Source organism: Mytilus californianus, unplaced genomic scaffold, assembly GCF_021869535.1.
Source record: "Mytilus californianus isolate M0D057914Y unplaced genomic scaffold, xbMytCali1.0.p SCAF_4, whole genome shotgun sequence".
Classification (NCBI taxonomy): Eukaryota; Metazoa; Mollusca; class Bivalvia; order Mytilida; family Mytilidae; genus Mytilus; species Mytilus californianus.
Genome location: NW_026262690.1, coordinates 84,965,602 through 85,090,194, shown reverse-complemented (window position 1 = coordinate 85,090,194; position 124,593 = coordinate 84,965,602). Strand labels below are relative to the sequence as shown.

General features: G+C 31.6%; 2 protein-coding genes across 8 annotated transcripts; one reads left to right on the top strand and one right to left on the bottom strand.

The window, feature by feature from the left end:
* Positions 1-44,658: 44,658 nt before the first annotated feature.
* On the bottom strand, positions 44,659-59,187 carry LOC127738781 (dehydrogenase/reductase SDR family member 7-like). Its single transcript, XM_052250158.1, has 9 exons — positions 59,149-59,187; positions 57,606-57,728; positions 55,013-55,165; positions 54,164-54,270; positions 51,495-51,687; positions 50,533-50,579; positions 49,898-50,017; positions 49,276-49,442; positions 44,659-44,784 (listed from the first exon to the last, which is right to left on the bottom strand). The coding sequence occupies exons 2-9, from the start codon at positions 57,721-57,723 to the stop codon at positions 44,718-44,720; spliced, it is 972 nt and encodes a 323-aa protein (XP_052106118.1). The 5' UTR covers positions 57,724-57,728; positions 59,149-59,187; the 3' UTR covers positions 44,659-44,717.
* A 1,160-nt stretch (positions 59,188-60,347) lies between these two features.
* Positions 60,348-115,463, top strand: LOC127738779 (leucine-rich repeat-containing protein 9-like). Of its 7 annotated transcripts, none has more exons than XM_052250152.1 (35): positions 60,348-60,383; positions 70,849-71,001; positions 71,439-71,660; positions 73,011-73,151; positions 74,088-74,151; positions 75,422-75,492; positions 76,502-76,681; positions 77,461-77,616; positions 78,709-78,801; positions 80,870-80,964; positions 81,464-81,595; positions 82,873-83,058; positions 85,183-85,306; positions 85,889-86,015; positions 86,518-86,578; positions 87,111-87,178; positions 87,845-87,951; positions 88,713-88,861; positions 89,970-90,156; positions 94,783-94,839; positions 95,217-95,348; positions 98,106-98,372; positions 99,208-99,318; positions 99,689-99,976; positions 100,615-100,737; positions 101,364-101,539; positions 102,064-102,127; positions 102,856-103,034; positions 106,838-106,911; positions 107,749-107,966; positions 109,008-109,076; positions 109,535-109,663; positions 111,020-111,167; positions 112,949-113,114; positions 115,080-115,463. In XM_052250152.1, exons 2-35 carry the CDS (start codon positions 70,882-70,884, stop codon positions 115,108-115,110), a joined length of 4,515 nt encoding a protein of 1,504 aa, XP_052106112.1. In that variant the 5' UTR covers positions 60,348-60,383; positions 70,849-70,881; the 3' UTR covers positions 115,111-115,463. The 7 variants fall into 7 exon arrangements, with proteins under 7 accessions (XP_052106112.1, XP_052106111.1, XP_052106114.1 ...); XM_052250151.1 differs by having other exon boundaries at positions 60,349-60,387; XM_052250154.1 differs by having other exon boundaries at positions 60,356-60,490; positions 112,949-112,987.
* Positions 115,464-124,593: the final 9,130 nt, after the last annotated feature.

The following is a 124,593-nucleotide window of genomic DNA, read 5'->3' as shown; positions in this document are numbered from 1 at the left end:
CTTTGGCATTTCAACGAAGGATGAAAATCTGGATAAAGGGCTCATTTTTTCTTTACACTCAACTCACATACATGCATGAACTTGAAATCAATTTTTATTGCTTATTAAGCAAAGTTCTTTTAAAATTTCAAATGTCTGTTTAATCAGCGATCTACAATGCTCTTCAGAGTTATTTTTAAATTACCTGCTGTTGCCTTGTTGTTAAAATCTTAAAAAAAGATCAGTTTAACTGTCCAGTTTTTATATAGAAACATTCCTGCATCACCCCCAAACAGAATATTTACCTTCCACCTGATGGGATACTACAGAGCTTGTATTTCCTAATATGATATTCTGATAGTAGGTTGCTGCTTACAAGGAATCTACTTAACCAAGTTTTACCGATGCCATCACGATTTGGTTGATTGTCCGCTAATATCTGTTTTACATATACTCCTGATATGTTCAAATGATAATACTAAAACCTCTTACCTTACAAATTATCACTGAAAACGAATCATCATCAATAGCGAACAGGGAAGGTTCATCCCTATGCAGTTCATTCCCAGTTTTGTTAAGGTTTATGATACTTTGAATTTTAGTGTTATAGTAATGTTTTTTGTGCTATTGCTAGCCTTTTCGTCATTATTGCCTAAGTCATGGTTGCGTCTGTTCGAATTCTACTTTTGGTCCTTCATCATAACGGTTACTTTTTTCCGCTTTGTAATAATCTATGTATTAAAAGTATTGTTAAAAGTAAAACAACATTTCTTAATAATATGGTGATTTGTTCTTCAGAGAACCTAACATTACATAAGAATGTATGTTGGTGTGGTTCATAAGTGTTTATTTCTTGTTTTTTTATATAGATAAGACCGTTGGTTTTCCTGTTTGATTTGTTTTACACTAGTCTTTTTGGGGCCCTTTATAGCTTGCTGCTCCGTGTTGAAGGCCGTACTTTGACATATAATTGTTTACTTTTTACACATTGTGACTTGGATGGATAGTTGTCTTATTGGCACTCATACCACATCTTCTTATTTATATGAGCTTTACGTATGTAATGAGGCCTGGATCGTAATAGCTTGCGTACAAACAAACAATTATGCATTTAGTGAAGTAATCATAAAATAATTTCATTTGCCAGTGTAATCTAAAAACATCCTACAATAATGAATATTTCCTATTATATATATAGTGATACCAATTGAATAGAAATATAGTTTTTTTTACGGGAATTCCAGACTTTACACAATCAAATTATCTTCTAAAAATATACAGTAAACTAGTCTAGAAGACTCTGGATTTTGTTATACGAAATGTATATGTAGAAAAAAGATTATGACTGTATGAATATGAGGCTATATTGTTTTAAAATATTTCATGGTGAAAAGTATAAGAAGTGTTAATCTGCCGAGTAAAACTTTTAATTCATAGCTTTTTTAAGGCTACAACTCCCTCAGGCAAAGTTGACCTTGGATGGATTTAACTATATTTTTCGTCCATTTCAGTCCTATAACTCTTATATTTTTTTTATTCTTATACTGAGTCGATACTGCTGCTGGTGGTATATCAGTCTCTGATGGTATCATCAGATCAGTAGTCAGTCAGCATATCGGAACTAACATGATTGATAACAAACTAAAATTTCCTTTTAGAAATTTAGAAATGTTTACAAAACTAAGGATTTAACTCCCTCGGGCTATTGTTTTAGGTCCTTTTTGGTCTTATAGCTCTTCAATTGTTTCGGTTTTTATACATCTTTGGCTTTCAAATATTCGTCGATGAGTGTTCATGATAAAGGCAATTCAAGAAAAGCGATTTAAACGCACGAAATTTATAAAGTGTTGTTTTCAATTTTTGGATAAAAGACTTCCTTAAAGTGTTGCAGATATCTATATTACTCTTTCGGACATTAGTCATCAATAAATAGTAGAGTAAATTTCTTTTAAGTTAAATCTAATTCATTCTATTTATTTTGACGTCCAAACTAATATAAAGAAATAAACAATCAACATTATTGTTAAACAGATTTTAAACATCTTTTGCGTTTTTAACCATGACGTTGTCAGTTTATTTTCGACTAATGAGTTTGAATGTCTCTTTGGTATCTTTAGCTTCTCTTTTAAAACATTGAAAAGAAAAAACCGGTATCGTTCATCTTATTTTATGCCATGACCACTCACCAATGTTATCAATTTATACCTAGTGTATGCCATCTGTAACTCCAACAGTTTTCCTCTCAACATTTTCTAAACTTTGTAGTGATCTAAGACAATTTAATATATAGGTCAACCGATGGAATAAATGGACAGTGGCTAACCTGACCTGGTTTAGACACTGTTTAATAGACAGAAAAATACAAAATTACAAGGGAAAATACTTAACTTGAATCACCGAATGAACATTTCAAATTTTATTGTTCTTGTTACTGGTTTTTGAACCAAACTTCAGAACTCTAATAGCATAACACTTTAGCTATCAATAACATAAAACAGGATACAAGATAATCAAAAAGGAACATCGGTGAGTAAATCAGTAATTGAGTCGCCAAACGTGAAAAGAGTAGTCTTCTTAATCTATAGAATCATTGAAACATCATTTGGCGACAATTCAATGTATCACGATAAGCAATTGTTTAGTTTTAAAATATGAAAAGAACTAGTTTTCTCAGTCTTTTAATATCCTCTGAGGAACCACAGTTGCAGTGAATGTCAAACATCAAAGTACTTACTCATAAATCATTTCCCGTATCGAAATATCGCGTATAAAGCATAATTTATAAGGACCTGTTATAAGTTTCCTTTAATATTAGTTAAATAAAATAAAATTGAGAATGGAAATGGGGAATATGTCAAAGAGACAACAACCCGACCAAAGAGCAGACAAAAGCCGAAGGCCACCAATGGGTCTCCAACGCAGCGAGAAAATCCCGCACCCGGAGGTGGTCCTCAGCTGGCCCCTAAATAAAATTGTGTACTAGTTCCGTGAAAATAGGCGTCACACTAAACTCCAAAACATATAAATGAACTAAAATTAAAAAAACATACAAGACTAACAAAGGCCAGAGGCTCCTGACTTGGGAAAGTATGACTCATTCATTGCAGAGATATCTTGACGGTATATATTTCGATTGAAGAATAAAGATAAAAATAGTAACATCAAAGAGTCTATGAAAATGAAGGTAAATCAATCGATGAGTCATTCGTATTCGGTTAGTTAAGACACGTTCAAAATGGAGCGCTTGTCTTTTTGTTTTAAGATGCGAAGTCAAATCGAAGATATCAATATAATTGAAAAGTTAACCCTTTTCATGTATTTCAAACGCAAGCAGAATATCTTTAGTGACATTTTAACTGAGTGAATTCATATGGTGATTAATTCATGTACAGCAGAAGACGCTTACCCTGTCGATGCACCTTTTGCAGTTCATGGGATTCTTTCATTGTTGTTTTGATACCTTTATTTGTCTCTTTTAAAATCGATTTACGTGATTTGAACATTTGTAAACTTCTGTCGTCTTTATTTCCATCTTTTAATTGTAACACGTGTGTCGATACAGTCCAACCCCATTAAGTCGAAGTCGAAGGAATCGGACGAAAGTATTTGACTTATCCTAACTAAAGTTATGCTTGGACGATCAACATGAATTCAATATCAAATTGATAAATATGAAAAATTATAACTGTTAATGGAACATCACTATATGCAAATAAATCCGTCTACCGAATCTTTGGTGTAGTGGTTGTAGTATCGAAAAATGAGACAATAGACAAAATCATGCGTTCGAATTTAGGTTTGAGAATGTACTAGTACTGTCCACATCTACCCATGTAAAATTACAACATTTTAAAATAAAGATACTTTACAACTCGAACATTGTGAAATTCTGATCATTATAGATATATGAATTCTATGAACAGTTATATTAACCAAAAAGGTAAATGAATAAATCTTGTGTATCCTTTCCGTTGAAATCATTAATAGTTTCTTACTCGATTGAATTATAAAATAATGATCAGTTTTCCTACTTATCTGATCATTTTAATTTGTAAGTTGATTCTTTATGAAGGTTTTCACAATATAGGTGATCAATAATGATTTACACAAAAGCTTGCTTTCTTTGATATCGAATGAAAGGAAACACATTCACTTGTAAAATAAATTAAAATATCTTTATATTGAAAAATAAAAATTGAATGTTTTATGTTTTGTCTGAATGGTTTAAGATACCAATGACGTAATGAATACGTTTATGTCTACAGTTCAGCATTATTAAGCTGCAGACCAATATTAAATCATTCCCCAAAATAGAAACCAAGAAAAAGTTTGACAAAAATTTTCCTTGTACAATGAGTGTTGTAACTTTTCAAACAAACGGCAAACCGGATGAGTCTGCACGGCGGATGTTAAAATTGCTTACTCGCTATAACTCAACATGATCTAGCTGCAGACCAAATACTGAATAAGTCCCTTCCATAGAAGCCAAGAAAAAATTGACGAATTTTTTGTAACCAAGTTATTTTGTGCAGACGGACGAACGAACGGACGGACGGAGTCCAGTGGTTACTAGACCTGCTTCCACCTTCTGCGACGCAGGTAAAAAGAAACATGTTTTCGGGAAATTAATTCTTTAACTGTTTACCTAAAAACATTAAGTTTATTAATGAAAAAGAAGTGAAGGTTTACTCATTTTCATTTATAGAAACACTTTTTAAATAGGGATTCTCAACTGTCTCAAATTACATAATCAGTAGAAAACAATTGCAATGCGAACGATTAATGACTTATTTAAAAAAAAAAAGTAATTTGTTGACCAAAACTGTCGTGATTAACAACTATAAATAAAGTTTGTCATCACGACATAAGATATCATTACATCACTGAAATTTTATTGACGATTATTGAGAAATACCACGATAAGCTTAAAAAAAATAATACACGGTTTATGTAGGATCGTGTATCTGTCTTTATAAGGAATTTCTAGTTTAACACGTAATAAGGTGAAAACAAGATCAATCAATCGGAAACTTTTACAAGAAACTTTAGTTTATTCAATTGTATACTAAAAAAAATTCATTAACACATGTGATATTTCCAAAATAATTCCCTTCAAGAGTTGACTGGGACATAGAAATATGGTCATTGTGGACTTATACTCATCCGGCTAAACATCTGTTTCTAAAATGAGTAACGGTCTGGCTGGGCGGAATGCATAAATCCGCCGTCACGTCTGGCAGGAATGATGACGTTAAATCCGATGAGCGCCACGCTGTCTGCACGATAAAGAAACCTCAAAAGTTTATGATGTGTCTGTTGGTGGCCGTTTGCAAGGCAAAATGTTTTCCCCTATCCAACGTTCCCTCATTTTCCAGTGTTAGTTCAAATTTGTTGCCCTTATCCCGGTTAAAAAATTAAAATAACACCTTAATAACTTCGTGCGTCCGAAGGGCTTTTCTGGATTAACATGTATCAGGAACGTTCAAAGCCTATTATTTGAAAGCCAAGGATGTACGAGAACCCAAACAGTTGTAGAGCTATATAACAAACAAACAAAAAAACACCTGCCAATATAGCCTAATCCATCTAAGGTCAGCTTTGCCGGAGGGAGTTGAAACCTTAGTTTCTTTAAAATTTGAAACTTACCATGGAAAACCTACCTATTGTATTTTTTGCGTTAATTGTTTATTCGTTTTGTCATGAATATATATTAAATGAGTATTATTAGACATTAAAAGGTTTTATTATACAAAAAAGGAATATAGGGACAACATATATAAACTACTGTTATTAAAATGATCGTATTAAAATGGAAAAAAAAGAGAAATAAAAGTAAGATAAAAAAATTAATAAAAGGTATCACATAAAATTTACATTAAAAAAATAATTCCAACAAAAAAGGTCAAGCAAAAAGGAATTCATGTCCTTAACGCATTTGTCTCAAGATATGAAAAATGATGAGGGCTTAATCAAACTTATGTATTCAATAAATGAAGTACATTAAGAAAGTGCTTAATGAATATGTAGACCCCAAAAAAATAAGATGTGTTTATTGTTTTGGAAGTTTAACATTTTCTGACATTTCATTGATTGTTTTCTTAGAATGTTATGTTTATTGAGACATTTGCTTCACATGGTTTAACTTTCTTTTTCTTGATTTATTAGTTCCTTAGCAACTTCCCATTTGATAATAAAAAAGTATGATTGATACGATTTCTTGTTTTAGAATGAAACTATTCCAAAAGAATGAGTTTATTCTAGAAGTATTTGACAACACACTCACGCTACATCATTGTAAATCTACAAAAGTGCTCTACATTATTATTCATCGATTGATTTTAATTGCTCTTTGTAGTTTTGTTTCCTTCTATTTATTGTTACCTAGGGGAATTCAAAAACTTCCGTGCATGAAAAAACAGTAAAACAAACAAACAAAACGAAACAAGATTACAAAACAGTAAACCCTGAAAAAGAAATAAATACACAGTAATAACTTGTTTGTGGATATGTTCAATAATATTTGGTCGTTTTAAATTTTATTGGTAAAACCACTCGTTTTAAGTAATTCTGTTTCTACGAATCTTGGATTAATTTTCTTTAAAGGAATCATAATTAATTAAGATAGGTTTTAAAATTAACCACGGCTAAATCCTCAAATAGTTTCGACTAAATCGACTATTTATGTAACTCTTTTTAGTATGACGCTATTTATTTACTTTGCCTATTTTCAGAAAAGGTAAAAACGGAAAAAGGCTGTCCTTTTCTAAAATATTAACAATTACATGAATTCAATTATTCAATTTAGCCAACACTTCTATATAAATAATAGGTCAAATATACATCCAAAACAAGAATTTACTCGCCTTTAGTAGTTAAAAAGGACTATATACCAGGGTTTGAAGACTTTTAAAACTTAAGTCAAATGAGTTTAAACAAGTATTTGTCTTACAATGAAATGTTCCTAAAATTTTAACCACCTTTCATGACATTTCTCGATTCATTCCCCGCCTATACTAGCTGAATTTTCGTAAACTGTTTTACCACTTGCTAGTTTTGGTAAACCCCTTTCAGATTTATATCATGTTGTCAGGTTGTATTCTATTTTTGAACAACACTACCTTGATCCCAATCAGATGATCTAAAAACAGTTTATATGAATCAATTTAAACACATAGCATTGGTTTTGTAGATGCGCTTTACGGATTTTTCAAAAGAAAGCTCAAGACAAGAATTTAATATAACATAGCAAGCATATTATAAAAACACACGAAATTATAGCCCCATTGCGAAGGTGAACTTCGCCTGAAGTGGTTGAAACATATAGGTTCTATGAAAATTTAAAAAAAATCAAATGAAAATAGTATTGATGTTGGGCAGGTATTCATGTTCCAGTCCAGTAAATGTTTTGCTATTTGTTTACCTTTATCTATACACATCCGAATTCGAGCAGTAAAATCCTACGAGGTCAACAAACAGAGTCGAAATATCTGTGGTATCCAGAGATCTCATGATCTTATAGATTTCTTGTAGGTTTTATAAGAGCGAACTAGATATCATTTAACTAATGATAAATTGTCCGTCAGATGTTCGTATTGGTATAAGTGTTTGAAATACCAATGATTTTTTTACCCAAGGAATAGATTATCTAAGATTTATTTGGCAAAACATTTAGGAATGAGGGGTTTTCAATGCTCTCTTCAACTTCGTACGTTATTTTGTAATATAAATTTTCTGATTCCAGCGTCCCTGATAAGTCTTTTACTTGCTTACAAAATTAACAAGCCTGGTATATATTTTTTACACTGTATATACCAAATACCTGTCAAGACTGAACTAGTTCTTAAGACGTGGCAGCTAGGGTCTGGTTTAGTTGGATTCTACTGTATGACCTTTGTATAATCTTTAAATTTATCATTATTAGTACTGACCAATTAAACAAACACATTATCAATTATAGGAAATGATCACAGGTAAATAATAGACTTGTTACCGGTGTGAAATCGATTTGTAGTCGAATAAACTTTTTTTTCATAATTAAAGTTGTGTACAGATATAAATATATTCAAAATAAAACAGTAGGCAAACGCTTCTACATATTTACCAATAAAACACTATAAAAGTTCGCTACCGTTTTCATGCCTTCTGGCAATCCTGAATCGTCAAGGACATTCGCATGAGGATTGACAGAAGGCATGAAAACGTTAGCGAACTTTTATAGTGTTTTATTGGTAAATATGTAGAAGCATGTGCTTACTATTTTATTTTGAATTATATATACATATATACAAGTCTAAATTGAAAACAACGTTCAAACCTATGATTGCGTTGGATAAAAACCGCATTTTTTATACGTGTGCATGCAAAACAAATTTCTTGGTAGAGGTGTCTAAATACAGCACAAACAACATTTTCCAAAAGACCAAAAAAGTGAAAAAGCATATTTTAACAAAACGCATTTGACTTGCAGGTCGAACAACGGATGTTCTTAAACCCTGCTGACTGCCATTGGCGATTGCCAAATAAACGGATCACCAGATGTAACAAAATGGATCTTAACTATTAATTTAATACCACACAGAAACAATAAACTTGCGAAAAAGATGGTATACCGCAAACAAAAGTTGCAAAAATTAGTACACCATATCCGGATTTCGAAAAGTAATGTCTCTTCAGTGATGTTAGGAATCGAAACGGTATTTGGAAGGACATATAATTTACCTCAATTTAGGATAGACTCTTGAATTTTGAAGAGTCGTAATAGGATGAACGGATCATATAAACCCGAAGGCAAATATGATACAAGCCCTAACGAAAAAATATAAACAAGTCTAAATTGAAAACAACGTTCAAACCTATGATTGCGTTGGATAAAAACCGCAATTTTATACGTGTGCATGCAAAACAAATTTCTTGGTAGAGGTGTCTAAATACAGCACAAACAACATTTTCCAAAAGACCAAAAAAGTGTAAAAGTATATTTTATAACAAAACGCATTTGACTAGCAGGTCGAACAACGGATGTTCTTAAACCCTGCTGACTGCCATTGGCGATTGCCAAATAAACAGATCACCAGATGTAACAAAATGGATCTTAACTATTAATTTAATACCAAACAGAAAACAATAAACTTGCGGAAAAGATGGTACAAACAAAAGTTGCAAAAATTAGTACACCATATCCGGATTTCAAATATATACGTCTAGATATGTGACAACTTTAAGACAGACGTCCTCCATCGGATAACCTGTGGCGATACAAGGCTAACACCATAATTCATATGTAGTGTTAATATTTATAATATAAGTTTCATTAAACAATCTTAGCTTAATACATCAAATTTCGATTCTTGAAAACTTATGGATTATAAGCATTTAAGCTTTTATACCAATCCTCTGAGATCATCGGTACAAAAGTTCTAATGGGTCTATAAATTTAACCGGACACACATATATATTCATATTAGATTTTGTAATGACGTATTATCAGATATTCTAGACTTCGACATGATGGTAAATTACAGAAGGTAACTGCTTTGCATATGATAGGGTGTACTTAAAGGTCATTTGAGGTGGCGGTATCTCTGTAGGCATGACTTTAATTAAAGCTCTATAAATAAATGTTTATTGCATCCATTTATTTTGTCAATGAGAGCTGACCGCTCATTACTATAGTAAAAGTATAAATTGTTTCACTTTTAAATGTAACTAAATGAGCAAAGGAATAATTCCCGTTATGTTTCTGATTTAAACAGTAATACAATATCACTTTATACAACCTAACAAGTCCAACATCAGTGATAATGATACAATTTATGTGGTGCAGTAGGAGTCTATTCATTCATTAATATAGATACCTTAAAGAAAAAGTCTAGTCTGTTACCTTCAGTTTCAATACCATGAGATATTCATCATAATTTCCCTAACATTTTTCGCGGTATCAACATGTTAAATACTATATCAAACAACTACGCCTTGTTCCTGTTAAAGATCTTACATCAACAATTTACAAGAATGGTCAACCCAGATACCAGTTTCTTGTCCTATGCATTTTATTCCTATTCAAACAAAAAAAGGCAACAGTAGGATACCGCTGTTCAATAGTCATAAGTCGAATAAGCGAAAACAAATCCGGGTCACAAACCAAAACCGAGGGAAACACATCAACTATAAGAGGAAAATAACGGAACGATAGAAACAGTGAACTGCTACAAAAACAAACGCAAATATACAAGACACACTAATTCCTAGTCGTAGGTTGTGCAACCTATTCTTTTTTAAATAAGACACACTAGTTTCTTGTCCTAGATTGTGCAATATATTCTTATTCAAACAAGACACAACATTTTCTTGTCTTAGGTTGTGCAATCTTTTCTTTTTTCAAACAAGACACACCAGTTTCTTGTCCTAGGTTGTTCAATCTATTCATATTTAAACAAGACACAACGAAAACATAGAAAAAAATAATTGTATTTTGTGAAATATGTGTTGAGATTGAATGATTTATAATCCAAAAAGACAATCTGTATAACAATGGTACGGTTTGTCCCTGATATTATTTTTTTGCTCTTGTATTCATATGACAAAGTATTCCAGTATTAGTGAAGATAAATAAAAGAAACCAAAGCACACATGTTCTTCTTATTTTGCCTCAGATATACTAATGATCTCCTTTCGTTCTACAGAGCTCCATAGAGTATTCATATGTCTTATATCCAGTGATATTGACATTAAAGACTACTTCAAATACAAGTACGTCTGCTTTATATCTGGATAGTTTCTTGAAATTGACACTAATGAGCGAATCAAATCTAGGATCTATGACAATCCTCATATATGCAATATATGACGTACTAAGTAAGATATCAAGGATTTGTAATACACAGTCAGTAGGAATTGTTTTTTATTAAACCTTAAAGTATCTTAACTTTGTGCTAATAAGCCTTTCTTGATGTTGTATTTGCAGAAGTTAATGTCACAATTAATGTGCTATTGCCAGAGATTGCGTCTACGGAATTTGTTTCCACAAGTATAATTGGTCGAACTTTAATGGTATCGAATTTGTTTTCTAAATGCCTACCTGCCGTTAAAACGAGAAACACTCCATTGATAAACTAAGCAAGATAATTAGATGTTAATCGTGTAAATTTGATTTGAGACTCAAAATTGAGGAAGTCAAGTCCAAACCTCTTTATTGCATCTGTACAAAGACTCAATATATTTTTAAGGTGGCGTACCACGTTTAAACTATCTTGATAAGTCAATAATAATTCTCCACGAAAAGTGTAGGTCAAAGGCGAAATATCGTGTACATAAATCACTAAATTAAGGACATAATTATACAATCTTTATGGATCCTGTCAAAGATAACGACAGACAATATATACTATCCCTAATATATTAAGACTGTTAGATCGTTGATGCAAACGTTTAAGGGAGATAACAATAAGTTGAATGCAATAAACAAAAATAAAAGACAAACAACAATTCGCAAAACATAAATAGAAAGCAAAAGATTGACCAACAAGATTCTTAGGAAAAGCGGGATGAAATGATCCAGAGGGGTTATCAGTTCCTGTTCCATTGTGGCATCCATCATTTCGATAACATCTTGTGATTAGTCGATTTCGGTGTTGTCATCAACGAGGAAAGGAAAACACGATTGTGGTAAAACATCTGTGATCTGTGATTCAATAAATGTAAAGAAAAATTAAGTAACACACATAAGAAGTAAAGGAACACTCCTGCAAAATTTTTTATCATATATACGTACCGATTATAAGGTTGTCTGCATATTCATATCGTAAAATATCCGTTGCGAGTCACAATATGAAGCTTTGTGTTGATTAAGCGCAGCGAACGAGTTCAAAAAGGATTTATATTGTGCGGAGCAGCTGATATTTTACAATATCAATATGCAGAATACCTGATAATCGATTTAACGGATGTATTTGTGTATTTGTATGATAGAAACAAGTGTTTTTCTTTGTTTCACCACCAAACCGGAAGATGAAGTGATTAGTTCGGGTCAAACTTACCAACATCGATTCATTCATTTAGCTATTAAGGCCAGGTCAACGTATTTGACGTCACGAAGCCATAATATGCAATTTATGCGCTGAGCAGAGTGACACAGACAGAGGGAACACCGATAATTATATAATATTAGATATTTGTTGTTCCTCCAAGACAAAAAGATTGGCACGTGGACAATATCTTTTTATGCCCCAGCCATCACGGAAGGGGGCATTAAGTTTTACCCCAGTCAGTCCAAATGTTTTGAAACTTATACACATTGCTTATTACCACAAAACTCAAATCAATGTCAAATTTGGGTGGCGTCACTTTTAACGTTCATAAGTTATATCCCTTTATAACGTTATATGCAATCGGGGACATTATCTGCGTCCCATGGACACATTCTCTATTTATTTACATATGAATGCTGATATGTTTATTTGTGGTAGCCAAAAACCCGTTTCCCTTTCCTCCAGAAGAAATAACTGAAAACGACTAATACACTTAATTCCCATTTATTTGTGAGGTTTGTAATGAATCAAGGTTATATTAAGTGGGCTGTTGTTGCTTCTCTTTTCCACTTTTTTGTTTTAGTCATGGTTTTGTCTGTTCGAATACGACTTATGATTTTGTATTGCAATACTTACCTTTTCTAGTTTCGTAACAGTTAATGTAATATATTTCAAAAATTGAAAAATATCTGAATGATATTGTAATCTATTCTTCAGAGAACCTAAAATTACAAGAAGAGCTTTACTTATGTAATGATACCGGGATCGTAATAGGTTGTGTCCAAACAAACAGTTATATATTTGTTGAGATAATTAGTCATAACATAATTTCCTTTGCGAGTGTAATCTGAAACGGCTTACACTAATGAATACTTGCTATCATATCATTGTTTTACTAATTAATTAGCAATACTATTATCCAGTAATTCCATACTTTACACAATCAAATTATCTTATACCAATATACAGTACACTTAGTTTAGAATCCTCTGGATTTTTGTTATTCGAAATGTATACATCGAACAATATTAAAGATTGCATGAACAAACTGTTCATAGATACAAGGCTTACGTTTTGCACGTCAGACGCGCGTTTTGTCTACAAAAGACTCATCAGTGACGCTCGAATCAAAAACGTTAAAAGGCCAAATAAAATATGAAGCTGAAGAGCATTGAGGAGCCTAAATTCTGTACAAATGCTGTATTATTCCTGACCTGATTTAGACTATTTTGACAGATTAATAGCTTTGAAAATTTAATAGCATCAAACTTCAACTGGCAATAACACAAACAAGGATGCAAGATGATCTACAGAGAATATCTGAAAGCAATTGAGTATTTGCGGCGCCTAACTTGAGAAGAGTAGACTCTTTAATCTATAAAATCCTTATGACAAAATATCATTTGGCGCCAAATCCAGAGATCACGATAAACAATTGTTTTATTTAAAGTTATTGAAAAAACTGATTTTCCCGGTTGTTTGATATCCTATGAGGAACCACAGTTGTAGTGAATGTCAAACTACAAAGTTATTACTCATAAACTGTTCCCGTATCAAAATATTGCGTATAAAGCATAATTTGTAAGGGACTGCTATGAATATCCTTTAATATAAATCAAAACATGACTCATTAATCATCACATTGAGTTTCTCATTGCATAGATATCTTTACGGTATTTGATTATTTGATTCATAACCAGCTCACACTTGAGCGTATGTTTTTTTTTTTTTTTGTTTTTTTTTTTTTTTTTTAACATGTAGATGCGAAAGTCAATTAAAAGATATCAATATGATTGAACAGTTGTCCCTTTTAATGTATTTAAGACGCAAACAAAATATTGTTAGTGATGTTGCAATGTGAAAAATAAGGAAGACACTTTAATCAACAATTCATAACTTTTAAGTTCACCTACACGAATAAGTTGACCGATACGATTGTAGTTGTCTAAACTCACTAGCGACATATTTTCGCGAGCTATTTTCAGATACCAATACAGTGGACTGATCAAAATTTAACCGATTGTGACACCTTGACTGAAATAATTCGCATGGCGGGTAATGCATTCATAGCCAGAGACGCTTACCTGTCGACACACTAGTCTCGCTCCTTTTTTGGGGTCATGCAATTCCCTCAGTGTTTGTTTGCTACCATGATTTATTTCTTTGTAATCGATTTAAGGATGTAAAAAATCTAGAATTTAAAATTGATATTATAAGGCAGAAGAGCATTAGTTAAGGAACAATATAAGCTAAGAATATTGATAGGTTATGGAGCTCCTTTTCGAGATATTTTTTATTTTTAAAATGACGAAAAAAGGCTGACTCGGACTTTTACCTTATATTTGCATTGGTATTATTTGGGTCTCAAATCAAAAGAAAAAAATGTAGAATCTGCTTAAATTTTGGTAAATGATCTTTTATGAGCTATTGATTCTTATATGAAATATGAAAAGAAAAATGGGTGTTATAGGGCAAAATAGTTTACCCTGTATGGTATGAAGAAAACCAAGGAGTTCGAACATCTGACAAAAATTCCTAAACCTGACCTAAGTACATTCTTAAGAGATTTGAACATCGGTAAACTACTGTCGCCTTACTTTTCCATCTGTTGATTGTAATATTAACTCTTGTGTTGATATGTAATGGAATTATCATTAAAAAGTCAAATATAAAAACAAATATACATTTCAATTTTTTTTTTTCAGTTCAATATTATATTCATTAACTTTTAACTGTAAATGGAACACAAATCGGTCTGCCGTATCTTTGTTGTAGAAGTCGAAGCATTGGAAAAGGAGACAAAAGACAATAGTCATGCGTTCGAATTAAGGTTTAGGAATATAATAGCAAAATACAAATAAACCCATGTAAAATTACATTAGGAATATGACAATGGTTTCCATTCATTCCGTTAAAAAATGTAACGTTTAATTTTATCATTTTCTATGGACTTCCCGTTTTTGAAATAAGCTTGGAGTTCTGTAGTTTTTATGTTAGTACTTTTTTACAACATTTTCTAATAAGAATATTTGGAAACTGTGATTAAAATAGCTATATTAATTATATGAACAGTTCTGATAGCCAAACTATTTTATGAAGGTAAATGAGAAAGTCTTGTTGATTCTTTCTGTTGATATTATTAATCATTTTTGATAATAGTGATAAGTTTTATTACTAATTGAATCTTTTTTGTTTGGCTTTCTTCGATAACTAATGAAAGGAAACACATTGACTTCTAAAAATCTATAAAAAAAAATATTTTAGCAAAATTAAAATTGAATGTTTTATGTTTTGACTTTTTCATTTAAAATATTAATGTCGCAATGACTACATTTTTCTATGCACAATGTATTTAATTCATAAAAGAATGAGATGCATGTGAGTGCAACACATCATATCATATCCAGTTGTGTAAAAAGCTCTTCGACACTATCTTTATAAATTTATCTCCAAACCAACACCACTTAAATGTTAATTGGAATATTTATGCCTTCTGAAGAGTTGTTTTTCATAAAACTGCATGCCATTCTTTGATAAAATGCGTCACGTTGGGTTTGATTTCATATGAAATATGTAATTGACAGTGCTATAATTGAATTTTATTTTAGCTGACACGCTGCTAAATTGCGCAGAAATTCGCTCTGACGTTTTGAAAGAAAGAAAAAACAAACTCAGAGACAATAAACAAAATTACAGTTCATCCAATAATCAAAACCTAATGTGCAAAGCTGTGTTACAATGAGTATAGACTTTTGATAAAAGTAAATACTAATTGATACTTATATACAGGTGATATGTCAACGTATATTTGTTCTTTCTAACACTCATATGGAAATATTGTAAACAATGCTAAAATATCTGTTCCTATTGGAAAATATGTTCTATACCTTTTACTAAGTCAGAAATAACACTATGATATTTTTCTCAAGTGGAAAAAAATAGCATTCCAGAATAGTTCTTCTGTTTGGAACTAATATTATCAAGGAACTTCTATAACATGACAGATATGCATACACTATATTGTTTTCTATTCTTCGTCTCAAGCATGATTAATTCTTTCTGCGGTAGAATAACTATCCAGTGATACAATCATTTTTTATACATATAACAAAAAAGTGCGACAAAAAATATGATCTGTGTGTATTATATTAATCAATTAAGTTCCTTTTGAAAATTATTCATTTAGAATGTTTTCATTAGGATCTTATCATCTCTGAACAAAATCACTGATTAATACTGATTTATATGGAAGATTATGTTTTCTGCTCTAAAGAAAATCATCTATCGAGATTGAAGAGTCTAGCCATTCCGCTTTATTCAAAATGAAGGATGGCGTGTTTTATGAATGAATGCATTTGTGGTATTGAACTACCAAGGTCGTCATATACTTGGAGATATGTTCAGTAACTGGTGTACATGTGTACGTCAATGAAACATCAACACGCTAAAATCAATTCATCCAGAATGACATATATAGAACATAGCTTTTGTTAAAGTATTATACCGATGTTCAATACAAGTCTCATAAGATCAGATTTAAAACAGAAAAAACATTTGGAATGAATACAAAAGAACTTAATTACCTTCACTTGGAGAGGAAGCTGCAGTGTTGACAGAGTGAGCAATCCCTCCTATTTATGAATCACCCTTCAGACGGTTCCAAAGACACATTAAGTCGTAACGGACAGCGGTAAAAAAGTGAAAAATGGCAATACGGTTAAAATGACAGTGAAACTGTGGGATAAATTAACTCATTTAAGATACTAGGCTATGCAAGACAGGTGTTTCGTCTACAAAAGACACTTGATTTGAATCAGTTGGAGGACCAATAAATTACGAAGTTAAAGCTTTGAACAATAAAAGTTTCTAAAAGTTGTGACACACCTGACTGAGATAGACAAAAACATAAGTCTTTCACATAAATTTGGTTTTCTATTAATCTTAAATTTACCAAAAGCGTGACGGTATTGATGATTTTTCGTTAAAGCGTAAAAGTTCTGACTACTTGGCTGGTTCATGGGATTATATCAGATATACGTTTTTCTGGGCTTTTTGTAATAATTCTGCCTGCCTTAAACGAACATATGAACTCGGTACTTTATTCGACCTTTTTAACTTTTCGATTCGCGCGTCACTGATGAGTCTTTTCAAGAATGAAACTAGCGACTGGCCTTAAAAAAATCCTTGCATATATGATGAGTTTAATATGAACAAACCGGTTCGAAGTTGGAAAGTTATAATACCAATTGACTGTTATAATATCAATCCTCAAACTTCGTGACAAAAAAATCAAGCATTTTATTATTTCGACTTCGTGGATTTTTTATTTTTTTTCAATCAATAATGTTTATTTACAAAAAATGGATTCGTCTTTCTCATGATGACAAGACTTACCATTTTTAGGGGGAAAAATAACTTGTGAGAAAATCACGATGTAGAGTGTAAAAAAGATGAACTTTTTAATACGTTTCAAAATTTTAGTTGCAGTAATAGAAGATATCTAAGCAAATATATAATATACATATAGCCCTTAATCTTCTCGACAGGTTTTTGTTCACTAGATCAAAAGTAATCACTTTTGTGTTGATATGAGATATCATTGATACTGTCATTTTCCAAACCTTACTGTAATTAAATGTTGAATTATTCGAATCACTGACGTTCCTTAACACAGGCATACATAGCCTTAGCCGCTTTTGGTACAATTTTTTGGAACATTTTTGTTTCAATACTCTACAACTTCGATTTGGCCTTAACACTGTTTTGATTCGAGCGCCACTGATGAGTCTTATGTAGAAAAACGCGTTCCTGGAGTACCGTTTTAATACGATTGAAGACGACAACTGTTTATACCGCTTGCCGTGTCATATTGCTACACCTCAACTGTTTGTTTGATTATCTCTCAAAACATATCATTAATGTAAATGTGGATTAATGTGTCATTTAAAGAGTTCTCATCTTTAAATCAGCCATCGCTTAATGATGATCAATGTCAATTATAATTTTCATGTGAAAATACAAAAAAGCAACAATAGCACTTGAAAGCTAGTATGCTTCTAAATTAGACAGGAAATGCGTTTAAATGTTTGGGAAAAAAACAATATTTCACAGTAAATTCAACAAATCTGTCCTAATATAACAGAAAACAACTGACTAACTGTCAAGTTTCGACCAAAAAAGAAAAAGTTAAATCGACTATATGCCAGAGGAGGATATGAACCACTAAAACAAATAAAGGTAGCTTACTATCTTCGGCAATATAAATATTCTACAATGCCATGCATTCCAATTTTTCCTAGGATGGTACTGAAATGATCAATGTAAAAACTCGTTTGTCCTTTACCTCTTCAGTTTTAATAGATATAAGACGAAGATATCACAATCTGTAACCAGTATATTTCGTTATGTATTAGATAAATGTGACCCTTAGTTGCTCTTTTCCTTGGTATTTTGCTGTAGCATTATCTTCATGTTTTGTTTATATAATTGTTTTTGCACATTAGTTAATGGAACACCCTTCTTATATGCAATATGTGCTCTGTTAATTATAGATATTGTTTCGTTTACAACATGTCCTGTTTTTTTTATGTTTTTTCCATGTCGCCATATATGACTAAAAGAACATGTATGTACTAAAAAAAGTCAAACTCAAGATAGGTTTCTTTTAGACTTGCACCACAATTATCAAAAACAGTTTTTTTTTAATGCGTGTAGGGTAGAAATACGGCTAGTGAGGTGAAAAACAATACCCTTTGGCCCTTCCTTTTTGAGGACTTTTGATAAGCTTCAACTTTCTCGACATTAACACAATTTTCTTAAGTAAACTTATTTTATTGAACACTTAAAAATGCCAAATTTGATTTTCTTTTGACAAATCCTACAATGAGTTTGAAATGTATTTTTATTTAAGCGATGGTGGTTAAAGTCTGCTTCTACGCTTCCGAATCAGTCTTGCAATCTTTTTTACTTATAAGCAGTTGGAAATTTGACTTTATCTGAGAATGCCAAACGTCTTCCAGTATAAATATCTATCATAACAAGTCTTAAAGAGCTGTCTTTGTGTGACATTTTTGAACGTAAAATGTCTGACACTGTCATTGTCTTGCTATTGTCATAATCACAAGCGCTCTTCCAGTAGTTTTCTCATTTGCGGAAACTATAAACAAAATTAAAAATTATACCATTATCATCGTCCTGTAAATTGATGAAATATTTCCAACTGGATGGTAATAAATCAGAAGTTAATGAAGTAATCAATCCCTTTTGTTTTAAAATATAGTGTTTTCTTTAAAGCAGTTTATCATAAAGATGTTTTCCCTCTCTTCCTTCTCTTGAAGATCAATATAATATTTTTTGTCTTAAGAAACTCTTCAGGGTTTTTTCCTGTTTATTCAGGTATTTTTGATTGGGATCTTCAAGGATGCGTACACAGATTTCCAGCATATATATGATTGAAAGTATCAACAATATTATTATTGAATGAAAAGTTATCGACATTTTTATGTTAATAAAAGATCAGAACTAAACTGAAAAAGATACATGTGGAGCAGTATCTGCTTACCCTTCCGGAGCACCTGAGATCACCCCAGATTCGTGTTGCTCAGAATTTAGTATTCTATGATGTGTTTTGTGTACTGTTATTTGTCTGTTTTTCTTTTTTCTTTTTAGCCATGGCGTTGTCAGTTTATTTTCGACTTATGAGTGTGAATGTCCCTTGGTATCCTTCGCCTCTTTTTTGAAGATTGTACAAATGAATATCTATATATTGTTTTTATTGTATTAAATCGAATATTGCAATACTTTTAGATTTAATAGATTTATCTAATTTGTATCAAATATTGAATTCTTTCTGAAATATTTTAGATAGATACTCTGAATTTAACTTTACGTTACATTTCTATTTATCGGATATTAAGACAAAGTAAGCTGTATAGACATCGGAATCTAAAATATGTTTTATATTGAAAAATAATAAGGAGATATGGTATGATTGCAAATGAGACAACTATCCACCACAGTTTAAATTAAGTGAATGTAAGCAATAATAGGCAACCGTACGGCCTTCAACAATGAGAAAACCCATACTGTATAGTCGGCTATAAAAGGCCCCGATATGAAAAAATATGAAACCGTTTAATCGAGAAAACTAATGGCCTAATTTATAACAATTTACGAAAAACAAATATGACGGACATGAACCAACGACAACCACAGTACTACAGGGTCCTGACTTGGGACAGGCACATAAAGAATGTGGCGGGGTTAAACATGTTTGCTCAACCCTCCCCCTAACCTTGGACAATGGTGTAACAGCACAACATAAGAACATTGTTATGGCTTTTTCGAATGAATATTTTCAAAGTAATAATCGATCCTAACAAAGAAAAATCGGTTACATCTAAATGTTGTTCGAATTTCTAATATTGAAGACTTTTGGGACCAGCATAAAGTCACTTACATTTGCTTGCGTATAACGTTAAAATTCGACAGTAAATGAATGAATGGATGGATAAATAAATGAATGAATGAATGAATGAATGAATGAATGAATGAATGAATGAATGAATGAATGAATGAATGAAAAAATGAATATGAATTAAAATGAATATGAATGAAAATGAAATATGAATAAAAATGAATATGAATGAAAATGAAAATGATTGAAAATGAATATGAATGAATGAATATGAATGAATGAATATGATGAATGAATGAATATGAATGAATAAATAGTATGAGTCAATATGAATGAATGAATATAAATAATTAGATATGAATGAATGAATACCAATGAATGAATATGAATAATTAAATATGAATGAATGAATACCAATGAATGAATATCAATGAATCAACATGAATGAATGTTTTATTAGTGTCAGATTATCAAGTCTCGCTTTTTGGGAAGAGACCTGGGTAACGAGTTTTAAATTTAAATTCTTATTTACTAATTGATATACATTTGATTCCTCCTTGCACATGCCAATGTGTGTAAAGAATATGAATATGAGGTAAAATATGTTATGAATATGTTTGACTGACATTCTTTTTTGACTTATCGATATAGCCTCAAATCACGGCTATGAAAAGATTTGAACTTTATGAGTTTCACATCACTTGGTTTTTTGTGTATTTTGTGCAATTTTGTCCTTATAAAACACACAACACTATTACTAATATAAGGAATTTGTGTGCTTCAAGTTTTGATTATATGAAGTGATTACCTCTGTGATAAAATAAGTAGAAATCAATATACAATCTAATACCAACAAAATTAAAGATATACGTAAGTTTAACTGAATGTATGTGCATGCATAGCAGGAGACGCTTGCTCCTTTTGGAGTTCATGCGATTCCCTCTGGTTTTTTTTTTTTTTTTTTTTTTTTTTATTTACACATATTTATATAAAAGGGAGATGTTACCTAATTGCCAATGAATCCACTTCCGCCAAATAGCTATGTTTATTCCATTTGTTTTGGTGAGTTACCAATGAGGATAATTAACCATAATTTAGAATTCATTTTTTATTTATTTGTTCAACAACAAACATGCAGCATGTATAACCTGTTGCTTAGATCCAAAAACAACTGTTCTTTTACTGGAGAAATACCGACCTTGATAAACCTCTTAAAGCAAACATTACAAGAGCTCTGGATCGGATCATTAATATCTTACAAGATTACTGCCCGTGTTTCTTTTAAAGAAGGACATGCATTTATAAAGAAATCAATGATTCCCAGGCTGATTTGATAAGTTTGTATAAATCAAGTAACAACGAGAAAACTATGAATAGGCACAATTGATTAAAATGTTTTATTTCTCATATAAAGTGATAAACTTCGAACATTGGTATTTTATTTCTTTATATTGATTTTTTAATCGATCATATTTTAATGTATTGACACAACACTAGTACAACTAAACGCATAATTAGATGCCGAGTAAATCTCAAGTCTAACAAATAAGGTTTAACAATATCAATAAATGAAATGTATGAAACAAATGAAATAGAATGAACACGACTCTTGTTTACACACAAAAAAACACAAGTGAAAGAGTTCTAAGATCTAATTGAAAATAAACACAAGATCTGTAATTAACCAATGATTAGATCTCAAAAATCCATTAAGAAGAGAAAGTCAAGGTTGAACAACACACACAAACTGAGGAAATCACATGAGCTCCAAAAGGTCCAAGACCATGGCTCACGGTCATAAAAATTAACTCAGTACTCGGTTTACAAAACTTTGTGCCCGAAACACCAAATCCTGTATATTGATTGATTGATTTCTGAGTATGAGTATGGTAATCGTGCTCGAAAATTTTATGACCGCAAGGCTAGGTGCGTCGATAAGGTTATCATTCTCCTGTTACCCATGATTCACCCTCCATGCGAATCCACATGTAACACTCATTCAATTTACTTTTATTTCGTGATAGTAAAATTAGTGCAAAACGTGGTTTGATGTTAAACTTGTTTGAACATGAGAGATATATACGGACCTTTTCTTTTGTTATGCAAGGCCTTTTTAATTCGCTGAATTATCTTTGCTTTAACATTTTTATTAGTTTTTGTTGTCTTTTTTTACTTTCTATAAGTAACACAAACTTTTATATGCATCAGTGATATGAGGTATCTTACTTTGACCTTATATATATTATGATACTTAAATTATAGAAAAAGGCAATGTTTTTGTAATGGAGAGTTGTAAACAAAACTTCTTGATGTGTTTTTGACAGACAAAAAACCGTCAGAGGGTCATTATTTGATCAATAATGAGAATAAAGAGAAAAGGTGTGGTAAAATTTGTGCTGACATCATTTGATCTTTGCCAATTGTATGCAGACATTCTGACAAATTTGAAAGTCAGTCACTTACTAGCAGAAAAAAAATCTAATACATATATACATGGTTGTCGTTTGCTGATGTGGTTCATAAGTGTTTCTCGTTTCTCGTTTCTCGTTTTTTTTTATAGATTAGACCGTTGGTTTTCCTGTTTGAATTGTTTTACACTAGTCATTTTTGGGCCCTTTATAGCTTGCTGTTCGGTGTGAGCCAAGGCTCCATGTTAAAGGCCGTACTTTGACCTAAAATTATTAACTTTTTACACATTGTGACTTGGATGGAGTGTTGTCTCATTGGCACTCATACCGCATCTTCTTATTTCTTTATATATATACATTGATCAGATTGTACATGACATGATATGTCTTTATTGTGCTAAATTAATAGAACTAAAATAATTTCTTTCAGTGTGCTTTGAGTTCACAGAACAAGGGATTATCAACAGCGAAAAATTCCAGGAGACTTCCAAAAGTATGCAAGACTTCAAAGGATATGATCACAAATTTTCTGAAAGTAAAGACACTCAACGACATATGCAGATATATGTTTTATTAAGCAATATATTAGATAAATTTAAGTTAGCTTTCCAAAGACCAATGTATGAACACATAAAGCGAAATAAGAGATCCGTAATAACCCAGCAAAACAATACAACTGCTAACAACATTAACAATTCTTCAGAAAGTGACTTTACTTTAATAACAACAACAACAGGTATCAGACAAATTGTTGTAAAAGCAATTACGCCATATCCGTCGAAAGGAACCAGTTATATTGCTTCAGTAACGCAAAATGAAAATAAGAAGACATGTGACAATGCGGCAGCATGCTTATATCCTTACGTGTCTTACTTCGCTGGAATTGTGATGTTTCTTCTTATTGTGTACTTGACTATTGTATTTGGAAGATGTGTATGTGATGATTCATACTGAGTAAAATGTAATTAATTTGAAAACAACGAATTTCTGCAACTCAGAATCAGACAAAATATTGATATCATTCACCCTTTAAAACATTTGATATATTTGTACTACAGATATCAATTTCACATATCAATATGGATCACCCCTTGCGTTTGGATAAAATTGTTCTAATTCATCACTGACAGACAATACCTAGACATTATCATATTTTTAAATTAACTTTAAAACATATGTGATGAGAAAACATTGTGAATACAACATGTACAACATTGCAAAATTTATCGAGTAGTACAAGTAATCAACAAGCAGCGTCTTTGGAAACATTCGATGCATTTTTCGACATTGTCCTTCCTATCAAATGACGGTTTTATCTAACGTTGTTAACTTATTAAGAAATACTATTAAATGATTTTATCATTCATCCGGATAAAACCTGATCTTCTTTTCGTGCTATCCGTTGAAGATAAAAATATTCGTTAATTTAATGTTTGTCAATTTTGAACAAGTTTTAGATTATGAAACATTTAAGCGTTTATTGTTGTAATTCACATCAGGTGCAGTAAAATTGGTACTATTAATGTTATTTGCTACATTTTTAACTGATTTTATAATTTAGTTTTATAGCCAAGGATTTGTTGAAATAAGAACCGCTTAACGTCCACAAACAGTTGTATTGACATATTTACAGTAGAACATACCAAGTTCAATGCGTTAGAAGCGCAGAAACTATATTTATCAGTTATCGTAGCGTTAAAAGTTTGGAAATGAAAAGATTTATTAGTTTTATGATATAAGAGTTATTAAAGTAAGATGTTCACAAAGTAAAAAGATATCTAGTGGAGGGGTAATAAAAACATACATAAAATAAAATCATACTGTGACCTACATGTATTGATATTCGTTTTCGTGTAACATGTACATGTATCACGATTTCGTGCCCCCTTCGTGTCAGTTCTTAACTTTTTTACATTTATGTATACCTTTTACTCTATCAAATGATTAACTAATAAAATATTCTTATATTCTATCGAATAACATTCACGTACCTCACAATGAGGTCGGATGGGGGAGGGTATATAATTATATCCTGATTATCTGTTAAAAAATATATTGCTATTCAAAAGAAAATCATTCTGAATATTTCATTCGATTCAATTAAAATTGTTGAAAAAATAATCACTTTTCCGCGATAAAATGTCATTAAAAATAGACAAAAAAAACATAGCACCTCCCCCTTTCCATAAACTAAGTTGATACAATGAATTACTTACAAAGTGTCTTGTATTTTTCATACACCGTTATCAGACGGTAACAATTCATTTGTGTCTTACTTCATGCATTTACAGTAATATTTTTATTGTGTATGGATAATAATTTCTAAGGTTTATATCTAAATTCATTAGTGAGTTTTATTTCACATTCTAAATGAGCCGTATGGCGTATTAAAACCTGAACGCATTAGAAAGGAATATCCCAAAATAGGATGCTAAATTTTGCAAATCTTTATAAAAAAACAATATTTTTTTGACGGTATATAAGCCAGATAATGCATATTTTAAGGTTTTTCTTGTCGTAGAACACACCTCGGGGTGTCAGGATTGCCCAAAGAAAGACCTCCCGTAACTTCTAGTTAATGCTACCTTGATATCTTCTATAATGTTTCTGTAAAACCTAGAAATAAAAAGTCAATCAGATAAGATAATATTAAATAATTACCGTAAGTAAATTCTCGTTCATTAAATTGCGAAAATTTAGGAGTTGGTGTTTAATTCGATTCGATTCTGTACTAAGTTAGGTTTTATAAATATAAACTTCTACCAAAGTTTATCACAAGCTCCGCGTGCAGAATTTGAATAAAACGCTTATTGTATGATAGATTGATTGATGGTTTGTTGGTTGCTTAACGTCCACTGGCATAAAAATAGATAACTATGAGACAGCCTTATATACTTCAGAAAAATGTCATTACATTTCGATCAAGTGAAAATGATGACAGTAAAAAGAAATAATTAATTCTGATTAGATTTAATTCTGTTAGGACACTTCAACACAATTTTATCAAGACCAAAATTTGAATTATTAATAAAAAAAAGTATAACAAAAAAAACCGAACTCCAAGGCAAATACAAAGAGAGGAATTCCATGAAACTGAAAAAATCATACACTATCGATCAACGGAACCAGTGAAAAACAACTGCCATATTCCTGACTTTCGATAGTTGTGCATATAACTTTATAGCTGTTTGTTACTTACTAAAAATATCCTCTTTCAGCAGTGAGCATAAGAAGGCCATTTTTTCCCTGGAAATATTTTTTTACTTTTAACAGTTGATGAAGATAAAGTTTAAGTTCCGTCAAGTAATTGGTATTCCGGTGGGAGCCTTCCGATTGCAACTTATTTTACTTTTATTGCTATGAATCGCTGAATTTCAAAAAGATTCAACAAACACTACTCGGCCGATATTTTCACCAATAACTGCAGATTGTAAGACGACATAAGTCTCTTTCAACATACTATATTTTTATAGGTATCTATGAAATTTTCCATATGAACATAATCTTACTGCTTTAGTAATCTGGTATCGCGCATGTCCGATGAAGGTCATGCCAGGAACATATGGTGTGCGCATGCTTATCATTTCATATTTTTTCGTGTTTTTAAAAAGGATGAAACATTTTAACTTAACGTTGTTGTTTTTGATACATTTGATATTAGAATTTTTAATAATAATCATATAACTGATTATTTTAGACTCTCGGACATCTTTTCCTTTCCAATTGATAAATTTTCGCGTATTGGTTGTGATGTTCCGTTTGCTTTTTCTAACCGTTATGTCTCGGTTCGCGTCTGCTGGAAAATTCATTGAAATGATATTTCATTACTTAAACATTTAAAAAAAAACTTGGATAAATATCTTAACCTTTACGGAAGTTTAGAACAAATAAAGGAAGCATAGTTCTGCTTGCAGGAAAAAGTAAAATAACAAAAATACCGAACTCTAAGGAAAATTCAAAACGGAAAGTCCCTTATCAAATGGCAAAATCAAAATCTCAAGCACATTAAACGAATGAAAAACAACTGTCATATTCCTGACTTGGTACAGGCATTTCCTTATCTAGAAAATGGTGGATTAAACCTGATTTTATAGCTAACTAAACCTCTCACTTGTATGACAGTCGCAATTAATGTTTGAAAAATAATCAATGGATAAGAATTAACCAAACTGTTTCATTTGATCAACTGAATACCTAGAAGAAATTTCAATTGTGTTTAGGTTTCAGTTTAACCTATCAAACCTTTTTTTGAAATTTAAGGATGATATTTATATAATCAATGTAGTTATTGAATAGTATACTGAATGAAATGATGATTAACGGTAAAATTTACTGTTACAGCCGATTTCAATGAGTGTGTAGGAAAAGGTAATATCTTTTGGTTAGCTTGCTTGCTAGCTGAACCGTGACGTCATTATTAGGTTAGGTAAACTACCCTCCTTTTTGAGTAGACTAGTCCGACAGACAGATAGAATTGGTTACCTGTGGGACTAGTCTACACATAAAGGGGGGTAGTTTACCTTTAAATGTTTCATATATATTATGTATGCATGCCATATTAAGAAGCTTAGGTAAGCTTGCTAACAAAATTTAGGGACATTTCACATCACAGAAGACGTTAGGGTACAATTTAAATCAATGAGCCGAAACAGAAGAACTTACAACAAGGAAGCTATTAAACCAAGAGTTCCAAATGGTGAAGTTGAAACCATCCTTTCGTAAATTTTACGGACGCCATCACGAGTTGGTTGACCGTTATGGAATAACCGTTTCACAGATGATATCGGATATGTTCCTTATGTCGTAACTACAATACCATTCCCTTTCCACGAATGTGACTTACTGAATTAGACTATTTACCGGATTTGTAATAACATAAGCAACACGACTGGTGCCACATGTGGAGCAGGATCTGCTTACCCTTCCGGAGCACCTGAGATCACCCCCAGTTTTTGGTGGGGTTCGTGTTGCTTATTTTAGTTTTCTATGTTGTGTCATCTGTACTATTATTTGTCTGTTTGTCTTTTTATTTTTTGGCCATGACGTTGTCAGTATGTTTTCGATCAATGAGTTTGACTGTTTAATCTCGTAATGTTTAAAATGTGTAAAATTTACGAAGGGATGATTTCAACTTAATCATTTGGAACTCTTAGTTTGATAGCTTCCTTGTGAGCAGTAATCCTCTATCAAGAAAATCATGATAGGAAATACAAGCCCGGGAATATCGTATCAATTGGGAGATATATACATAGATATATAGAAGTTAACCAATCAAATGTCCACCCCTTTTCCCTTTTTACAAGCTTAAGTAACCATGTAACCTCAAGTTTCCAAAATATTTTATAGAATCACCAAATAAAAAAAGAATGGTGCTTTGAAACACCCAAGCTATATGTTTATGACTCAGAAATTTTTTACTGCAATGAAATGTAGGCTCAACATGAATGGAAATGGAAAATTGTTTACAAACAAGATATACAATAGACTATAAAATAACTCCTGAAAGGTAATTTTAGCAGAACACATGCACAGAAACTGAAACCAAGCAAAACGTAGATTTTATAGCTCCTCCGACACGGATTGTGACACCCACTATCCAGAACCCAAAAGATTATCTAAAACATCTGGTAAAAAATCAACAACTATGCAAAGCAAATCATCTGAAAATCCGGTAAATTTAGCGAAATCGCCAACTAACACTAATAGGACGGTTGAAGACATATACAACCTTCTCGTGGTTATAAAAGCTAACCAAGACTCTCTAAAGAACTCATTAGAACAAAGAATGACAAATTTAGAGAAAACTTTTGCAAAAGAAATTAAAGACAACATTGAAAGCTAAAAGACGAAATGACTTTTGAGTTTGCCCAAATGGACAATAACAATGACAGATATTGAGTTAAAACAAACACAAAATGTAAACATTAAAATGAACAGTGTTAATCTAAAGCTTGTTTTTAAAAACGTGACACAAATCGATGATGAAAAGAAGATAGCCTGAAGGATTATGCTCACAGTCTATTACGCTCTAGACTATTGAATTAGAAATTGATACTGAACGTTAACCAGATCAATACATCAAATAACGGGAATGCAAATTCGACCGCTGAACAACGACCAAAACCGCTTATTGTAACAATTGCGAATGATACACAGCGTGATAGCGTATTGAAAAATATATTCAAGCTGAATAAAATTACAATGTATAAACATGTCTACATTGAGCCAGACCGATCGAGGAATGATCGCATGCAGGACGCAAATCTTCGACGCATCGTTAAAGCTATTCCTAACCTCGAATACAAGAAAGGATGTGTTGTTCAAAAAGACAATTGATATGCTTGCCAGTCAAATACGAAACGTGACTACGAACTTTTCATTGGTAGTTGGAATTGTAATAGTTGGTATTTATCACAAATCAGTAATGCTGGCAGAATATTGCGAAAATGTATAATAAACTCTTTAAATTGCGACATAGTTGGTTTGTGCGAAACTCATCTGAAATACGAAGAACATATTGATTTGTCAGGATACCGCTGGATTGGTTCAAATAGAAGAAATATTTCTGCAAATGCATGGCGCGGAAGTGGGATATTGGATTTTTAATAAAGAGAAGCTGCTTGAAATTTTCCATGCTTATATTTTGGATAATAATCGTGATGATATTCTATGGATACAATTGACCTCAAAATATGATGCAGAACATATACTGTACTTTTGTGTGTGCTATTTGCAACCCGAACGATCTAGCAGAGGAAACCTTGCTCAAGATTTTTATGACAGTCTATTATCTCAAATGTACCTATATAGCAAGGAAACCCAATATTTATTTGTGGCGATTTTAACGGCAGAGTAGGCTCGCTCAAGGATTTCGACGACATGATAGATTGTATACCAGAAAGGGAGAATGTTGATCCAATAAAAAATTCTTTTGGCGAACACTTGATTAATTTTCTAAACGATACTAAATGCTGCGTGCTTAACGGAAGGGGAGAAAACGTCAAAAACAATTTCACATATGTTTCAAATTTAAGAAAGCCCGTCGTTGACTACATGATTGTGCCTTACAACGAGCTAGTTCAGTATAAACATATTGAAATTAATTTATATCAGAGATTATAATACAAAACAATATACCGCTTACTCCCAGTATTAGTCTTCCGGACCACTCAATTTTGATATGCTCTGTTCGATTATCAAGTTACGGTGATATGATACAACAACAGTTTCAAGATAATGCACGTAGTGACGTTACTAAAACCCGAAAGTATAAAGTGAGTTGCAATCCACAAGATATTTTCACAAGTAAGCAATGTACTAGGGCCCTTGAAGGAATCATAGACTGGTTGCTAAAACTGCATGGTGCAAACAAGGAAGTAAATACGATATACGAAACTCTGATTAATACATTTCACACTGAGATGTCTGAGCATTTACAATATAGAGACGTTTAATGGTTTACTTTTATAAATTTTGACTTGGATGGAGAGTTGTCTCATTAGCACTCATACCACATCTTCTTATATCTACGTACAACACAATATGAAAAAGCGAATAAAGAATAGAAAAAATGGAATAACGAACTAAAATCATTATTCAAAGTTGCTAGTGATGCTGAAAAACAATATCTGAAATACAAAGGGGACAGACGAACAAAGGAAAATCTGAAATGCGCTTTCAAAACTGCAAGAAATACTTTTGATAAACGTTTACGTCAGGAAGAGCCTATATTTACCGCAGAACGTAAAAACCGAATACAGACACTGAATACTTCTAATCCTAAGGAATTTTGGCGTCAATTAAAGAAACTTGGTCCAGGACGAACTAATACTGTGATAGATAGTGTTATATTATAGGATGGGGGCTACTCGAATGATCCGAACGTTATATTGTCGAGATGGAAGGAAGAATACTCGAAACTCTTTTCAGGGAAGAGCGAGGAAATTAACGACGAATTTATCAAACTACTAAAAACTTTAAATGAGCAGTGGGAAGAAGAACTTTGTGTAGCAGAGCAGGCGCTGACAACATTCAACACATATCAGATATGAATAAACCGATTTCGTTAGAGGAAACCAAAACTGCTATGAGACGTGCGAAAAATGAAAAAGCTGTAGGAATCGACAATATTCCAAACAAATTTTGAAAAATGATAAATTAACTGTTGTACTTCACGAATTATTTAACGCATGTTTCCTTTACGGTACCGTGCCAGATTTTTGGTGTAAAAGCATCATCCATCCCTTGCTGAAAAAGGTAAAGATTTTGAGACCCGCTTGGATACCGTTGCATAAGTCTTATTTTCATTATTGCAAAGTTATACAGTAACATTTTGAATTCACGTCTACATACCTACCTAGAGGATAACAATATTATATCTGAAAAGCAGAATGGATTTCGTAAATTGCGCTCATGTCTTGATCACATTTATAGACTATGTACTGTTCTGAGAAACCGAAAACTATTGAACAAATATACATATTTGTGCTTAATCGACTTCAGTAAAACCTTTGATTCAGTTGATCACACAATGCTTTTTCATAAGTTACTGTCAATTGGAAAACGTGGTAATATGTACAGGGCAGTTAAAGCAACATACTCAAAATTGCAAGCAGTCGTACGACTAAACGATCAACTTACTGACTGGTTCGCAGTAGAGGCTGGTGTAAGGCAAGGGGATAATCTTGTTCCGACATTGTTCACAATTTTGATTGATGACTTAGTTCCAGAAATTAAAAGTTTATACTTAGGAATTGATATTGGGAATGAGTGTCTGAGCTGTTTTCTCTATGCGGACGATATAGTTTTTTTATCGGATAGCTGCGAAGGACTGCAGACACAGATAAATCGCTTAGGCGAATGGAGTAAAACATGGAACCTAAAAGTCAATACGGACAAGACTAAAGTTATGCATGTGCGAAAAGCTTCTAAAGCAGAAAGTGAATTCAGATTCTATTTCAATGACATGGTCCTTGAAATTGTTCCAAAATACAGATACCTCGGCTTAGTTATAACAAATCACCTAGACTTCACAGAATCAGTTGATGAGCTGGTGTCAGCAGGGAGCAGATCAGTTGGTTCACTTACTTCGAAATACTATGAAATGGACGGTATGGAATGCTACATATACGGAAGTGTTTTTTTCAACAGTTTCTACAATAATAGAATACGCATCCGTCGTATGGGGCTGTAAACGGTATGATTCATTAGAGAGGCTTCAATATCGTGCGATACTTTTCTTGGTGTTGGTATGGCTACTCCCCTACCGGATATAACGGGAGAGATGGGATGGTATCCGGTTTTTCTTAGTACACAATGCAATGTTATGCGGCTACTGTGGAGGTTGATCAGAATACCGGACTCTCGTTTGTGCCACAAAGTTTTTCTATGGGACCAGAAAATTTCTAAACGATACAAGAATACCTGGTCCAACAACGCCAAAACACTAATAGAATACTGGGGACTTGATTATATTATAACACCCGAAAACGCTTTCAGTTTTTCAATCCCTCATGTGTTGGACACTATGAAAAACTTTTTAAAAGAACGTCATCATTTGTCATGGATTGAAAGTGTACAAAATATACCAAAATTCAGAACATACAAACATATAAAATCACAATTCACGACGGAGGAATATCTGAAAATATGTCTCACCAGAAACAAACGATCAGCTTTGTGCGATGTGGAACGTTTCCCCTAGAACTTGAAAAGGGGCGTATCAGAAATATTCCCGTTGAAAAAGTAATATGCAAAATGTGTGACAGTGGCGAAGTAGAAGATGAGCTCAACTTCATGATTAACTGTACATTGTATAACAATATTCGTAACGAACTCCTCCGAGAGCTTCAAACTTTACATGACTATGACTTCCCGGACCTTTCATCAATGGATAAACTAAAAGAACTCCTTAATAGTAATAAGAGTAAAACGGTGGCAAAATTTATTATTGACTGTTCAATTTTAAAAATTCAATCAACATAGTGTGTATATAAATTACCAAACCTATCTTATAACATCTGTTCATGTTGTAAATGCGTTAAATTTTTCTTTCATGTTGGTAACAAATTTTAAATTTTGACTTTAAAAATCATTTTCATGATTCAGAATAGACTATTATTATCAGAAAGTGCATCATAAGCATATTTGGCTGGGTGATTTTTTTGTATTTTAAAACATGTATTTATTTGTATATTCAGGTTGCACTATAATAAATAATTCTTCTTCTTCTTCTTCTTCTTCTTGTAGGATTAATTTCCTACAACTGTCAAATTGAAGGGAATATTTTTTTCAACCCTTTTTCGTATGAAACCAGATGTGACGTTTTATGATATGGTGGAATTACACCTAAAGAAGACTTTTTTGTTGAATAAACTAAATGTGATTATTTTCCGTTGTAATACTGGTTATTTCAAACATTACTGTCAAATTTTGTCACAATCAGTTCAATAGTTTGAGAGAAATCTAATATAATGCTAATTTAACATCTACGGCGATTTCAGCAAAATTTCTTCGTAAAATCCAAATCACGCCGCTTCATGATAGAATATAGTGTGGACCAATAAATAATCAAATATTCATATCATCTGCAAACAAACAGTTAAATATGATACTAAAAATGACTCTAAGATGATAAATACCACTAATGGACATCTTTGTCTTCATTATAAGGTACATTTTGGTAAATTTATACCTCTCATTTCCTCAAAATTTCAACTTTATAGGCCAATAAATCAAAATTATTTTGGGGTAACTATAACAGATTTATGCAAGAAATGTGATAATAAATGAGAAATTGATGTGTTCAAGCTGAATCAACTATCCATATAAAAGTTTCACAATTTAATATGCTTGTACGTGCCAATAAAACAAATCTTATTTATTTTTAGAAATTTACCTATGTTAATATAAACGTCACAAAAAAATACGTCACTTCTTGTGGCGTTGATCTATTCATGTGATGCACAGTTTATACTTTGTTTGTGGTGTCCTGGTGTGCTGTCGTAAATCCATGGGAGGTGTCCTTTGTTATTTTGCGGCTTACATGTTATAATGTATTATTATTTTATTTATTTATGTATTTCTCTGTGCTGAGTGTTCTTGCGTTTGTTTGTACTGTATTACTGTCACGTAGTGTTGTCATTTTAGCAATATTTTAACATTGCCATATAAGCGGGAGGTTGAGCTAGCTATAAAACCAGGTTCAAACCTACCATTTTTTCTTAAAATGTCCTGTACCAAGTCTGGAATATGGCAGTTGTTATCAAATAGTCCGTTTCTCTTAGTTTTGGTTTGTGACCCGGATTTGTTTCAGTTAAATCGATTTATGACTATTGAACAGCGGTATACTACTATTGCCTTTATCTATGTATGTTGGCGTTTGTTTTTGTCAATATTTCACTGAAATAGCATGAATTTTTTCAAAATGAAAGTACATACAAGGTCAAATGTGCATGTGCAGCTTCTCTAAATAGGAGTAATACCACCATTGTTTTCCCTATTAGTCTTTGTTAAACTGACACTTTTCAAAAAATTGTGCAAAATTTATTTTTGTTTTAAATAAAGAAATAATTGGCATGAATAAAGTTTTACCCTGTTCAATACAACAGACGAAATTTCACATTACATTTCATTGCATATAAGATAATAACCATCACTGGAAGTTAACCAATTAAATTTTCACCCCTTTTTCCATGTTTACAAGCTTTAGTAACCATTTAACCTCAAGTTTCCAAATATTTTATAGAATCACCAAATAAAAAAAGAATGGTGCTTTTAAACACCCAAGACATATGTTTATGACTCAGAATTGTTTACTGCATTGAAATGTAGGATTAATTTCCTACAACAGTGAAACTCAAGGGAATATTTTTTTTCTACCCTTTTTCGTATGAAACCGATGTGACGTACTATGATTTGGTGGTATTACACCAATAACACTTGCAACAACTGATTAAGCCACGATATATCTTAAGCGAAATTGTGAAAATGATGGTTAATTTATGCATTTGCTAGATGGAAACGAAACAACAAGATGTAAAAAGACAACTTCAGAAACTTAAAAGTCAAAATTCTGAATCGAAGGTCAAAAACGTACACGGAAACGTTAGATACTACCACAATAAATTTAATGTTTAGAATTCAGAACCAATCCCAAACCTAGGACTGCAGAAAAAATTCAATAAAATAGCAGACAAATTATTCAAGTGTTATTATTCAGTTACAGTGTTCATGATTTTTACATCTTTCAAAGTCAATGTAGTTGATAACATTCAAATTCCATTAACATAGATTCATTAACAATGTTATATGAGTATGTCTTTTGTCTATATGGTTCAATAGCACAATATAAGAAGATCAGATTGCTGATTCTTTTACTAATCGAATCCTTTAATTCTCTTCCGGAACATATTTTAATAGAGTTATCCTGGTAAGGCGTTTTACGTCATATTTTCTTTTCGCCGGATATTAAGACAGATGATAATAAAAAAAGATATTTGAATCCGTACATTCTGTCTGTTTAATTGAGTTGAACAGAACAACATGTCATACGGATTTTTTCACATCTCCATGAAACCAGTGTTTTCATTAGTAAGAAATATCTAAAATAAAGTTGTATTAAACGTGTTGGATCATGAAATCTTACAAACGATGTGAATATTGAATAACTATCAATATGAATGACCAAAGGCAAGTTCAAATGTTCCCGTAGAAAACTCATGGGTTAATTAAATTTATAAATCAAATTTAAACTTACATACTTCTTACTTACTGGTGGTGATGCTTGAAAAGCAGGAGACGCTTATCTTACCGACGCACTCAGTCTCGTTCCTTTTGGGGGTCACGCGATACCCTCATGTTTTATAAAAATGTTTTATGCCTTCATGTAATGCGTGTACTAAGTCAGGAATATGACAGTTGTTTTCAATTTGTTTGGTGTGTTTGAGCTGTCGACTTTCCGTTTTGAATTTTCCTTGGAGTTCGGTGTTTTTCTTAGGTTAGTTTTGTCTCTTCCTAATCAATTCGTGAAATTTGAACATCAGTTAACTAATGTCGCCTAGATAAACTGTTCAATGTAATTGTTATAAATTGATGTTTTTTCCATGCATATACACAGTTTGGGGGGATAAAGCTAATGTATTGTTTTTTTTCCCATTAGTATCTTGGTACAAACCATATATATGTTAGCTATGGACGAACAAAGGTCATTGGTTCGCTTAAAATCTTAAGTTCGTCATTGGTCTTTCTGTATAATCTTATGATTGTTTCATGATAATACACACAAAAGGGTGAATCATATTACACAATTAGCTCCGTTATTTGAAAATTAAAGTTTCGGTGAAAAGCTCTCTAAAAAGATTGTGCATAATCTGTTTATCAAAATTTCGGAATTTAAAGTAAAACTATGGCTTGTGAACTCTTTTATGTCATTTTAAATCTCATCGTTTTAAAAAGTGTGGAGCGAAATGATATTTGAGTATTCTAGTTTTTACCGATTTGTTCATCACGGCATATCTACTGTTAATCCATATCTCAATTTTGTGATAAGACTGTATATAAACTCATCATAAATACCAGGCTTATTTTACTTTTATTCAGTACTGCATTCTAAAATACGTTTTTATATACCGTAAAATTAGACGCTAATTTCTACTTTCATAATATACATGACCTGATTGTGCAATTGTATCCTTCTCCTTTTCGAAAAATATAGCTCTGAAGCTAGCTTAAGAGCTCGATTTATTTCTAACTTTCGAGCAATACAATCCAGTGACATATATCGTTTATCTTAATAAAACTTCTAGTTATATTGTTCATTTTAGTCGGCGTTATAATACAAAGTTCCATCTAGTGTTCCTGTAATAGAAACAATCAATGCATCTCAAGTCGATGTAACAAGTTTAGTTACAATGATTTAATTATGAATCGGCTTTACTTTTTTCAGTATTTATACCTTTATGTCATAGAGTAAAGTATAGAATATCGACGTTAGATTTTCCCTGTTTCTATTCATTGCTTATAGAATCAATCATAATTTTCTCCTTAATGTATTGACATAAGAATAGTGCAACCAAAACTAATAAGTTTAAGTTAAGATTTGTTCCGAACGGACGGATTTTTCTACATGTCCTACAACAAATTAGTACTATGATTGGATATTTTAACTTAAGTGGTTTTATGCATATCAGCAAATATTCCGTGTAAATCTAAGCCTGAATAATGTGTTAGCGATATCAATATATGAATTGTATTTTGTTCATTGCTCTGGTTTTTTTATACAAATAGCCTAAAAAAAGTAATTAGAAAAACAGATTGATGTGCTTTTATCAAATCATTGACGGAACCCTATTTTGAATTCGGATATCAATTATACTGAAGTTCTTGTGAAAAGTAAAATAACAAAAATACAAATCTCCAAGGAAAATTCAAAACGGAAAGTCCTTTATCAAATGGCAAAATCAAAAGCTCAAACACATCAAACTAATTGAAAACAAGTGTAATATTCCCGACTTGGTACAGGCATTAACTTGTGTAAAAAATGGTGGATTAAACCTTGTTTTTTAGCTAGCTAAACCTCTCACTTGTATTGCAGTCTTATAGAATTCCATTATATTATCAACAATGTGAGGCAAAACAAACAGACATGATAGGTAAAAATGTCAAAAACTGGGGTACAGCAGTCAACATTGTGTTATAATGAGCGTTTTTACGCGAATTGTTTACTCAATACAAACAGCTTACAGTGAAAAGAAAGTCTTGATTAAGTCGTTTGGTCCATTGTAGATTTATTTGGTATTATTTAGTTTGTTCGAGTTTGTTTTTTTAATACAATTAAAAAAAACCTGAACGATCACAATTTAATTTCAGCTCGCAATGCCTGCTGTTGATAGATAAGGTTGAAAACCCCATTCTTGTTAACCTCGAATATAACTTAAGTGTTTTCACGTTTTAATGAAATAAAAGTCTTTCGCCTGATTTCTGTATCTGACATCGTTGCTGGATAATCAATATAAATATGAACTCAAGGTATCACTTCCATAAGATCTTTCATGCGTTAGGTTAGAAGAGCTATTTCTCTTTTAAACTTTTCTGAATATTTTATTGAGCAAATTTTCACCTTTATATTTTTTAAAGTAATATTCAGGCTCAATATACTGACATGTAAAACATTTTACTGGAAAATTATTGTTATTGTGACCGCAATTCAAAAATACAGTACAAAATCAGGATTCGGAGGTTTGCAATAATGGAAAAGTGTCCGCTTATGTCCTAAAGTATATTTAAAACATTAAAAAACAAGAATGTTCCAAAGAACGTTAGCAGTTTCTGATAGCAAACAAGTACATCATGATGAAGAACTCATGCGGTTTTAAACTCCCTTATAGCTAACTATATTTCTGAGAAAAATTCGTGCACCTGTATCTTTAACATTTCTAACACTTGAACTTGCATCCACTCATGCGGCTCTGTCAAGTCATAAACGTCTCCAATGGTTGTCTTTAATTCAGTGGTTGTCGTTTGTTGCTGTGTTACATATTTGTTTTTCGTTCATTGTTTTGTACATAAATTAGGCCGTTAGTTTTCTTGTTTGAATAGTTTTACATTTGTCATTTCGGGGGCCTTTTATAGCTGACTATGCGGTATGAGCTTTGCTTATGGTTGAAGGCCGTACGGTGACCTATAGTTGTTAATTTCTGTGTCATTTGGTCTCTTGTGGAGAGTTGTCTCATTGGCAATCATACCATATCTTTTTTTTATATTTAGTCATTTCTTAGTGTTTATTATATTAACAATTCGGTGTTGATGCAAGATCTTTGATAGTTTCTGTTGAATTGTTTTTTATCAAATTTATAAAAGTTGGGCGATAAACTCATCATAGATACCAAGATTATTTTTTACGCCGGGCGCGCGTTTCGTCTATAAAAGACTCATCAATGACGCTCGAATTAAAAAAAAGTTAAAAAGGCCAAATAAAGTACGAAGTTAAAAGAGCAGTGAGGACCCAAAATTCCTAAAAGTTTTACAGCTAATAAGAGCTTGACATTTTGTACCGACTCCTTTGTAATGTATGGGGATGAAGGGGTAACGTTGCATTTCCGTCAATCATAGCTTATATTGATGGTTTTGCTATTTTGTTTCGGTGCTCCAAAATGTTTTATATATTTGGCTTCCGAAATTTTTTATTTCGATCATAGCTACTCAAGTTTCAAAAGCATGTTTCAAGTGCATTTAAAATTATGTAAGTAATACATTGAAGTTTCATTAACATAGGTTTACTAGTAATATCTTCCAAAGAACATTACATGGTTGGTTAAATGCTTTCTATTTTGAATCTAATATCCCTTTAAACAATTTCATATAGATATCTTTTGTGTGAACTATTACGTCACCATCATTTTATCGGTAATTTGGGAAAACGACACGTTACGTTTGAAGTTAATTGAACATAGGTGCAAGAATGTCGTAAAATTCAAAAAAATGAAATCAGCTTTTTAATGTCTGTATCAAGTCATTTTATTTCGTAAATGTCGCTACATAACTATTGTAATTACATAAATCACTACTAGTTACTAGTATTTATGCGTTAAAAGTACAGGAAGATGACTGCTATGTATGAAACGGGGGTAATAGGGTTTAGGGCCAGCAAACTAGTCTAACCCTGCCACATTCTAAATGTGTCCAAGTCGGGAGCATATAGTTCAGTGGTTGTCGTTGGTTCGTGTCTGTCATATTTGTTTTCGTAATTTGTTTTGCTATAAATTATGCCGTTAGTTTTCTACATTGAATTGTGTCATATTTTTGTTGTCGGGGCCTTTTATAGCCGATTATATGGTATGGGTTTTTCTCATTGATGAAGGCCGTACGGTTGCCTATAATTGCTTACATCAACTTCGTTTGAACTTTGGTGGATAGTTGTCTCATCATACCACATCTACTTATTTTTATATTGTTGTTTGATTACTTTAAACCGTTGTATGATTTATCAGTAGTTTCCAACATAAATGTTACCAGTATAGTTGAAAAAAAGATGTGAATTGTATGTCATTAAGACGGCAACCTAAAGATACATAATAAGCAAAAGACACCCAGAAGTCAACATACAGTCTTCAACAATAAACAATTCTTAATCTACGAGATTTGAACATTAGTAAACTACTGTCGCTTTAATTTCCGAAGAAATCAATTAGTGGTACTTAAATTGCATTGCTATTGTTAGTATTTGGTACACATATCAAAACTTAAATGTTAATTATGCCATATTACAATGTTTTCTATATCCTAATTTTCAAAGTTTTTGGTAGGAACCTTTTACGAGCGACCCTGTCGACGCACACGTCTCGCTACTTTTAGAGTTCATGCTATTCTCTCAGTTTCGGTGTTACCTTGATCTGTCTCTTCCTAGTCGAATTACGAGATTTAAACATCGATGAACTACTGTCGAATTAATTTATGAGGATTAACAATGGTCATTAACTGATTAATTATATAAAGACGCACTTTATTCTATTAATAATCAAAACCAGTCAAGGGAAAAACCATGAAACTGCCTAATTTAGGGTGGTGTGAATCGAACGAGGATACTTAAAACAATCCTAAGATATGTAATAGTACAAACAATTAAGCTCATCAAACTCTATCTCTTCGTGGAGATAAGAGTTTTTGAATCCTCTATCCTTTTTACAAGTTTTACATATCTTTATTACGTATTACTTGAAGCATATGGAAAGAATAAGACCAACTCTGTTATATAAAAACTATATAATAGGATAAATTTTACTTTGAAACAAACACTCTGGGTATAACATAAAGATATCTGACATGACATCATCAAGATGACTAATTTCTTATGACAAGATATGTATTACGGTTTAAGAAAAATTTCAATTGGGAACAAACTGTGCTCCTCTTCTCGCTGACGTAATCCTTAATTCGTATGAGGCAGAATGCATGCAAGGGCTTCTAACAAAAAGGGTAAGAAACTTTCATTATATTTTCACTTCACATTTCGCTATATAGATTTTGTATTGTTGCCGAATAATTTAAAGAGTAATGTCTACGTTGATCGCATCTATTCCATTCCAATAAGGATACTGCAGATACAGTTAGGTGTGTTTTATATCTTGACTGACACTTAGAAACTGTTATTAAGGGTCTGTTCAATACTTAACATGTTCCTTATGTCGTAACTACAATACCCTCCCTTTTCACGGATGTGACTTACCGAATTAGACTATTTACCGGATTTGTAATAACATAAGCAACACGACGGGTGCCACATGTGGAGCAGGATCTGCTTACCCTTCCGGAGCACCTGAGATCACCCCCAGTTTTTGGTGGGGTTCGTGTTGCTTAGTCTTTGGTTTTCTATGTTGTGTCATCTGTACTATTATTTGTCTGTTTGTCTTTTTATTTTTGGCCATGGCGTTGTCAGTTTGTTTTCGATCTATGAGTTTGACTGTCCCTCTGGTATCTTTCGTCCCTCTTTTTTAACTTTACGATCAAGAAAACAACTGTAATTTTCCCAAGAGGAAGTTTTTATGTAACAATATTCTTTGTAGAAATTGCTTATGCAGAATATTTCTACCAGTTGATATGATAGTCCGGGTCTTGCGTTTTCTATCATGACTTCCTTGATAGAAGGTTGCTGCTTACAGGGAAAATTTTGAGCCATGGTTTCTTAATGGTAAAATGGAAGTTATATTTTAGAGAGTTTTACGGACACAGTCATTTAGTCGACCGTTATAAGATATCTGTGCCGCAGATGACAACGCATATGTTTCCTCGATAGAGGATTACTCCGTATATGGAAGCTATTGAACCAAGGGGTCTTATAGTAATATCGAAGTCATCACTTAGAAATTTTAACAGACCATTTCATGATTTGGTTGACCGTAATGGATTACGTGTTTCACAGATGATCACGGATATGTTGTGATCACCCTCAGTTTTTGGTGGGGTTCGTGTTGCTCAGTCTTTAGTTTTCTATGTTGTGTTTTGTGTACTGTTGTTTGTCTGTTGGTCTTTTCCTTTCTAAGCTATGACGTTGACAGTTTATTTTTGACTTATGAATTTGAATGTCCTTTTGGTATCGTTTGCCTCTCTTTTGTAACTGTCGTAGAAGCAATCCAGTCCTCCTTTTCACGATTATGCATCTAATAACAATAATACTAACCATAAACAGTTCGACAGGTGCCCCTAGTAGAACAGGATCTTTCCAGAGCACACGAGATAACCCCTGTTTTATAGTGTGGTTCGTGCTTCTCATGCGATAGTTTTTGTAGTGTAGTCTTTTTTATACTGTTGTTTGTCTTGGTTATTGATGTGTGTGTTTCTAATTTTTGTTTAAATCGTGTCATCATCGTAACAATGAACAATTAAGGGAGTTGTTTGCCAAACACCTAAAATATCGAAATTCCAGCCATTCAACAACAAGAAACACGTTAGGCAGTTGTAACACAAGGGTTTAAATATTGAAGTACACAGCCCATCAACTGGATGAACGCTATAGGTTACTAATGGATGCAGATGAGGACTATGCAAGAAAAAAAGCAAATCGCTAGCAAAGAAACCAAAAAAATCTATCTGAATTGATCAAAGAATCGTGGTCATGCATTCAGGTGCACATTTAATTTTAGATACAAATTCCTTGTTTTAGGCCATGAAAAATCTTACTTTTCATGTCATTTCTTGTTTTTGTTATCTTGATCCATAAGATTTCAATATCGTTAACCTAATATTGCCTATATTTGTGAAGAACCACACTAATTCAAACGGCATATACACCGAAGATTGGTATCACCAAAATGCCTGACATTATGATCGACAACATATTTGTTGAGTATGGTGGATTAATATGTCAACAGACAATCTATATCACAATGGGTACAAATTGTGCACCCCCTACAATCCGACTTGTTTTTCTACTCATATGAAGCAAATCTAGAACCTCCTTAAAGACAAACAAACAAAAAAGATCTTTTATTTTTATTTCAGATATATTAATGATTTCCTGTCACTCAATAAAAAATTATTTCAGTGAGTGATTGTATCTTCAATACAACCTTAACAAGAAGGTCTGCATCATATCTTAACCTTTCATTCAATATTGACACATATGGTCGGCAGCAAATTATAGTCTGACAAACGTGATGATTTCAACTTCCCGATTGTCAATATCCCATTTATCGTGCTTGTTCACACTATAAAGACTTCATTAACAAGGATGTGCTGTAATATTAAAACTGTTCCAACAGAGTTATGTGGGAAAACGACTGATATCGACACTCATAATTTTTACTGTCAACATCACGGATTGGTTGACCGATACGATGTGTCTGTGTCTAAACTCACTAACGACATGTTATCGCTGCCATTAATCTTTGGTTACAAGAAAACTAATTTTATCTGTAATGTTGTTCATTCTAGCATTTTGACTGAGTATGGATTGGCATGGCTGTTGATGCTTCCATAATAGCAGGAAACTCTAACACTGTCGACTTGAACATCAGTAAACTACTGTTGCCTTAATTTATGGTCTTTCATTGTCTATTTGGTATCTTTTGTGCTCTTTCTTATATTTACAGAAGCTAACATTACGCCAGCCTCTTTGTAATTAAAACATGTTGAAAGTTGACCCTAAAAGAGTTTGGCATAACTATTTATTATAATTCCAGTAAATGCTTATCGTGTTTGGCTTTTCAAACGTTAATTGGTGTAGAGCATACATAATTTAAAAAAAAATAAGAAATGCGAATCACACGATTCCATTAAACTATTTATAATCAAATAATCAAATAATGATTTCACCTTAAATCTATAATGCATAAATGTTTTTAACAAGAAAAGTATTTTATCAACTACCAAGATTATTCCTCCTCATGATAAATTAATTTAAGAAATAGTAAATAGATTTCTGTTAAAGTTAACGAGTGACGACGACGGACGACAGAGGACGACGACGACGGAAGACCGAGGATGGACGACGACGGAAGACCGAGAAAGGTCGAACAACGGAGGCTGATGACATTGATGGACGACAATAGACGCTAGGTGATGGAAAAAGCTCACACTGGATCTTTGGGATACATGAGTTAAAAAACAGCATTTATTTTCTTAAACCTACAACAAAATGATAGTCATATTTGTTTACCAATTGTATCGACGAACTACTAAAGAATGAGAAGGTGTAAATGTATCTAGAGGGCACAGTACGAATGACATCGAACCCTAAGACAGCTCTAGTTCAAGTTGTTTCGCCGCTGTTCTACACTGAATGAAAGAAAACATCGGTCCGGGAAAGAATCGATCACACCATGGAGTTTGGAAAAAGATATATTAAACATTGAGACAGTTGTGCAGGCAAACAAGAAAAATGTAAATGAACAGCTACGAATTAAAACTTAATCTTTACTTATGAAACTTCCAACAAAATCTTCAGTAATATTAGGTGCTCCAGAAGGGAAAGTTTATCCTGCTTTGCATGCAAACCCTGCTGTGCAATCAAATAGAATAATAACTCAAATTGAAAGGGTTAAAATCAGTTGCAAGACGTCCAAGCACTGAGGGAAATGTGTATACCGTATTTATTTTACAAACTGGCCAGATAACGATATGCAAATTCATGTTTGAGACTTTAAATTCTGTTTGGTTAAATATAGTATTTTATTTTCTTCTTTCTTTTGATAAATTAAAATGTCGAAATTTCAGTCATAGAATTCTGGTTTGTGTGTTATATTCAAATTAGGCTGAACGTTTTTTTCGGGTATTCCACGACGAATAAATACATATTTGTCATGCCGAATTTGACTATATTAGACTCATTACTGGCGGAAATATATGATGCAACATATCACATGAAAATGACATTTCTGTTGTTTCTATGTGCCCTTAGTGTAAATCGGTCATTCCAGATTGCAGCTTCTTGACACGTTTGGCACCAATACGTCTTCCTAATCTGTTAAAATAATAAACACAAATAAATAATTGGCATAACACATTATAATATTCAAAACCGTGTTCTTCATTATGTGGCATTCCATCTGCATAACGATTACGAATACTGAATAATTCAAGTTAATACAATGCCGATATTCAAGAGCTTGTGTTCCATTTTCGAGTTCTTTTAGAGTATGAATGGTTACACGGAAGCTGTTGAAACAACGGTTATTCCTTGTAAGGTTGGATGAATATATTCGACATTTTATTCTCTCTCGATAATAATCGTTCGCGTATTTTAACAAAATGAAAACGGTTGGTGTGACCAGTGGAAAAGGAACTTATGACCCATCCAGGGTGTCGGAGTTCAACACCAGTTTTTGTCTGTATCACTTTGCGCCATTAATCGTTTAAAATTTGTATCAATTGCTCCACTGTCCATATTTTGGGTTGTATTAACTGGTGCAATAAACGGAATCAAATTGTGCCATATATACATGTATATCATTCACCTTAATACATGTAATAACAAAAACGCTCTCAATTTTACTACATCAGATGCACATTCCGACAATCAATTTCTCGTCAGTGATGCTCTACAGTAGGCAGTAAATTTCAATAAAACAGCATTAGTATTTAAGCCAATACCTCCTCTTGGGCTTCCGTGTTATGTAATGATTCGAAAAAAGGGATAATCGTATTAGGATTTGAAGACAAAATGAAATATTTATTTTATAAAGAAGTCACAATCTAATAATATCTTAAAGTGAAAGCAAATAACTGAACACTCTTCCAAATAAAGAATACTTGTTAGAGATCATAGATTCCGTTAATCAATCATTAAGAATATACTTAAAAAAGATGGGGATGTATGGGAAAGTCTTAATCGGATATGTAATTTAGTCTTTTACAATTAATTTGAATCATTAATAAGACATATACATGACACAGTTAAACAAAACTAGAAAGACAGATCTTGAGAACAACATGCAAAATAAAAGCAGTGGATATGCTATCTGAGCAACCTTGCAAGATAATTATAAGAATTTTAAATAAGAAAGGTCTGAAATATGTTCACCAGTCCATGTATATGGGAGGTAGCAAACTGCATCCATCTCAGAAAAAAACGAACAGAATTCCTCAGTATTCTTGAAGGTACTGTTGTGGTACAAAACGATGATTTTGCGCTAAGTAATAATTTGAAAAAAAGGGATAATCTTATTTCGATGTGAAGTCAATTTGTAATTTTTATTGGTGGAGGGAAGTCATTAATTAAATAATATGTAAAAGTGAGAACGAATAGTTTGTCAATTGAAGAGTTTATGTTTATGTGATCGTTTGGCGCAAATGAAGAAACCTATATTTGCACAAATATCACTTTGGCGCAAAAAACTGAGAAATGAATGCGTTTTTGGAGCAAACGAATATCGTATGCTTTTTGTTTGGGTTAGATGTGTTGTGCAATCAATTTGTTTTTCTTTGTACTGTGTTGTGGACTTTTGTTTGAGTTATAAGTCAATGTGGTTGTCTGCTGTTTGTCAACCTACAGTTGTTTATTTCCCATGGCATCTTCTCTTTTTTATAGACAACATTATGACTTTGCTGATTAATATGAACTATATACGTGTCCAAAATGACATCGAATATTTCCCGACTGTGACAGTCGAAATCTCGTGCTAAAACATCATCATTTATTTGCCCGACTTTGGCTATACTTGTTTGTGATTTTTAGTTTATAAGCTCGTCATTGTTTTTATAAGCTTTGGGTTTTTGAATATTTTGTCGAAACATACTGAATGAATTACCTCGTCAAACTTCGTTGTAGAGATAAAAAAAATGTATTCCGTTTTCTCATATGATTTTTTTTCAATCGAAATCGGAGCTAGAAACATCGAATCGAATCGATTAGATTTGAATTATTTTAAGTAATGAATTTGTGATATTCCATCTGATTTTGTTTTAATTGTCTCCGTTTGTAACCATTCAAACGGAATACAGTGTTGCGGTAGAAGATACAATTGGCAAATTGAGTTGCTAGAAAGCATTTGGAACACTGTGAGACATCCAATGAACAAATTATCTCCCAAAAGTGATATCTCTACAGAGTTGGTCAGCTGTTCTCCTAAATAAAGTATCGTATTTCTTATGAAGCAAGTGTATGTTGATTTGTAATTGACGTTTCGTTGACTCAAGAAGAAAATATAAATTTCTTTATAAAAAAGGCTGCAGTGTAAAATTCCACCAAAAAAAAAGCCAAAAGTAAAAATAAATTGCAATAAAATGCTACGCTGGGCGCAGCTTGATACGACTGCAGAGGTCGAACCCTGAACAGTTGGGGCAAGTATGGACACAACATTCAAGCTTGATACAGCACTGAATTTGGATTGTGATTAAATATTTGACACAGCATAGGTTTCTGACACAGAATGAATGTGGTCTAAGAACTTAAACAATTTTAATTTACCTATTCAAACCATATCATTATTATTTGCTTTTATATATAAATCAGAAATAACATTTAAAATGGAAAATTTTAAAGAAAAAAAATAGGAAAAAAAAAATCCCCCCCAATTTTTTGAAACCCCTTATGATTCATCATCCCCAAACTCAATCCCAGCCTTCCATTTGTGGTATGGTACCTTGCAGTACAATTTCAGAGAGATCCATACACATGAACACAAGTTATTGTCTGGAAACTAGAAAAATGCTTGTTTTTTTTTGCCCATTTTTTGCCCCAAATTCCTAAACATTTAGGGCAATTACCCTCAAACTCAAACCCAGCTTTCCCTTTGTGGTATGGAACCTTGTAGTACAATTTCAGAAATATCCATAGACTAACACACAAGTTATTGTCATGAAACTAGAAAAATGCTTGTTTTTTGCCCCTTTTTTGGCCCCTTATTCCTAAATTTTTGAGGCAATTACCCAAAAAAAAAAATTCAAGCATTCCCTTTGTGATATGGAACCTTGCAGTACAATTTCAGAGAGATCCATACACTTGAACACAAGTAATTGTCTGGAAAATAGAAAAATGCTTATTTTTTGCCCCTTTTTGGCCCCTTATTCCTAAACGTTTTGGGCAATTACCCCCAAACTCAATTCCAGCTTTCCCTTTGCGATATGAAACCTTGTAGTACAATTTCAGAAAGATCCATAGACTTACACACAAGTTATTGTCATGAAACTAGAAAAATGCTTGTTTTTTGCCCCTTTTTTTTGTCCCTTATTCCTAAATTTTTGAGGCAATTACCCCCAAAATCAATCCAAGCATTCCCTTTGTGATATGGAACCTTGTGGTACAATGTCAGAGGGATCCATACACTAACACACAAGTTATGTCTGGAAGTTACAAAAATGCTTATTTTTGGCCCCTTTTTGGCCCCTAATTATTTAACTGTTGGTACCATAACCCCAAAAATCAATCCCAACCTTCCTATTGAACCTTATGGTAAAATTTCATAGAGATCCATTCACTTAAACTAAAGTTAAAATGCGAAAACCAATGTGTCTTCGGACGACGACGACGCCAACGTCATACCAAAATTTTGCGGTCGTATAAAAATTACAAAAATTTGTCAAAATAAAAAAAAATGTTTAGCCAAACTGTCCAAAAACTCAAATTTGCCGAAACCAAAAAAAAAATGTATGTGACAACGCGCAGCAACATCGGTGTTGAAAGGTGAATTTCTTCATAAGAATTTTTCAATTTTACACCCAGGTATAAAAAATAGTATGATTTAAATTTGTTTTCTTGGTGTTTACGGAATTTTATAATATATTTTCAACACCGGTGTAAAATTCCGTACACCCCTGATTACACCAAGATAACTAATAATATCATCAAGATATTTATGCGGTATGTTTAACGCTATAAAATGCTTTACACGTTCCTGTTTCTGATTAATATTCTACTAATTTACACAAAGCCCCACATTTTTTTTACAAACTACAATATTAAGATCGCTCAGTTCTCAGCTACTTAACAGAGCCAATAAAGTAGAAAATCATTAAAAAATAAATGCTTTATACAATATCTAAAATTTAAATTAGAAATTATATAATATAAATGCCTGTGGTCGTTGTACACATTGAGATAACCCCTTCTAAAAAGGATGACCTGTTGGCATAGGCATCGGCATAGGTGTAAGCGTCGGTATCGAATAGTTTTCGAAAATGTCAATAGGACCGCTATGGGCTTAGTGCGGGAATTCAACCATCGTTAAAATAGAAAAAATAAATACACAGTGAGCTATAACCAAAGGGTGTTTATGGAGTAGCTAAAACGCTTGAAGGGTGGTTTAAAGAAGTTGGAACTTCAACTTTTAAGCTATATCACTTATAGCACTCAGAAAGGGTATATCAAATTAAATGTTGTATATGTGTTTTCAGTAGTAGATTAATTGATTGATTTCTGTTTGCTTTACGCCGCATAAATTCAAAAAGGCTATATCGAGACGAGAGCTTAATAAAGTAGTTATTCTGCAATAAAAGCAAATAAGAAAAATTATACCTTCTTGTTATAGTAGGAAAATATTGGTATAAATATAAAAAGAACAGTTCTGGGTTTCCTGATAACCAAACTTCGTCTAAATCATTTCCCATAGCTACAGACATAAGATAAGCACATCGTTCAGCGGTCATTCTTTTCTCTGTATTTTTCATTTCTACTCCCAATGTCTAAAAATCAATATATTAATCTTATAACAAATGGTTTATGTTTCAAACATTGAATTCCTTTATGCTTACGTCTTTATTAATAAATCATTCTTTATCTAACAAATGCTAATTTAATTGGTGTACATAGCACGGATTTCATATCATTTTCTTTCATCAACAATGTACTTTTCTGCTGGTCATATTTCAGTAATTTTTTTTTATTTACGGAGTAGCCTAATATAGTTTGTCTAGAACATATTGCCAATTGTTTTTTTTTAATGTTTTGTTAAATTCCACACAGTTCTATTTGTTTTTATTGTTAAAATATTTTGTGTTCAAATACAAACTGATTTGTGATCAATGCCCTATTCTAGTTTTGAACTTCTTCAGAAAATCTATTTTTTTAATACCAAATTTAAATTTAATGCATATAAAACATGAGTAACTCAAACGCAGAAAGATTTTCCTGATCTTACCTTTTCGCGACTTTCAGTAAACGCATGCAGCAATGCCTCTGAGAATACTGGACCTGGACAAACCATTGTTACATTAACATTATAATTGTATCCTTCTATACGCAAGGCTTCGAACCAACCCTTAAAGAAAATATAGTGCATAGAAAAATTATTATGGTCCTATATACACTATCTAAACAAGAGTGAACACGCTGAAATGTTTCACCTGTTTTACTTATCATTGCATTTCTAATTGGGAACAACCACGAACTACTTGAATTCATGTTGATAGTCTGTAAAATGAAGGTTTTACTACAATTATCTGTATTCAAGGTATGAAGCATCCAAGTATTTTACCTTCTGAAATATAAACCTTTAAACAAATACTTTATGCTGTCGCCGTCGCGCCGGATTGTAATCGAATTTGTATGCTAGTAAATGAAACAAACCTAAAGTGATGTATTACCTGTTGACGATGAGGGAACCTGGTGTGAAGGAGTAGAAGGGCTAGAAGGTGTGAACGAATCAAACCTAATGTGTTTGCATCGAGGATGTGACAGAATCTAAGCTTGCATAATGGAGTAGTCAATCTTAACAATCATGACATGATAGTGTTTAGACTTGTATGGAATTAATTCAAACGTACCAAGACTTACATGTAAGGCATGTTTTGACCCACTATAAGAACCTAGTCCTGGTGCTCCTAAAATGCATTGACAAGAACATTGTTAAATTTGGTAATCGCATTCAGGAATATACACAAAAACATGAAACATTGTATGTACATATAGATCTTAAACTGATACTTGATTCCAGTAAATAGACGACGTGAAATGAAAAATGGTAAAACAGCAAAAATTAGTAGCTCTTTTCGCAAAAACAATTCTTACGACTATTATTGATTGAAGTTATTTCAAGTTGTTCATAACAAACGAATCAAACGGTTTTGCTCCTTTTGAAGTTCATGTCATTCCCACATGTGTTTTCGCTTGGTTTGTTTATTTGAAATGGATTTTTGCGAGAAATGGATTTTAAAATTTGTGAGATTTGAACATCGGTAAACTACTGTTGCCTCTTAATTATCCTCAAGTAATAGAATTGTTGGAAAGAGTGGAGAATATTCACCATGCACCATTTTTCTATCTACATATTACTAAAATTGGGTCAATACCTCTGCTGATGAGATCTTAGTCCCCAAGTGTATTACTAGACCGACAGCTCAGCACTTCAGTACTGGCATGAAAATGCGGATTTTGTTTTATTTAAATTTTATTGTGGTTAAATTTACATAATCACTTGAAACTAATGACTGTGAAGCTCTGATTCTGTGTTCGGTTTTGGCAAAACTGTTGGTTTTTTTATTGTATCAGGTCTTTAACGTTTTGGTTAGCTGTAGGTTTCAAATATTTTGGCCTCGAGAATCACTTAAGAGACACTAATTGTTAAAATGCGTATGTGGTTCAATAACTAATTTGATAATATAATGCAATATAAAATCCTTTAAATAAAGCTTTTATAACTCTACACAACCTAAAAGTTTGTTATCTATATGACAATTCGATCTTATAAGTGAAAAGTAATTTAAAAAAAAGTACATGAACATAGATTATCTTCATACCTAACTTTCCCGCCAAACTACTTGTAATTACAATCCTTCCATAGTTTTGTCTAATCATTTGTGGTAAGACACATTTTGTTAGTGACAGAAGGCCGAGAACGTTTACATTTAACATTGCTTTATCAACTTCAAGACTTGTTTTCTCCCATAATGCTCTCTGTGATCGACCAGCATTATTGACAAGCACGTCTATCTGGAAAATAGAAAAAAGTTCAAAGGTTTTTTTTTCCAACTTTTTAGCAATTAAAATGTGTAGCCATATACACATTTATACTTCTTCTTCTTCTTCCGAATACTTGCATAGTACTATTTTATATTCATTTTGATTTAGTAGTACTTTGATTCAAACAGAATCATGTACATATTGGCAATAGTCAGAAAGCATTTCGGATATCAGTATTTGTAGTGATGCTTCTAAAGCTTATTTAGTATAGCAACTGAAGGATTCTTTATCGTAAAAATATAATACGAAAATCATACTTTCCGGTGGGAACTTACTGTACCCCTTGTATCGCTGAAAATTCCTTAACTATAATGGATCATAGTGCATGGTAAAAAATTAAAATTATCCAACATAACACAACTTGATAGATATAACTAACAATATCTAGACGATTTATTTTCTGTAAACAATTCATATTTTTCAAAATAAATATAAGGAATTTATCTATTTCTTCAGACACTGATATCAGAATTACTCATGGTTATCTTAATATAAAATTTTCTGATAATCGGAACGATTTTCCATTCCTTGAACCTGATGTTCCATTTGATCCTTCTTATGGAATGTACCGGTTGATTCTATATGAGCATGTTAATAGTGACATCTGGGATTTTAATTAACGCTATATTTTCATTATCATTTTTTTGGCAGAGATATAGATGTCATAGATTGGTCAAACCTTTTACTTAATTTTATAACAAATAAAGATATCTTTTGTGGGGAAACATCTAACTCCTTTGTTTTATTAATTTTGTATTTACATTGTGTCATAGATCAAATTCATTCGTTCAGTGTATGTTCACTTGTTTTTGTTAATATGTCTTTTGATTGAGTTAAGCCATTTCAATTGATATTTTATAGTGCGTCTTTCTATGTTGTGATGTTACACTATTGGTTCAGGTTGGGTGAAGGTTGGCTCCTATTAAAACGTTTAAACCCGCTGCATTTGTTTGCACCTGTCCTAAGTCAGGAACCTGATGTTCAGCGGTTGTCGTTTGTTGATGTGGTTCATAAGTGTTTCTCGTTTTTTATATAGATTAGACCGTTGGTTTTTCTGTCTGAATGGTTTTACACTAGTCATTTTTTGATACCTTCATAGCTTGCTGTTTGGTGTGAACCAAGGCTCTGTGTTGCAGGTCGTACTTTGACCTATAATGGTTTACTTTTACAAATTGTGACTTGGATGGAGAGTTGTCTTATTGGCACTCATACCACATCTTCTTTTATCTAGAATCATGTGCAAAACAGTGTAGCCGAGACCATTGATTGGCGCGCTAAAATATCCCATTGACTGGGTCAGATTAGGTGAACGTTCGTCTGTAACGCCCACAACTCACGACGTATTTATTATAAACATTTAAACTGTGGGGTCACCAAAGGGTCTCAACGCCTAAATAAAATAATTCGAAAAACTAATCAGGAATAACCTTTGTGTTTTGATTTATGTTGAATACTTAAACGTTCTTTACTTGTGTTTTTGTTATGTTTTGATAATGAATTTTTATGATATCGGACGTTCTTTCAGCAAAAAAGGATTTAACTGGCTTTAAAAGTTACAATGGATGTGTTGATTATTATCTTTTTTCGGACGTCAAAGCGATTTAACAATTGCGGTTGTCCAATTATGTCATCTTTAAACTTTTATCTGGTCAAAATATTATTTTAGAACGAATGCATGATCAACTTTAAAAAGTGTGCAAAGACAAAACATATAGACAAAATATACTTCTTTCCTGTCTTTTTCGTACTTGCAAGTTATTAGACAGTAAAAAGGCTATTTGGATCAAGCCGTGTGAAATTTGCATTTACGTTTTTGAATAGGTAAAATGTATAGTTTGGTGATCTTTTCTGCTAACTACTATACTTGTGAAAAAACCTTGGCAACAGAAACATATTCAGCTTTTTTTTTAATCGACCCAATTTACATAGTAATAAACGACTTCGTACATTTTATGATCGCAAATAAAATATGTATATAATATACTGTGCACGGTAGTTCGTATATATACTGAGACCCTTTGGCAACCCCATAGTTTAAATGTTTATAATAAATACGTCGTGAGTTGTGGGCGTTACAGACGAACGTTCACCTAATCTGACCCAGTCAATGTGATATTTTAGCGCGCCAATCAATGGTCTCGGCTACACTGTTTTGCACATGATTCTATATATGACCCACCTGCCGGAATTTAATTTCAAAATGGAGTATTTCGCATCCAGTTTAGGAATAGTTGTTTTGTAGACTTATTGATAAAATAATAATTATAATTGGGTTGGTGTCTCATTGGCATATACCGAACATCTAGTTTTATTCATATTTCAAACATGTGATAAATAGTATACGCTGATGTATGTGATAATGACTGGTGTGTGTCCCGGGGAAGAGTTCAATGAAACCTTTGGAAAAAGCAGTCTTTAATAGAAAATAGAGTTTAGAACAACAAACCGTTTTGAAATATTTTAGTACAACTTCAACTTCATTTGCATGACTTCCAAAATCCAAAAGATCAAGTGGTAAAATAAAGATGTCTTCATTCCCAATACATGGATTTTCTGAAATTAAAATACTGATGAGAGTCTGGATGGGGGTCTTTCATTTCTTTAACTTTATATGCCATTTTTATCTTTTCTTTATTTTAATTTACATAAAATTCTCTATTCTTTTCAGTATCTCATTACGCTCTATTCTTTTTATTTATTTATTTATTTATTTATTTATTTATTTATTTATTTATTTATTCATTTATTTTTTATTTTTTTTTATTTATTTATTTATTTATTTATTTATTTATTTATTTATTTATTTATTTATTTATTTATTTATTTTTTGGATTATTTTTTTTCTATTCTTTATTTTCTTGCCCTTTTTCTGCACCTTTAGCCCATAATTATCTATTCTGTAAACCCGATCTAGACCCTCGCTGATGTTTAAGACAATTTTGTGTGTAATAAAAATAATCAAAGTTGCATATATCAAAAATAATGCACTAATAAACGACAGAGCTGTAATGCAATAGTTCTTTTTGTCTGCTAATGGATGTATTTGATGTAAACATAATAATAGTAATGAAATACGTCTAAGGATACGGAATGTAGCAAACACTACATACTGGGACTATTATTAAGCTACATATCGTTTGGCAACTGAAATTTTGTTTCGTTAGAAATGTATTTAAACGACACAAATAAAAAATTACAAAAAACTATAACATTAGATGTATGTTGTTGGAATGATTACAGTGAGATCATGCGTCGGGAAAACAAGGTTATTAAATGTATTGTAAAAGAAATTTACGTTTTAGACATTTATCTTTGACTTGTTTTAATCTATCTTCTCTTCTTGCTGATAATATAAGTTTGCATCCAACTGATGATAACTGATAGGCCAGGGCTTCTCCAATTCCACTGGATGCTCCCGTTATCCATACCACTTTGCCTTTCAGTGATGCTGCAATAATAAGAAATTATTTCAGATCCCTCAAACAATGACAGCTTTATTCAGATGTATGAATTTGATAAGGCTACAAATGTATAGAAATGTCTGATTATTTTCCATTTGTTTTCCAAATTGATTTGTATTTTCAATTTGTAAATTTCAAGATTGCACGTTTTTCAAAGATCTTTCAGGGCTAAACCAATTTCACTATTACATAACTGATGAAACAAAGATGACTTTCCGTTCAAAACATGATGAAAATAAATGAATCACATACGCCCACGTAAATAGGATATATACTAATACAAGAAAAATTCTAATTTGGGTGCGTTGATAAAAAATCATATTTCACGATCTAACTCCTTCTAATAACAGTATTGTCGTCATTTAAAGAGATTAGAACGTGAAACATGATGTTTTACATACTTTACGAGAAAGCGTGTAAAAACATAAGCGTAAACAAGAATCAAGTGCTCTATGCAAAATAATATTTCTGCAATTTTCTTTAAAGCAGCCATATATATTTTGAGAGATTTCTTTTTTTTTAACAGATTTAATTTAGAAATTCTGATACGATATTATAATTCTATCCTTATATATAGCTATAATATCATATAAACTGTTTCCATGATGATATACAGAAACCCCTTCTTTTGAGCAAGGGGATCCCGTGACCATGGCCAACTCACCAGACGTAGAAGCACATATCAAATAAAAATATTTTAGAAAATTAAAACGTTATATGAAAAAGATTTCATATAGAAACCAAAATTTAGAAGAATTTCATGTTATTTACAGTTGTCCTTATAGCAACTAACGATGTACTTTCGTCCTTTCTTATTTTCAACAGCTTGAATAAGTCTTCATGTTCACTGGTGTTAATATGTCCTTTGATAGTGTTAAGCTATTTCAGTTGATATTTTATAGTGTGTCTTTCTATGTTGGGATGTTACACTATTGTTTCAGAAAAAGGGTGAAGGTTTGGTACCATTAAAACGTTTAAACCCGCTGCATTTGTTTGCACCTGTCCTAAGTCAGGAATCTGATGTTCAGTAGTTGTCGTTTGTTGATGTGGTTCATAAGTGTTTCTCGTTTCTCGTTTTTTATATAGATTAGACCGTTGGTTTTCCCGTTTGAATGGTTTTACACTAGTAATTTTTGGGGCCCTTTATAGCTTGCTGTTCGGTGTGAGCCAAGGCTCCGTGTTGAAGACCGTACTTCGACCTATAATGGTTTACTTTTATAAATTTTGACTTGGATGGAGAGTTGTCTCATTGGCACTCATACCACATCTTCTTATATCTATCTTCATTAAGAAATCCCCCAGAATCAACAGATTGCAACTAACATTTCTTTATTTTCAGTCTATTTTAGCAGTTGTGACTACGACCTTGGCCTTCTAACCTGAAAAATTGATTGAATTTGTTCCCTTCCGTATAACTACCATCTGTACTAGTTTCAATTTAAACCAACAAATGAAGCTTAAGTTACCATCCGCAAACCCTTTTTCCAAACATTAAGATTTTAGTAAGATCAGAATGACCATGAACTTTGACCTATTAGCTCCAAAATCAATTGGCTTCTTTTTTTCATCTGTTTCAGTTTCGTTCCAATTATGGAAGGAAAATCGGATGACTATCAGAAAAAAAATAGTTGTTTAAAAAACTAGTAACAGTGACTTTGAACATTTACCTATTACCTCAATCCTCAATAGAATCACTCCGTCCCTATATTTTCCATCTATTTAAGTTTCGTCACAAATAATCAAGGAAACCTTAAGTTTACATCCGGAAAACATTAGTTACGGAAACACGGGCAGACGACTTCTATCTGCTCCCGAAAACTTTTATTCGGGGAACATGATTGAAGAAGACAAGGGGTAAACGTCAACGAGACAGACACCCAACAAAAAAAAATAACAAAAAAGAAGTCTATAAAGCAAAATAAAATCTTCAACAATAGACAGGTGTCCAATCATCCAGATTCTCGTGGAAGTTTTGAATAAATTTAATACAAAGTATCAATGAATTGCCATTATCACCCAATTCTCTTAAAAAGACATTAAAATGTGACTTATATGACAAGCTCTTACTATCGGGGTTCATGTCTAGGGACATGCACATGAAAATATGGCGTGGTAAAACTTGCATTTTCAGATCTAAACCTTTTTAATTTCGATCAGTGGATTAACAAGACCTAACTATCAAAACTAGTACAGGCAATCACTTAACTTTAAATTAACGGTATAATAGATAACAAAAACACAACATAAATATGACATTTTACAAAAGTTTAAAAAAACATTTCGTGACGATTTTAGACGTGTATTGTCCGAAAAGGGCATTATTTTGATAACGTCTTGAATGCAGATATTCGTCTTTTCTAAAGAAGATTATTTTGCTTAGATATTAGAATATTATCTGCTGTATTTTACATGTAATTAACTATTTACCTGGCGTCTGTCCGAACTTACAGTACCATTGTAAATGAAGATCACAGTCGCTTAATAATATTCTTATTATTTGTATAAATAATAATACCAGTCCAAAAACAACTAACAAGTCAAACATTGTGTCTGAAATTATAAAAATAAAAGCTACTGGATCAAGAAGGTCGAAGATGCAAAAAATGCTAATCCTGGTATCTTTGATGGGTTTATTTACAACCACTGGGTCGATGCCACTGCGGTAGAGGTTTCCTCCTCGATGGTATCACCAGCCTAGTTGTCAGCAATTCTGTACGTGGCATGGTTTATCATTGATATGGTCATAATTATAAATTAATTTGGAATTGTTCGAAATAGTACTTACGATTTTCTACCCAGGAATAGATTACCTTAGCTGTATTTGACAAAATCTTTCTGAATTTTTGGGTCCTCGATGCTCTTCAACTTCGTACTTTATTTGGTCTTTTTAGCTTGTTTGATTCGAGCGTCTCTCAGTGATCAGTCTTTTGTAGACGAAACGCGCGACTTGCGTACAAATTTTAATCCTATTATCTATGCTGAGTTTATTTACAACCACTAAGTCGAAGTCACTGCTGGTGGAGGTTTCATCCCTTCATCCCCGATGGTATCAGTAGTTCAATAGTCAGCACTTTAAATTTGTATTGGCATGAATTATAACTGATATAATTATGATTATATATCAACTGTTTAAAAAACTTTGATTTTTAGAAATACTAAGGATTTTCTACCTCAGGAATAGAATACCTTTGCTGTATTTAACAAAACCTAGAATTGAGAATGGAAATGGGGAATATGTCAAAGAGACAACAACCCGACCAAAGAGCAGACAACAGGCTGAATTGGTGTCCTTAGTGCTTTTCAATTTCGTACTTTATTTGGCCTTTTTAACTTGTTTGATTCGAGCGTCACTGATGAGTATTTTGTAGACGAAACGCTCGTCTGGCGTACAAACTTTTACTCCTGGTGTCTATGATGAGTTTATTTGCAACGTTAATTGTCTTGAACAGCACTTAAGTTATAAGTATAAAAGATTATAAAATGCATTGGAAACCGAAATACATGTATTACAATCAATATGGAACATGGAATCCCGTCTGATCAATACAGTACTCCACTGACAATCATGATTTGAATTTACTCAGTCACATATCCCGCATCCGTCTGACGTTTTTGTCAAAAGCTACTGGATAGTATTTCGGTACAGTATAATGAATGATGCATATAAGGAGCAGGATTTTTAGCCTCAATCCAGCCTCAGTTCGTATGGAGTTCATGCATTGTTCCAACTTCTTATACTACCATGTCTGTCTATATAGCAACTGCTTGACATCGGTAAAACTACCTCGATTATAATGTTATATAAAAATATCAAAGGACATACGGTATGATTGCTAATGATACAGCTGTCCACCAAATTGAATGTTCACATAAAGTGGATGTTTATAACTGTCCTTACATAAGTAAAGATTAGTAGACAATGCCCATAAGCAAGAAAAATATCAATATATACTATAAATGGTTTGCTTACTTCTACCTTTGACGCCTTGTAAATAAACTCAGTTATCGGCCATGGGTTCAAAATGATATCATTCGAAGTTCCTTTCCCGCGAATTATAAATTTACAGCAGTTAACAATTGCATATCTATAAATATTTCTTCATTTTTCATTGTAATAATGTCATTGTAAATTACAAAAAAAAACAGCTTCATATAAGTATTATTCATTTATATGATATAGTTAAACATAAATACTATCAATTTGACATCTTCACTAAGACACTAAAGAAAGATATATAACCGGTGTTGAATGTCGACATTTATTTTTCTTATTTATAAACTTCGTAAAATTAAAAAAATATATAGTATAACTGTAAATTATTTCTCTTTATGTATCTGTTTTGTGCATTGAATTGGCTGAATTGTCCAGTAATTTGTATTCTCCGTCTAAGAATTAAGAGGGGAATTATGTTTTCGGTGAGCATCCATTCGTCTGTCCATCAGTCCCGTTTAATGTAGTTTTGGTCTTATCAACTTGAAACCGTTTGTACACATGGTTATTATGAAGTGAACTGTTTATATATTTTGCCAAATTAGGGTTTTGAACACGAGTTCACTGCTCATTGACCACAATAAGATAGTGCGAGAGATACATATAGTGTTCTATATGGACGCATATTCTTGTCTGATATTTCATTTGTATTGATTCTTTATACAATATATGTTATTTGGAATTTTTGTTGAAAAAAGATTATCGTTAAAGGACTTCTGAAGAAAGAAAAACGTGTTTTTTGTTTTTGTTTTGTATTCCAAACTCGATTTTTTAAATGCAGACGTTGTGGAAAACCATTCACAGAGAAACTCTAACAAATGAATAAAACGTGGTACCCGTCAATGAGACAACAATCAAAGAACGTATTACCAGAAATCATGAGAACACACAGTATTTTTTTCATTTTAATTCTTTTAATTCTTATTTATCATTTTTTTTATTGTAGCTAAGACATTCACAATTAATAGCATTCTCATATTACAGAGAGAAAACTGTTTTAGAGGATACATATAATAAAAACAAACAAACAACCAAGGTTTTTAAATTTAACGTTATATGTAACATTTTTGTGACGAGAAATACATAAAATACCTAGATGTATTGTCCTTAATGGTACCTCATTGTTTCTCAGGGAACTGATTAAACATGTGATTAGGAATGATCCAATGAAAACGCTCGAGAATGCTTCAATATGGCCGACCTTATGGCCGGAAGTTGGTAATTTTCTAATGCGAAGTTTGAAAATGCATCAAATTAGTCTTTTACTGTGTTTTATTTGTTTCATAAATACACTTTTCTGATAGTTCTCCTTAAGCTATAGGTATATACATTTAAAAGAAGTGACTAAAGTTTTATTAAGACACTATAGATCACATTTTACTACCAGTGGGGTACCTCAACGTCTCCTTTACCTGTTTACACTTAGGTGTGTACTGTCATAACCCGATATCATATAATGTTGTCCTAATTGTTGTACCATACATGACTATCCTCCGTGGACGTTGATAAATGCAAGAAGGATTAATCATAAATCTACTATGAACTTGAATTTAAGAGCACATTTAAAAACCAATTATGGCATTGATTTCCAGAATTAGCCTTATAACTAGGGGTTTTGAGCCCTGAAACCAGTTTACTCTCAAGCATGTTTAATCAAAATATTTTTCATACAAGAAGTCTTGTATTGATAATGATGTTGATAAGTTATTGCTTTTCTAACTTCCCAAATTTTATATGCAAGTTGACCATTTCACATCATATTACAATCTATGACTTTTCTTCACAGTATCGAGACCGTTCACCCTAATAACATATTTGCCCTGGGTGCTTTCGCCCTACTTTTATAAAAAATTATAGATATTAATGGTATGAATATAAACTTATTCAGATATTTGTATGGTAAACATTTCAGTTGTTTTACATCTATAATATCTTGTATTCTTGTACACTTCATTGCATATCGGAGAAAAAATAATTATATGGTACTAGCATTACTTCTTCTTCTTCTTAGTATCAGCCTCCTTTAATTAGGAGCACCTCCAAATATGTATGGAGTTTTGCCTTAACTTTAAAATTTAAAAGGATAAAACAAAAATGTTCTTTTTCCAACATATGTACAGCACATATAAATAAACAATAAAAGTGTCATGCAAGGCATATTTACATGGACCTTTTTGTTATAAATTAGTCTACCATACAAGTAGATTCACTTACATGTATGTATGTATCTCAGTTTTATTTATAATTAAAAATATGTTTCATTTGAATTTGCTTTTTAATATGCATAAAAGATACATTAAAAGGAGGTTATATTTAATAAGATCTATATACTAAAATAATAAGTTAAGATGTAAGAATTTAGTAAAATCTAAAAAGGCAGGGTTTCTCAGTGGAATGTTATATGTACTTCATGATCAATGTATATAAAAATCATAATAAAGTAATAGAAGCTTGTTTTGTCGCCATCAGTAAATTTAAAAGGATATATACATGATATGGACCCTATCATAAATGTATTAGTGAGTTAAAAAATAGGAATGCTTATTAATTATTTAAATTTCTTACAATTATTAAATGACAGACTCTGTGTTGGTATATATATGTCACTTATGATAATCATTATTTTCATTTGATTGTCATTTCCTCCACTTAAAGATATATGTATATTTATATACGTATATATATATGCAATATGTGTCTTGCTATTTGTTGTCCATAATTTTCAATCTTTCTATATGCATTTGGAATAACATATTTCTGGTTTTGCTTTCAATATTTTCCATGAATTTTTCACAGTTATCAAATAGCTCCTTATATTTTGAACAGTCTATTAGCAGTTGTACTATCGCAGTTTTGTTCATGAAGGTGCAGTTCCATTTTGCTGGTGTGATTTTATCAGTGATCTCTTTTCTTATATCAAGGAAATATTTTTCTCTCGTAGTACTAAGTATGGGACAGGTTGTCAGGAAATGAGTTATGTCTTCATTGTCAGTTTTACATAATTGGCATATTGGTTCTACTGTATAGGGAGTGAATTTATGTTTGTCTGCCTGAAGTATGTATGTTCCAGTTATCATTCTTGTCTTGATTATTGCTTTTCTAAGTTCAAAACGAGGCAAATGCTTTACTTTCCAGACTTTATGATGTTTATTGATCTCGAAGTTTTCCTTATTCATAAACTTTAAGCTAGATTTACTTTCAGATTCTGTTAAGGTCTTGTCCTTCCAAAATTTGTCTATTGTCAGCTTGATGGTTCTTTTCCAATGTTCTTTCTTTGGAACATTGCCTTGAAGTTGTATAATGGTTGGAAGTTCATACATATCAAATATATCCATAACTCTTGAAAAGAAGCTACTTTTGTTATCAAAATTTGTTGTTATTTGTCTTTCCATAAGCTGATGTATTTTTTCATTTTCGCATGTTAGTAGTGCATGTAGGAGAGACAAAGCTCTTTTATGAATTTCTGCTTCTATTGGTAGAGCTCCTAACAGTAGTAACACTGCCGAATTAGCGGTTCTTTCTGGAAGAGATTGTAACTGGCGAAGATTTTTTCTATGAAATTTTTCCAACTGTTCGATATCAGATCTTGTTAGAGGTAGCACTTCTAGTCCATAAATTAACCTTGGAATGACATAGGTTTTGTAAATTTGATATGAGGTTGGTGGGTCTAGACCGTTTGTACCATGACAGCCTGATCCCATGAGGGCGTATTTAGTTCTTCTTGCTAATTTTATTCTCTCTTGTACATTTATGTGACTTTCGTTGCTTTCAGCTCTCGTTATTCCTAGGTGTACACCTGATTTAGCTATTGTTACATCATTTCCATCTAGTTTCCAGTTGTAATCACTTTTTGTTTTGGAACAATCTATGATTTGGGTTTTTGTTGGATGTATACTGTAGTGGTGTTCGTTTGCATATCTACCGAGCACATTTAGCATTAGTTGTAGTTCATGCTTGTCATTCGATATAAAGGCTATATCGTCGGCGCAAGTTGGTGATCCTACGTATATATTTCCTAACTGGTATCCTATTGAATTTTGTTCCAATTCTACCAGAAGATCTTGGACAAAGATTTTGTATAGATGGGTTGATAGAATTCCTCCCTGTCTTACACCTTGTTTAATTTGGAAAGGATTACTTATGCCATCAAGCCATTTAACTTTTGTAGTCAAGTCAGTATATAGGTCTGTTAGTATTTTCCAGTATATTGGATGGATTTCTTGATTAAGCATTTTATCCATCAGTATAGTGTGTTGGACTACATCAAATGCTGATTTTACATCTAGAATGTTTATATAGAAATTGTCATTCCCCTTTTTTTTCTCATATCTAGCTTCTGAAATGATTAAGCTTGCCATGATTGGCGATAAACCTTTGGTGAATCCAAATTGGAGGTCTGTTTTTGGTTCTATCATCAGTTTGTTTAGAAATGAGTATTCAAAGGTTTTCCCAGTTATTGGTGTTACTGTTATGCCTCTATAGTTACTCGTCTCTGTTGGGTCTTTTTCTTTCTTTAGTACTGGTGTAAGTATACCAGACTTGAAAAATATTGGTACCTTTCTGTATATTAGAATGTTGTTAAAAATTGCCTTCATTGCTGGTGCTATAGTACTCTTAGCATATTTAAGATGCTCAGCTGTAAGTCCAAATTCATCCGGACTTTTTTTGGTGTTGAGGCAATCTATTGCTTTCTCTATGTCCGTGTCTGTAAAGAGTTCAGGATTGTCTTCGTACTCTTCTAAAGCCTCTTGTACATAGCTTTGTCGAATTTTGCATAGATTAAGATAGGAATTGTCATATATTTCTTCTTTTGGGACACTGAGATCTTCATAATATTGTGCAAATCTTTTTCTTTGATCTTCATGACAAAAAATATACTCTCCATCTATTTTCAGACAGTTGGTTGTAGTTCGACTGTTGCTTCTGCCTCTATTTATCAGTCTGTAAAATAGCTGAGTATTCGGATTATCCATTATTTGTTGGTAAAATGTTTGTCTTTCTATTGCATGTTCTGCTCTTTGCTTACTTCTCAGTTTCTTTTTCTCATTTTTTAATTCAATTGCTAGGTGGTGTTCTTTTGGTTTCCCTATGTCTTGCCATTTCTTATATATTTCCCTACATGATTTCAAAATTGTAAGTACTTCTGGCGAGGCTTTCCATTTTGGCCCTTTAGTTTGTAACAGCTTAGTTGGGACTGTTCTTTTTCCTGCCTTAGTTAGTGTTTCCATTAATACTTTTAATTGAATATTGACATCTTTTTCCTCTTCAATCGAATTGATATCCTGCTGTATAGCGTTGTTGTAGCTCTCTTTGTCTATTTGCTCCCAAAGCATTTTGAATTTTGCTTTGTTGTTTTTGTTACTTGAGTTTCTGATATTTGTCATCTGGCAGGCTATTTCCATCTTTACAATTGAATGTGCAGATGTATTTACACTTGATTTTTCCTCAATTTTATATTCTGTAACTAACTTTTTGTCTTGTACAAGTATATAATCTATTTGTGAGGATGAATTTCCAGCATGATGAAAAAAGGTATGGGTATTTTCTATTTCAACACCAGTAGTCAAGTTTACATCGCCAATAAATTTTCTTAGTATTTTATCATGCTTGTTTGCTCTGGAAGTTTGTAATGTACCATTTAGATCTCCTGCTAGCACTATTTTGTGTGTATTTTCATACTTCTGTATTATGTCAAAAATAATGTCCAGACACTCCATATATTCATGTTGTGAATTCGTTGTATGTGTTGGCATGTAGGCATTGATAAGGCATATATCATTGGTTGATGTAATATTAACTGCTATAACCCTCTCATTTCCATCTTTTAGTTTTTTAATTTTGCTGGACCATTGTAATGGCCAGAGTATGGATACTCCTCCCTTTCCTTTCGGTAACTTGAAGCTATCCAGAGGATCATTTGTATCGGAACATCTAGTATGATCTTCCATTGTTGGAATGAGTTTTTTTACTTCTTTTTTTTGAAAGTCCCATAGGAAATGCTCTTGTAGACATAGTATTGTATTTGAGAGATCTAAAGAGTGAAGATATGCAATATTGGTTTTTAATCCTTCAATATTGCATGTTATGATGTTTATGTTCTTACTTAAATTTCCTGATGGTTTGTTTTTCTTTCTGATAATTCTGGGGGTAGTCCTTTTTGGCTTGTGATCCGAAAATGGTGACCATTATTTGAAGATTGCTGCAGACCCATTAGATTGGACTCATCTTGTATATAATCTTCCTTTTGTACCCTGTTGGGTTTGTTGTTTATCTCTTCACTGACATTTTGAATTACTTCAGTTTCAACATTTTGTTCACAGTTGTTCTGAGGTAGTGTTTCATTATTATTCTCTTGGATGTCTGTGATTGTACTGTGAGGTTCTATATCAACTGTATGCATGTCTATAGGTGGCTGCTGTTCATCTGTAGACCTAGACATCACCGATTCATTCGGGTATCGCATGTGCTGTGATGTTGTTCTGTTCTCAGTATTATGTGTAGGCATATTTTGTTGAAGTTGAGCGCCATTATAGTCTTGGTTGATATGCATATTCTGCCTTGTTGTTCCATATTCTGTTCTACTATTATATGTTGGAGGCCTAGGCATATGTCTGAAGTTATGTATTGTATTTGGTGGCATTTGTAAGTTATGCATAGAATTTGGTGGTGCTTGGATGAAGTTGTGCATTGGATTCATTGGCATTTGCATAAAGTTGTGCATTGGATTTGGCGGTATATGCATTGGATTTGGCGTCATTTGCATTAGATTTGGCGGTATATGCATTGGATTTGGCGTCATTTGCATTAGATTTGGCGGTATATGCATTGGATTTTGGGTCATTTGCATTAGATTTTGTGTCATATGCATTATATTTGGTGGCATATGCATTGGAATTGGTGGCATACACATTGGATTTAGAACTGGCTGTGTTGGTATATGCGTATTATGGAGTGCATAAGGTGGTGCATGCATATAGGATTGCATTACATTTGGTTGTATATAGTGACCGTTTCCAGGTAGTCCTTGGTATAATCCATGATGATGTGGTATGCTATGCCTATTTTGTAAAGCCATTTGTGTGGTTAGCGCAGTTTGGATACACATGTTCTGCATCATTTGATTTTCCATTATTTTTAATCTGTTCTCTAGATGCATTTCCTTCATTTGGTTTTGTAACTGTTGGTACATGTATGTATTGTGTGTATCACTATTTGGTCCTACATGTATATTGTCTGTTATACGTTGTTGCGCTTGGACATTTTGTTGCGATTCTTCTCTTCTAGTAACTGTGTCTAGGACTGCCTTCATGTGCTTGATTTCATTCTCTAGGTTAAGTATCCTAGTTTTTTGAGCAATGATAGTTTCCTCTTTGTCGTTTTTGCTCTTGGTGCCCTTTTGATTCTTTTTCACCAGACTCTCATTTGTTCTTTTCTCCTTCACATTTTCTGCCATGTTTATTGTTGGTCCTGTTTCATTACCAATGACTGGTCTTTGCTTTGATTTTGCTGTTCCTTCTGTCCTTTCATTGGTGGTAGGCGTAAAGATCAATTTTAAATCAGTTTCTTCCCTATCTATCTTTTCTCTCATCTGGTTTTGTATATTGTTAGACCTGGGTGGTAATTCTTGGTCTATACTGATGGTTATGGGATCAAGTTCATTCCTTGATCTGATCTGAGCATTGTGTTGTATCTCTTCTTGCTCATCTTGTGTGCTTCCTGTGTTGGTACATATGTCTATGTTATCGTCTTCTGTAGATGGATCACACTCTGTTATGTTTCTTCTTTCATACAATATATCATCATTACATAATGTACAGATGTAATCTAACTGCTTCAGCTCATTTTCTCCAACTTTGCTAGACAGGTTTTCACATTGGTAATGGTACCAGTAGTCGCATCTGTCACAACCAATCCCTTCGTCTACGTATTTATTGCAGTACGGACATATAAAGTTGTCAGGGCTTGTGATGTTAGTATTACCAGCTGGATTTGACTGTTCATCTTTAAATTCAGACTGTTCCCTTTTTTTCCTCAAGCATGTTTCTGATCTGACTTGTTTAACTTCTGTATTGGCGGTTTGTTCAATACACAAGATCTCCTCATCCGGGTTATTAAGCCGTTCTTTCTTGTTCTTTTCCTGAGCTATTGATTTTCGTATGGTTTCTGAGGAACAATTTCTCATCTGAGATAGGTATGTTTGAATACTGTTGTTGAGGATGTTAATCTCTCTGTGGTCGTTGGCTAGCTTTTCACATAGCTTATCAAATATGTTGTTAATAAATAAATCCACTCTGCTGCCATTCACATTGATTTTGCAAGTTGTGTGATACATGTTTATAGTAAATTTTAGCATATTTCCTGTTTCTCCATTAAGTTTTTTGTTAAATACTTTGTAACACGAGTCTACTGTTAGTCCTGAATTTTCTACACCATTTTGGACGGGTAGAATTACAAATTGGTCTTTCATTACCTCACTTTGGAGGATGTTTAGTATCTCATTTTTGCTGGTTTCGTATGCTCCAGTGCTCAATTCTATGACAAAAGTTTTTTCCTGGCTTTAATTCAAATTTTATATGTTCTTTCTGGCATGCCTCCATTTTTTTTTCTAGAGCAGTATTTCTATCCAGGGTATAGGATCTTGTTGTTATGGTGCTGGTTCGCAGGTCTCCGGTTGAGCAATTTTTCTTCATTTTTTGCACCTGCATTTTGAAGTTTATATTGGTAACAATAGGGAGTACTTTTAGTCTATATTATGTTTTTTTTTCTTTTTAAGACTTTTATGGTATAGCGCGGACAACCCACACTAACCTACTAAATCCAAAATTAAAATAAAGTATTAATCTACACTAGATTGATGTTTGGTATAGCGCGGACAACCCACACTGACCTATCTTTCTGAGTGTATGGTTTTTGGTATAGCGCGGACAACCCACACTAACCTATTAATTTCAAAATTAGAATATAAATATTAATATACACTAGATTGATGTTTGGTATAGCGCGGACAACCCACACTGACCTATCTTTGTGAGTGTATAGTTTTTGGTATAGCGCGGACAACCCACACTAACCTCTAAATTTAGCCTATTTATTGATATATTTTTTTTTCTATAGATTTGATGTTTACTCCCTAGCTATTATTATTTATATCGGTTTCTTCTGGCGCTTTGTTTTTTGCCCAACAGTCTCGGGATATTTGGTTGGTCAGTTTCCTCAGCCAAGCTTTAGATAGGTGGATGTTTGGGTGAATTCCGTCGTCCAAGAGGCTTAGATTATATAATCTCCGGCTCTTGGTGTTTCCCTGCCTACGGCTACAGCTGTGTGAAGTATCTGCTTGATAGGTTCTTTGTTGCCTGGTTGATGTTCTATACAGGTCTATATTGAAATTTGGAGAAAAGTTTTGATGGTTCAAGATTCTAATGGCTTTGTTAATTTCTATTATTTGTTGTTCTAGTTGGCAGTCTTGATCGTAAAATATTTCTGGGTCTTTATGTTTATGTGATTTATTCCAGGCTTGTATAGAGAAAAAGGGTATTTCCAGTATTGTAACTTGGCTTTCTGGTGAGAGATCCTTGAGCGTTTTGATAATTTCTTTATACCTGTTGATAACATGTTCCACTAATTCGGCAGTGTTTTGAAATTTCAGTGATATGTATTTTGTTGTTCTGTTGAAGGATGTAAAGTCACAGGTTCCTATAAGAATACCGGTATATAGCCAAATTTTTTCTGGAATAAGCTGTACTTCTGTGTCAAGATTTTGTTTGACCCAGTCCAGGGCTTTAGTTGCTGTTCTACCTCCCTGACACCACCAGTATATTTCTTGTTGTATAGGTAGAGTTGTCTGTTGTTTTAATCTTCCTATAATACTATCTCCTAATATTGCTGGAGTATAAAGTTTAGGAGTAGTCGGTGCATGAAATGGTTTTTGAATAATCTTCTTTAGTTTGGCCAACGACATAAATATACTATGTGATTTAACACTTTTTCAGCTGAAATAGGAATGTAGATATGAACTATATCAAACAATAGTAATATATATCCACCACTAGAGTCTGACAAAAGAAGAAGACCAAAAATACAAAATGACAAAGTTGCTTAAAAGTTTAGTAACAAAAAAAAAAAAAAAAAAAAAAAAGGTTTTATGCTATCTATAAGCTTGTTTTTATTTCTTTTCTGTTATATTAGTGTTGTGGTTATATTCAGTGGTCTAGCGCGGACAACCCACACTTACCTTGAAAGTTAAGTATTGATATAAATTTAATCTCTTTTTTTTTTTTTTATTTTAAAGTATAAATCAGATAAAATGAAGGACTAAACTAGCTTTTAATTTAGATAACAGTTTTATTTTTACATACGGGATAGTTTAGATAATATTTTTTTTTATTAAATGATCAACAAAATCAACAAACGGGTGCCAGTAATGGCGGGTAATCTGAAAATGTCAGGACAAAATTATACACAAGAAATAATAAAAATACAGGGACAATATACTACAAAAAGGGAATAATTGGGATGGGCTATGTGTGTGCTGTACAATGTTTTACAAACGTGATAATTGTTTGGTGTCAAAACAGTAAAAAATAAATTTTCTCTCTCAGTGCAATAAATAACTTCCACTCTCCTTGCTGCCTCGCTTTCGGAGTTTTTGCATTAAGGAATTCAGGATGCAATATATCAAACAAATACAACATAAATATTCAGCAAATTTTCAACTAAGTTTAACATACTTTATTTAAATAATTTACATTATACATGAACAAGACACCAAAATTAGGACGATTGGGTATGAAGGCAAATGTGAATCAAGGCAACGGACCCACATTCTTTCTTCACCAAGGTGACTAGATTTTACCTAGCTATTCATTTTTCAATAAAATTGCCATAATAAAAGGATTAAACAAAATTACTAATTTTTGCCATTACCTGTTTACTGCATCTACACATATAGACGACTTTCAAATTCGGGCACTTTCCTGTAAATTTCCTATGTCATTATGCTTAAGTTATTACGTTATTGTAATAACCGATTGATCAATGACATGATGTCATTTATGCCGATTGACCTCAAGTCAACCGGTGTAACTCATTCATAAAAAACAACTCAAGACTGGGTTTATTGTAGTTGACCTTACTAGATTGTGTGTAGTGTTATTGCACTCATCACTCTTGATTTTCTCAGAATAAACCTTGAGTTTTGAGATTATTAATATGAGATATCTTTTGAAAATAATTCTAAATATATTTTAGAAAGACTTTTATCTTTTGACATAAAAATTACAAAACATATGATACATTTTGGAACATATAAATGTACATTTACATTGTATGTATTAAACCTGTTTTAAGAGTATCTCAAACATGGCAAATGGTAAACAAATTTATAAATATGATTCAAAGGCTAAAATAATTATTTTATAAGCTCAACAATTGGATTTTTTTCTGTCAGTGATCCCTGCTTGTATTCTATGCTTTCATTTGAAAAAGATTGTATTAGATAATCAAGTAAACCCCACAGGATGAATTGATACATCCAGGAACTTCACAAGATTTTTTTTCTTCATATTTTTTAAAATTAAAAATCATATTGGAAATATTTTTGTGTGTAACAGTAACAATAGCAAATTACCTTTGCAACTGATATTCAACAAAAAAATTTATTCAGAAGAAATTTTTTTTCAGTTCCAAATATGATGTGTTGAAGTAGCTACCACAATGTCTGTGTCAACAGATTCTTCTGGTCCTGTAACCAATGGCAATGTCACGCCATCTACAATATCAACAGAACCAAGTAAAAGCAACAAAGATGAAGAGGACGACTGCATGAAGGAGTTGGTATGTATTCACACAAGAAAATCACTGTCCACCTACCCATTATTACAAATTTACCATAAAGAATCAATATCACTCTTATCTTCATCAATGGAATGATTGAAAAAATTAAATTATGCATGTTTACAAGTCCTCCCTTTAAACCAGCAATGTTACAATCATCAACAACAACAAAAACAGGCTTACTACTAAATGAAATTGTAAAAAAGCAGAGGTCAAGAGAAGATGAAATACTGAGTATTTACAGAGAAGCTGTTCAAAGACTTAATTACTATGGTCTTGCATAGTTAGATTATAAGTGTAAGTGATTCACTGTTAAAAATGGAAAATGGATTGTGAAGGAATTTGCTCACTTAGACCTCCAACATGTAGACAAAGGGGAAGTAACTCTTGTTCAAATCATTTTATCCAGATATATTGTTACTTTTGATATTTTACAGTGTGCCAATAATGGAATTAACTACAGTAAGATACAGAATGGAGAGATTTGTAATGTGGACAAACTTGAGATGTTCTTTTCTGGATATCCTAAAATTATTGGCATGAACCTCTTTCCCAGTCTCAGTTGTTTGGTTATAATGGACCAACAGGTTGCAAAGATTGAGGGTCTGTCATCTTTAGCTCTCCTTAGGGAGCTGTGGATCTGTGATTGTCAAATCAAGGTAAAAAAAATTGCATCTGTAATTTGTGAGGTATATTCCATAAAAGATAATATTCACAAAGAAATGTTATATGTACATTGGTATTTAGAAATAAGAAGATGTGGTATGAGTGCCAATGAGACAACTCTCCATCCAAGTCACAATGTGTAAAAAGTAAACAATTATATTTGTCCATTTAAAGGTCATGATATTATGACATGGCATTCATTACTGCAGTAAACATTAAAAATATTTGACGAATTATTTGACTTTAAAATTTATTGCATTTGGAAATAAAGTATTGTTATTTTTTATTTATTGTCATATCTGATTGTATTTATGGAAGAAAAGGGCATTAGTGAAAAATTCTAATCTAACAGGAAATGAATATTTGGTCAAACATAAGGACATCATCAGTTCTAAGCATTGGTTGAAATATTAACAACAGGGCAAATTTATTTTGCATTTCATGACAACACTGTAATATAAGATTTTGTTAAGTGTTATGAAGCGTATCTATACTATTAAATGAGAAGACCTCAATTTGTGTGTCGCTTCTCTTCCTTCCACAATAAATTAATCATTATTCCTCTGTGTTATATAGGTACCATGCATAGTCAAATTTGTCATCCTCGCTTATGATTATTCTGTTTGGGTTATTTTCATGATTTTGGGAGGCAAATGAAAAAAAAGGCGTCTGATTATTGTTTCCATCATCTGACAGACTTTTAAGTCATAGACAAGACTTCCGTTTAGGACTGTTTGAAATTAAAAGATATGACGGTTTTGTGCACAAATCGCATTGTTTATTGAGTATTTTATTATGGCTCTATTCATAATTCCAATCTTATTTGCAAATATCACATAATAATCTGATTTCATTAGTGGAATCCATTTCAAGTGACTGAAATTGAAAAGGTTAACATATCGATTATTCTATCTTCTGCACAATGAAACAAAAAGCATGGTGACAAAGCAACTAGCCTCCTAAAAATTGTGCGTTCATGTTACTACAAATAGTTGACATTCTTTAGATTTACATCCAATATTTTGAACTAGTGAAAAATTCAAAATGTTATATTGACATCAGTTCATGTTTAAGAAACTTTTAATTGATACCTTTCCTGAAATTCTCCAGTCATAAAATCTTTTACAAAAATTCATATTACAACAGTTTACATACTTTCAACTACGCTCTAAATGCCCGCAATTTCGTGGGTGTGTTACAGTTAATACAATACTAACTGAAAATGATGTCGGTCCCATATGTTTAGTAATGTTAAATCGAGGAAATGTACAGACTTTTTGGATGAGATGCTGGTTAATTACCAATATTGTAATTGTTCCTTTAATGTTTCTTTCTTATTTCAGAAAATAGAAAATTTGGAGGCAAACAAAAATTTAAGGAAACTCTACTTATATGGAAACAAAATTGAAATGATTGAACACTTGAACCATTTGGGAGAGCTTGAGATCCTATGGTTAAATGATAATTCTATTGTTAATATTGAGGTAATATTATAGTACACTTCTGCTTTTATAGACATCATTTAATTTTATGCATTTTCAACGTAACAATACTTATATTTATAGGTCACAAAGTAAGAGTCATAACATTAACAGTACCAATTTTTCTGCACCAGATGCGCATTTCAACAATAAATGTCTCTTCAGTGATGCTCGAGGACAAAATATATTAAAATCAAAAACTTATTAAAAAAATGAAGAGCTTATAAACCAAAAAAGACAAAAATTATAGCAAAAGTTGGACAAGGAATCAAACCCTGGCATGAGCATGATGAGGAAGATATATTCCTTAATTTGAAATAATTTCCAAAATTTTGTAACAGCAAATTTTTATAACACAATATCCATATTTTCATGCAATTGTTCAATGATGTCATTTACACCAACTGACCTCGCATCAACCTGTCTTACTCATTCATTAAAACTCAAAACTGGTCTATCAACATGATTATATATTCAAGTTATGGTTACCATTCTTACTTACATTTATGTTGAATAAAAACTATATTACAAATATATGGAAAAATTAGGCTATTTTGTTGTTTTCAGAAGTTTTCTGGTTAGAAATCACACTATAAAACATTCAAATATTAACCAATTATGTTGCAACTGGTGACTTCAGATTCACAATGTACAGATTTAATCAAGAGCTATTTGAAAAAAAGTATAGTAATGAAAAGATTTTTGAGTAGAAATTCAAAAAGGTAAGATTATTGATGAGGTAAAACTGGATGTCTGATATGACATCTGAACAAATATAGAATAAAAAACTCCCGATTGTCAAATTCAAACTAGTCTGAGTCGAGGCAAAACAAGGTCTTTAACTAACAAACTTTGAAATATCAGGTTTTTTTGCAGAAAATTCCAGATGTGTGCATTGTAATTTTAATAATTCACTGATGAAATGTATTTATTTTTCAGAATATTTCCTTGCTGAGCAAACTGAAGCAGTTGAATTTAGCAGAAAACAAAATAACTAGAATAGGTAAAAGAAATTTCTAAAAAAGCAAAAAAAAATAACATTAGCATCCAGTGTTCCAGCTTGAATCTCAGGGCAGAAGGGTGCTAGTTGACCCAAACGGCACTTTAGCACAATCATAAAGATTTTTAGGGCATTTGTACAAAGTAAAATGAGTGCCAACATAAAGCATTTTAACAAATTTAACATTTGTGGACTGTTAGCACATCTGCTGAAAACAAATTTCAATATTTCTAGATAAAACTTGAGGCCATATTTTAACCATATTTCTTGATGTTATTTTCATGATTTATCACATTATTATAAAATGAAGCAAGACACATAATAATGATGGTGAAAATAAACCAAAAAAAAGGCGGGAACACTGGCATATCAAGCACCACTGCTTTATCCATACCTTTCATGCTACCTTTAAAGACAAATCCTTGTTTGTGCAACATAATGTGAAATAAATCCCTCTCTCATACTAAGGAAGAAGATTTGAAAATAGTTCTAACTGATTTAGACCTTTTTTAGAGCTAGTTTCCTAATGCTTGTAGTTTAAAGGTTTGGTTGGCTTGCTTGCTTTGCATAAATGTTTGCTCAAGCATTGTTATTAAGATTGACATCTGCAATCATTAGATAGGCAGGGCTTCAGCTTGTATACATTATACTCTGCATTATACTTAATATCCAATAACATTTAAGTATAATGTATACAAGCTAAAGCCCGGCCTATATATATATTTAGATCTATTGATTGCAGATGTCAATCTTAATTACAATGCTTGAGCAAACATTTATACAAACAAAGCAAGCAAGCCAACCAAACTTTTAAACTACAAGCATTAGGAAAACAGCTCTAACTGTGATAAATTGTACTTGGGAGCATTTTTAAGGAATTCTACTCGGAACAAGTCTTATTTTCAGCAAATATATTATACAATAAGCTTATATTAATTATACAAGTAAAGAATTTGTATCTTTGAGAAGGGAACTATATCATTTCATGTAAAGAAAACAAAGAACAAAGTTATTAAAAAAGTAAACCAATTCAAAGAATAAAGAAATAAAAGAATAGGTCAGTTAACACAAGACAAAACCTTTTAATCAAGAAAGGAAATAAATGGCTACAAATTTCTCTTGTTAAAAGTGTATCAAAAGATGAAATAATGTTTATGCTAAATTTATCCTTTAATAGACTGGGATATGACATAATATATTTATGTACATAAAAGAATTGTTATATTTATGCCAGTATTTAAGTGTTAATAGATATGATTGTTTGACATTTTAGGTCATACGTTAGACAGTAATAAACGGCTGGAAGATTTGAATTTGTCAGGAAATAATATTACCTCACTCAGGGTACGTATTAATAGCTTTATAAGGGAGATAAATTTGCTGTGTTTTGATATTTGTAAGCCTCAGTTTCAGATTTGATGATTCCAATTTTATAATTGATGATCAGTAAAGATATATTTGGTTATTTCTCAGCATCACATTATAGATATTAGATGATATCATCTCAATTCTCACAAAATTGTATGAAGATCATTTGATTTCATTTATCACCATTCCCACTGTTTGCTTTTAAATTTTTGATTTTTCCAAGCTGTATCAGTTTTAGATATTTAAACTATTTAGATATTAGATAAAGTTTGTTTCATTTGAAAATATTAATTACCCAAAGAAGGCACTTTTAATATCAGAGAATAAAATAATCCATGCTTGTTGACATCACATAGAAAGAACACATCCTTTTGCAGATAATTGAAAAAGAACTATTATATTTGTCTAAATATTGTCCAGAAATCATTAGAGAAACCTATTCTACCACATAAGATCTTGTAATAAGATATTTCTCCACTATTGACAGTTAAATTTTTAATATTTGAAAAGCTTGGCATGCCAAGCATGTTAGAAATGAAAATTTTAACTGTTTTTAGTGGAGAAATATCATATTGATGCAGTGGTAGAATCTATATTTATCTAACTGTTCAGAAATTAATCAGAACCAGTTTAAGGATGTATTTAGGTGAAATAAAAAAAAATCTTGAATTTAAAATTGATACTTTTATTCAGAAGAGCATTAGTTAAGGAACAAAATAAGATAAAAATATTGATAGGTTATGGAGCTCCTCTTCAAGATATTTAATTTTTAAAATATGGTGGGAAAAGGCTGACTCAGACTTTTACCTTATATTTGCATTGGTATCATTTGGGTCTTAAATTGAAAGAAAAGAAATTTAGAATCTGCTTAAATTTTGGCAAAAATTCCTAAACCTGACCTAAGTACATCCTTAAATACATACTAAATTAGATAAATTGTGTTCTATACAAGATAATAATCATGTCATATTTTGATGTTTTGTAGGAATTGACTCAGTTAATGAGGTTACCAGCCTTACACAGTCTTAGTTTAAAGGACCCAATGTACACTCCAGCACCAGTCAGTCTGTTGTGTAATTACTCTACCCATGTTCTGTTTCACTTACCAACCCTCACTAAACTAGACACATATGATGTTAGTAAAACAGTAACTGATGTGGCAGAGGTGAGTACTGTAAAAGCAGAAATTTTCGTGGAGGATTTAATTTCGTTTATTTCGTGGAAAGAATATATCCACGAAATTAAAACCCCCACGAAAATTTAACTTACATATAATATCACTTCCATTTACTGGAAACCACGAAATTAAATCCCCATGAAATCTTGTAAAGAGACAAAACCACGAAATTTTAACCCCACGAAAATTAATGTTTCTACAGTAATTAAGTGTGTAAACATTCTCTATTGTTATGTGTTTGTGTAACTAATCTATATTCATGTTAATGAAAACAGAAACTGGATAAACATCAGTATGACAGCAAACCAACATTAGATGTGGAATGTAAAAAGCAATACTGTGGAATCATTTATTTTCATAGATTACAGTTTTTTTGGATTGAGGAAAACATTTGATTTTGTAGATTTACCAAAGTCTGTATACAAACCTTTAGAAAATGTGTACTTTGTTTTTTGAATTTTTTTAAAATTATTGGTGTACGTCTGCCCACTAAATCCATGAATATTGGTATCCCACGAATAATGATGTATCCACAATAGTAACAAAACAACTCTAATCCACTTATAACAACAATCATAAGGTTTCTTTCTTATTCATTGTTAAAGTTATAACTCTTATACTAAACTGCAGGCAAAATATAGAATTTGAAAACTGTCTTTTTTTGGTAAACAAACAAAAAATTTTCTAACTATTAAATACACTGTTTTGGGTAAATGATTGCTGTCCCTTGTGAAGATGTAAAAACACAGTTGTTATATATTTTGTAGGCTACAGTGATGAAGAAAAGAATGTACTATCACATGCGTGTGAAGACCGTTCACAGAAATATGACTGATATTCTGTCAAAAATGGATGTGTATAAAACCAAATTAGAAGAATTTCCATATGAAAGAATAAAATCCTTGTATAATGTGCTGAAAGAAGTTAGTATTGTTTGATTAGAATAATCATTTTATTGGTACAGGCAGTCTACTGTCATGTAATAAACATACTGTGTTGCTATTGTCTTGGCAAATTTTTCTCTATTTTGGCTCAAGGAAAAACTTAATTTGAATTGAAAGTCATCCTTTGTTCGTGCTTTTTTTGGTGTGTTTACCATTCTCATATTCTGTAATAATATAAGGAAAGTTTATTATTAGTTTAAAAAAGCTTTTTGGTTAACTAGCATTTTGCTCTAATATTGTTTCTGTTTCCTTTTCTTTTTGGAGGACAATCTGATTTTCACAGTAAGTTATGTTAATGCAAAGACAATTTTTTATATTTGATTTTTAAACAATTTGGTTTACATTTTTATGGCTTTATGCACCTATGTTATTGTATAGGTCTGTCATCAGTTCTGGTCCTGGAGCTCTTTTCACAAGTATTTTTTCTCGAAAGATTTTTTGTGAAATGAGTTGCAGTACTATTAAATTATCTAATTTAAATATACACACTGAGTAGTCATGAATGCCAATAGACTATTTGCCAATTCCTTTATTTGACCCTGCAATTAGTGATCTTTTGTATAAAAGGGACATAACTTTTCATTGCCAATTAAGAGCAAGCAATAGGGCAAACTTATCTATGCATAATGTGTGTGATCTGTAAGATTTTCAAATATTTTACTTACATTACAATAGTAATTACCCTTGGACAGATCAAATATGTGCACGGCATGGGACATTGGAACTCTGTTCTTATATATCACTTTCAACTGATCATGCTTTGCATGGGCAGCAACCTAGTTTGTTTGGTTTAAAACCAGTCAATAGTTAGCAAAGGAAATGATAATTAGCAAATAGACTATTGCAACTTCATTGATTATGTATAAGCAGGAGATATGAACAAAAGATGCATTGAATAAATGATAGACTGTATACTGCTGCAAGGAGGCAATTTATTCAAAATTTGTATGTTTGTTTTTATTCACAATTTTTGTTTTTGTTCATTCTTTCATTTTTACATTTAAACTCAGAGGTCTAGCTATTTTACAAAGTAAATTATTATTTTTTTAAGATTTATACTTGAACTTGTAGATTGAAACAGAATTAGAAGACACTTGGGATTTAAATGTTGACCTTGACTTTGAAGAGGTTGTTGACCTTGAAAAAATGGATATTGCAACACAGGTGACCTTCACCTTTGTGGATTAACCTAGCTGTTACTTAGATTAACCTTTGCCCTCTCCAATATAACCACCCTTTCAGTCCATATTATATCTCTGTCTTAATTAACTTTATAAGATAACTGTGTATATAATAGAAATTATTAAAATTCTTCCTACCTAACAGTGGCATCATATCTAACTTTTTAATATTTAGCTTCTAATATTCTTACTTTTAAAGTTCATTTTCTGCTTTATGTTAATTATATAAATGTAGCAGTTTATAACTTGTAGACTCTTATTTGTAAGTTTAAATTTTTATATATATATTAAAAAGTGATATCAGATTTTTTTCTGTCATCTGATAAATAGAAGTCCATGTTAGATAAATTATCTGGTTCTCAGACACTTAAGTAAACAAACACAATCATGAATTTATGATGGAAAAAAAACAAGGGAAAAACACATGCTAGAATATCCCCCTAGATATATAAAAACTTGGAGTCAACCCAAATTCTTCTTTTTATCTGTACTTGTTATATCAATAACAAACTGTTAAAACCTGTGAGCTATTTAATGCTAACTGTGTCTGAAATATTTTAGGTTACTTTAATGTTTGCAATATGTTTTACTTGCTGTTTTCACATAAGTTATACTCAGTTACAACACTTGACCAAAATGCTTATTTCACAGAAAAAAAAGAACTAAATCTTAAAATTATTATCAAATAAAGGGCTAAATGGCTTCTTTAATGTGAGAAAGAGATTTCCATTTTGTATTTCACATCCTGTTGCACAAAAAAAAGAATTTGTCTAAGAACCAGATAATTCATTTTACATAGCATGATTAACTGTTTGTAAGTTTGACATGTAAGTAAAGCGATAACTACACACATCACAATTTGAAAATCCAAAGTCACATACAGCAGCACTTTTTTCCCTGACAGCTGTATTTTAAAGGAGACAGACATACCTTGCCTATATATTGTTGAAACAAATCAACGATGTTTAGATTGTTGCAGGAGCCATGCGAAAATTGTTTGCTGTTAAGATTGAAATCAGTTTGAACAGTCTCTTTTTCATTTCAATAGCTTTTAGTTTTTGTGGTCACCAAAATGTGGCTCAGGCATATGAAATGTTTGGTGACATATCATGGTACCTGTTAAAGAAAAGCACTTCAGTAATGGCTGGGTCACTGTGACCTAAATTTCATGGTACAGTGTCTTGGTTAAGTTATGTGTATAGGTCAACTATTTACTTAGAAGTAGTTATCAATGACATTTCTTTATGACTTTCCAATTCAACAAAATTATTTCAGCATCAAATTGGTCATTATTATCTGTTTGTCACATTTTATTGAACTTTTATTCAGTAAACCAATCACGTGTATTCTCCATTGTGGTACATAAATGATACTAAACTTGCAGTTTATTTTTTAACATTATGACATAGTTTTAACAAAATTTGAGACAGTTGGACATAAACTCCAAAATTGATCAATTTGAGTTTCTTTTTAATAATGATAATATAAAATATCTCAACAATTTGCATCTTTTAATTAGTTGAATATTATTTTTAAGGCCTATATATGTTCTGTGAAGTGGTTGACACCCTTGTCATATAGACACTGTTCCAAAAGTTCTTGTAACAATCTGAATATTAGTGTTCGGTCGGAGAAATAGATTAAATGCATTTTGTTTATTTTCTTAATAGTAAACAATAACTTATTTATTTAATTTGCAGGACTTTACTTTCAGTTAAATTCTCAATACCAGTTATAGTTTATTGATATAATTAATGAAATTTTCAATTATGAACAGTTTACTCTTTAATACCAAGAATGCAAAAATATTTTGAATTTTTATTTTGAATTTCATCAGTTTTTACATAAACTGTTTCATTGAAATCCATGATTCATTATATTTATGTGTCACATAGTTTCATAAATGACTTTGTTGATGTTGGTATTTTGTATAAGAATCACTTAGATTTCTTCTACTGCATAAATATGAATATGCTAGTAATTCAATAAATATCTTATCAGTTTGAACTTTGTGTACTAAGGACGATTGATGTCGGATATTGTACTTGTAGGCCAAAGCACAGAAATTAGAGGAAACAGGCAGTTTTGTAGCTAAACATACATGTCTAAAAGAAAGAATTAGAAATTGGGAAAGAAAGTGCCATGAGTGAGTATTTTAAAATACTGAAGAATAAACCTTTGAAATTCATAAATGCATGATGTCAATTGACAAATTGCAAAAGGACATATCACAAATATACCATGTAGCAAGTATGGAAAATCTAAATTAGAATTTAGAATTACATATTTGCAGAGTTTGAGATGCAATTCTCAGACATTCAATTGTCTAGATTCACTGTTACAAATGAAGAATTACAGTAAAATACATACAATTAAAGAATTGCAAAGTTGAAATATGACACCTTTGGCTTTCCAAATAACTTAAATATGAAAGAGTGAAATAACAACAGTAAAGCCAGAAAGGAAACCAAAAAAGTTATCATGTTTATAATATTTTGTTATTGTTAAAAACTTTATGATACAGCATAATTTTTTTATTATATTCATCAATTTAGTTTATATTCATCAATTTAGTAATAACAGTATAATTTGATTAAAAGTGTTTTGTAAGTCTTTTGATAATTTTTTTAAATTCATAATTACAGAATTGAGTGTTTTTACAATGAGGCTGCTGCAAGAATAAAGAAAAGTGCTGATGTTATTGTTAATAGAATGTTAATAGAACTAGAATCTGGAGGAAATGTCCGCTTTGAAGAGGGTTCACCTACAGATATCTGGTAAGAGAGAAATGAGAATTACAACAACCTGTTTGCTTTATTTGGCCTGCTTTAATTTTTGTTTAATTTCTTGAAGGGAATTGAGGTACTGTGAAAGTACTTTTATTCGTGGGGTACCATTTTTTCATGGTTTTTTTGGATGGCTTTATCCACGAATTTAAGTGTTCAACGAAATATAACAGCTGTTGTCTAAATCAATACATGGAAATATCCCAATGTAGGTTTGACTACATGGATACAGGCATTTAATCTAGAGAATACATCGAATATCAGCAAATTCACTATGAACTATATATACGACTTAAAAAACGACTTTTAACCTTTTATTTCTCATGAAAAATTAATTTTGATCAATGAAAGTCAGACTTCCGGTGATGATATGATATGATGAAGTGTTCATTTGATCTCCTTATAATTGTCGTTCAAAAAATAATAAGTGAAATTGAACACATTATTTTGCAATTTTCCACAAATCATTATAAAAAAAAACATATGATTATTTTCAAGAATCTTCTTTTCTGATGGCTTCAAATTCATCACTCATTTTTTCCTCTTCTTCGGAAAACTAAAAATCCACAAATTTAAGAACCTATGAACATGAAAATTTTGCTTAAACCACGAAAATTGATACCCAAGAATTAAGTACTTTCATAGTATATGTTTTATGTAATAAATTCTTGATAATTTCATAGAAACCATATTTTAAGGTTCATCGAAACATACCTTTCTCAATGATGTTTTCTCAATTTTATTGCTGTATCATCTACCAGTACTTATACTGCAGTCAACCTAAGTTGGATTTTGTTTTCATGAAATTCTACCGAATTATTTCAGATTTTCCCTTATTCATGAAAATTGATTTAGAGTAATATTGAATCTGTTACAATAAAAAGTTTATTAGTTTATTAATTTTACATTATTAACGTATTGTGTAAATGTATATCTCATTACTGGTAGTTAATATTTTAGATTTTATGTTTCCGAGATATGGGATTTTTTTCATAAAAAAAGGAGGGATTTTCCAGTTTTTGGACAATAACTCAAAATTGCTTTGAACATTTTTCATGAAACTTTGGTGATTGTTTAATATCTATTAAAATAACCTCCCTTTAGTTTTATATAAATTTCTGATATGACATTGAGGAGTTATGGAACTTTATTCTTTGAAAAAGCGACAGGCGTATCATGCGCTCATGGCGCAGCTCTTTATTGTTAAATGTCAATTTTTTTCCAGCTGAAATTTATCTGTAACTGATGAGTATATTGTCTCTTACCAGGTTTTCTTCATGTCATGATTTGGTGCTATCAAGATTTTGTGCTAGTGATTATAAGGATCACAATGTATCAGGAATCAAAATCCACAGAATTATACGTATACATAACAGGATGTTACGGACACGGTTTGACGATATCTTGTCTTCCATAGTGGATGATCCTGATGGAGAATACTATCCATGTAACAGGTGCGTATATGTTAAATGTTACTGACAGGATTATTACAAATATTTTCCAGTAGCAGTTCAAATTTCCAGCCCTACATCTCTGTTGTTCCACCTTGCACCTAGTGCATTTCTTGTTAATAGTTAATACTTTTTAGTCCTGAATGTACATGAAATAATTGCCATTGGATGTTTTTAGTCTTCTACCGACGAAGTCAAAGGGGACTTTAGGTTTGCACTCCGTCTGTCTGTCAGTCTGTCTGTCTGTCTCTCTGTCTGTCCATCAGTGCGGCAAATCAGTTTTCCACACTTTTTTTCTTCATGCTTTAAGATATTGATTTGATAATTGCTATATAGTTTTAATCATGACAAGTTACAGTTCAAGTTCGAATTTTGTTCCGGTCTGATGATTTTGTGCAGAGTTATGGTCCTTGGACCAGGGCTTCCAAAATTATTTTTAGCCAGCCGGACATTTTATATATTATCCCGATTTTAATCCCTTAAGACTAAAAGGCAATTATGGTAATCAGTTGCCGAGTTGGCCATCCCAATGTTTGATATTTAAAAAAAACGATATTAAACTTTCTTTGGTTCAAATTCGAAGTTCTGTCGTAAACTGTTAAATTGGCAGTGCATCATCCGAAGTGTATAACATCAGCGTACTTATGTCTGCCTTAGACTCTTTATTTGTGCAAAATAATGTTGTCAAAAACTTTACTTTCGTTTTTAATCTGAAACCGGATGTTATCTTGACAATGGTAAAACATGGACCAGAGACGGATACGTAAATTCCGTGTACGTTTGCAAAGCATGAATGAGTGTAAGTAGCTCATTCTACGTTATTTCTTCAAGAAAATGTTCGAAATAAACGTGAGATAAAGGTATCAATGACAATTTAAGCATTTTTTGAAGAAATTAGGATGCATAATTAATTTTCACACCTGCGCACATGCACATGCGCACACATGTACTAGTTCAAACAGAGACATGTCTCTGGTTCAAACAACGTGGTTATGACGATTTTTTATTTTCACCTCTTTAATTTTTTCATCAAATTTTATTTGTAATTGTATTTCTGATAATTTAAATCTTTTTGACTAAAGTAATTAGATGCAAACCGGTGAAATGTAAGAAAATAACTTTGAATAGACCCATCAATGTCCGGTTCAAAATAGTTTACCTGTAACCTGAACAGGTAAATATCAGCTGTTCGACAACTAATTAGCCTTGATTAAAATGAGAAGGTATTAAAGTAGGGGTTGTTTTGATAGTACTTAATGATCATGTCACTTTTATGACCGGAAATGTGTGGCTGTTAAAGGCAAAAGTTTGGGTCAAAAAGATCGCGAATTATGTTAAAATGACCGTCTCTTAAGAAAGCCTTGAAATGTAAAATGTAGATGACCGTTTCGTGCTTTGCCAAGCCGGACTTTTACCGGACATTATACAAATGTCCGGAATATATGACCGTTTTGGAAGCCTTGCCTTGGACTTAAAAATAATCAGTTTTCTGCAGTTTTTTTCGTCATGCTTGAAGATATTGATTTGATAATTGGTATATAGTTTTATAATGACAAGTTACAGATCAAGATAGAATTTTGTTCCGGTCTGATGATTTTGTGCAGAGTTATGGTCCTTGGACTTAGAGAATTCACTTAAATAATCAGTTTTCAACACTTTTTTCGTCATGCTTGAAGATATTGACTTGATATTTGTTATATAGTTTACACCATGACAAGTTATAGATCAAGTTAGAATTTTGTTCCAATACATTGATTTTTTACCTGGTAGGGGACTATGTATTGCCATGCAATACTCACAGAATGCTTGTTTTCTTTAGCAATATTGGATACAGAAAATTAAAACATAGTATAGAAAGTCAAACCTGCTATAAAGGTCACCTCTATTAAGCAAAAGCCTGTCTTTTCACTTCATACCTTCTTTCTGTCATGTTGTAGTAATACCTACATTTTGAACCTCTATTCAAAGGTCACCTCACTAATGAGGTCAGTTTTCTCTGGTCCTGAGTTTGACCTTTATATACAGGTTTGACAGTACTCTCTTAAACAATGAAAATAATTAATAACCATTTTGAAATCCAACTATTATTTAAGAAATACTCACCATACTTATACACTATATTTTCAGGAATACAGGCTACAGAAAGTTGTTAGAATATTTGTTTTGGATGCAGGACCCACAGTTATCTAATGGTGCTAATGAACCAGGACATTTGTTAGAGGAAGGTTTCCTAGAGGCTCAAACATATAGTGTAAGTTGAATTTCTGTGATTCTTGACTGATTTATACTTTTCATGCTTATTTTCAATCATGCCCTGTCTACAATAGTATAAGGGCATTATGTTGTATGGTCTGTCTGTCAGTTAGTTAGTTCTACATCAGGTTTAAGTTTTTGGTTAAGGTATGGTCACATCAACTTATGCTTTAAAAAACATGTTTATGATGATGCCAAATTATATGCCAAATTGCTGTTTCAACCCCTATTACACAGTTCATTTAACAAATGTGATAGTGGGAAATATGTATGTATCTCAAGCCAAAGATTTTATTTAAGGTAGTTTATCATGAAGTTTTTTGTCCCATCAACTTGAAATTTAGTCTCAAGTTGATGTTGAGGTGAAATTTAAAAAATTACATGACAAATTACAATGTTGACGCCCATTTCACAGTTCACTAACATGGACACAGGGTGGTGCAATAATAAAAACATCAAAACTTTCTTAATTTATATTAATACTGCAATGAAATAAGGCCAAAACAGAAAATATTTGAATTAGACGAGTTTTAGGTCATAAGTTTTTTGTTGCTATTTTTGTGTCACTGGTTTTTTTCAGGATTTGGGAAGAGATGGTGCTGTTTCTCTTAGTAATAGTTTGAGTTTAGCAGATAGACATAGGATAGAACATTTAACCAAGAATGGCAAGAATTCCGAATATAGTGACTCGTGTCCATTTAGATATGGTAAGTAAATACTCAAGAATCGTAATCTTATTCAGTGTCCAATATTTTAAGCTCTTTAACTGAATATCTATTTAAATCTTTATAGCCTCATTTCCAGAATCATAAATTTTACTCTAAAATTATAATTTGAAGTTGGTCATCTCCCTTTTCGGGATGTAGGTTATTTTAATTCATATTCAGGCTTTTGGAAGTAAGTTTCTGAAAAGTCCTATAGAATGTAAAATGAGATAAGTTGGCTATCATAAACCATTTGCTGAAATTGTGGTGAAATGAAATGTGCTGTATATTTGGTACATGTAATAATTTTTTTTTATTTACACGTTTGATTTAATCATAAATTTTTCAGGGACAATTATCATTTATTTTATCTAAACTCTGTTCATTTTCTTGATAATTGCAGCATAAAGTAAACCCCAGAATATGACACGAAAAAAATCTACTAAAAACAATAAAAATATAGATGGACAGAAAATTATATAATTATTTCTTTAAATGTTTTCAGGTCAGTTGGTTATTTCTAAAGTTTATCTTGGTAAAAGTGTTAAAGCTTTAGATGATAGACAGTAAGTGAACTTTAAAACCTCTAAGGTAAAAAAAATGGGGGAAAATTTATGGAACTGAATACTGTTTTAATTTTCTTACATCACTCTACATACTTTTAGATATTTTTTTAATTGATCAAAATTTTACTACCATACACATAATCTGAACTTTAAGTTTGCTGTAGTTTCACACACAAAAAATGAACATATTTACTCTGGAATTCTTTGCAAAGATTTAAGTTTGTTAGATAAACTTGCAGATAATAATAACAAATCCTTGAAATGCTTTACTCTTACATTGACCAGAGAAAATACAAAAAATTTCAGCATTAAAGTCTTAGATAATAAAATGCCTGTACTAGCAAATATTTGATCTGTAGATTTATTGCATTTTGGTATTAGAAAAAGCTTTATATAGCTCAGACTACAGTCATGTTTAAGACTGTGTCAAACATTCTTTACTCGTTGATTTTATTTACGAAAATGGAAATACTGTTTTATATGACAAACAATAAATAAACTGATATTCACAAAATCTATAATTCTTTTTCAGAATAAGCAAAAGTTCATATCCAAAAATAGATGCTGTGTTCAAACCAAGGAAGATGTGTATTTCTAATGGTGAGTTTTATCATGTTGCCTGACAGCATCTAGCTGTCGTTAGCGACACTTAGGAATAACTTCTTTAGTCATGATCAGTGTCGCGTTTTATGTTTATCTCCAACTCCCTGAAAAAGGCTGGACAGAATCAAACAAAAATTTCACAGATTTTCCTAAAAGACATGAACATTTGCATCTGTTATTTAAATTTTTCATCTGAATGATTTTTGAGGTTTCCCATACCAAAACATGGACTAAGTCATTTCTGCTTATATTATTTAGAGATGGCAAGTGATTCACTTCATTCTTGGCTCATACATATTTAATTTCATATAGAATTAAAAAAGATTTGGAAAAGTTAATGCTTCTTTATGTCAGCCTTGCAAAAGTGCTGAGAGTATGCCATGCTCTTCGGTAACTAAATATTTCTACCGTCTACAAGGTCAACCATTATCTAAAAATAGTTTGTCTGATTACAGCAGTTATGGGTATAACATTTTTTCAGAAGTGTTGATACACAGATTGTAAAAAAGGTAAACAAATGTCTTACTTTTGAAAAGTAAGCAAACTTTCATTTTCAGAAGTAGTTTGAGGATTTGTCACTGTTGATGTGACCAGTGAACTGCCTATTTTGATGATTGACAGTTAATAGACAGGAGTAACATATATATATTTATCCTATTTCAGAAGGTGATACTCTATGTGAATGTAGTGCCAGACAATGTGAGTGGTATTTATTTGACAACAGACTTGTACTGCCAGAATATGTAGTAGAGTTTGAATACGTCACAAAGGTAAGAGAAAATCTTTTGGACGTTTTGTTAACCTTGATGTGAACTCTCTTTTCAATCTTTTATTGGTTACCAACTTAAACATTATATGAAAATATTTCACAGAAAAATAAAATACAGCTGGTACATAAGGCATTATTTGTTCTTTTGTATTTTATAAAGAAAGGCCCCTTGGAATTGCTAATTTTATGATATTTCTTCAAAATCGTTATAGTCAATTAAATAAACAATTTTTTAATGTTTCATTATGTGAAAGAAACAAGATCATTAAATTAATGCTAATAGTTACTATTATAAGTGGCTTCTAGGCTCTATCTGATTCTAGTGATTTATTGGAGATTTTACCATGTGTAGGTCATATCTTGTATAAATTGTACCCAAAGTGGAACACAGTGCCATAGCCTACCTATGATAACATTTGCAGTAAACCACAGCATATCATTGATTCAGGGTTTAAGCTAGGATTTTTAGGGCTTTAATCACTTTTGCACGAGATGAAAATCAACATTATTTTGGGTAACAGCAAAGGGACCAAGGACCAATCAATTTGATTATTTTGGGAAAAATCACCAGATATTCATGTTTTATCAAATGACATTATTTAACATATTCGTGATGTTTTTGTGCACAAAATGTATTTGGATGATTGTATGTTCTGTTATTGTTTCTGTTTGTGACTTATTTGACAAGGAACATACCACAACAGGACTTCTTATTAGAACATTAATGTTATCCACCTTATGTTTGTTTCTGTTTTGTTACAGTTTAGATCCAAGTCGCCTTTTAATTACTTCAATGATATGTTATTGGACAATCGAGAATGTCGGTTACCAGCAGTACCTCATTCAGAGGATGACAAGTCAGCTGATGATGATGTCATAAACATGGAACCTCAATGTAAACCTAGACCAAGGTATTCTCATCAAGTCAAAATGAAGTGATGCTATTTAATGTGTCTTATTTAAACACTTTCTATATTCATAATTTGATGTCAGTTATGTAAAAAAAAATATTGATATATTATTGTTAACTCAATCCTGTGTAGTAGACTTTTTTCCTATTACCGACTTTTGACTCCGGAGTTTTAATTTTTTCAACAGGTTACCTACTCTGTGGTAGGACATCCTGGTACTCGGTCAAGTCAGAGCAACATAAAGAAGTAAAATTTAGCTTTCAATCAGTACAATTTTGGGGGAAAATTAACTGTTTTATGTTTTCTATACATGTACATCACAAATTCTTTGGAAAACAGTAAACTTTCCCCCAGAATTGCACAGATTATATGTTTGAACTAACTTCTTTTGTTTGCTCTTAATTGGCTGAGTACCAGGATGTCCTACCAGAGTTGGTAACCTGTCAAAAAATTATAAACTTGGAAGTTGAAAGTTGGTAGTATGAAAATAGTCTATAAGTCCAGTATTTAGAAGATAATTTTAACACAACTTTTTACTGTTTCAAGAATTTAAACATATCTAGTGCAATATTAAAATAAGGAGACGTGGTATGATTGTCAATGAGACAACTATCTACTAGTGACCCGATGACATGGATTTAATCTACTACATGTTACCATATAGCGGATATGTTTTAACAGTTAATGAACCAAGTGAATCCAAATTAAAAAAAAAAGATAAATAGTAAAATGAAAAAATATTGAATAAAATAACAAAGACAAATGTACTGTTTTTTTTAAACTGAAGGTTACAAGATAGATCGTTTTTTAATTTAGTGTCAAATTTTCATAATGTCAGTTCTGATTGAGCAACATGCCATTTTCAGGTCAACAATTTCATTATTTATGTGATCACAGTATTTTGCAAGAGTCTCTCATAATTTTACCAGTATTTATAAACTTTTTTGATTCATTAGAATGGAGACAAGATTCATGTTCTTTTAAGTCAAAGTAAACTTAATTTGGAGCTATCAAACTAAGATTGATGTTTGCAAATCAAAATACATTGTAATAAATGAAAAAAAAAATTATAAGTGTTGTTTGATGTTAGACTTTCTTTACATTATAGGTTGATAGCCTTGACAGAAGAACTAGTCTTGAAACTTGCCAATGTAGATAGTATGTCCAGTATCACATCATTAAATCTCCATGGAAACGCATTGTCAAAGTTAAAACCAATACATAGTCTACATAACCTGAAGCGTCTGGTGGTCAGTGGTAACGAGTTAACCAAACTGGATGAGTTGTCTAATATGGTACAAACTATCTCCATGCAAATTGTTTATTATTTAAATATACCATAATGTAAACTGACTAGCAAACAGCAATTTATTTAAGGTGGTACATAACACTACAGGGAGATAACTCTGTAAAAATCAGCTGAACGTTTTAAGCACATTCTAGTGTTAAGGAAATATTAAGCTTCTCGATGATCAAAATTAGTGTTTGTCAAACTGCTATATATCCAATGAAATTTTTCCAATAAAGTGTGGTTCAAGTTTTTTGAAATTTTAATATTTTTGTCAAAGGGTCAAAGTCAATATTTTGTCAAAATTTTATGAAAATTAAACAAGCCAAATTATTTTTAGTCAAGGTGTTTGGTACCATCTTAAGTTGATGAGTCATGAATTTTGATGATTATTTTGTGGAATTTCAGATGAATAATTTAAACCAGACACATCTTGTCTTGCCAATTAACCCTTTACTCAATGGACGTTTTTTTTATATATTTAGTTCGCATAGGATATTTCAATAAAATGTTAACAGTAAGATTACTTTAACTTATATAAAATAAAAACTTTGAAAAATGAAGACAGCAATAAAAAAAATTCTTCACATTTGAAATGATAGTGCATGGCAAAAGAAAATTCTTTCATCGAGGAAGTTCAATTCAGATATTCTTAAATATATACTTTTTATTGGATACAAATTTGATGAAGTTTGAAACAGTTTTTTGTGAGGCAAAAAGTTTCAACTGGGGAACCACATAAAGGTGTCAATAGTTTTAGGACGTTCACTGCTGTAACTCAAAATAGCAATATTTTCACGAATTACATTTTTGTCGAGCCTTCGACTTTTGTCGAAAAAGCGAGACATAGCGATCCTACATTCCGTCGGCGTCGGCGGCGGCGGCGTCCACAAATATTCACTCTGTGGTTAAAGTTTTTGAAATTTTAATAACTTTCTTAAACTATCCTGGATTTCTACCAAACTTTGACAGAAGCTTGTTTATGATCATAAGATAATATTCAAAAGTAAATTTTGTAAAAAAAAATTCCATTTTTTCCGTATTTTACTTATAAATGGACTTAGTTTTTCTGCCAAGAAACATTACATTCACTCTGTGGTTAAAGTTTTTGAAATTTTAATAACTTTCTTAAACTATCCTGGATTTCTACCAAACTTGGAAAAAAGCTTGTTTATGATCATAAGATAGTATCCAGAAGTAAATTTTGTAAAAAAAAAATCCATTTTTTCCGTATTTTACTTATAAATGGACTTAGTTTTTCTGCCAAGAAACATTACATTCACTCTGTGGTTGAAGTTTTTGAAATTTTAATAACTTTCTTAAACTATCCTGGATTTCTACCAAACATGGAAAGAAGCTTGTTTATGATCATAAGATAGTATCCAGAAGTAAATTTTGTAAAAAAAAAAATCCATTTTTTCCGTATTTTACTTATAAATGGACTTAGTTTTTCTGCCAGTTAACATTACATTCACTCAGTGGTTAAAGTTTTTATACGACCGCAAAAATTAAAAATTTTTTGGTCGTATATTGGTATGACGTTGGCGTCGTCGTCGTCGTCGTCGTTGTCGTCGTCGTCGTCGTCGTCGTCGTCGTCGTCCGGCGTCGTCCGAAGACACATTGGTTTTCGCACTCTAACTTTAGTTTAAGTGAATGGATCTCCATGAAATTTCACCATAAGGTTCAATACCACAAAAGGAAGGTTGGGATTGATTTTGGGGGTTATGGTACCAACAGTTAAGGAATTAGGGGCCAAAAAGGGGCCAAAAATAAGCATTTTTGTAACTTTCAGACAATAACTTGTGTGTAAGTGTATGGATCTCTCTGACATTGTACCACAAGGTTCCATATCACAAAGGGAAGGCTGTAATTGATTTTGGGGGTAATTGCCTCAAAATTTTAGGAATTAGGGGCCAAAAAAGGGGCAAAAAACAAGCATTTTTCTAGTTTCATGACAATAACTTGTGTGTAAGTGTTTGGATATTTCTGAAATTGTACTACAAGGTTCCATATCACAAAGGGAAAGCTGGAATTGAGTTTGGGGGTAATTGCCTCAAAATTTTAGGAATTGGGGGCCAAAAAGGGGCCAAAAATAAGCATTTTTCTAGTTTCCAGACAATAACTTGTGTTCAAGTGTATGGATCTCTCTGAAATTGTACTGCAAGGTACCATACCACAAAGGGAAGGCTGGGATTGAGTTTGGGGGTGATGAATCATAAGGGGGTTCAAAAAATTGGGGGGGGGGGGGATTTTTTTTTTTTTTTTTTTTCTTTTTTTCCTTTTTTTTTTCTTTTAAAATTTTCCATTTTAAGTTGGTTATTTCTGATTTATATTTAAAAGCAAATGATAATGATATGGTAGGAGATACACACCAAACAGGATGTGTAAATTATTATATAATAAGTATTGTGCAATAGCAAGAAATTTTCAATTGCACAGTATTGCACAATAGCAAGAAATCTTCAATTGCACAGTATTGCGCAATAGCAAGAAATCTTCAATTTAACAGTATTGCGCAATAGCAAGAAATATCCAATAGCACAATATTGCGCAATAGCAAGAAATTGTCAATTGTACAGTATTGCGCAATAGCAAGAAATATTCAATTGCACAGTATTGTGCAAAAGAAGATACTTCGTATAAATTGCTTATTTCTTGATCAATTTCAATGGGGTTTTATTCTTGAATTCTTGGGGTTCTTTAATATGCTGAATCTAACCGTGTATTAAGTTTTTGGATTTTGGGCCCCGTTTTTAAATTGGTCCACATTGAGGTCCAAAGGGTCCAAAATTAAACTTTGTTTGATTTCATCAAAAATTAAATTATTGGGGTTCTTTGATATGCCGAATCTAACCGTGTATTTAGATTTTTAATTTTGGGTCCCGTTTTTTAAATTTGTCTACATTAAGGTCCAAAGGGTCCAAAATTAAACTTAGTTTGATTTTAACAAAAATTGAATTCTTAGGGTTCTTTGATATGCTGAATCTAAACATGTGTTTAGATTTTTGATTATGGGCCCAGTTTTCAAGTTGGTCCAAGTTGGGGTCCAAAATTAAACTTTGTTTGATTTCAACAAAAATTGAATATATGGGGTTCTTTGATATGCTGAATCTAAACATGTATTTAGATTTTAGATTTTTGGCCCAGTTTTCAAGTTGGTCCAAATTGGGGTCCAAAATTAAACTTTGTTTGATTTCAACAAAAATTGAATATATGGGGTTCTTTGATATGCTGAATCTTACCATGTATTTAGATTTTTTATTTGTGGGCCCGCTATCAAATTGGTTCATATTGAGGTCAAAAGGGTCCAAAATTAAACTTTGTTTGATTTCATCAAAAATTGAATTATTGGGGTTCTTTGATTTGCCAAATCTAACTGTGTTTTTAGATTTTTAATTTAGGTACCCGTTTTTTAAATTTGTCTACATTAAGGTCCAAAGGGTCCAAAATTAAACTTAGTTTGATTTTAACAAAAATTGAATTCTTCAAGTACTTTGATATGCTGAATCTAAACATGTGTTTAGATTTTTGATTATGGGACCAGTTTTCAAGTTTGTCCAAGTTGGGGTCCAAAATTAAACTTTGTTTGATTTCAACAAAAATTGAATATATGGGGTTCTTTGATATGCTGAATCTAACCATGTATTTTGATTTTGGACATTGGACCATAATAGGTAAATTAAAAAAATTGAAGTTCTTAGACCACATTCTTTCTGTGTCAGAAACCTATGCTGTGTCAAATATTTAATCACAATCCAAATTCAGAGCTGTATCAAGCTTGAATGTTGTGTCCATACTTGCCCCAACTGTTCAGGGTTCGACCTCTGCGGTCGTATCAAGCTGCGCCCAGCGAAGCATTTTATTAAAATTTTAACAACTTTCTTAAACTATCCTGGATTTGTACCAAACTTGGACAGAAGCTTGTTTATGATTAAAAGCTAGTATCTAGAAGGAAATTTTGTTAAAATTTTGTTTGATTTTTTCCGTATTTTACTTATAAATGGACTTTGTTTTTCTTCCAGTTAACATTACATACAGTCTGCAGTTTAAGTTTTTAAAACATTTATTAGATTTATAAACTATCCTGGATTTTTACCAAACTTGGACAGAAGCTACTAACAATCAAAAGATAGTATAGAGAGGAATATTTTTATTTATTTTTTTCCTCATTTTTGTTGAGCCTGCGATTAACAGCAAAAGTAGGCGAGACACTGGGTTCCGCGGAACCCTTACGAATTTTTTTTCAATAGGTACAATATATCACAATTATAGAAAAAGAGGTAGCTTATTTCTTTTGAAATCATTTGAGAAATTTGAATATTGGCAGGAAAAAAATCTATGGAATTTCTTATAAAATGTAATTGAAGAAAAGAACATTCACTGTATGAAAGATATATCAGAAATTAAAAGTAATATTTAGTAAAATGTAAATAATTTACTAGGAGTGTATTTGAGATTAAGTTGTTTTGTTTTTAGATATGAAGAACTAAAGGACTGTTTGGAAAAAAAAAATAATGCATAGCCAGGTGGAAATTTTATTCAACAAACATTGACTTTATGAAATAAGATGTTATTATATATTTAAGTGTTGTGTAATTTTATACACTAATACATTGTCATCTTATCTTTTCAGTGTATTGAATATTTAGATGTTAGTTTCAATAAAATATGTACATTGGATGGTCTGAAGGTATGTATCAAAGATATCTTTCTTTTTATTTGTACATAAACAATTTCATGATTGTGTCTACTTTTAGAACTACTTATAAATTAAAACCCAATGCTATATCTGGGGGTCAGTTTTATTACCAGAAAAGCATTGCTGTACAAAAATTAGTGCAAAATGGTGATTAAAAAACCCTGATCTCAATGAAACGATTGAAATTATTTCTGTAAGAAAAATTTCTGACCTAAATCCCAATTTGCCATTTCAGTCAAACAGGTTTTAATTTAGGTCATGTTAACCAAATATGACCATTTCCAGACCATTGATTGACACTGAGAGTTGTTGTATGATGTAAATATTTTGTTGCTTTATTGCTAAAGGTGATAATCCTTCCATTACAGAATGTCCACAAGATGAAGTTTTTAGATTTAAGTTGGAATAAACTGTGCAATACAAGAGAAGATTTATCAATACTAAGGAAACATGTGCCGCACCTGCTGATACTGGACACAAGACATAATAACTGGCAAAAGGTGAGAAAGGAAATATCTTGTTACTGTTAATTCAGAAATTATTCCTTAAAATCACAATTATTAATCTCACATTTTAGTCCATTCTTCAAAAATTGCAATAATAAATGCATGCAATAATTTCTAAATTTACAGTAGTAACTAGATGCTCATTTACTAGTTTTTGTCTCGCCTTGACAGAGTCAAAAAGCGAGACATAGGTATGCTGTTTCCGGCATCAGCAACGTTGGCGACGGCGGCATCAACAATGTATTAGTTTGTGATTAGGTCTAGTTCATGGTGAACCACTAGTGGTAGGTCAATGATATTTGGTATGCAGTTGTATTAGCATTGGCACATCTCATTACCATGGAGATTATTTGGCCCCGCCCCCTCAGTCAAGGTCTATTGACTTTGAAACTTTTCATAGTTTACATGTATTAGTTTGTGATTAGGTCAATTTATGGGGAACCACTAGTGGTAGCTCAATGATATTTGGTATGCAGTTGTATAAGCAATGGCATATATCATTTCCATGGAGATTATTTGGCTCCGCCCCCTTAGTCATGGTCTATAGACTTTGAAAATTTTGCTAAGTTAACATGTATTAGTTTGTGATTAGGTCAGTTCAAGGGGAATCATTAGTGGTAGGTCAATGTTAATTGGTGTTCAGTTGTATAAGCATTAGCACATCTCATTTCCATGGAGAATATTTGGCCCCGCCCCCTCAGTCATGGTCTATTTACTTTGAAACTTTTGCATAGTTTATATGTATTCATTTGTGATTAGATCAGTTTAAGATGAACTGCTAATGTTAAGTCAATGATATTTGGTATGCAAATTTATTGGCATTTGCAAGTATCGTTTCCATGGAGATTATATAGCCCCACCCCTGATCATGGTTCATTGACTTTGAAACTTTTACATAGTTTACAAGTTAATGTTTGTGTTTAGGTTTGTTTAAAGCAGTGTTCTCCCCAGGATTTTTGGATAGCACCAGGGTAACGCGTGTCAAAATGATTTGTACAATATGTCGTGTCGCGTTGCATCGTTTTGTTTTTTTTCTTGTTAGTTTTTGTGTCATTACCTTTTTGTCTTTGTTTTGTTTTGTTTACTGTGTTATGTAGACTTTGGGTCATAAAATTACTGGTAAAAAAAGAAGTAAATCAATAAACAGTTTGTATACTTTAATTTCTTTTAAGAATAAATAAAAGAAAGCACTATTAGTCTTTAAACTCAAGTCACTTTTTATATTTTGATCAAGCCAATTTGTCCTGATACTTGTAGTTACACTACACATTCCCCATTTTTGTTTGATTACACCATAACAATTAAGTTTAAACAAGATTAAATTTTAATGCAGAACCTTTAGTAAATTGAAAACTATTTTTCATAGCTTTAGACATGATTCTTTTAAACAACAATACAATTATTATTATAATCATTATTGTGTTACTTGGTAGACTGACATGAAGAGTAATTTATATCATCTATCTGTACACCCATGTATCATATTTAGCTGAGTTCCAATTGATGTCTAAAGACTGGGACTACTTTAACTCAAATCAGTTACAATATGGAAAATACTACTTATTCATTATAATATGTCTGTGCATTAATGAAAGTATGATTATCAAAAATAATTTGCAATATATTTTTGTTGGTATGTTCAAAGAAAGTTTTTATCCTTAAGGTAACATTCTTATATAATTTTGCATTCAATTTGTACTTTATTTCTATTTTCAATGATAGATAATATTTTAGGAGCACTTATTTGTAATAAGCTAAATCAGGGGAAGTAACTGCAACACGTTTAAAATACGCAAATTATTTATGACCAAAGGCTGGAGTAATAGAGTTATTTAACAAATGTCTGCTTGTCCCTCACAAGTCTGATCATTAATTATGATCTCTTAATTAATTAAAACACAAAAGAATCATGTACATCGATTAAATCCAATCATCAAGGTTAACCTCAACAGGTAAATCGATTACGTGGTGTACACAATCTAGTTGTAAGAACTGGATTGAACTGGTTTGAACTGGTCAATTTTCATCTGAAATTTTATACCCACGGAAAAGGTTTAACAAGTCGTTTAAAACTTTACCGATTTACGATTTTTTTCCCGAAAATTTTAGCACCACGGAGAAAAATTATACATCGCGGCAAGAACGATACCACCACGGTAGAAAATTATACATCGCGGTCCTTTAAGGGCCTGGGGAGAACACTGTTTAAAGGGAACGACTTGTAATAAGTCAATGGTATTTGGTATGCAGTTGTATAAGCATTGGCACATCTCATTTCATGGAGATTGTTTAGCCATGTACCTTCAGTCATGGTTCATTGACTTTGAATATTTACATAACTTACATGTTAAAGTATTGCTATTTTAATTTCAACATCTGCATTATCAAAATTACAAAAAGGCGAGACATATCTCTGTGATAACAGTTTATATAGGTAATTTTATGCTTTGTGATGCTTGACACTAAGTATCATAGTTTATAATTACTGTGAATTTATTTATTTTCGTAGATTGAGGAAAAATTGTATTAGCATTGGTATTTGATTTCTTGGTTTTGCCAAAGTCTGCATACAAGCCTATAGAAACTTGTACTTCGTTGAACATTTAAATTTGTGGTTAACCCTTACCCACGAAATCCACAAAAATTGGTATACCACGAATCATCATGAATCCACAGTAAACTATATGAAATTAAAGTAATAAATTGTACATCATGATCATAAAATTAAATCTCAATTTTGTCGTTTTTCAGCCAGAAAATATTCGTCTTAGAATCATAGGAAGATTAAAGTCGCTGACATTATTAGATGGCTCTTGTGTATCTGAGACTGAGGCTACAGGTGCATTACGTATTGCAGCTGGTTCTCGGATATCCCATTTGTCGTTACTGACACATACACGGACAGACAACAATAAACCCAGATCATTAAGTCTGATGACAACACCACATATACTGGAGAAAATCAGTCGGAGTAAACCAGAGAAAATAAATGAACATGATAGCCACTGGTTTCTCAAGGTAAAAAACTTTTAAAAATAATTGTCTTTTCCCATGAATAAAATGTAATAATGGGTATGTGACCTAAAATTATTAATTTCTATGTCATTTGGTCTCTTGTGGAGAGTAGTTTAATTGGCAATTAAACCACATCTTCTATTTATACCTCAATGAGATAGCAAACACACAACAAAAAAAAACAAAAGACATTTAGAGGGCAACATACAGTTTTCAACAATAGACATGTGTCTGTACAATATGTCAAGCTCTAAATTGTCTTAAGTGATAAAAGTATATAAATTTAACAGAAACAATCAAAGATCTGCCATGAAAACCCCAATTCTCCAAATATACAAGGATATGAAAACCTTTGACAAGGTTCCTGACTTGGGACTTTTATAATAAAAAAAAATAATGATAGTTGCATATTTATATGTATTGACTACCATGTCATTTAAGTTCTATATGCTTTAGAATGATGGTTTTATAAAAAAAAAAAATCTTCATGAAAAAGCCTTTTCAGTAATAGTGCACCTGCTAGGAAAATGCAATACTTAAAAGTGATTTATTTTCACTTAGTTCTAATTTTGCCATTTTCTAGAGTTAATCTACCTGAAAGATCAAATTTAGTCATGTGGATAATTTCATGATTTATCTTAATCTGAAAATATATCTAGAATATAGTGGTAATATGGTGTTTAGAAGTAGTTGGTATATTGTTTTATAAATCTTTGTAAGTATAATAAAAAGTATGAATCACAAAAATTTCTTACTTGACAAGAGTAAATTTGTTTTTTCAAGAGAGCAGGTTTTTATCATAGTAACAATAATGTTAACAACATTTTTTTTTTTTTAGGTTACATCGCTAAACTTAGACAAACAGCATTTAACAAAGTTATCAGGACTGGAAAAACTAGATAATCTAAAGTGGGCATCTTTTGCTGACAATGATCTCACTAAGATAGAGGCAAGTTAATTATAATTGATGGAATGGCTATATGTAATATTAATCTGTAAAATTAAAATCTTTATAATTTATCAAACAAATTATACTATTGTTCATTATTCAGATGTTTAGAATTTGAATGCCTTTTGAAATATCAATTTTCCGTTGATCTGATATGCGACTTAGGACTAGGCTAAAACAACAAATCAGTGACTTATATCCAAATAAAATGAATAAATATTTATTTTTCTTATTTCTGCATGGTTAAATTTAAAGGTTATTTTCAATATTACTAGTGTAAGCATAAGTTTCCTGCTTCTATTTAATAATTTACTTTCACATTACATGTACATAGATTAATATAATTTTATTTTCAAATTTCATATTGTAGGGACTTGAAAACTGTTTAAAGTTACAAGAATTATATTTGGATAATAACTGTTTATCAAAGCTAGAGGGAATCGGTAAACTGAGTCAGCTACGCAGATTAAGTCTGGACTCAAACTATATCTCCACACTAGAAAATACAGGGATCCAGTTTCTCAATTGCTTGTGTTATCTGTCTTTGGAGAATAACAAAATTGTCTCACTTGCTGGTGTACAGAAACTGATGTCATTGGTAGAGTTATATGTGGGCAATAATATACTGAATTCTGTTCGAGAAATCTTCTTTTTGAAGGTAAGATAACACTTTTCATTTCTTTTTTTATCCAAACCAAAGTTTAAGAAAAAAGCAGTAATCTATGGGACATATATATTTTAATATACAGTAATAATCTATTTATTAAAAGCTATGTCATGATTTGTGTGAAAATAATGTGAAATAAACATTACAAGTGTTCCCTGCCTGTTCACCAATTTATTACGCACAATGGTGTCTTCAGTCATCATATTCATTGGCTTTTGAAATTTCAGACAGTGGGTTGTACCCAGAAAGCCAAAGAAATAGTATTATACCGTTTTTACATATCCTCGTATGTCAAATTGGCCTAGGCAGCATCAGTCTCCCACTCGTCAGTTTAACTTTCACTTGAATTCATTGCATTAAGATTTTAATTTTACTTCACTGGTTTATTCAGGGTCCAGTTTGCCCAGGTTTGACTGTACTGCCTTAAATGATATAGAAAACAATAGATATATCACCAAATGAAAATAAGGTGTTTTTAAGATGACTTATGAGTTACTTCTGTAAGACTGAATTGAGAGCTGATGCAAAGAATAACAGAATATCTATGACACAAGTATATTGATATTATTTATTCTTTTTTATAGTAATATTTATTGTCAGTGAATGATTGATTTCTTTTCTGTTTGTAGACATTACCCAATCTGGTGATTATAGACATGTATGGAAATCCTGTTGTACATGAAATGGATAACTACAGACTGTTTATTATTTACCATCTAAAGACATTAAAAGCTTTGGATGGATTAGCCATTGTAAGTAGTCACATGACATACTGGGGATTCATTATTATTCTTGGGATACCAATTTTTGTGCATTTTGTGGGTATAGAAGAAATTCTAATTTTGATAATCAATGAGGTACAGATTTTCTATAGGCTTGTATGCATACTTTGGCAGAAGCTCGAAATCAAATATCCACAAAAATGCAATATTTTCTTAATTCACAAAAATGTGTATCCACAAAAATAAATGAATCCACAGTAGTTCTATTATCATATAATTTCTCAAAACAAGCAGACAAGGTAAACAAAGTATCTACACCTCTGCCACTTGTTATTAAAACATGAAAACTTACCTTTAAGTAGGTTTCTTCCAGATTGTCAGTTCAGTTTGATTTAATGAAGGGTAAACACAAAGATTTATAAGGTATTGAAATCAATATTACTTAGTTGACCTTGATTATCTGATCATTTTGGAATTATATTATAATAAGTGGGATTTGTTGATAGTTTTAGGTATTCTACATAATTTTCAAAACATTCTCACTGGGAATGTGTCTTTTACGAGACACTGATAAAAGCTAAAAAGATCCATACCATACTTTGTCACTTGAGTTTAATATGTTTTGAATATAGATTATAAGAATGTTTTGCTTGTAGGAAGCAACTGAGGGTAGTATAGCCAAGGATACTTTTGGTGGTCGGTTGACGCCAGATTTTGTTGCAGAGAAATTAGGTCATTCTAACTTTGAAGATGTTAGAGAACTAGATCTGCCAAACAGTGCCATTCGTATTGTTGACTTGGGTCTCAATGATACATTCCTCAATCTTAGAAGGTAATAATAAAATCTTAGACTTTTTAGATCTATCTTCAGCAGTTATTGTCATGATCATATGTTATTTTTGTGAGTGTAAGAATTAAGAAAAATCTCGATAATGGAAAAGCACTGATAAATTGAACAGGTATACTTCTATTAGAGATGACACTCAGAAAACATTGTTGTTCATTGGGGCGGGGCCAAAAACTAGGATTCAGAATTGAAATATATGATACATTTTCAGTTGATCAGTTGATAGGTACCATATGTGTAAGTGGAACAACCCTTACCAATCTTTTTCTACAGGGTTACACAAGAAACAGATGTTCATTCTTAATTTGTACATTATGATTGTTTGCATAAAAAATAAAATTGAATTTATAGCATGATCCTTTTATATCAGTATTAAATTAACAATTGTGAGTATTATTTTTTAATCCGGAATGTAGTCTCTAGAATTTGATATTGATTGCACATATTTTACTTTCTATGAGTATCCATTAAATAAACAAACTAGTTAGCCTTGATTTTTAAATTTTCAGCGTCAATCTTGAGCACAACAATTTGACATCATTTAGTGGACTGATTCATCTTCCAAATTTACGGGTAAGTACAAAAATTCAATTTTGTATGGTAGGTATTTATAGCATAACTTACAGCTTCAAGTTTTTGTGATATCATACTGGCAGAGACTTTTAAAAGGTGTGAAAATAATGCCAAAAAAGTGTGCTTGTTTCTTTTTAAAGTCTATTGTTATGAATGATATTTTTCTTACTTCTCAATGAAAATGGAAAACCACACCCACAAAAACTGACAATGACTCATTAAATACTTAAAAAGGGTATTTGCTGCTGCTTTAAAATTATAATGAGTAAAAGATTTTGATTATAAGTCTGGGCTCTCTGTCATAAAACTTTACTCAGTACTCACAGTACGAAATTTGTGCTCGAAACACCAAATGCAGTATTTTGATTGGTTAATACTTGAGTCTGAGTACAATAATCGTACTCAAAAGTTTTATGACAGCAAGACCTGGTTACCAGTAAGATGACTTCACTTGCCGTAAACTATTAATTTATGAACTAGCACATTCAAAATATAATTCAGTCTGTTGGATTTACATTATATAGTTATGCAACATTAAGATTAGACAGCAAACAGAAAAGGAATGTTTTTTTTCAGAATATGCAAAATGATCAGCAACAAGTTTTATTTGATTACTTAATTCATAAGAATTATTTCACTTTAGTGTACATGGAACACTTGTGGCTCTACTGTCAGACATTATTTTACAATGATATCAGTAATCATGACATAATTGAAATCTGTTACAGGTACTTTGTTTAAATCACAATCATATCGAATGCATCATGCCTCGTCCTAAGCCACAACAGAACAAAAGAGTTGCCATTGTAAGCACAATATCCAATAACAGAGCAGGAGATTTCTTTAACAATAACAGTACAGACTCTATGACACCTGTTATGGAGAGCTTAGAGGTTTTACATCTTGGGTAAGTTTTAAAACAAATCTTCAGTATGTTTTTTAACTGTGAAACAACTTTTATTCCTGTATCCCTATTGTCATGGATAACTGACATTTACTTTGTTTATAAATTCTTGAATCTTTGCCATGAGGTCTTGCGTAATGGAAATTTGTTTTGTTAAGTATGAAATTTTGTGGTTTTTATACGACCGCAAAAAAATTTTGAGGTCGTATATTGGTATGACGGCGTCGTCGTCGTCGTCGTCGTTGTCCGAAGACACATTGGTTTTTCGCACTCTAACTTTAGTTTAAGTGAATGGATCTCTATGAAATTTTACCATAAGGTTCGATACCACAAAAGGAAGGTTGGGATTGATTTTGGGGGTTATGGTACCAACAGTTAAGGAATAAGGGGCCAAAAATAAGCATTTTTGTAACTTCCAGACATAACTTATGTGTTAGTGTATGGATCTCTCTGACATTGTACCACAAGGTTCCATATCACAAAGGGAATGCTGGGATTGATTTTGGGGGTAATGCCTCAAAATTTTAGGAATTAGGGGACAAAAAAGGGGCAAAAAACAAGCATTTTTCTAGTTTCAGAACAATAACTTGTGTGTAAGTGTATGGATCTTTATGAAATTATACTACAAGGTTCCATATCACAAAGGGAAAGCTGGGTTGAGTTTGGGGGTAATTGCCCTAAACGTTTAGGAATTTGGGGCCAAAAAGGAGCCTAAAAACAAGCATTTTTCTAGTTTCCAGACAATAACTTGTGTTCAAGTGTATGGATCTCTCTGAAATTGTACTGCAAGGTACCATACCACAAAGGGAAGGCTGGGATTGAGTTTGGGGGTGATGAATCATAAGGGGGTTCAAAAAATTTGGGGGAGGGATTTTTTTTCCCTTTTTTTCCTTTTTTTTTCTTTAAAATTTTCCATTTTAAATTGGTTATTTCTGATTTATATATGTTAACCTCAAATCTGTGTCCGTTTCTCAAATATGTGCCCCATCGTGACATCAATCGCTAATCTATGTCCGTTAAAAAAGAAACGGTCTCAAATCTGTGTCCTATTTTCAAATTTGTTTTCAATCGTGACGTCATTCGCAAATCTATGTTCGTTTAAAAGATACGGCCTCAAATCTGTGTCCTTTTCTTAAATCTTTTTCCAGTTTGTTTCGCCATGCGCAAATTCATGCCAGTCTAATAAGTACGGCCTTATATGATTTTTGTTTTATTAAGTCATTTCCCATTATTCAATGTTAAGTTGGGATGTGTTCTCCGTGTGTGTGCATAAAAATTTTACATGCGTGTGTAATTATTGTATGATTTACATTTTATTGTAAAACTACAACATTTTCAAATTGTTTGCTTTTCTTGATCCCTTGTTTAATTGTTCTGTAGTAATTATCGTTACTTCCCTTTACTCATTACGTCTTGATAACAAAACGAAATATAAGTTAATAAACAACCTGAGACAAAATGACATCTGTATACAAGCAACTAAAGATACATGTATGGCCTTCAACAATGAATTGAACCTATTCTGTATCGTAATCTGTAAACACATACACCTATTTGTTCAATGTTTCAATGTATAGGTACCACATAAAAATGTTTGAGGTATCATTTATTGCCTGTTTAACAACGACATTTTGTGCCACTATCTTATTAAAAAATGTTTTTTTCTGGTGAAACTATTCTGGTTTTGTATCTATGTATTTTTTTAAATCCATTGCGTACCATGACATCAACATTCAATAACCACAACATAATTCTGTGTACAAATTATTGGCATAACGAGCATACATGTTACTTAATTAATGTGCCTTCAAGAATGAAACTACACATATTTTTTTACTTGATTACGTCTTGCTATGTCTTACGTCACCACATTTCGATAAAGGACATAGATTTGTGACAAAAATGGCCATAGATTTGAGTTAATAAAGGACATAGATTTGAGACAATGTAGGACATAGATTTGAGACAATATAGGACATAGATTTGAGACAATAAAGGACATAAATTTGGAACGTCTATGACACAATATTAAAAAAGACATAGATTTGCAGAAAAGACATAGATTTGAGGCTGGACATAGATTTGAGGCTTACATATATAAAAGCAAATAATAATGATATGATTTGAATAGGTAAATTAAAAAATTTTAAGTTCTTAGACCACATTCATTCTGTGTCAGAAACTTATGCTGTGTCAAATATTTAATCACAATCCAAATTCAGTGCTGTATCAAGCTTGAATGTTGTGTCCATACTTGCCCCAACTGTTCAGGGTTCGACCTCTGCGGTCGTATCAAGCTGTACCCAGCAGAGCATTTTATTATTTATCACATAATTATTGCGAACCAAATGATACTTTTCCACAGATTCACCTGCAAGTTACCTGTCGATTTAAACTTTTGTAAGTTCTTTTGTCCCATCTAATAAATACAATAGCTATTGTTCTCTGTGTAGTTTATTTGATGGGACCTTTAAATTTCTTCCAAGAGAAATCTATCACTCACTGATTAATTTACCTGAACAAAAAATTGAACTGTCAAAAATGAAAATACATGTACAAATACTAAATAAGAACTCAAAAAAACTGCATGTGGTGTTGTATTTATTCAATATCAATAATTCATTTGTAATAGTTTCAATATAAACACTGATTCAAAAATTAAAAGTTGATTTCTGAACAAATTTTTTATATTTTCCCTATTAAAATTTGCTTTTTTTTGTGTGTTTGACAAATAAAAACTTGAAAATTATTGTGTTTAAATTAAGGTCTTGATAAATGTATTCTATAACTGAACAACAACAAAAACATGCAAATTCATTGGAACAATACTAAAAATTTTGTCAGAAATAAACTTTTTATAATTAAATCAGTGTTTATATTGAACAGATTGAAAATATATTGTTGATATTGATTAAATACAATATTGCATGCAGTTTATGTGAGTTTATACAACTTTTTCCCCCAAAAAAAGAAGATAATTTTTTGGTCAGGAAAATTAATCAATGAGTCATAGATTTCTCCTAGAAGAAATTTAAAGGTCCCAGTGAAAAAACTACACAGAGAACAATAGCTATTGTATTTATTCAATAGGACAAGAGAATAGACAAAAGTTTAAATACCCTGGTCAAGAGCAGACGACTCTGTGGAAGACTTTCATTTGGTTCGCAATAATATGTTACAAAATTTGTAATAATATTTTCAGTGAGACTGGTCTATTTTGGATATGAATGATATTTGATACACTTATTTCTTACAATTTTTATTCAAAATAGTTGAGTACTGTTGTGAAGTCATTTTGAATGTAAATTAAAAATTCCTTTTAATGAATTGGGAGATTTTTATGCCCCACCTACAATAGTGGTAGGGCATTATGTTTTCTGGTCTGTGCGTCTCTTTGTTCGTCCGTCTGATCGTCCGTCCGTCTGTCCCGTTTCAGGTTAAAGTTTTTGGTCAAGGTAGTTTTTGATGAAGTTGAAGTCCAATCAACTTGAAACTTAGTACACATGTTCCCTATGATATGATCTTTCTAAATTTAATGCCAAATTAGAGTTTTGACCCCAATTTCACAGTCCACTGAACATAGAAATTGATAGTGCAAGTGGGGCATCCGTGTACTATGGACACATTCTTGTTCAGAATTATGACTGTTGACCTCACTTATTAAGATGATTGCATGTATCAGGAATTGAAATGTATTTATAAAAAAAAGAATGTTCAGTTTTACATTTAATGTCATTGTGTATATAAAAAAGAAAATATATAGGTATATTATTAATTCTGAATTTATTTATGTTTTACATTATTAGGTATAACAATATAAAAGATATGGCTGCTTTACAGTTAGGTAGACTTACATCACTCAAGGCTTTGTTTTTACAAGGTAATGTTTTATGTCTAATTCTGAAAAAGTAAATAGTGATTCTGTAAAATAAATGTGTGCTAGTTGTAGATATGTAGGGGATTTCAAACCTTATTTTTTTTAAATAAGATAATAAGATACTTTGCAATGTTCAGTTTTGCTTATTTGTCACAATAAAGTTTTGCTGATATTGTCACATTAACTTTTTCAAATTGTTGGTTGCCTTGGTGAAACTTGGATGATTTTAAGATAAAGTTACCTGATTGAAGCACTTTCACTTGACCAATTTCTTTTTCCTTTTTATTAATTTTCTGTAACATTGTGAAAAGAATTGACCACAAACAAGAAAATTGTCTACTAGATAACGATGTACAGTTGCTGATAAGATGTTAGACAGCAATCAATGAATCAGTCTACAAGATGAATTTTAAATGCTGTAAGAACAAAACAATGTTACCACAACTATATAAAAATAAATTGTGTTTATGACTGTATGTTCTATGTAATCTATTTATTTTTACAAAAAATAGATGATTAAATTCACAATGAATGACGGTTTAGTTATATTGACATAAAAATACACTAGACTGTGTAACCCTCTAAAAATAAATTCATTACTTACTTACTAAAAAGAAGCAAAAGACACCAAAGGGACAATCAAAAATCTTAAGTCAAAGAAAAACCGACAATACCATGCTAAAAGACTAGAAATGGTGAAAAGTCAAACAAAAGTCCACAAACATTACATACTATACTATTGACTGAGCAACATTAAACTACACCAAAAACTAGGGTTAAACGTTAACTCTAAGCATTTCGAATCATTAATGTTTATTCTTTTGACTCTAACATTTTCAGGGAATGAAATACTGAAAGTAGAAGGATTAGAGGGACTGCATGACTTAAGAGAATTAGTGCTGGATAGAAATAAGATAAAGAACATTTTTGAGACCTCTTTTATTAACCAATGGAATTTACAGGAACTTCATATTGAAGAGAATCGTATTAGAGATTTATCAAATTTACATTGCTTAGAACATCTGCAGAGGCTTTACCTTGGATCTAACAGAGTTCAGGTATAATAACTATTCTATTTGTGTTATAAGTAGTTCTATAGTGATCACTAGCTATATAGCCTGTCAACACTGAGGTTGTTCAGTTAGAACCTGCTCATTGAAAGGTGCGTTGACTTCAGTCTTAATTTACTATAATTGCCAGTTTTCCTCCCGACGGTTGAATGTTTTTTACCGGTTACTATGGCTTCCTCCACCAATAAAAAGTTGATGCCATTTTAAAGCTGAGTGTGTTGAAAGTGGTGTTAAACACCAAAAATCAATCAATATTTGTAAAAGCATTGTCAAAGTATTGCTATTCACACTTTTGATAGATTTAGAGCACTGAAATCAAGAAATTCAAACTTTTCCCTTTAAACATTTATTTCTAACTTCTAAAAGATAGATAGATTAAGAATCCCAGGAAATATTGAAAATTCAGAAATTATTGCGTGCATTTATTATTGCGATTTTTGAAGAATTAACAAAAAAGTGAGTTGAATAATTGTGATTTGTAGGAAAAGCTACATACAGATATATGTTTTTGATATCAGAATGTGAGTTCTTATTATTGCGATACACAAGTAGTTGCATTATTCGCATTAATAAAAACATCGAAATAATTTCTGAATATACAGTAAAGAATGTTTCCACAAAAAAGAAATAAGTACAAATATTAGTATTTTGACAGAAGTACAAAAACAGAATATGGTAACTCAAATGTTACTTGTTTCATAAACTGATTGAAAAACAAGCCCTAGTAGAATTAGCATAATAAGTACAGTTAAATAATGACTGCAAGAGAAAGATAAGAATGAATGAGAACTGTTACAGAAAAGAAGATTGCAAAACATTGGGTGAGAAATGCAAAAATGAGGATAAATAAAAATGGATTGGAGTATTGAGAAAAAGGGTAAATTGGAGAAAGGCAAAAGTTAAGTTTTATGGAATTAAACTCTCTTATGGGTGAGAATTGTGAGAATTAGTATCACAACAGTCTGCTCTTTAACACATTGCTAACTCTTTTTGTGTAAGGGTTTGTAACATATTTTTATTTTATTGCAGGAAGTATCAGAACTGGAGAAGTTAGATGGTTTAGTAAACATGATAGAAATATCTTTGGTCAACAATCCTGTAAGTTATTCTCAGTACTTGTTGATAAAAGAATCAGTTTCATATCAATACCATGATTAATCAGGTTTATACCAAAGCCATTCCATGATTAATCAGTTTCATACCAAAGCCTTTCCATGATTAATCAGTTTCATTCCAAAGCAATTAAAGATAAATCAGGTTTATACCAAAGCCATTCCATGATTTATCAGGTTTATACCAAAGCCATTCCATGGTTAACCAATTTCAAATTATAACATTCCATGATTAATCAGGTTTATACTAAAGCCATTCCATGATTAACCAGTTTCATATTTATAGCATTCCATGATTGACCAGTTTCATATTTATAGCATTCCATGATTAATCATGTTCATATTTATGCTGTTTCAAAAAATAAAAGTTGGAAAAGGTTACATATATATATTTTATAGCATGAGTTCGAAGTTTAAGCCCTGTTATTATTGTTAAAATTCTAGGCTGCCAGACGTCATCTTCACAGACCACTGTTAGTGTTCAGATTAAAACAGTTACTGGTTATTGATGGTATACCTGTCAATGAGGAAGAAAGGACCAAAGCTGAATTGTATTACATGGACCAACAACAGGTATTTCTAGTTGGGGGATCAGGGACAAGGATTTAGGTAAAACAAATTATTTTCCAATGATCATTGATGAAGGGAGCAGTGCTATATTTCATGGGTCAAGAGGCAGCATTGAACTGAAAAGTGATGTTGCCAATAAAATATCCTAACTTGGATTTTTTGTCACATGAATATGGATTCAAAATCTTTCCATGTTTTTATTAACTTTGTAATTCTGTCAGGTTTTAAATTCTCTAAGGTAATTATAGAAATTGTTTTTGTAAGGTATTTATCAACAATGAACTGCTAGCACTTCAAAATTTATTGGAGTGCTTGCAATGAGTCAAAAATTGAATTTACCTAGAAATACTTTTATTTATAGTCAATTTTTTTAACCAGATATATTTAGAATCATTTCATCACAAATGAAATAAAAGGTGTCAATTTCTAACATTGGCCTCAGACATTGCCATCCCTGTGATCAACAAAAGTACACCTAGTTCATGGGAAAGGTTTTGATAGGTCAAAACAGTTTGCCAGTTTAATAACTCTGCTATTACTATAAAAATAAGAAGATGAGGTATGATTGCTAATGAGACAATTCTCCATCAGAGGCCAAATGACTTACAAGTTAGAAACTATAGGTCATTGTACGGCCTTCAACAATGAGTAAAACCCCTACTGCATAGCAAGCTTTAAAAGGCCCTGACATGACAAATGTAAAACAGTTCAAACAAAAAAAACAATGCCCCGATTTATAAACAAAATAAGGAATGAATATGATATAAAACAACAAACAACCACTGAAATCCTGACTTGTTACAATGAAGTGTAAAGCAAAGCTTTTACATGGATCAGGTAGGAATTCATCAGGAAATATTTAAGTGAAAAGAATCCAATGTGACTATGATAGTTGTAAAAGTTAAGTGTCAAATTGATATAAAATTAGGTGAATTTTATTTATGTTCTTATTCAATACTACAAATGAACATAAATAATTTATAAAGAAAACTCAACACAGTTATTTGGTTATCAGGTCGCCACAACAGCATAGAAGCTTATTTTATTACAAATAAAACACAAATTTCCAATTTGCTGTCATCGAAGGCTGCCGTCACATATACATATAATCTACAATAGGAAAAGTATTCTATAAGTTAAAGTACAAATTCTATATATATGTACTATTTATTACGTCACCTTTACTATAATTTTGCACTTAATTTCTTGTATGCAATTATCATGATTAATATTACCTGAACAGGTAATAACTAAATGTTTACCAATCAAATTTAACATAAACATGTTTTGATATAAGCACACATGCTTTAAGTAAACAATTACGTGTGTTCCTGAGGATAAATGCATTGTGTTTTGAAGGTTAACATGGTTGAGGGAACACTGCCAGGAATCAGTCAGTATAAAACACAGGTACCAGTGAAGGTTACAACGATGCATCTAGGTTCTTCGCCCATCTGGAATGGAGGTGCCATATATGATGAAAATACTCCTGAGGCACTACAGAGAGGTTTGTCAATTGTAGTCATTTAAAACTATTTTGATGGTAGATTTTATCATACAATGGATGTGTGTGGTGTGGGTAGCATGCTTGGATCTTGATCATAATGCACAGAAATATTGCACATTACTTTGGGGGTACACTTCAATCCTTTTTAGGTAGGAGTGAGAAGCTAAGACATGCAGTACCCTACCCTTTTTATATATTTTGAATAACAAAAATACATACCCTATCATATATTTTCTTTAAAAAAAATATACCTATAGCTATCTTGATTATGCTATTTCATGGAGAGATAAATAGTTTTTACAAATATCTGAAGCATTTAATCATTCACGACAGTGGTTTTAATTGCATTGTGGAAAATAAAAATATCTGATTAGTTTCAGATACTTATGATTTGATGAGCAACTTTGTCACATATTTCTTCTTAATTTCTGGAACTTATCATATATCATGAAGCTGAAAATAATGACCTATTCCGGTGGCTCATCCCCCCCCCCCCCCCCCTCCCCCCAAAAAAAAAATACCCAAAGCTGTGTCTTTAAAATAGTTTCATATCTCCATAGTGATATTCTCGGTCTTGCTTTACAAGCAAGTTGTTAAATGTGTTGTGATCAAGATCAGGGCTAAGGCCAAACTGACTGAAATACAAATCTTTTGTCCATGCTTAGTTAACAAGGATCTGACTTCATTCTTTCTTGTTTTTGAAAATCAAATTATTGTCTCAACCAATGAAATTCCTGCCTATATATTTTTTAAAGCAATGTAACATTATGGCAAATCCTAAGGATTCCGAAGAGATCATTAGAACATATAGTAAAAGAAGAAATTGTCAGATTCTAGCAAGTGAAGCATGAACACAGTATCAGTGTATCATCCAATTGGGTTTAGGGAAATATTTGGCTTTTTGAATATTTTTTCTTTTAGCCTATGTGGATTTTGATTCTTTTAAATAAAGTTTAACAAACCATTTAAAGCAAAACAGAAGAATTTATCCAATTTTCAAATTGCATTTAAACTTTCCCATACAGTGCTTATAAATTGCTTTATACAGATGATTGGTATGTTGAATTTTAAATTCTTATATATTCATTTTCATGTAAAAATGTGGACACACAATATACAGTAAGTAGTTTTTTTTAAATCTTGCAACAGTGTCATTTTTTGATGGAATCTACCAATAGAGACATGTTTGGATGGACAACCTTTATTTATATAAATGAATCCACTTTGTCATAATTTGGTCTGAAGATAACAACATAGCATTCAAAGGAACTGACAAATTTATTTTGAAAATTTACGCCTACAAAATTATTAGTCTTTAAAATTATCCACCATTTTCTGGTCAAGTGTTCAAATTAATTTGAATGAGTGAAGACTGCTGTGTCAGGGTTCTCAAGTACAGTGAATTCATTTATTTCATGGGTATCAATTTTCCTAGATTGGACAAATTATATTTTCATGGATACTTAATTTATGGTGTTATGGTGCATACAAGCCTATAGAATTTTTTTTTAATATTATTGAACTCTTAAATTTGTGGATAACCTTTTCCTTGAAATGCAGGAAAACAAGTACACTATGATTACTAGTGAATCTAAGTGTACTAATGAATCTAAGTGTGCTTCTATTTGATCAAATTCTGTGTTATATAGATGTAGTTTTCTATGATAAAGATTTGATAATTTTCACAAGTTATTTATTCCAACAGAATGGATACTGTCAAGGTGAGTATATTAGTACCTGCCAGGTGTGGTCTATATTGCATCACTTCTATTTTTATCTAGGTGGGGGTAGAAGAAGAGGAAATAGTAAAACAGACAATGGTACAGGTGTTTTAAATCGTGGAAACACGATTGTAGCACCGGGTTATGGAGGCATGCGTCACTATCTAAATCAAATACCATATGTCACGCCACCTTCACAGAGCGAGTATGTTGAGTGGTTTTCCAGGTAGCTATTGTACCAACCTGCCAGAGTTTTTACTAATATTACAAAAAACTTCTTATCTGCACTTTTCGTAATTAATACAAGAGATTCTTTAGGAATACTTTCTGAATTTAAAAAAAAAAAATTCGTTCATAGTTTTTATTTGTAATTCTTAAAAGTCTACACAGTATAGTTCAAATATTAATTTTATAATACTGAAATGTACATTTGATAACAAATTGTATTCTGATATAATTGTATTGTTTTTTATTGTAAAATGATATGTTAAAAAAGCGTCAAATTTTGGTATTGCAAAAAATAAGATGGAAAATTAGCAATTTGAGATTTTTGTGTAATTCTACATTGTTCTAAAATAGATACTGTATGATTGGTAATCACTTTTAAAGTTTAGAATTAATATAGACTATATTGATTAATTTCTATAATAACAGTGCACACTTATGTAATAATAATCTTAAACAGTTTGTGAAATGGATGTGTTACATTTTTTAACTTTGTATTAAAAGATCTGATTGAGCCTTTTGTAGACTTTTGATAAGATTTAAAAGAGACTATGGTACTTGGTATATAACTGCAATACAATTAGCTATATACCTCAGTTACTTAATGAACTCTCTCCAACTCTGGCAGGTTTGTTGTTTGAAATGCAGCTTCAGATAGCTTTACAGTAGAACCAGCTTTTAGTGTGAAAAGAAACAGTTTTTGTGTGTTTGTGTAATAGGTAGCTAGCTATTCTGTGTGAAAAATAATGCTTTTGTTAAATTTGATTTTAAGCTTTTGTTAATTTTAAGTTAATGTAGTACAAATACTTAAAAAACAAATACAAAAACACTTAATGGCATGAATTCATATAAGTATCATAGTTTTAGTGAATTTTATTTCTTTACACATAGGATGAATTCACTTTTAATTTTTTTTCTTGGGTCATGTTAAGTAAATGAGGGAAAAAATGGGGAGTTTTTTTTAAATTAATTTTACTTTGAATTTCCTCAGGGCTATTCAAGAAATAAATGTATGGGGGATTGGAAGGTACTTTTTATTTAACCCTGCCATGCATACAAATAATACCCACAATGCATTAGATTCTTAAATGGCAAATTAAGATAGTTTCCAAGTTAAATAATAGAATGTATTCTATAGTTGTAATGTTTTCTCAACTAACCATCCACAATTGGTTATATTCTTAAATTAATAGTAACTCTACTAACTAGCTAATTTATTAACACTGTGTTTTTGTGTGTATGTATTAATGTTTTTTGTGTTGTCTGTACTTTATATGAGTGCATTCTTTCTTACAAAGATCTGCTCTCAGTAATTTGTAGTTGAAAATAATTTGAATATTACTTAATGTGTACATACTTTAAATACGATATAATATAAGTAATTTTTTGTTTGTTTCAGTACATTAATTAAGATACAGAAGAGTATAGGAAATATGAAAAAAGGAGAAGTTGGTTGGGTTCATGTCAAAGAGACAAAACCCAATAAAAGACAGTAGAGTTCAACATACGGTCTTCATCCATAGTCAAGACATGTCTCTACAATAAGTCAATCTCTTAATCCTATCAATTTGAATGATACAATACGATTACAGTTACTGAAAGCAAACTCAAAGTACTTAACTTGGCCTTTCGGTCATAAAACTTTACTCAGTACTCAGAGTAAAAAAATTTTTGGTGCTTGAAACACCAAATCCAGTTTTTTGACTGGTGGAATTCTGAGTCTGAGTATGATTATGGTACTCAAAAATTTTATATCTGCAAGGCCTGCTAATATGAAGTCATACCCGTCCTACACTGTAAACAAAATTACTTTATTTCATGATAATTCTTTTATGATATGCATATCTACAAATACTTCAATGTGATTGGTCCATTAGAACTTTTCTCATTGGTTTACATTTCAATAGACCATATTGCTGAAACTTCTTTCATAACTTAAGTTGTAATATAGTGACTTTTTTTTTAGGATTAACCAGGCCAAAAACAACAAAAGATAGCTATGTGATGGAGAAAATAAATGATGTTAAAGAATGGTTGTGAGCAATCTTCAAAAACTGTATTCCAGCTTAATCATAATACATTCTATTGCAAATCTGTCCACATGCAAGTCTTCAGATCTGAGCATTGTTCTGCATAATAAGTCTGTGATACATTTATAGTAGAATAGCTTTAGTTTTGTGATGTGGTTTCAAAATTTCCATGAAGTCTCTCTTATAAAAGATGACTGAGTCTCATGAAAAGATGAAATTTATAAATGGGGCATCCTTATTTTACTGTTTATCTTTAAAATGTCACCCTCATATTCTCTTCTACAATAAATTTCCCATAATTGATCAGTCGAAGATTGAAATGATCTCCTGTTATTGAATTTTGATTATAATTTCATGTATTGAAATATCACATGAATTTCAAGTGTTTGAATTATAACATGATGGGGATAGTTGTTTCATCAGTCATTACAGTAATGGCTGGAAGGGCTATGAAAACTTAGGTCTGTTTCAAAATTTATCTGGTGGGTGTAGAGAGGCAACCAAATTATGAATTGTCTGATATTTATGTATGCATATTAATAGTGTATTTTATATTGATATGTTATTAATGCATGTAATTTTTTTATTTCAGAGTTTTTATATTCTCTGGTTATAAACCATCCAACTCTAGAAAGTCATTTGTTATTTACCCCCTAAGAGACCCCTTTCACACTTACATCTTTAATTAATTATGGGTTGCATTTTCCGTAGAATTTTAAGTAAAATGAAAATTTTTATTTTATTGGTGGTGGGGGTCTTTAAAAAGTGCCTCCCATCCTCTTATTGGGTGTACTATGTTAGTTCATGTAATGATTCGTATAATGCATTGTTAAAGATTATTTAATGATAATGGACTTAAAGACCAAACAGCCTATTGTTGATGCGCATCAACTAACGCAACTTGGTAGTGACATAAAAGCTCTATGACGTTGTTTCTAGCCATGAAAAAAACGTCAAATTATAACGTCCTATTTCGCGTTTTTCACGGATTCCAACATAGTGTACGCTTAAAACTACGTCTTCCAAGAAATGTGGAATTAAGCATGGCACTGATACCTAGTGGAAATTAAACACAAATGGACACAAAAGATACTACACTATCTGTAACCTCCGTTCTAATAAAAATAATAATAAAAATATAAATTTTGAACTCGGCTTTTTGCATTTGCGCCGATCTGCATTTCACTTTTTTTCCTTCACTTGCGCCGATTTTGTCTTTCATTTGCGCCGATTGTGTACAGGTAAATTATAGGTGAAAGATATTTTTTTATTTATCATATAAACCTCTTCCGTTAGCCAGTTGTACATATGTTATGAATTGTCAATTATAACATGTATATAACTGTTGTCCCCTGCTCACAAAGGGGAGGTGGGAGTAGAATTTCGAGCAAGATAGGTCAATTTAAAAGATATTTGTGCACTCTGTTTACATCCACTAAAATCACGGAGTAAAATTCTATTTACAGCATTTCAAAGCACCACAATAAAATCCATAAAAATGTAATACAAGTACAAATGAATTATTATTTTGCCGAGAATTTATATGCCACACATCTGATATATTCCTTTCTTGTCATTTTATCTTTTCTATACTTGTTGTACTTGCCAATAACGAAGTCCATCTTTTCTTTCTCGTGTCAAAACGAAGTTCTCGAACAATATGACCAAAATTATCTTAAACATAAGGGAACAATATTTATATCCATATATTACCATGCAATATACATTCTAGGTTTACTACATGTACATGTATTTACTCGTATAGCAAATAAAGTATCGGGGCTAGTGATAAAAAAATAAAATAGGAGCTAATGAAAGAATCAAATCGGCGCAAATTAAAGATCGAAAATTTTTTTAAATCGGCGCAAATCTCGTACGCCCGTGTAACTTTACACTTGTAAATTTATATGACTTACGCTTAGAGTTTTAACTTAATATGTGATTTTCAAAACTGAGTTTTCAAAAGGTTAGGCCGATAAACAATACTTTCTAGAAGTTTTGATATACTGGCAACGTATGCATGTTGAGATTAACTTACTTCTTTAAGATTCTCGTAAAATAATGGTGATCTTGCAATGAAGTTAAATTTTATCTATACTGCTTGATTGACAAAATCTTATAGTAAAAATAAAAATGATAAAGATTCATTGTCTTTTGTCATTTGTTTCATTTCAAATTGTCTCAAGGGGAAATGATAAAGATTTCGCCTGATCTCAAAGAAGCTTAAGGCAAAAAATATAAGAAATAAATAAAAACTCAGTGAATGTGAATTAAAATAAAAATTTACGGTTTTAAAAACTAAACTTGCTGTAAATTTAACTTATGACAAAAAACAATTGCTTAAAGAATAAAATCCAACATGAAATTTCTCACTTTCAAAAAGCTACAATGACTGGAAAGATTGAAAACAAATTTCGATTTTCAATGCCGGCAATCTATACATACAACCTTGTCGTTGTTTTAATTTCCAAAATGAGCTATTTAGATTCATAATATTTCATCCTGTTTTGAGAAATACTTTATAGTTTTCAACGGAAAATTATTTCTTAGATTCTAAACCAATTTTTGAATTAAAAACGTATTTGTATTTTATATTTACTGTCTCGTTTATTCAAAACATGTGAGGTAGTAATAACGGGGATCGTATTTTATGATAGGTTAAATGGATGTAAAACGTTTTAGAATCAAAAACTTTAATTCATATATTATACCTATAATTTTAATTTTCTTATATTTTAAATATTCAGAAATAATGAATCCACAAACTAGATGGAATAATTTGTATACGCTCGTCTTAGTCGGGACACATAATGGTATAAAAAGTCCGTCCGTGCTAATGTCTGTCCGTCTGTCAACAGTAGCGAAAGAGTACGCTAGGGCGAAGTTCTGAAATTGACGTGACTAAAAAACCCACACATCTAGTCTAATATAGTCAAATAGTCTGTAAGTAAGCCAGTGTCAACTTTCATTTCTCTTTTTATTTCCAATGATTTTGCAAATGAGAGGGAGAGGACAAAAATAGATCTAGACTTTCCTTTCTAAAGCGTCGTAAAAGGTTATTTCTAACAATTTTATATTCCGACGGATGATTTGTCTGAAGGTTAATTTTGTGCGGCAACAACATCATGAGATCTGATACTGATACATACATATGATCTCTCGTATTACCGGATAATAAAGTAGGTGAATATAGTTGTTATTCTTGATTCTTGAAAATTTAAATGTGGGTTTCAAACGTCCAATTTGCAAATTTTTTCAAACAGTACGCCAGCAATGAAAACTTGTACTATGACGTCAGATTCAATGTTCTGAAGAAAGACAACTCTTTTCTTCAAAACGAACGAGAAAAAAACATGAAAATTCATCATAACTTTTTTGAAAGGTCGGTGACATATACATTTTTTTGCTTTATTTTGAAGAGTACACATGGCACTTTCCTTCTTGAAATTTTTATGAAAAAATCACTGGTAGATATTTTTTAATACTTGAAACGTTTTTCATTCTTGCGTTTTATTTTTGGCGGGAATGAAATAAATCATATTTTTTAAGATCAAAACAATAAGAGTCTTAAACTCTTGAACTTGTATTTGATAGACACAAATCTACTGTTTAACGTGAAACAAGAATTATGCTTGTAGGTTTGATATAATGGGATATTTTGAGAGTTTAAATAACAAGCATATATCATGTTAATATTCGGGAAACCACGAAACTGAGGTTGCTATAGTGACAAAACTAAGTCGGTGACCCCCAATTTTTTTTATCATATTTTGTTCCTCAAATCATGAAATACCTTCACACAAAATCTTAAGGAAAAATCACTGGTAGAACTGAATAGGCTGTTTGGTCTTTAAAAGCATTTTAATGTGTATATATTGTAATACTTTGTATAATTTTTCTGTAGAGATGTCATATCATTGATGATTTAAAATTGTACATTTAGATTGTTTTTCAGTACATTATTGATAAGATTTCAGAATAACTGTAAATAAGAGGAAACGTTTTTGTGTGTTTAATTGTAAATATGGGTAGAAGTAATTTATTTGTTAGATTTTTGTTAATCCGTCCTTTTTGCTCAATATTTTAGTCTGTTGTAAGTTATTTTTGCTATTTTAGTTTTATTTTATGCCACATTGAAAGTATGCGTTTGTGATATTTTTTATGTCCATTGTGTTACAACCATCCACGTTTTATCCTAATGCAAAAAAAGCATTTCATTAGAATTGGATTAACAGTAATGTATTTGAATAGTTGCCAAGTCAATTTTGGATTTGATGGCTCCACTTTGCAAATAAAACTGCATTTGCGAACATCAATTCCCCGATTGACAGTGGCAATTCCACCACTGCTCAAATACAGTACTGTTATTCCTTTAGTCATTTCTTCTTAATGGATTAGATTATAGTTATGTAAATGTAAATGTAGCAGTAGGTTGTTTCCAAATAAGATACAAAAGAGATAAGTCAAAGATATATTTTAGGATACTAGTCAAGATAAGAAACTGTATACTTCAACCATTATCATCATTTGACATCTGCCATTCATCTACAAACATTCATATTTGAGTGTTTGTTTCATAGATTTTTCCTAAATTTATTTTTTATCAAAACTACATTCCTGATCAGTATTTTTATTCATCATATAAAGTCTGTGCATTTTAAGTTACTAAGAAAATGCATAGAATCTCTGTATGAATGAATTATTGTATTTGACTGAGATCGAAAAATAAATTTGTATTGGAGCATTTGATCATCATGATTTTTTAACATAAAAAAAACCAATGAAATTGACATGTGTCATTTGGTCTCTTGTGGAGAGTTGTCTCATTGGCAATCATACCACATCTTCTTATTTTTATATTAGGAGCCCATTGTTATGCATTGGTACTTTCATGAAAAACTACTATCCCTAGTTCTTACCAATTAAAATTTATATGTTTTGGAAGATAATGTATAAGAAATATGTATTCTTTTGTTTGCATTCTAAGTGCCAGTCTTTGTAAGAATCAGGCAATTTTGAAAAAAATCAAAACATGGCCGAAAAAAAACCCACCGACCTAACCATCCTATTTTGAAGTTACCCTCATCCTGGGTTAGAAATGGTAGGTCTTTCGTTTCTGCGTGTCTGGTAATTCGAGAAATCTCTAGATAAATTTTGGTTAGAATGATAGCAAATTACGGAGTTAGCTCCCCTTAATTTTTAATTTCTAGTGCATTTCAACCAAATTATATCTTGAATTACCAGAACAGGACAAGGAAACGAATGTTATATTCATGCACCATTATACATTTTGAACAAAAATTAATGTCAACCTGAGTGGGTTTTTGTTTGTCATGTTTTCACCACTGCCTGATTCTTAGGCAGATTGGCACTTGTGAAACATGAACAAGAATGCATATACCAACTTTTAAGTTTTGACATCTGATGATGTAGCACGCTATTAAATTTTCACTATTTTGATGTTACACTGTTTGGTTTTTAATTGAATGTTTGTTTACACATTTGTCACATGACAGTATCATAACAGAAATCAGCTTTCCTTCTAAAACTTGGGAAAACTTATAATTAGACAATCATTTGTTGGATTAATTAATTTATATATATAAAAATATTTTAACCCTGTCGAAGATATGGGCATTCTTTATAGGCCTTTAACTGTAAGAGGCTGCATGTGTGGAAAATTATTTTAGGTAGTGATTTTAATAAAGTTGCAGTTTTTCATTGATGCAAGTTATCTTTCAAGGTGACTTATGAATTCTGCTGAAAGAGCAAGGACAAACATATTACCAAATGTTAATTATATGTTTTATTAAATCTTTGAAAACCAGTCAGATTTATAATTTTCGTATTTATAGATGTATTATTCTTTTTTTCTTCTGTTAAATTGTAAAAGTTGATGTATGTCCTTTGAAACATGAAAGCAGAAATCATGGTGTACCTTATTTGAAATTATTATTAATGATATTTGAATTAAACATCTATGTTCATTTCCTTTTATAAAGGAGAAAAAGGTGAGACAAATTTAGATGCAAAATGTTTTCAAGAATATCCTCCAAACTTTAGAAAACGTTTTAAGAGTAAATCATGGCTTCCATAAATTAAATACTGTATATGCAGAATTGTACAACAGTATTTTGAAAAAGGTAAAATTCTCAGATAAAAAAGTAGCAGACATATAATATAGTTCACTAATGTAAAATAAATAATCTTAATTACAGATGCACCTTTTTTTTATAATGTACGCAAGGGCTGTTCTTATTCTTATTTTTGGTGTTCAATTAACAGTTTTTTCTCCTGACATAGATCATCAGTTGAGCCTAATATGTAGTTTAAAGGTAAATACAGCTGAAAATATGCCATTACACTCTCATGATTAGAAGATTTCAGTTTCTTTATAGTAGTTTCAAGATAAAACAGAATGTTTTATTAAATTATAGGGCACAATATTGCAGTTGTCTCCTGTTTTTAAATGGACATTCAGATTGAAATACAAATAAATGTATGCAAATTTATATATATATTCTTTTTTATTTATTGTTTATGCAATGCCATAATAATTTACTGATTAGAAGTATCTAAAAACCAAGTAATTTGTTTTTTACCTTATCTGTATTCTAGTTGCTAATTTTGTATGTTAGTAAAATGATGAGCTGTACCGGTTTATAAAATCACACACAAGGTCAAATTTACTTTTGTTAAATACTTCAAGGTCAAGGAATATGTTATAACCCACAATACATTTTAAGTTAGAGATATGAATAAAAGATTGAAATGATAATATCTCATAAAATGAACAAATTTGAAAGTTAAGGTATAAACGTTTAGCAAAGAATCCCCTAAAACATGTGATAAACTTTATCATAAAGACATTCTTGAACTTATTCTGAAGGTTGAACTTTTGCTCAGTGTTCAAGGCCAAACTGTGACTTTGCGATTAAGAATAGCAATAAAAAGCCCTGTTCTTTTGCTTTTTGATTTTTCAAGTGTATGTAAGGATTTTTGTGTAGATGCATTGATGGACCTCGTCCCTTCTTTTCCATTACAGGAAAGAAAGGGTTTTAAGGAATGTCCTTGCATCGTTTACAAAATTATTTTCATATGGAATTTTTCAAAATATTTAATTTAAATTCTGTTTTGTTGTTTTGTTTTGTATTGGAAACATAATTCAGTAATGAAAAAAAATCTAAGCAAGTTGGCAGTTTGGAATTCAACCATGTTAAAAAAAACATATATACCTAAAGAAAAACAAAACTGATGTAAATATATTGTATGTGAAAATTCTAACTAAAACCAAGCTTTGGGTACTTAGGTTTATTTTGAAAATACTTTTCTCAAATAAAATTTATTGGTATAAGGTTAAGAAACAGACCTAGCTATTCTATCCTATTACATGTCTAAAAGAACTGATATATGTTGTTTCATGTCTAATAGAAATAAATCCTTTTTACTGCAGTACTTTAGATGTATGTAGAATATTATGTTTAGGATAATAATTATGAATTTTGGACACGAAACGGACAACATCAAAATTTTGCCAATCCGACATCTTAGTTATACAATCAATAAATTGCAACAGAAACACATTGTAAACTTCAAAAAAAGAGTTAGCAGCTGAAATATAACAGAAATTAAACATGTTATATTCTTTTGACTGCTCAAATTGCACTCTTGCAGTATAAATACCGGTATTATTTAATGGATAAGTGCCATAGAATTCAGTCTTGCCAAGGCTGAATTATACAAATATAGGCCATATACAATATAAAAATAAGATTAAGATTGTTGGCTTGTTATTTTTCTTTAACCCTCTTCAGCTTCTTTTTCATAATTTCCAGAGGAAATTATCAAATTCTTAATTATCAAAATATGATCAACTTGCTGTATTTTAGTTTACTGCATAAATTGATTATATTTTGCTAGTAAGTGTGGTAAGGAAAGTATGATCAAAATATTTTTAGATTTAAATCTGTGATATTTATAATCAAATGAACATGATACTTTACAGTATTATATTGTTAAATAAATAGTATATTTAAGAAATTATTGTCAAATAATATATGTACTTATTAAAATGATAGAGGAAACTTGTTTATTATTCCTTTGAAATTTTGTATACTATGAAAAAATATGTACATGAATTGCCAGAAGTCCTCTTCAATTTATATTTTTATGATCAATTTCTGGCAGAAATGTGTAAACGGTCACATGTTTTCTTTCAATGTGAGAAGCAATGGCTTTGATTGAATCTTGGTCAAACAATACCATGATATACATTGTGAAATAACCAAACTATTAATTTATTTGGCTTTCCAAATTCTTGGTCTTAGGTCAAACTTAGAGCACTTCAGATCAATGTACGTTAGGCCTTTTGACCTATGATTGATCTTTTATTGGAGGAGGGCCTGAATGAAACATGATTATTTTGTTAAATTCTTGTTCCAGTGTGTTACAGTAAATTTTTTTTTTAGAAAATTGGAAAAAAATACACCCCCTCCCAAGAAAGATGTATTTATAACTTAGAGATTGGTTTCATTTTGCATTTTGCTTTGGAAAACAACCCAGTATTACTATTTGGACATACAAATCGCCTTTATTAACTGACAAAAGTGTTGTAAAACCTTGGACTATGGACACAGTGCCCATGGATTAACCATGAGTAAAATTTTGCCATCACATAATGGGTTAGCTCCCCTGATCATTATGTATTAATATATTGATAAATTTACCTTTAAATGAAATTTCAATTTTATTATTATTTAATAATTAGATTGAAACAATGTATTAATATAGTTTTTACATTTTTGTTGGGAAAATATAGCAAATCTTAAAGATTTTTTTGCAATTGGTTTTTTCGTATTTAACCAACTTCATAGTAAAACCAAAAGAAGTAGGAAGTCCAATTGAAACCAAATGAAGTTGTCTCATTGGCGATTATACCACAAGATATATAATTATCGCTTTATATTTGTCATTACCCTCAAGACTACATTGAGGTCATACCATAAATAAGAATAGCAATATACAAACAAAGTATATAGGGTATCCATTCATGACTCAAAGTTAGTACATGTACAGCAAAAAACACATACAAAGCAAAGGAACAGCATTATTATTGCTGTTCTTCATTTCAAAGTTACAGTGAGGCCTTCCAACACAGAGGGAAAAAAAACTCTCAACTCACTGCAAGTTTATGACCACCGGTTTGAGCGGAATTCTTTGCAAAATGATTCGGATAGGCTTGGGAAGTCTATCATGTAACACCACCAATTCGGGCCCTGTTAAAAAAGAACATACTGGAAAGTGATACATATTGAAAACAATAGTTCCTAAGCATAGGTAGGTGTAAATATAAAACTATGTAGAATATATTTAATTTTGAATAATACAAATATGTAAGAATGAATTCTAAAATCGAGGGTATATATTGCCTGTTTCTCATATGAAGTACCT

Excerpts from the sequence above, each read along its gene's own strand:
- LOC127738779 (XM_052250152.1), top strand. The coding sequence starts at position 70,882 with ATGTCTGTGTCAACAGATTCTTCTGGTCCTGTAACCAATGGCAATGTC. Across the intron at positions 87,179-87,844 it reads GAAGATGTGTATTTCTAATG|AAGGTGATACTCTATGTGAA; the intron begins GTGAGTTTTATC and ends ATCCTATTTCAG. Across the intron at positions 109,664-111,019 it reads ATTACATGGACCAACAACAG|GTTAACATGGTTGAGGGAAC; the intron begins GTATTTCTAGTT and ends TGTGTTTTGAAG.
- LOC127738781 (XM_052250158.1), bottom strand. The coding sequence starts at position 57,723 with ATGTTTGACTTGTTAGTTGTTTTTGGACTGGTATTATTATTTATACAA. Across the intron at positions 51,688-54,163 it reads TACTAAAATATTTCAAAACG|ATAGACGTGCTTGTCAATAA; the intron begins GTTTGTTGTTCT and ends TCTATTTTCCAG. Across the intron at positions 44,785-49,275 it reads TTTCCTACTATAACAAGAAG|ATTAGGAAGACGTATTGGTG; the intron begins GTATAATTTTTC and ends TTATTTTAACAG.